Raw genomic sequence first — 104,450 nt, forward strand, 5'->3', positions numbered from 1 at the left:
AAAACAGTGATGAGAAATCAGTGCTTAAAGGACCAAAAGCTGCCTGCTAGTATTATAGCTGAATGGAAAGCAATGGAGCAGGATAAAGGAAAGGAGAAGGAGTAATATCTTTTTCTTAAACAGCATTCTACCTCCAGTTTATCAGTGGATCAACAAACCAGGAAATTAATGTATTCAAATCCTCTGTCCCGACTAGTTTGGACCACAGAGGTATCTGTTTAAAAAGATGTCCTCCAGAACAGCTAGACAAGAGCATTCAGAAGACAGACTGATTGATCAGTTATTCTCCTTCAGCTGGCCCAGATCAGTAGAGTTTCTATCATTTGGCAGCCCTCGCTTGCTCCTGAATGGGAAGATACTCAAGGGGCTGCCTTTAAAGGCATTTTTAATGCATTTACTGCTGGTGTGTATTTTTTAAAGAGTTCATTATTTATAAAAGTACATAATTATATGCCACTTATAAGGAGGGGCAGTGACCAACAGTGCTAGCAATTATCATGCTCTTAACCTACCCACTTTAGGCCTTGCTTCTTGCTATCCAACCACAAAACAAACATGATTCCTTTTTCACTGGCTATACTCTAAGTTCTGTTTCCTCTTGCCAATAGCTAAATGTAGCTTTAGCATCTTTTACACAGGTAGGTGCAACTTGCATTCCTAGCTATGGGATCATCATGGTACAGAACTTCAACTATTGGGATCTGCCTTGGTGGAAGGTCAAGACACAAAGATGCCTGAACAGAATGGCGTAATATAATCTCAGGATGGATACAAACCATGTTTTGTGTTGCTTTTGAGAGCTAAAGTCAATTTTCTCATGGTGCGTATCTGCATTCTGTTGCTGCGATAGGGTTTTGCCAATTTTTTTATTGCATCAAAAAACTTTTAAAACCCATTTAACCAGTGAGATGAGAAAATCTGTATGCCCCATGGGGAGTGATGCTTCTCTGGAGCCACTTTTAGCTCTTTTCAAAATGGCTCATCTCCAACATTATGTTCCAAATCATATAAAACCAACATAGCAAAAATCTCTCACACAGGAGGAGGGCTGGTAGCACGGCTCTGTATGTTGGGGCCCTATTCACAAAGTATCCTCTGGCCTCACTGGACCACTACTTTTGGGAAGAGAACAGTGTTTGCTTCTGGCAGCCACACTTTCAGACCGATAGTTTTGGGAGCTCCACAGAGCCGGCAAAACTGACTCATTCCACCTCAACGGCTCATTTGGGAGCTGCAGGGAGAAGCTATTTATAATGGGCTTTTCAGGTTCAGTGCAGCTGCAGAGGTAGCATCTTGAACACCAGGAGAGAGATTTGATTTGCAGAAGGAAAACAAGGGAGGAAAGAAACACGATGGCCTCCTGCAAAGAGCAGAATGTGCTGCCAAGACAGCCATCAAGCGGTGGCTGTTGTCCCCTTTCTGTTGCCCTCTGTTAAGGCATTGCGCCTTGCGACTCTCTTAAGAGCTCCCTCACTTCCCCAACAATTAAGGATTTCAGAGATTTCAAATGCCTTTTTTGTAATCTTCACTTTATTTACATGTACACAATCAGGGCAGTGCGTAAGCAGACAGCATAGCTGATTCCCAGAGAGAGATCTTGCATTCAGCTAGAAACTCTCAGGTTTCTTAGTACCAAGATCCCAATATACTTGTTTCTCTTTCACCCTTCCTCCATCATCATCATCATAATGAGTTGGTTCTTATATGCCACTTTTCTCGACCCGAAGGATTTTCAAAGTGGCTTATAATCGCCTTCCCTTTCCTCTCCCCCCAACAGACACCCTGTGAGGGAGGTGAGGCTGAGAGAGCCCTGATATTACTGCTCATTCAGAACAACTTTATCAGTGCTGTGGCGAGCCCAAGGTCATCCAGCTGGCTGCATGTGGGGGAGGAGCGGGGAATCAAACCCGGCTCACCAGATTAGAAGTCTGCGCTCCTAACCCATAAACCAAGCTGGAGTCCCAGATTCTATCCCTTACTACCAGAACAAGGCTGGTTTATCCATGTGGCACAAGTAGCATGTGCCCTGCACTTCCAGGAGCCCTGCATGGTACCTTTTCCCCATGGATCAAGGCGGTAATCTCTTTCCTCCTGCTTTTCCCTCTTTAAGTACACTCGGAGGGACACCCCTTTCCACTGTGGGGGGCCCCTTTGCCCACAGTTTGGCTGCTTCTGCCACAATTGGTAGGGCCCTGCAAATCCTGAAATTGGTTCTGGTGCTACGGGCCCCGCAAATCCTTGAAACACTCCTGACCTAGAGGTGTCATCCTGAACAGTGGATCCTTAGTCAACAGTAGAACATCTCTACCCACTTAAGAAACATTTTTTTTTGGGGGGGGGGGAAGAGTCGTTTGTCAAAACTCATCCGCCATCCACTCACAGCATCTGCTAATAGGGTAGAACCAGGATATTTTGTGTCTGGTGTCTGGGATGGAAAATCCAAATGGCATCTGTTCCCTCCCTCTAATCAACTAGGGAAGACGATTAGCCTTAGGATAGAGGACTGGGGGTGGAGGGGTCCAGGAGAGGCCCTGTGTAGCAGGGCCCTTGAGGATTTTTTAGTCAGCTGTTTAGGTCTAGGTTAGGAAAGGGGATAAGGAGGGAGGGTTTGGGATTGGGTGGGTTATTAGTGCAACTGGCATGTAATTAGCTAGTTGTCTAAGCTAAGGTTAGGAGGGGGATTGGGGCAATCAAATAGAACAGCTTCTACAACGTAGATAATCCTACAGACCTCATCATTAAAGAACCCTAGAGGCAAGCAAAGTTTTCCAGAACTGCGTACATACAGAGCAAGTTGATGGAAGATTTTAACCATCCTATTCCCCTCTCACTGCAACACTTCCTTCATATGGTGTTCACACCACTCCTTATTTCTACAGTGTTTTCTGGGCTCCTGCAGTGCAGTACTGCATCTAGCAAGACATTCCTTCCTCGGCGTCCACCTGCTCCCTAGGGTAAGTGTGACAGACTCTTTTGAGGCTCCCCTGTGATTTTTAGGGAGTCCTTTTTATTGATGTTAAATGGGAGGGGTGAGGGGGGGAAGCCAGCGACATTTTTCTGTAGCAAAGTTCCAGGTTCATTTGTAGACTCCTCCACAAGCAGAGCAGCAACAGGGCGTTTACTCTTCCTTCCAGTGGGCCTTGCTCAGAAGAACTCCTCTGGGGGCTCTACCCTTTCTTCTGTCTTTCAGTGCTTCTCCATCTCATGTTAGGCCATCTCTCACACATGCAGCTGTACCCTGTTTCCACTTGTATAACTCAACTTGTCAGATTTACAGAGCAATTTACAGTCCAGTAAGAGTTAGATCCTGAGTCCATTGAAGTCAGTGTACTTAAAAGGGTAAACTTTCCTTGGAATTGCAACCTCTTGTGCCACTGGCCAAAGTAGGTATCTTGCTCATTGACTGCTTCTGAAAGTGATGGATGAGGTACTTCTGTAAAAGTCACTAGTAAGAGGAGTTGGTTGGTTTCCGTATTCTACCTGAAGGAGTCTCAACGTGGCCTACAATCACCATAACCATCTGATAAACATCTTCAAGTATTTAAAAGGCTGCCATGTAGAGCAGTGTTCCCCAACCCCCGGTCCGGGGACCGGTAATAGTCCGTCGATCAGTCAGTACCGGGCCGCAGCTCCTCCTCCCCGGCTACTGTCTCGGGGGCTGCCCTGCCACTGTGCGGCCGGCTCACCTTTAGTGCAGCGGCTGCTGTGTCTGGGGCTCCCCCTCGGCGTGGCACTGTGCAGCTGCTGCTGGCAGTGCCCCCCCAGTGGGTGGCAGGAAGTCAGGGGCGCTAGCGGGAAAGTAAGTGGAGCAGGGGCTCAGGCAGTAGCGATATACCTCAACAAAACACTAACCCCCCCCCCCCCCCCGCCTCAGTAAAATTGTCAAGTGTTGACCGGTCCTCCATGATAAAAAGTTTGGGGACCACTGATATAGAGGATGGAGCAGAGTTGTTCTCTCTTGCCCCAGGGGGATGGACCAGAACCAATGGGATGAAATTAATTCAAAAGAAATTTCATCTAAACATCCAGAAGTTCCTGACGGTTAGAGCGGTTTCTCTGTAGCACAGGTTTCCTCGGGAGGTGGTGGGTTCTCCATCTTTGGAAATTTTTAAACAGAGGCTGGATACCCATCTGACAAAGAGGCTGATTCTGTGAAGGCTCAAGGGGGTGGCAGGTTAACGATGGATGAGCGATAGGGTTTTGAGTGTCCTGCATAGTGCAGGGGCTTGGACCAGATGACCCAGGAGGTCCCTTCCAACTCTATGATTCTACGAAAGAATTTGATTTCTCCTTTCAGGAAAGCCCTGAGATTTGCAGCTGCAGCTGCATTGCAGCCACCACACACTGCATTTGACAGGCTACCCCCTGCAAAACCTGTGTGATTTGGCCACTTTGGTCTGTTCCAAACCATATGAGAAAGCATAGGGAGTTTCCCATCCCTCCAGACCATAGGAGAAAGCATAGGGAAGCGACATGAAATTCAAAGAAGCTCAGGAGGGATTTACTTCATGCAGTTCCAGTTCCACTTATTTTCTATCTGTGGAAAATCCCTTTTGACGGTCCAGGCAGAGAGCATCTAATTCTAAGGCTCATTTTCCACATCACTCACTAAGCAAAAGGATTTTAATACTTGATGGATTCAAACGACATTATTTCCATTCATTTGGCTCTGCAAAGTCTTTGTAGGAGGAGCATGCATGTGTTTGGGGAAGGCTTGTTTGTATTGCATTTGGTAATAATTCACCCTCTCCATGGAACTGAGCAACACTAATTCATTTAGAACATTTTTATACTGCTTCTCCAGGAACCTGCCCAAGGCAGCTTAGTACGGTGGTCAGAGCATTGGAAAAGGACTTGGGTGAAGTCTGCATGGGGCTTTTTAGCCAGTCCCAGTTTGAATGAATCCCTCCCATCTACACTGAATTTGATTAACATTTTTATTTGGGGTGCTTTAAATTTTCCCTCTGCAACATGCATGATTGATCCAGAGTAACCCTACCTTTCCCCCACAATATCCCCACAATATCTTTCTAATCACCATTAGGAAGTGTGCAGATTTCTGCTTTTTGCGAGGCAGAACTTGCTTCATCAGATGCATCACTGAAAATGAAAGCTCTGGCTCATAAAACTGTATGCTGAAATAAATGCTATTGATCTTTAATGCTCCACTGGGCTGCTGTTTGATTTTCCTGCAACAGTCTAACCCAGCCTTTCTCATCTTTTTTACCATTGAGAAAACCCCTAAAACATTCTTCAGGCTTTGAGAAACCCCAGAGGTGACATGATCATGCAGAACATGGTTGGGAAGCATAGCTGTGTATTTTTGGAGGTGCCATATCACCCGATAAATATTTAACACATTTTTAAAACATATAAATATTAATTCCCATCCATTTGGGAAACTCTTCCAGGGCTGTCAAGAAACCCCAGGTTTCATAAATGCCTTTCTGAGAAAGCTTGGTCTAACACAACTACCCCTCTGGAATTATCCAGAGACCATATCTCTGAATGCCAAATTCTGCAATGTTATAAGAAAGGAAGACCACCCCTTTTAAGATTTTTGGGTTTACTGTTTTCCCTTTTATGCCCATTTGATTCCTCAGACCAGCTATGAAGTTGCACCGCTCAGAAATATTAAAATAATTCTGATACTCATTCCTCTGCACCAATGCCAAAAAATAGTTTAATCCCTTTAATAGCTGGAGCCCTGTCATGTTTAAAGACATGTATTAATATTCTGTCTGAATTATAATGTATTTCAGTGATATCTAAAAGTGAAAGGGCTTATATAACCCCCTGATCTGCTCTTGGCTCTGTCAGAGCTAAAGTATCTGGGAAGAGCTCACGCTCTGTGTCTGCGTATCCTATCCTGTGATTAGTCCCTTACATAGGGAGCCACCAAATGCATGCAAAGCACTTCAAGTGTTTAAGCTCATTAAAATATATATTTAAAAGCAAATCCCTTCATCTTTTGCAGAGTATGCTGGAGGCTGTTATGAATGCAACCGTGGCTGGATGAGGAGTAGGAATTGCTTCTCACCTCTAGTATATTTATTTATTTACACCCTCACCTTTCTAACCAATGGGGGCCCAAAGCATCTTACATCATTCTCCATTTTGTGACTTGGAGGAACTAAGGTCCTGCCCCTGGTCAAGACTAGACTCACCTCTTTGAAGCTAAGGTCCGCCAACTGTATTGTTCTTTGGTGGACATAATGGGAAAGGCAGTCCCACAGATATGCTCATCCCAGACCGTTTAGGGCTTTAAAGGTCAGTAACAAAACCTTGAACCTAATCCAGGTTCCAATCTGGAGGCAGACTATAATATAAAACAAGTTCATTAAAAAAAGCACATATGTTATGATAGAGGACAAAATACACCAATTAATTTCCTCATCACCAACATCTTATTCCATATAAGATAAAACCTCTAATCTTCCAGTCTCTTCAGGTTTCTCTTAGTTCTGGTACAAAACAAAAGGTCTCCATCTCTAATCAAACACCTTGAGTAATTTTTCTCTGTTGACTTGAGGGCCGTTCCACGTATGTTGGATAATACAGTTTCAATGTACTTTAGAAGTCGATTTTCCCATTTCACACATGCAAATCCAGCTGCAAAAGGACATTGAAAGTGCATTGTCCAATGTGTGTGGAATGGACTTTATAGATACATCAAGTGATTTGATTAGTATAGCACCTTCAATAGTTTCTTCAATAGTTCAGTACCTAGGGAATCAGAAGGTAAAGAGGCCCACAAAAAAGAACATGGAAAGTGAAGAGATTCAGGTAGATTCTGCCATTGCAGATCAAGAGATTTGTTCATCCATTTTCCCACCAGTATTTTTCTTGTTTCTGGGAAAACTGGAGAACAGTCTTTGGACTAAAACTTCCCCATACCTGTGAGCCAAAGGCCAATATATATATTGTTTAAATTCTGTGAAGAAAAATAGATCCTAGTGAAGGACTTCACCAGCAAACACTAAGTTGGAAGAACAACCACTGATGAAAATACCTTAGAAAACGGTTTAAATCTGGAGGCCGTTTTGATTGTTCTATGACAATTAAAAGAAGAGATAAGACATTTCTATTTATATTAATTGTTAAATTGTTTAAATGTTTATTACAGCCTAGGGTAGGTTCTTTCTTCTGTTATCATAGCTAGGAAGTTAAAGCAAAGGTGGCTGATGTTACATGCTCCCCAATCCACACTGCCCAGTTATTCTTTTCAGCTGCAAGTGGAATTGAAATATGAGTTCCACTTTATAAAGTTCTAAATTCACCATAAAAATCCATTCCCACAAGCAATATCCTACTCTATTCTCCTTAGAAGCAAATTCCCTTTAGCAAAGGTTCCACTGCTCCCTGCAATTTCCCTTTTGTTCTGTTATTTTCAGGCTAATACATTATTTAATGTTTTCTTTAGGCTTCCATTTTTCTCCCGATTCATGAATCAAAGGTTCAGAATCAGCTTTTGGTCCCCTGGTGAAGGAGACTTCTATATAGCTTATTATTTTTATAGCCAGTCATGCTATCTCCCCCAGCCCCCAATAATTTACAATTTATTCACCAGGCAGCCAGCAGGAAAGCAGCATGTCATTAGCTATGTTAGAAGGAAAAACTTAAAATTTAAAGAGGCAATACCCTCAATTATACTATGACTGACCCTGCTCTACTATTGTAATGGTGATTTAAGGTTTAAAAATTTGCCACAAATTAAAAATGAAAAACAATTGAGAAAATATTGAGGTGCAATGGGTTCATTGGATGATTTGTACAAATGGAATGAACAAATAAGGGAAATTAAAGGTTAAATGGGAAATGTCAAATTGCCAGGTCAGCCATTAGACCAGAGTGCTTTGGTGCTGGAAGTCAATGTTTTTAAATGCAATAGCAATATGGGAACTGGGATCAGGTCTATATTTTCATTTGACTTTTTTAAAGTTAGTATTGTGTGCCATCCTATCAACTGCCTTGATTTTGCAAATTTGATCAATTTGAATAAGTTGCACAATTATTATTTTGTGTTAATCTGATTTCCACCTTGTTCAAACATGTATCTGGTTTCTTAGCCTTAGAATCCACCAGATTACTATTATTATTAAATTTATTTCCTGCCATTCCCGAGATGGGATCATGGCAGGTTACAATTATCCTTAAAACCCCATTAAAAACAGGACATAAACAACAATAGCAGCCCAGAAACATGGCGGAATTAGACAATTACCCATACCCCAAAAAAACATGTATACTGTAACCCGCCACGAGCCACGGGAGCGGCGGCCTAGAAATAATAATAATAATAATAATAATAATAATAATAATAATAATAATAATAATAATAATGGGGGTTGGAAGAGGGGGCCATCGATATTACCTGGCTCAGGTGGTGCCTAGCACTGAGGGGGGGGGAGGCAGCCCAGTCTTCCTCACATGGCTTTTTCAACATTCTTTGCATACTGTAATATTTTCAGTCTTTATCACACTACGGTTTTCCTTTTAGTTAGTTGAAATGTCATATTTTCCAAAATTCTATGTCTTAATCCTGTTACACTGCTTCTTAGATGTATCACACTATTGAATGCATTGATTAGCATTGTTTAATCTACTCTGAATGTCAGTGAGAAATATCTGAAGAATCCTTTGGATATCAAGTGGGGTTGCCAAGTAGGCCTCAAGAAACATGACTTCTCCCTTTAATAGAGCCTTGCATCTTATCTATGTGTTTGTTTTTAAGTAGCCCTGGATTCTGTTCAGCCATTTCTGACAGCCATTAGGAAATTAGTCTAAACCTATTTGGCAAAATCTGTCATCTAAACAATTTTTTTAAAGATTGACTCAGGGGTTTAGTCCTAGTGAGTATCAAGTTATGGTTTTGATATGTTGGAGGTTGCTGGTTCGATGCCTTTGTAACTCGAGCCGGTCTATAAGCATACTAACAGTTGCCTTTTTGCTACATCTACCCTATCAGAGATTCAGGTTAGGAAGTGTGCAGCATTTACACTTATCTGGCAAAAGAGCCATCTGCTAAAAATTGCATATAAATGATCTCTAGCAGATATATATTTAGACCTAAATGTTCCTTGTATTTTAACCCAGATTTCTTCATCTAGCTGCTTCTGGAGTTCTTATTTCCAAAATTTTTAATGTAATCCAGCCATCTAGTAATCCCAACAATTTGTTAAACTGTACAATGAAAATCTCCCAGGGGACCGATACCACCCACAGGCATAAATTTCCCCCATTCTGTGCTATAGGCACTGTATCTCCAACTAGTTCTATCTAGATGTTCAGAGAGAGCAGAATTAAAGTCTCCTCCTCAGAGAAGTATTCCTCCTTGGAAGGTATTGAGCAGCGTCAACATATTTGCAAAGAATTCACTGATGAACACACAATTCCTATAGCGACTACTCTATCCAGCAGCCTGCCCTTTAGAAGAAAGCACCTGTCACAAACAGAAAGGAATGAGGTGTTTGAAAATGGAATGGCTGCCCTTTTGATTTCAAAATGCCAGGTGATATATATTGTTGGGGAACCATTTAGTTCTTAGTGAAGCTGATGGCTTCCAACTTCAATGTATTTCTTGCACCATTTACTGCATCAGACTTTTGTTTGCTTAAGGAAATCTTTTGACAGATCCAGGCCTGTGACACTAAGGAATAAGATTTTATGTGCCCTTATTACAGACACAAATAACTTGAATATGTTTGTTAATGTAACACATTTCCCTTTCTGCTTGGTTAGAAAAGCTGTCGTGATCTGCTGTAAACATTAACTCTTCCCTTCCTATCCCTCCATCATGTGATCAAGCCAAGTGTAAATAACCAGTAGCCATTAATTTTGGACTTGGTTACATGCGCCTGGGGGGATCAAAATGTTGGAAATAGCTCTCTGTGAGATATCTCCTGATTTGAGATTCCAACAGGAACTCTCTTCACCATAGAGAAAGTTAAATAAATAGGAACGCTGACCACTCACCTTCTGATCTCACTGACCTGTCTTTTCCTAGAGGGTAATTTCCTGTTTCCTAAGGCTTCTTTGTCTTCTCCTCCATTCCTCAAGATTGCAACATGATGGGAGCAGAGATGTATCCGGCATATCTTGCCATCCACCTATTTATTATTTATTTTATTTATTTATTTTATTTATTTCTCGCTGCTCCCGACAAGCCATCTCATGGCAGGTTACAAGATAAAAACCACACATAAAATGTACAATATAAAACCCTGTAAGAATTTATCCCCAGCGACAAAACACACCAGCCCCTAAGGCTGCCTCCTGGTATACCATAGGGGTCTCCAAGTGTCGGCAATCCACTGGCGGCAATGGTTGGTCTGGTGGAGATCTCTTTTGGGGGCCCATCTGATCTTCCAAGCCCCAACCTGAACCATAAACCTGGCGGAAGAACTGCATTTTGCAACCCCTACGGAACACTGGAAATTCCTGCAGGGCTGCAGCTCTTCCGGGAGCACATTCCACCAGGTTAGGGCAAGGACTGAAAAAGCCCTGCCAGGGAAATTTTGGGGGGCCAAGAATAACCAATAGGTGATTCCCAGACTGCAAAGGGCCTGGAAGGTAAAAATTATCCAGGCCACAACTGGTAACCAATGCAGTTGCCTCAGTACTGGCTGGATATGGGCCCTCCAAGATGTTCCAGTGAGGACCCTAGCAGCCACATTTTACACCAGCTGCAATTTCTGGGTCAGGCAGGCCTGCGTAGAACGAGTTACAGAAATCAGTTCTGGAGGTGACCGTTGCATGGATCACCATGGCTAGGTGCTCAGGAGACAGGTAGGGCACTAGTAGCCTTGCCTGATGGAGATGGTAGAATGCCTGGCAGGCTGCCTTCATGACCTGCTCCTTCATGGACAGCGAGGCGTCCAGACTCACCCCTAAATTTCTGGCCAGGAACATGATGTTCTTACGACCTGGTAGATAGTATGTATTTGACCTGTGCTTTCCCTGCTGCACAGGCTCCAGATTGCGGATTCATTCAAGTTGAAGATTTTGGTTCTCACCAGAGCCCTAGTGTGGGTTCACTTCCTCTACTATGTCCCCCAAAGGAGACTAAGATCCAGCAAACAAAACTTCCTCAAGATCCCCAGCCCCAAATATATTAAACGCTCTACCCAATGAGATTAGGGCCCTGTGGAACTTGGGAAAGTTCTGCAGAGCCTGCAAAATCGAGTTGTTCTGCCAGGTCTATGGTTGAGGCCTGAAACAATGCCAAAGTACTGGCCTCCCTACCAAAATCATGTAAAATTATTCACCTATTGATCACCCAACTTATGTTTGTATTACCTTCACTCACTAGAAAGTAGGAGGTGGCTTCTGGGGTGACTTGATTTTAAACTGCATTTAAGGAGGACCTGCACCAGAGAACTTTCCAGATAATTTTGCCCTGTGTTTATTATATGCAAAATGCCATGCAGATCTGAACCCCACCAACCTCATATTGGAAGCATCTTGAATCTTCCCAGTCCAGCCCCACCCACGTCTAGTGTGTACCGAACCCTTGCTTTGGCAAAGCCATACTTACCTGAGTTGCTGCTCTGAGCTAATGCCCTGGTTTGTTTTCCTGCACCAGCAAACTGCTGTGAGATGCAGCATCCTACTAGCGCAAGGTCTTCTGCCTCTTACTTCTGGATTATATTTCTTGATGAAACATTCGTTCCACCTCAGAAAGCAGTGAATGAACATATTATGTAATATATTGTCCCTTGATTATTCTGCTCTCTCTCTCTCTCTCTCTCTCTCTCTCTCTCTCTCTCTCTCTCTCTCTCTCTCTCTCTCTTGCACTGCCAGATGGCAAAGAATCCATTTTAGCAGCTTAGTAATGCTAGATTTTTTCCTCCCCTCTCTTCTTGCCTGGGCTTGATTGCTGGGCTCCTCCAGAGCAGCAAGCTCTTTTCTATTCTGATGGTAACATGCAGCCTCTCACATTACCCTCTGATCCCAAGATTAATCAGAGGAGGGAAGCAAAGCTCTTTCAGAGCAGTGGTCCAGAGGCATGTTTTTCAAGCTCTCGGAATGCTCTGGGTTCCTGGCCTGCTTGGACGGTCTTTCCATCCTATATTTCCATGTCTTTCTCTTCTCACACAGCAACCATCTTGGGCTTGTTTTTTTCACCTTGTGAAATCACCTTGCTGTTTCCATTATTGGAGGGAAAGATGCACTGCTTTCTGTGGGTCACTTTAAAAATTGTTCCCCTTCAGTCAGGAAAAGGCAATGTACAAGGCAATTCATCCTTGTATTGACTTAAAAGCAATTACTCCCATTCTTATTAAAGGCTAGAATCTGGGTGCTAGAATTTTTTTTTAAAGTTAGAAACCTAGTTCAGAAGTCTCTTAAAAATCCCAGTCACAGGAAAACTTCAATATATTGTTGAAAAGAACATGGAGCTGGAGTCATCAACCAAGTAATTTCAAATGGGTAGCCGTGTTGGTCTGAAGTAGTACAATAAAATCAGAGTCCAGTGGCACCTTTAAGTCCAACAAAGATTTATTCTGGGCGTGAGCTTTCAAGTGTAAGCACTCTTCGTCAGACTAAGTTCTTAGTCACTCAAAAGCTCATGCCATGAATAAATCTTTGTTGGTCTTAAAGGTGCTACTAGACTCTGGTTTTATCAAGTAATTGTAATTTAATAATAATCAATCCTTTCAGTGATGAAATGTATGTACTTATCACCAACAACTGGCTATTACTGCCTTACGGAAACTGTGGATAAAGTATAAAACACTTTATGACAAAAAGATGCTTTTCATTCTAAGGAAGCATTTCGCTTTTCCTATTGCAAAACAGAAAAAAGTCTAGCAAATTAAAGTTTGTTTTTAATGTGTAGTCCGCCGATTAAAATTGATCCCCACAAAAATTAATCAACTAAACCTTGAGTTGGTTAAAGCTTTAATTGATTAACAAAGCAATTAACCCAGTTAAAATTTGCAACCCTTCTTGCTGAAGCCTGACTCCCAGAAAACACCGATACTCAACCGGTGTCAAGTCCTTGCTATTTCCATCCACAGAGATGGTGCTTCGTTATCTCCTTTCCATTAATAAGACAGTTACTTCCAAGCCTGCAGTATTCAGTTGACTGAGACAGCAAACCTGGCCGGTTGGTAATCTCACCTGCACAACTTTCAGAAAACCTGTTGAAAGCTCCAAGTTCTTAAGCTGTTCAGGACCAAGTGAAAGCTCCAGCTAGGAAGGGTCCTTCAATGCTGCACCAAGAACACAAAGGGAAGGAAACGTTCTGATTTAATATTAATGTTGGCTACAACAGTCTTCAATAAAACTCACAAGCAAAACATGTAGCCATGGCCACTAACTGTGAAGACAAACCATCCAGGAGACACACTGATCAATGGCTATTAGCTGTGTTAATAAAATGGAGCCGCCATTGTGTGAGGCAGCATATAGTGCTAGAAGTCAGGAGTGTCTGTTGCCTTTTGACCTCCTTTCTTTCTAAATAGCACGGGAATGATGGGACAGTGAAGACACAAACACCTTTCCCCCATTATTTGTAACCAGAGAAGGTATTTTGTCTGGGGACATTCAATCCATCCAGGACTTGCCTGGTAAGAGGAGAAAGACTTTTCCTCTTTCAGGATTATGTCTCTTGGAATTTCAGGCCCCTAATAAAACTGCCCTACAATCCCCTCCCAAGAAGTGTCTACCCCGATTTGACCCATTGGATTATTGTAAAATATAATGAACGGCATTTGTGAAACTAAGTGAGATGTCAGCCTGCATGTAGGTCAATGAGAAACATGAGAGAGATGGAAGAAGATGGAATGTGACCTTTGGTGGCTGATCTCAGATTTCTAGATGGACATTTTACTTACCTGTTCTTACTAGGGAGAATCTGATTACAGTAATATCATTTCCTCAAACTTCTGGGGAATAATTAACCCAAGCTCCATTACTCTGCATAATTTCAGCTGCTAGGTAGGGGACGCCCCCAGATGCTAGTTTCTTGGGCTTTATACTGGGTCTGCTTGCTCAGCTGAGAGTCTACAATTATAGTGGGAAATAGATAGATCTTGGCTGAGCTGTCCACATGGGGGCTCCGTTAGGACCCTGAAGTGGAAAATCCAGATGACAAGAGTTCCTACTGCCACGAATTAACAACCCACCGGTCAATGCTCTCGGTCAGTTCAGATTAAATGTCCAGGAGCCGCGCCATTGCCTGACACTTCTGCGGGAGACTCTCTCCCAGCGCGCTGTCCTGCAGAGGACAATTGTCCCTCCGCCTTGTACACACACAAAGAGACACACAACATGGGCCGCTTATGTTCTCTACCCCCTCTCCCCCCCCCCCCCAGCACGGGTTTTGTCAGCCGCCCCGAGCGCCCGCCTTGGAGGCGGAGTGTCAGGGAAAGCGAGGCAGGTGTGCGAGGGCGAAAGGCGCCGGCAGCAGCCTCCGGGGCAGCCGGGGAAGGCGGCGCCCTCGACGGGTGAGGAGCCGGCGGCGGCGGGCGAGAGCGGCCGGGCCGGGGGCAGAAGGGAGCGGCGGCGCTGGTCTCTGCCCGAGGCCGGCTCGGCTGGTCGCCGCTGCTTGCTCCAGGAGGCTGCCTCGCGAGTCTCTCGGCCCGACCGGCCGGCCACTCCCCTCCCGCGCCCGGTGTGCCGAGGCGAGCCGAGGCTCTGCTGCCCTCCTCCTCCTCCGCGAAGAGGCTCGGCGGGCTGCGGGCGGCTGTCCTGGGCGGGCGGCGGGCTTCCCTGGCGGGGAGGGGCCGAGGCGGCTCTGCGGGCGCTGTCACATGGGCCGCGGTGCTGAAATGTGAGGCGCTCCCCGGCGGCGCTGCCCGGAGCGCCGCCGCCCCTCGCCTGTGGCCCTGCCTTCCCCGCGGCGCCCTCGCCCTCGCCGCCTCCGCCGCCTCCTCCGCCTGCTGCTCCGCCTGCCCGGCAGCCGTGCGAGATGCTCGCCTGAGCGGCCGCGCCGACCATGAGCGCGCAGCAGGGCGGCAGGAGCGACGCCCGCCTTGGCCAGCAGCGGGCGGAGGGCGGCGGGCGGCGGGGCCCCGGACGGGACGGCAGAGGCGGCCCCGAGGCGGCCCCGAGCGATCTCAGCTGGCGGAGGCCCCTGTGCCAGCCGGGCGGCGGCGCGGACGGCGGAGGGCAGCCCAGGCAGGCGGCGCCAGACGGGCCCCGGCGGAGGAGCAGCGGCGGCAGCGGCGGCGGCGGCAGCGTCAAGGCGCCCTCCCGCTCGGGCCGCCAGCAGCAGCAGCAGCAGCAGCAGCAGGAGTGCTCGCCGCGCGCGGACAGGGCGGGGGCGGCGGTGCTGGACTGCGGCGCGGCTCTCGGCCGAAGGGCCAGCAGGGAGTCCCTCAAGCTGCCCGACGGCGCGTCCCCCAAGGGTGGCAGCGGCGGCGGCGAGAGGAGCCCGGCGGCCAAGGCCGGCTGCAGCCACCGGCGCGGAGAAGCCGACCCGCTCTTCCACCAGCTCCACCCCATCCTCAGCTCCGTCTTCGGCCAGGTAAGGGTGCCGCGCCTCCTTCGCCCTTCAGAGCGGGACCCGGGGCGCGGGGGGGGGGGGGGGACTCGAAACGCCGCCCTGGACATCTGCTGCTGCCCGGCGGAAAACTTCTGCCGTTCCCTAGAGGTGCCAGCCGGCAGCAGCAGCAGCAGGAGCCTGGGGGAGACTCGGGCGGGCAGCCTCTGGGCCAGGTGGGAAGCGGCGAGCGGATCGCAAGGGAGGCTGGACCCGCGCGGCTCGGGGTGGCCCGGGAGCACTGCAACCAGGGCGGGGGAAACCGCTGCAACTGCAGCCGGCGCCAGTCGGCTCCTGCCAGTCGAAAACTTCGCCTGCACCAGTCGGCTCCTGCACCGGGGCACCTCCGAGCGGACTGTGACCGGCGTGCATCCTCCGGGGTGGAAAGCCAGGCGGCTGGGATTCTATGTCCGGAATATCTAGGACGCGGGGGGGGGGGGGCACAGTAGAAGGAACCGCAATTCTTAGACGTCCGATGTTTTTGGAGTCCGATTCCTGAACGCAACAGGATTCGGAGAGAGGGATTTGGACATACACACACACACCCGCGCCCCACCTGTTAACTGGCCTGTAACTTTAACCCCCCCCCAACCCTCCAACAGCATTCACACATGTGCTAGAAGTCCAGAGGTGTTCTTAGTGTCATATATTGGGGTGCCTCTGGTTAGTGTACACTGCGAATCGGGGGGGGGGGGTGTTGTCTATTTGGGTGCCAGGAGAACAGATGGCAAACTCTCCAAAATACACACACAAGAAAGAGGAGCTGCGCCAGCATGCCTGCATCTGCTCGCCCTCCACTTCAGCAGGGCTCCTGCGAGAGTTTTCACTGGACTGTGCTCCCAGGCGCCGCTGCACTTGCTCAACTCCCAGAATGGCCCCTGCCATCCCCTGCTGGTCACCTCTGCTGAATCGCAGGTGCCAGAAAGGCCAGCTGGAAGAAACATGCCGCTTCCTTAAAAAAACAACCTCTATTATTGTGTCTGCTGGAGGAAAGAACAAAGCCCAGGTCCAGATTGAAGTGGGGGTGTGGAAATACCCGCAGGCTCTGGTGTCTGCCCTATTCGCTCACTCCGGCTCCTAGCCCGCTTCTGCGCAGCCACTCAACGGACCTTCTGATGCTAGGAGCTTGCCCGAGACCAGGGGTAGTCAAACTGCGGCCCTCCAGATGTCCATGGACTACAATTCCCATGAGCCCCTGCCAGGGGCTCATGGGAATTGTAGTCCATGGACATCTGGAGGGCCGCAGTTTGACTACCCCTGCCCAAGACTGTCGAAATAGTGTGTGCACGACTGCGCGTGTGAGCAAAATCCTTCTGACCCAGTTCTGAAGCCTTCAGACAGCTGGTACGTTGAGTGGGGCCAAATGCGGCCAGCGGTGGTGTGCTCTTCCTGGCACCGTGAAATGCCGTTTTTTTAAGATGCTCCTGGATCTGGGATCCAGAAAGGCTGATTTGTTCAGTCGCAAGACTGAGGCTTTAGGATTTCTTCTGTGTAGTCTGCGCAGGGATGAAATTGGAAGAGTGACTTCTCCCAAAAGGCTTGTGCTTGCATGAGAGGAGTATCTCTCGTCATGGGCCCCCTTAGCTGGTGTTTTAGAAGGCTCCCGAGGGGTCTACGGACTGCCCCTTCTTCAAGGGCCACCTGCAAATATTAAATAAGATGCTGGAAGGTAGGCTTCCACCTACAGTATGGAGTCACAAGGGGATTTTGCTGGCCATGTGGACTTTAGGAAAAGGGATAATCCACTGTGCAGTGCGGTCACCCACTCTATCTGACAAGCCTTTCCTGGGGGAGTTTTGATGGGGAAACTTAGTTCTGCGGAGCCCCTTGCTGAACTCCCACCTCCTACTACAGGTACCATGAGAACTAAGCGGAAAGGGGATTGTTGCTGCACCTTGAATACCTTCAAAAGGAATACCTCGCCCAGCACCTTGTAGGAACATAATGGGGGGGGGGGGGACCAACAGAGAGGGGAGTCAGGGAGTAGCACTTGTGGGTTTCATTAAAGGCTCCCCCACCTTTTCAAGCTCTGAAGAGAACTTTAAAAAGTGCAACTTCCCAGTAAAGTAATATTTGATACACAGCATGTTGTCCCTGGAAGTTAAGATTCAGTGGAGGCTGCGGGGGAGGGGGTCACAGAGACTACATGTATTTATCAGGAGTGATTATTAGGCTTCAGCCGAGTTGACAGGGGAAGGAGAGAGGGAGACCCACGGTGACTCTGTGTTTTCCTTTAGGGGGCATTTCACATATGCCTTTGCTATGTCTTCTTACAGTGGCGTCCTAAGCAGTGCCGGACCCTCCTAAACCCATTGATTTGAATGGACTGGGAAGGGTGTAAGTCTGCTCTCCCTGTCAGTGTCTCAGATGTGTCTCTGCATGCATGCAAATGAAATGTGAGTCAGCATGGTGCAATGAATTAATTGTCAGATATGGATTGCACTGGGTTCACCTCTTCAGTCGGTCATGAAGCCTGTAGTGTAGTGTCAGCCACTGCCTGTCGGTATAATATATGCTGCCCCTTGGGAGGAGTGTTGGGATACAGGACTGAAGGAATAGAGACTTCACACCATTCCAGAAGATGCTGCCCAATTTGACATTTGGTTGGGGCTCAGTAGCAATGGAATTTAACAAGATTCCCTTACGTTCTTCTAGGCAGACAGGAATTTCAGGATGGGCCATTACTGGAAACTGAAAATAACTGAGCTGATGGTGAGGGAAGAATCTATTTTTCTTTCTTCATTTTAAAGGACTCACCGTCATGATAGGCTTTGCAGTAAAACCGTTGCAGGCAGGAGCAAGGATGGGTTGGACTCCAGCCTGGGCTGTGTACACAAGTGCAGCAGCATGAGGTGCTAGAACAGAGTGTACCACTGCAAATTACAGGTGAGGAGGTGCCACCTTAGAAAGCTGCAGGGGAAAAAAAACCCTCCAATTGAAACTGAAGTACAAGTACATCAAAGAAGAGAAGCTTCTTGCTCAGCACCTTGCCTGCTGTGCTGGTTTTCTGTTTGCAGGGAGCTTTCATGTTTACTGTAGAAGGACAAAGGGAGAAAAAGTGACTTCCTCCCTCAAAATCTATAGCCTGAAGTGATACCTTCCATTTTGCCATCTATGCATTCTAGTACCTCATTCTGCCACAGATACCTTTTGTGCATTTAAAAAAAAAGGTTAGTCATATTTCTGCATGACCAGTTGGCTGCTTTTAGTGATGGCAGCTAAACGGAGCCTCCATTTTCAAGGACAATGCAGGTCTGATTACCAGATACAGGAAGACAAGCAATAGGGTATGCTTGTGGCTATACTGCCAGCGTGGTGTTCTGCTTAAAGTAGCAGAATCTAATCTAGAGAAATGGTCTTGATTCCCTACTCCTCCCCATGAAGTCTCCTGAGTGATCTCAGGGCAGTCACAACTCTCTCAGTCCTATCTATCACCCAGGGTGCCTGTTGTGGGGAGAAGAAAGGAATCATAGAATCATAGAGTTGGAAGGGTCCTCATGGGTCATCTAGTCCAACCCTCTGCAATATGCAGGACACTCACAACCCTATCGCTCACCCACTGTAACCTGCCACCCCTTGAGCCTTCACAGAATCAGCCTCTCCATCAAATGGCTATCCAGCCTCTGTTTAAAAATTTCCACAGATGGAGAACCCACCACCTCCTGTGGAAGCCTGTTCCACTGAGAAACCACTTTAACTGTCAGGAACTTCTTCCTGATATTTAGACAGAATTTCTTTTGAATTAATTTCATCCCATTGGTTCTTGTCTGTCCTTCTGGGGCAAGGGAGAACAACTCTGCTCCATCCTCTATATGACACCCTTTTAAATACTTGAAGATGTTTATCAGATGTTTATGGCGATTGTAAGCCACATTGAGACTCCTTCAGGTAGAATACGGAAACCAACCAACTCCTCTTACTAGTGACTTTTACAGAAGTACCTCATCCATCACTTTCAGAAGCAGTCAATGAGCAAGATACCTACTTTGGCCAGTGGCACAAGAGGTTGCAATTCCAAGGAAAGTTATACCCTTCTAAGTACACTGACTTCAATGGACTCAGGATCTAACTCTTACTGGACTGTAAATTGCTCTGTAAATCTGACAAGTTGAGTTATACAAGTGGAAACAGGGTACAGCTGCATGTGTGAGAGATGGCCTAACATGAGGTGGAGAAGCACTGAAAGACAGAAGAAAGGGTAGAGCCCCCAGAGGAGTTCTTCTGAGCAAGGCCCACTGGAAGGAAGAGTAAGCACCCTGTTGCTGCTCTGCTTGTGGAGGAGTCTACAAATGAACCTGGAACTTTGCTACAGAAAAATGTCGCTGGCTTCCCCCCCCCTCACCCCTCCCATTTAACACCAATAAAAAGGACTCCCTAAAAATCACAGGGGAGCCTCAGAAGAGTCTGTCATACTTACCCTAGGGAGCAGGTGGACGCCGAGGAAGGAATGTCTTGCTAGATGCAGTACTGCACTGCAGGAGCCCAGAAAACACTGTAGAAATAAGGAGTGGTGTGAACACCATATGAAGGAAGTGTTGCAGGGAGAGGGGAAATAGGAAGGTTAAAATCTTCCATCAACTTGCTCTGTATGTACGCAGTTCTGGAAAACTTTGCTTGCCTCTAGGGTTCTTTAATGATGAGGTCTGCAGGATTAGCTACGTTGTAGAAGCTGCTCCATTTGAGTGCCAGATGGCAAAGTAGATTTTTTAAAAGTCTCCCAGTGGGCTAAAGGCTATGGAGGAAAAAGAGCTGGTCTGTTGCCAATTCCACGGAGCTCTCTGAACAGAAGCTTTGGGAATGACTTCCCACAGGGCCAGAGAAGATTTCCCAAGCAGCCAGGTTCACCTAAGGAAAGACACGTCACAGGCTCATGAGCTCAGGGTGGCACGGTTTGGTCCAGAATACATAGCAATGCAGTGACTATTTAAATAACTGAGCTTTGGGTCCTTTTGGCAAATCTTGACACAGCTTGCTCTGTTTACACAGTTGGAGAAAAGGACGGTTCAAAATGAATATAGCAGCCAAAAAAAAAAGAACCTATCGTAGGCTATGCCTGATCATAAACTGTGGTCTTATATTAGGAGATTAATGGCAGGTTGGGATATTGGCTTCATGGAGTAATTGCTTACTGCAAGCAGAGTGTGTTAGCAGAGTGCCAGTTATGGAAGGGGCCACTGGAAGGGACCCATCTCTATCAAGTTTCCAGCTTGGCCATAGGGTAGAAACAGTGTTAATTGCCCCCAACAGATGACCTCCATCACCAGTTGGGCCAAGGTGGGTTGGTGCTGTTTTTATTATTAACCTGTCAGCAGTGTTTGACACAGTTGACCATGAACTTCTAGCTCACTGCCTCACTGATGCCGGAATGAAGGCCATTGGCCATTGGGTTGAGTATACACTGCAAGTTAAATTAGTGATACCTGGAAACAAGGTGAGGAGATTGCCTCAGTCGCAGGAGTCTGAATGCTATTGAAGGTGACGCAGTAGGAACCAGGGGAGTTGACTTCTTGGTCTCAGTCCACAGGGAACTTCTGTTCAGACTCTTCTACACCTCTTGTTCATTTCAGTAGAACTTTTGCAAGAGAGCTTTCTGGAGGAGCAGGCCCCTGTGTTAATTAGGGACAGAATATGGGGCAAAGGTATCTTTTAGGCCCAAACTCCCCCACACCAGTTATTAGCCGCTGCTACTTGAGCAGCAGTGAACAGAACATGAACAAAGCCGATACAGGGATGACCATGAACGAACTAAAAGAAGCAGTCAGAGACAGGGGAGCATGGCGAAGACTTTCCTATAGAATCACCGAGGGTCGGACATGACTGAATGGATGACATAATCATCATCACTTGAGTGAGGTGTAGACAAGCAGCCTGAGTAGTTTATCAGCCATTTATTTATTAATTTATAAACTAATCTATATGCCACCCTTCCCCTATATTATTAGGTGATACTACTGGGTTATTAGGTGACACTCAGGTAATCAAACTGAGAGCCAGACTTGGCAGTACATTTCTTTGTTTCACCTGCTTTTTATAGACCTCCTCAGAACAGCTAATTTTCAAAGTCAGGAAAAGATATTAAATAGCACGTTAAACAAAGGAGAAGCAGGTTAGTCAGGAGGTGGGAGTAAGCCTCTTGGCCTTGGTTTCACACGAAGCTCCCTTATACTGAGTCAAACCATCAGTCCATCAAGGTCAGTATTGTCTACTCAGACTGGCAGCTGCTGTCCGCAGACTCAGGCAGAAGTCTTTCCCATCGTCTCCTGTCTGTTCCTTTTCAACTGGAGATGTTGGGGATTGAACCTGGGACCTTTTACATAGGAACATAAGAAGAGCCCTGCTGGATCAGACCACTGGTCCTTCTAGGCCAGCCTCCTGTCTCACTCTGTGACAAACCTCTGCAAGCCAAAGTAGAAGCTCTTCCACTGAGCCATGGCCCTTTGCATCTAAGTGTCATGGATATGCTAAGGAATGGAAGTCCATAGCCCAAACATGGCACTCTGTACCATGGAGGATGGACAAGAGATCCAGTGGTGTAGCCAAAGCAGCTGAGATGGCATAGGGTGTCTGTCAGAGCCACATCTGGGGCTGATAAAGGAAACTTTGATACTTGAAAGCTTGGGTCTGCATGGTAACTGGTCATCTCTGAGCTGGCAGCTGGCACTGTTGAGCAAGACCTCTAGGTTATTTGATCCCTGTTGAGCTGACAGTCACACTGCCCTTTGACCTTCTATAGTAGTGGCACTGAAATGAAGCAGGCAGGAGGCCAGCAGTTCCCTCTTCTACAAAGCATGCCCTATTTGAGCCTCGTGCAGAGCTGCCAACCTTCAGGCAGGGCCTGGAGGTCTCCTGGAGTTACAATGAGACCCCAGGTGGCACCGATCAGTTCAGTCGGTGAAAATGGCTGCTTTGGAGCATGGACTCTATGGCATCACATCCCTGCCAAGCATCCTTCCCAGGTTCCATCCCCAATCTCCTGGAATTTCCCAACCCAGAGTTGGCAAACGAAGCCTCACGATCTCAGGGATCCTGAGTACATTGATATTCTCCCCCCCCCCCCATTACAAAACCTGAGCCTCTGGGGTTCTTCCGGGATCTTCATTGAAACTAGGCTTTCCTGTGCGGCTGAGGTAAAAGGGGGGCAGCTAAAAATGGGGAGGGGACAACTTATTTGTAAAAGGAAGACTGCAAAACCCATCTTCTGCAACATTGCAATGAACAAATCCCTTCATTGTGAGCAACGGGATAGAATCCAAAAAAATCCAAAAATTGCACATCGTTTAACACAGAGCAGGTTGGTACTGTATATTTTTTATTTATTAATATACCACATTATTGAGCAACAAGCTATATGCATTTCAAATCAATTTCTTACATGTGAAAGCCCAACCTTTCTGCAAGCCTCCAACAGAGTCTCTTCTCCCAACTTACCATAGTTCACTTTTCCTGGCCAGGTGAAAGTTGCAACCCGCCTTGGAGTCCCAACCCATAGTTCAAGAATTGCTGTATTAGAAAATCAACTGAAGGCTGGATTTTCCTCCCCATCCCCAACTCCAGAGTGCTGCAAGTTACATCTGAGATAGGGGTCACCTTTCCTATTGCATGGTCATCCATCCCACCATTTTGTTGGCACTTTTTAAAAAGCTGAACAGAAATGAGAATGGGAAAGAAGAAAGGTGAATGTGATCAGGTAACAATGCCGTATCTCTGTGACTTCCCTGAAAACACAAATCATCTTGTAGTACCTTTGGGTAGCAAGAAGCGGAGTACCAAAAAACAGTTCTTAAATACTGATGATTTTATTGTGGAGGAGACATTTGGAGCCAAAGCCTTCTTAGATGCATGGAGTGTTTCAACGTGACATTTCATGTGCTGAATATAACACTGGACATTTGACATAGTGGAGTCTGGTGAAAGCTGCTGCCATCCTAAATGCAGAGGTCTTTCAAGTAAGATTCTTTATCATTTTCACTGCAGCGGACCAAAGAATCACAGTTCTACTGGCTCTCAAAGGGCTCTCTGGGTGTCACGAAAGCACCCTCTGCTGGTCATCGCCAGAATTTACCATAATAAAACAACCTGCTATTTTGTCTATTTGTGGAAGGGCAGCAAATTCGCTAATAGGAGGTTTGCCCAAAGCAAAAAAGAGGAGACTGACAGAGTTAATTGAATGGCAAGAAGCGACATGAGCAAAACAAGCTCATTAATTTAATCAACTCAAGATTTCCCCAGGATCTTGACAGACCATTCCCAAAGGACTTTAAGTGAATTTGCTTATTCCTTCTATTTTAAATCATACCTATATTGGGAGTGGATTTAAATTTATTGGGAGTGGGTTTAAATGCTGCATGTTCATTTATGGGTTTGAGTTCGGTGGGTGGGTGGATAGGATTTCAAGTGACAAAAATACATTTTAATTATTATTACATCATATTTTTATCATTTGTGAACCAACTTGGCCATTAATGGAAAGGCAGCACAAGGTTTCTTGAAATAAATGTATATAAACTGGAAAGTGCCCAGAATCTTTAGATTTCCCTCTCAAAACAGCATTAATTGCTATAGCTTTGATACTGATCATCTTCTGTGAATCAACTGCACCAAGCATGGCTAGAGAAAGGGAGGAAGAAGGGGGGGAGCTGAACAAAGCGATCAATGAGTACCTGACCATGCGCTGAACTATGTTGACCTTCCTGAGAACATGTTTTAGTTCAGAGGTAGTCAACCGGTGGTCCACCATGAACTACAATTCCCATGAGCCCCTGCCAGCATTTGCTGGCAGGGGTTCATGGGAATTGTAGTCCATGAACATCTGGAGGACCACAGGTTTAGTTTTCCAATGCCGCAGCAAATGTTCCTGTTGAATAGCTCATCTCTAGATTCAAGTGGGTAGCCATGTTGGTTTGAGGTAGCACAACAAAAATAGAGTCCAATAGCACCTTTAAGACCAACAAAGATTTATTCAAGGTGTGAGCTATTGAGTGCATGAGTCTGAGGAAGAGTGCACGCACTCGAAAGCTCACACCTCGAATAGATCTTTGTTGGTCTTAAAGGTGCTATTGGACTCTACTTAGGACACCTCTAGTTTCATCAAAGCAACTTAAACATTGCAGGAAGGGCAGACTGAAGAGACATGAACAGCACATGCTTCTGATCTTTCCACCTGTGCTGTGATTTCTACCACCCCAAGTGATAGGATCATAGAATCGGTTTCCTTGTCAGAGCACAGCCCCACGAAAATCCTGGAGTATTTGTAATATTAATGACTGTAGTATTTGAGGGTAAGGATAGAACAAGCAGAAAACCAAACAGCCTGTCAAAGCAGAATCCATTTTGTAGAATAAAATAGCACATAGTTGTAGCTTACTTAAGTTTGGAAATCTAGCTCTTTTGTGCTTTGCTAATCCAGGACTCTTGTGGCGCTGAGTGGTAAAGCAGCCGACATGCTGTCTGAAGCTCTGACCATGAGGCTGGGAGTTCAATTCCCAACAGCCGGCTCAAGGTTGACTCAGCCTTCCATCATTCCGAGGTCGGTAAAATGAGTAACCAGTTTGTTGGGGGGTAAAATGGTAATGATTAGGGAAGGGAATGGCAAACCACCCTGTATTGAGTCTGCCAAGAAAGCGCTAGAGGGCGTCACCCCAAAGGTCAGACATGACCCGGTGCTTGCACAGGGGATACCTTTACCTTTAATCCAGGACTAGAGAGGGTTTCCCAGTGTGATCTCCGAGAGGTAGCAATTTCTTGCCACACATAACCGTTTGTGACTACCCAATATATTTTATTTAAGTTGGGCTTTCGGTCAAAAATCCACTCCCAATATAGGTATGATTTAAAATAGAAGGAAAAATGGCTGCATGCATTTACTCTGGATTTACTTCAAGATCAGCAACTGGAGGCACCAAGTGGGCTCTTTGTGGAGCTTGTGAGGAGGTGCAACCTTGATTCCCTCCATAAATTCCTAGCTGCTGACCAAGGCTTCATGCTGTAGAAAACCTTCAAGCCAAGGATGCTGGAGCCCTGACTTTTGTTCTATTTTGTTCTGCTATTTTGTTTTATTGGAATTGTGTTCTAGTGCAATTGGCCATGTTTTTTTAAAAAAGGCAGAGGAAGGTTGCAAGGGTAGGGGACAGAAGTGATGCTTAGGGGTGGGGTTGGAGCAAGGGTGGGGAAAACACAACTGGGGACTACCCAAGTTTTCCTGATTCGCGGGGCCCAGCCCTAACATAGACCCTGATGTATCCCATGGCAAAAAATGGAAGGTGGATTTCTCCACGTTCCCTTGCTACAAGGCAACTGAGGGGGAATCCGGCCAGCCCTGGGACACCACTGGAAAGCGCCTGATTCCATGTGGAACTGGGGGTGGGAGGGAAAGGACACGAACAAATAGTGATCGGAACCTAATTGGTCATGCGGAAACAGTCCCGAGCCTAGCTACTAGCGCCCTACAGATCACTTGTGTTTCTGCATCTTGTATATACTTTGCCTAATTGTGTGGCAGAGTTGGTCACGTTCATGATAAGAAACAAACACATGCGCAGCAAGACACGAAGCAAAACAACAGATTGGCCAGCCTTTAGCATATGATTTTTTAAATCTCAAAAGTAATTCCTATTGAAATGAGGACACAACATGCCCAGCCAAACTAATAAAACAAATATCTGCCAACGACAACACTTGTCAAATAGCATTGCAGAACTTCACCAAAAACAAAACAAAGTCAGATGGAGAGAGCTTGTCCTCTTTGGGAAAAGCAGGGCACATGTTTGCGTAAATAATTAATCCCCTTGTAAATGAAGCCAAAAGTGGAATTCAGAAAAGATTTATTGGCTGGATTTTTGTCTTCCATAATCCTTTTGAAGCTGGAGACCTTTTTGAAAAACATGAATCAGGAAAATCTGTCATTTCGAGGAGCATGGTTTGTTGATCGCAGGATCGTAGTGGTTATCTTAGAGGTATCTGCTCTTCTTTGCCTTTGATTTCTTAAGCCAAACAATGGTAGATGAATCAAATCTAGCTTAGTAGAGGCAGTTACTGACCTGGAGCCAGACATCCTGGAATGTGAAGTCAAATGGGCCTTAGGAAGTCTGAGCAACAATAAAGCTAGTGGTAGTGACAGCATTCCAGTTGAACTATTCAAAATCTTAAAGGACGATGCAGTAAAAGTGCTACACTCAATATGCCAGCAAATTTGGAAAACTCAACAATGGCCACAGGATTGGAAAAGGTCAGTTTACATTCCAATCCCAAAGAAGGGCAATGCCAAAGAATGTTCAAACTACCGCACCATCGCACTAATTTCTCATGCTAGCAAAGTTATGCTTAAAATCCTACAAGCTAGGCTCCAGCAATATGTGGACCGAGAACTTCCAGAAGTACAGGCAGGATTTCGAAGAGGCAGAGGAACTAGAGATCAAATTGCCAACATACGCTGGATCATGGAGAAAGCTAGGGAGTACCAGAAGAACGTCTACTTCTGCTTCATTGACTATGCTAAAGCCTTTGATTGTGTGGAGCACAACAAATTGTGGCAAGTTCTTAAAGAGATGGGAATACCAGAGCATCTTATTTGTCTCTTGAGAAATTTATATGCAGGTCAAGAAGCAACAGTGAGAACTGAACATGGAATCACTGACTGGTTCAAAATTGAGAAAGGAGTTCGGCAAGGCTGTATACTGTCGCCTTGCCTATTTAACTTGTATGCAGAGCACATCATGAGAAATGCGGGATTAGAGGAGTCACAAATTGGGATCAAGATTGCAGGGAGAAATATCAACAACCTCAGATATGCAGATGATACCACTCTAATGGCAGAAAGTGAAGAGGAACTAAAGAGCCTGTTGATGCGGGTGAAGGAGGAGAGTGCCAAAGTTGGCTTGAAACTCAACATCAAGAAAACAAAGATCATGGCATCCGGCCCTCTCAATTCCTGGCAAATAGAAGGGGAAGAAATGGAGATAGTGACAGATTTTATTTTCCTGGGCTCCAAGATCACTGCAGATGGGGACTGCAGCAAAGAAATTAAAAGACGCTTGCTCCTGGGGAGGAAAGCTATGGCAAATCTAGACAGCATCCTAAAAAGCAGAGACATCACCCTGCCAACAAAAGTGCGTTTAGTCAAGGCTATGGTCTTCCCAGTTGCAATGTATGGCTGCGAAAGTTGGACCATAAGGAAGGCCGAGCGTCAAAGAATTGAGGCTTTTGAACTCTGGTGCTGGAGAAGACTCTTGCGAGTCCCTTGGACTGCAAGGCGAACAAACCAGTCAGTCCTAGAGGAGATCAGCCCTGACTGCTCTTTAGAAGGCCAGATCCTGAAGATGAAACTCAAATATTTTGGCCACCTCATGAGAAGGAAGGACTCCCTGGAGAAGAGCCTAATGCTGGGAGAGATCGAGGGCAAAAGAAGAAGGGGACGACAGAGAATGAGGTGGATGGATGGAGTCACTGAAGCAGTAGGTGCAAACTTAAATGGACTCCGGGGAATGGTAGAGGACAGGAAGGCCTGGAGGATCATTGTCCATGCGGTCGCGATGGGTCGGACACGACTTCGCACATAACAACAAAAGAGGCATTTCAAGAGATCTTCCTTTCCTCAATGCTGCTGTAGTAATGGGCCCATGTCCCTCCCCCACAAACTACATATCCCAGAGCTCTCTGCAAGAGAATTCATTTAACCAGTTTTAATATATACACATACTCATACCATAGGTACTTGGCAAATGTGGAAGGTGCTTTTACAAGCTTAGTTAGGGTGAGCTTCTGTGCTTCCCACAAATTTACTACATCTCTGCAATTTTTAAGATGGTGCTTCATCCCCCTCTGGATTAGCTTTCATGCAGAGGTTCTACCTGTAACACTAGTGCCATTTTTAAAATTATTAATAAATAATTTGATTTATATCCTGGCATTCCCATAACCGGCTCTTGGTGGGTAACAAAGTTATAAATCCCAGAATAAAATCGTTCCCCATAAAAACATAGTCCATAAAAACATAGTCCACACCTGACAGTAGAATAAAATGCCTTCCCCACCCCTGCTTAACACAATGCATACAAGCACCTCAGGGGGTTAATAGGGAGTAATGTGTCAACCCCATTATCTTGTTGGCTGGGGAGGGGGGCAGATCTTAACTGCCCTGGCCTCAACCAAACACCTGGCGGATGTGCTCTATCTTGCAGGCCCTATGTAACTGTGCGAGCTCTGTCAGGGCTCTTCTGAGCCGGCTGCTGGGATTGAACCAGCCTCATGGTCAGAGCTTCAGACAGCATGTCGGCTGCCTTACCACCCTGCATAGCTTCTTCTTTTCATGTAGAAGCTCCCAAGTAAAGTAGAGGCATGCAACACTGTTCCTGAGGGGGGAAATTCATGTGGAAAAAGGCCCCATGTTGATGTTGACATGGATTTTTGAAAAGTGCTGTTCTTTGACACAAGATGTTAACCCTTCCTGCAACCCCAGGTCTACTGTTCCTGCAGAAGACACCCAACTTTCTCCACTTCCTCCTGCCCTTTCCCTTGTCACTGCAATGGCCTGACATCATTGTGCTCACCCACAAAACTCTTGTGTTGCCCTGTAACCCTTAGCCTCTGCTCCATCAAGAGGTAATCTCCGGCATGGCCGACCTACTGAACTTGTGACCCAGCATGTCAAATGCAGCTTGTCAGTCTCAAGAGCCCACCTGCTTGGGACACAAGGAGGAATTTGTAAAGTAGTGTGTGTAGGGGGGGTTGATTTGCTAGGTGGTTATGCAGGCTGGTGGAAGAAGCTATGCATGGGAGGGAGCTCTTTTCCCAAGTGATTTCAGGCTGGCCTGCCAAATACACTGGCAGAGAAAAACTCTCCTTGGAAGTCCTCTGATGATTTGGAAGAGCGTCTATTAAGCCCTTGGGGACAGCTCTTTTAAGCTTTGCTCCCTGCCAAAAACCACTCATCCATCATTATATTTGGTATTGCAAGTCAGGTCTGAATGACCATACCTCTGTGCTGTCCTTGAGAGCAAGAACTCACACAAAGAACTCAGACCCAGAGTTTAGTATTGTACGTTTGCTCTCTGCGGGAAAAGATCTATGTAATCTGCTGATACACTTCTGTGTCTCCTCTCCCGGTTCCCTCCTGGGCCTAGTTTCTTGTTGCCCTTTTCAGAGAACAGCAAATCACTTAGTAAAACAGGGTTGCTTTCATGCTAGCAGTTTAGCCGGGAAGAGATATCATTTATTCACTGAGTATTTATGGCGAATTCAGTCGGTGCTGTTGTCAGTCTGACGCAGCTCGGCATTTTCTGTTCTTTTGCTTTTTCCATATTTTTTTCAACCTGATTGATGGCGATTCCCACCACACGCACACAAACATAATTTTAGTGAACTGAAGGAGGCTGCTTGCAGATGGGGGAGTGAAAACACACACCTACCACAACAGCAGCAAGCAATGCAGGAATGGGTCAGAACAGCATTTCCCCCACAACCATTCCAGCAGATCTCCCATTGCTTCCATTGAGCCTGCACATATGCACAGATACAATGATGATCATGCTGGTGCTCCCAACAGCTTGGAAGCCCCCCTTTCCCCTCCCGTTCGCTTTCCCTGCTGAGCTGTGGTGCAGTTCAGGAGAAAAATGGGGGAAAGACCTTTAAAAGGTTAATGGAGTAGGGTATGGAGCAGGTGGCGTATTGATTGTATGCATTACGGTGGAAGGGACTGCATCTCCCCCTCTGTTGTTTGTGCACATTGGGTTGGTCTCCTGGGGTAGAGTCTCTGCTCAGCTGGTTCTGTTTGTCGGCTGAAAGGATAGACTACATGAGCTCCATTGTCCTGAAGCCAGTGGTCCCCATCTATATATCTCCTTGCTAGTAAGTGGATGTTGTTTTGGACACACCCATCTCTGCTGTGTATACTTAAGAGCAATAATCTGAGTGAGGATGCTACTCCTGAATTGCAAACGAGAAGCAATATCATAGCACACAACAGTGAGCCGACTTGTGTCATTTTGAAAATGGAGCTTTGCTCCACCTTCTCCACTGGTCTTATCTGGCAAGCTGTGACTGATAACTGAGTTGTAACTGGACCTGAGGAGGATCACATCAGCAAGAGGAGTTGCCAGGAGGATGAGAAAGGAAGAGGAGGTATGCAAATAATAAATGGGATTAAAAATGGCTCCTGTGTTATAAATTAGCATTTAAGATCGGTCTTGAGCCTGGAAAGGCTGAAAACTACTTGTAGTAGACAATACCTACTGGACCAATGGCTAACTCAACGTAAGGCAACCTCATATATTCAGCTACTCAGCACTAGCTCAGTTGTAAATTACATGTTTTACATGCAGGGCAGTCCAGATTCAACTCTCTCAACATTTTCTCAAACTTCCCTATCTCACAAGGTTGCTGTGAGGATAAAATAGAGAGGAGAATGATCTAAGCTGCTTTGGTTCCCCATTGGAGAGAAAGGTGGGGTACAAATGAATAAGAGAGACAAATGTATCTTCAGCAAGGTGGGCCACATTACTAAGAGTGGAAGGAAAACCTGAAGAAGGAGTCTCATAGATCTCCTGTCAAGCCCTTTGACTCACTCCTTCTGGCTGCACTGATGCCTCAGCCTTACCCTCAGTTCGCTAACTGCTGGCTTCCTGCTGGCAGATGAGGTCACATGTTTCAAGGGCCAATCCACTGATTGGTCTCCAGGCTGGTGGGTCTTTTCCTTGCCAATGTTGTCTGCTCCTTGGAGCTTTGCCTGTTTGGCTGCCTGACCTGCTTCCCTGCCTACTTACGCATTTTGAAGAGTGGAAGCTGTGTTTGGAAATGGCTGCCTGGAGTTACTACAATACCTGGCGTCAAACCAGCATAAACCCAACATAGGTGTGCTGTATAGATCTGCCTTAAGTGTGATTGTTCTGACCAGTGATAATGATTAAATCTGGACCATCATTCGTTCCTATCACACTTGAAGCCACCCAGCTGTGGGAAGGATTCTTTTCTCTTGAGAAGAGTGCCTCATGGAACTCACAGTCTCCTGATTTCAGCAAAAATGACTTTTGTTGAACATAAAGCTGTCAACTGACTCAAGAACATTCAGTTCACTGCTTTGCAAATGGTGTTTGGGGAGGTCTATGGAAAAGATTTCTAACAGCACTTGAGCCGCTGCTATGCGTGGCTGCAGGGGCAAGTTCCACAGGAGAGGTAAGACCAAATCACTTCTGTACTCAGCTGTTACCCTCCCTGAGGTAATTTTTGAAGGTCCTTCTCTGTGCATCTCCATCACTCAATGTCAGGTTGCCTTTTTTGCCCCTTGTCTTGTGGCCACAAATGTGGAATGAATCTTCTCCTAGCACATTAATTTTGCTTTGCTGATGCTGAAAGTGATTTTGTGGCAGCTTTGACTGCTGGCTTTTGTGGCGTCTTCTGTTTATTTTGCTGGGTATATTGTGCTGCAGATGTTTATATTCAAACCAGCTTGTTGTAAAGCTTCCTAGATAGAATGGCAGAGTGGGGGTCGACTTCAAGAATAATCATAACTTGATGTGAGGTAGGACACAGGTTGAGTTTATGGGAGGGGGTGATAGTGTGGCCTACAGGTATGGGCCAGAGCCCCCAGAAAGTATAGTGCTTAGTTTGTAAACAAGGGAGAGTAGAAAACCATTCCCTAAACGCCGAAGTTGAGTTGACTGTCTTTCACACAATAATGGAGAAACTGAATCCAAGTCAATCTACGTATTCTTCAGATAGCAGTAGAGGTGTTGTTTTCAGATACTGAAGGAAGTGTGAAGTAAACTGCCATTTTATAGACAAAAGCTGCCATCTCATTAATAGAAGGTAAGGCTGTCTTTAATGTATTCTCTTTCTCACTCACTCAGAACAACTCAGTAAACCCAGAAGCTTAAGGACATGAACCCTTAACTTTTATCTTTAGCAATTAAAGCAGGGGTAGTCAAACTGTGGCCCTATAGATGTCCATGGACCACAATCCCCATGAGCCCCTGCCAGCAAATGCTGGCAGGGGCTCATGGGAATTGTAGTCCATGGACATCTGGAGGACCGCAGTTTGACTACCCCTGAATTAAAGTTTTAAACCCAATATTTAAACCAGTCAGAATTTCAGGGCACAGGATAGTATCCTAATTTCTCTGTACCTTGAACAATTAGACATAAAAGCTGGGAAGGGTTCTCACTAGCCATCATATTCTCTGCTGTATATAGGCTGAGGAAGGGAAGAGCCAGGAAGCAACTTTGCACTGTTTTAAAACCAGATGTGAACTCTAGTCTGGTACGGGATCAATAAACTCGGTCCCTCTTCTAGTCCTGCAGCTGTTTCCTAAGTGGATTGCTTTCCATCCAGCTGGCCTCTTTGGTAATCAAAGCACTCCACATTTCAGGAGATTGAGAACTGAAATTATTTCAGGGGTGAAGCGAGCCCAAAATAGCAGGATTTCCTAGGCCTGCTTACGAACAGTCACTTCTTGCGGTACCTCTCTGCTCTTCGTTTTCCTTGCCTTGGCTGCCTTCAGAAAGTCAAAGCAGTCCCCTGCATATTGAGAGTGGTGGGAGGGAACTGAACTTTAATCTGATGTAGATTATACACCCACCTCCCTCTCTGTCCTTTCTCTGTCCCTCCCTCTCTGTTTCTCTCCCCTCCTTCCCCTTCCTGCTTCATCTCTTCAAGAAAGTGAACATAAAGTTTAAAAAAACCAAAACAAAACAGAGAGAGAGAGAAAGAGAAAGCTCTCTGAAGAGGGAAGCCTCACCAGTAGTAGCCAGTTCTTATTTGGATTTGACTGGTGCTGCCTGTGTCTCGCTTTGCTCCTAAAGACTGCCTTTAATGGAATCAATTACCCAGTTTCCTTTATAACCGAGTCTACTGGCAAGGCAGCTTCAACATATTATGGGCAACTGTGTGAAGTCTCCACTGAGAAACCTCTCAAAAAAGGTATGTTCCCTGCCTGGACGTGTGTTATACATGTCTTGAGCCAGCATCTTTTGGGATCGGTGATGATGTTGGGGAAGAGACAGATTGGTGGGAGGAAGGCGAAGATACCGCAACCAAACTCCCTATGTGAGTCTTTTTTTTTTTTTTTTTGGTAAGGCTGGCCTCACAAAGGTCCACTATACCAAAAAAAAAAAAAAAGAGGGGAAAAAAGAAATCAGGGACGATAACACCTGCATGCATGCAGACATGGCTCTTTTCCATGTGCAATTTTGTGTTGATGTGTAGGGCTGTATAGTTGGGTGCATGTGTTTACAATAGGTGGGGCTAGATCCCTTGCGAATTTCTCCCATGGGAGCTCCATTGAAATGAAATGCATCATGATACAGATCCGTTTCATTTCAGTGCCCCATAGAAATCCTGTTAGACTTTGGCCTCTGTTGTTTACTATGAAGATGTCAGTGCTCCCTTTTGTAAAAATAAATAAATACAGGTGCACACATTTCGTACAAAAGTACCCATTTGTCTACGGATGTCAGCGCAGACTTGATTTTGTGCAGGGATATGTGCATGTATGTCAGTGTTACAGAGGAGGATGTAAGAGAGCATGTCAGTTTGGGCTTCAGTGGAGCTGGAGGCACATTGTGTGGGTTTTTAACTACTGTTGTGAGCTGCCCTGAGACTGTTTGGAGAGGGGTGGCATATATATAAATTAGAACATGTTCACAACAAGGAGGCATTTGACCAATACCATTTATATGTGCTTATTTATGAGGATAATTGCCCTTAGTAAGTTGTGCTGTTTGCAACACACTTGTGCACCCTGTTCCCTTCATTTTGACAGAGTAGTGTCATGATCTGCCATCACTGTTTGGACAGGTATAAAGTATGGCAATCATGCCGGTGACCTAACCTCTCCAATGCTCTTGCGTGCTTTAAGGTACGATCTCTCTTTCTTCCCTTGCTCTTTGCTCCCCCTTTTGCAGTTTCCGTTTCTTCTGCCATACTATTCCTGGGAGATGCACATCAGCATGCAAAGCATTTGTGTGCTGATCTTCATTTGTTGTGTCAGATCTCTTTGTAGGAAGGCAACTGTCTCTTCCTGTGAAAATGTTTCAGCAGGCCTGGGTCTTGCGCAGACTAGAGAGTGGCTTCTTCCACACATTCCTTTTCATCCTCCAGCCTCTCACTTTAACATGATTTGCTGATTTTAAAAACACTCACAATAAATAATTAAATATTTGATTTTGGCACCAAGTTAAACTTTCTTCAATGTGCCAAAATCGGATCTTGAGCGGTTAATATTGAGCTGGCTGCTACGGCTTCCAAGATGCAGTGTTTTTAGGACTGCTGGATGGGTTTTAGCTGGATTGATGGCTTTAATTGCCTTCCAGGATCTTCTTGTATTCACCAGTGTCTTTTGTTCAAAATGCAACAAATACAGCCAATCAATACAAGCAGCACTGTGCCAACACACGAAAGCACTAATTCTGAGACAGGATGTACGATGGTGTGAATGGAGATGTGCCTCGGAGGCAGCGACAGCCTCTGAGGTGCCTTCAAACACAATCAGGTGCAGGCCTCATGCTGGGAGACCAGAAACCTTTGTCTGCCATAAGAGGGATTCTGAGTAATGCTGGGTGCAAGCATTCTTTGAAACACAAGCACATGGTCATAGGAGTGAATGTATGCTAGCATGCTTATCTGTATGTACATAGTGATTGCAATATGTACTGTGATGTCGGCATATAAACTGGTACACGTGCGTATGTGGTGCCACCATACATGGATGCATTCCTCAGTATGGACATGTGTTTGTCGATGGGACACCTACTTGTTGTCACTTGTGCTTGCACAGGGAATGTCCATTTGGGAAGACCTATATATGCCTGAACAGAGATGTTCGGTGAGAATATATTAGCCTATGTGCTGAGAATGGTTTGTGAATGCAATAGTTATGTGTGTGTGTGTGTGTGATTGTTTATACAGGGGCACTAGCCCGGTAATGGGGATGCTACAAATTTTGAGAAACAACTCTGGAAAAACATGTTAATGATACAGCTGGTAAGATTAATTCCCTTGGAGAAAAGCTGAAAAGGAAGAAACTCGGAGGAAATTTTGCCTCTCATTCAAGGAGAAAGTGGTATTATGCAGTGGCAGACTGAGCTGTTTATTGTCCCTTTGGGGAGTCCAGCACTGCCAGAGGTTCAAAACAGGGGAGAGAGAATAGAACAGCAGCTGTGAGGCTTGTCTGCTTGTGACATGTGAGAAAATAGTGCAGGCCTCTTCTCTGAGCTAGTCCTAACAAGGACAAGTTATAAAATCTACCCCAGCATTGCTGTAAAAGAGAGAAGGAAGGGATTTGCACTCTACAAGCTCCCCATCTGATTTCTGGAGAATGAAACCAGGCTGCTGGTCAATAGAAAGAAAGAGCAAAGATGCCACATATGACATTTTTAGGAGCATAGCTAAGCTGGCTGAAGCTTACTCTCTAAAATGTCAAGTGTGAATGCAGTAAACACATCCTCCTGGTACAAGTACACTTTGCCAGGGAATCGAGATTGGATGCAGGACCTTGTTGAGTGGGCACTTAATGTGTGAAACAACATATAATAGTCTCTAAAACAGCCAATCAGCAAGGGAGCTTTCTTTCCTTTCTGAACCACATTAACCCCATTCCAGCACAGACTTTTAAAATGATGTTATTTTCATTCTAAACACATTAAGAGCAGAGAGACTGCAAAAGATGACAGTAGAGCTCTGGGCGCTTTACATTATGCAGTCGGTCTTAGGGCAAGTACAGTCCGTTTGGTGCTTTTCATATCTGATGACTTGCACAACTTTGATGCTGTAAGAAATAAAATGAGAGTTCTGAGATAAGACTGGTAGGGGGAGAACATGAGCACCACATGTTATTTGCCCCAGAAGGATATATCCAAAGAGCAACTGGTGCTCAAGCGCACCTTCCTGCATAGAAGACATTTTAATACACTATTGGGGCACAATGTGCCCCCAGTGCCAGTGCAACAGCTCCAAGATAAATTAGGTAGGAGACAACACATATACAAAAAGGCTTAGCTGTCCCTCTTACATTTTATACCAGCCCCAGAATGTGGCTTTGGGAGAATCTATCAACCCACTGAGCTCACAGAGGAGAATCCTAGAGACTATTGCCCCTCACTTTTTGAAAGCCCCACATGTGGGAAGCAAATTGCCTCACCTCAGAACCAGTTCAAGGCGTTTTGCTGTGCTGAGCAGCCACATTTCAGGATAACAATTCCATTTGCAGTGACATAATCAGTTGTCAGAGCCTCTTGTGGTGCAGAGTGGTAAGGCAGCAGTCATGCAGTCTGAAAGCTCTGCCCATGAGGCTGGGAGTTCAATCCCAGCAGCCGGCTCAAGGTTGACTCAGCCTTCCATCCTTCCGAGGTCGGTAAAATGAGTACCCAGCTTGCTGGGGGGTAAACGGTAATGACTGGGGAAGGCACTGGCAAACCACCCCGTACTGAGTCTGCCATGAAAACGCTAGAGGGCGTCACCCCAAGGGTCAGACATGACCCGGTGCTTGCACAGGGGATACCTTTACCTTTACCTAATCAGTTGTGTCTTATACAACATTGCAAGGGATCCTGTACCACCTCTCTTGTGTTTCCCAAAACACGGGCCCATTCCTCTCCTTCACAAATATTGCATTATATACTGCCTGATTTTTTTTTTAAATCACAATAGGCTACAGGTAGCACCCTCTTCCCCATTTGTTCATAAAGAGGCCAGAGACCAAGAAATAGCTCCTTTTCTATGCACGATCCAAAAGCTGCATTTTCAGCTTATTTGCAACATTAAAATGATGCATTTTCAGCCTATTTGCAGCATGTTTGGCTTTTAAACCATTTTAATATGGATTTCTGAATGCCACAAGGAATAAGAAAGAGAAAACATTCCTACTAGTGAGCAGTGACTTGTTTTGTTAATGTGAGCTATTTTGCTCTTCCTTCAGTATCTCAGAAACAGGCATGTGTACTAAAGTTTGGGTTTATATGCACATTTATTTAATAATCAGTGGAAGAACAGATGGTTATCCAAAACAAGGACTGGGAAGCTGACAGTCCTAGTGTTCAAGCAGCTGGCAGTTATTGGACTTCGCAGTAGTTTTCCAGGCCCAGTCCTTGGCAGACTGCTTTTCAGAGAACTAAAGGTGATATGAAAGAGGGGACTGCTGATCTCACTGTTGCCCCTGACTAAATAGCTCTGGCAGGTATGGTTGCTGTGATCATGGAGTGAAACATATGAGATGTGAAGTCTCTCAAATAATCTGAAACTCCTTTGAAAACCACTTTCTATAGAAGAATTTATTTTTTCCCCTGGTATGCGTGGAAAGGATCTTCCCATCAGTTGTATGCTGGCACGTGGGGTCTCGAGGGCTCTGTTATTCCTAGGTCTTTCCCTCCTGGTGTGCTTTTTGCCCACAATCATGGCCTTGATGCTATTCTTGCCCCATTAATGCCAATAGCATCTTAACTGCTGCAGATTGCCTGAGGACTGTGTTCACAGAAAAGCCAACTGCTATCAGGTTCAATGTGTGTCATGCAATGAACCTATGACACATTTGGCTAAGGAACACAGTTGCGCATGCTAATCCCGCCCTCTGTGTGCATGTCCTCGTCCAGGTCAAAAGAAACTTGCATTGCTCAGCCAGAGTGCTCATTTTTTGGAGGACAGTGTCCAAAGTAGACAGATGCGCTTTGAGGAAAATGAGCCGCTGGCAAGGACTTCTTTTGTCTCTTGTGAAAGCAATTACAGGATTGTGAATGTTTACTGCGTAAAATCCAAAGGTCCTACTGAGCATCGCTGGCTTTTTATAGCTGCATGGGAATGTTAGGATGAAGCGTTTCTGACAGAGCCTCTACCATGCATTGCTATATAAGGCCAGCTGGCTCTCCAGTGGGGCCTGGAGCTTCCATTATTGGATTCCATCCTGGGAGCCCCTGAGTACTGGAAGGCACAGACTACACAAAGAATGACACCCTATAGAACCTAGTGCTATGAATGCTAAGATGATGGGGGAATTACCATCCAAGAGTCAGGAACGGCTGGGGAACCAAGCAGATTAGTTCTGCAATTAACAAAAAAAACCTAAGGCCTCCTACGTTTTTTGGTAGCCATGAACCATATAGTGGAACTCCACCAGCTCCCTCTCACTGTTCATTTTGTTACATCTTTGAAAATTTGCTTTTACAAAAGAAGCACTTGACAAAACCTTTTGCCATTTGATCGCTGGAAATGCTTTTCATACACCACAGGAATGTCGGAGACATTGACAGGCATTGCTGTCATTGTTTCAAGCCTGCCTTCACAACATTAAGGGCGAGAAACTTGCCTTCATTCTATTTGTACTAGTTTTGTCCCATATAGAGGCCATCTCCTATATTTTAGATTTGTCACTTGAGACTCATGGCCCTGAGAGGGCACAGCTGGAACTGGGATGCAGATGGAGACAGGCTGTGTGAAGGAGATAAAAGGTCTCTCATGGGGTCTTCTAAAGACCCTTTGAAAGAGTGTGCATGAATGTCTGATGTTCTGCTTTTCTGCATCAGAAGTCTCACCTCCCATCTGCCTTCCACGTTATGTAAAAAAAAAACCCTGTACCTTCTGAAGGGAAATAAAAAATTCAGCAGAAACAGCAACAAAGAAATTCTCAAATTCTGAATAGTTTGCATTTCTTTCTTTCTGCAAACCACAAGGGAGGACAGGAATACTGCAGATTATGGAGTCCTCAATTCCTCGGTCCAGTGGCTGATTCACATATTACAGAGTATATAGGTTGGGTGTGGGGTCTTCACCTGTGTTACAGACAAGCGAGAGCTATGGGTTCCCCTCAATTCCTGCACAAGCAGTGCCTGACTCAGGTAAGTACCATGGTGTGCATGGCCCTGGCTTCCCATGCCATGTATGTAACCTGAAACAGCCCCAGTATATGCATGGGAAGGCTATTTGGACTGCTGGGGAAAGTCACAGAACATGTTTCAGATTTGGAAAAGTGTGTGGAAAAGAAGCCCCTCCTCCATGTGACCATGGTCTTGATCTAAATCAGGCACTGCGCATGTGGAAATTAGGTAGAACCTGTAACCTGACTGTGGCTTGGAGGGGGGATCCCAGTCCTAACCTGTGCCCTCTGTACTCTTGCAACACCATCTCCAGTTTCAGAGACCCAAACTACAGAAAACATGTGGCTACCAACAGCCTGCTTTTCTGCAAAGATTCAGTAAAAGAAGGCATTGCCATGCCATTACAGTGTTTGGAGTTTTCATGCACCAGCAGCAGCAGCTGCAGTGAAATGCTGCCAGGAAGCTCTGAGTGTCCTGATGTCATCATGCCATGCAAAGTCTTCTGTGACATTTTGCAGTGAAGGAGGTGGCGGCATAGATCAGAGATGCAGTCAGCAGTAATCTCACATTGCTCAAAACTTAGTTTGGCCTGAGATTTCAAGCCAATTCCAAATTTGTCTGCAAATTTATCTTCACTGCCATGAGGACTAGGAAGCTGGTGCATATTTTTTGTTGTAAACGGCAGCCAAAATTCTTAGGCCAAATTCCATGTCCATTTCTGTCCTTGATATGTAAATTCCTGCATGCAGTATCTGTAAATGTGTGAAGTACTGTGATCTCTAATAGGTAGATGCTGAATCAGTATTTCTTGAATGTACAGACCGCTCAAAGCGGAAGCCCCTAGAGATGGTTCGGTCATCAGCCTCCTCCTGAACGCACAAAGAGCTACACCTGTGCCTTGCAGCCTAGGCATGAATCCTCCATTGTTTAGGGGCTGGCAGTAGAAAAGATCAGAGAATTTCTTTCCTGTCTGCCATCCTTTTTTTTTCTTTCCTATTCCATAGAGACTTGTGCAGTGCTAAGAAAATTTTTGATATTATTTCAAAGGAAAAAACCCTCCAGGCAGGCTAGGCTTTCATCACCTGTTGAACATGAACTCTGTTCAAAGCTGTAACAAACTGAAGGGGTGGGGGCATAACAAAAGACAGAAGGGATGCAAGGCTTATTGGGGTGAAGACAGACGTATATTTTAAGTGTTGTAGAATTGGTCGGAATGCACCTTTGCTGTCCTATGAATGCATGTACATGATTCTGTCCTAAAACAATTGTGGGTTTGCGGAGTGGTGAGGACAATTTTGCAAGTTGCCAGAATGTTGAGAAGAGGAGCCAGGGGGTGATGAGCACCAACTGGCTGCCACCCATGACATCATCATCTTCTTCTTCCATGCCCTCAGCCCTGGAGCAGTTTTGTAACACTAAGATGGATATCCTATTAAACTTTAAAAAAGCAGACAGCCTGCCTGAAGCTCGCAAGGGAAAAGACATGCTGTAGAGCTCACCTACCATTTCCTCTCAGCAAAATATGAAGGTGTGAAGGCATGTTGTGAAGCTGGGCTAATAGTGCGAGTGAAGGACCTAAGGTGGCTTTTAAGAATGCGTCTGTCTTCACCCTCAGTCTAGCTCCTCTGCTCGTTTAAATCACAGCAAGACTGGGAGAAATAGGGAGGTAACTTCCTCTATTGTATCGTTTACTTGCTACCGATTTGGCCAAGAAGATCCACCATGAGGAGAAGACATGCTATAAGGCTGTCCAGACGAGCGAGGAGGGGTCGTCGGGCTGCGAGTACCAGGGCCCACTCATGGTGCTGGCCCAGAACTGCGCCGTGATGCACAACCTCCTGGGGCCAGCATGCATCTTCCTGAGGAAGGGCTTCGCGGAAAACAGGCAGCCAGTACGTAAGTTGCACCCTGATGGGCAACACGCAGAGCCCAAAGGGTGTGGGGTGCACCACTCAAACACAAACATGTCACCCTGTGTCTCAGAGATCCTGAACACATGAAGCTGCCTTACATTGAATCAGAACATTGGTCAATCAAGGTCAGCACTGTCTACTCAGACTGGCAGCAGCTCCTCAGGGCCTGACAGACGCCTTTTGCGACAATTACTATCTGACCCCTGTAAGTGGAGATTCTGGGGGTTGAACCTGGGACTTTCTGCATGCTAAGCAGGTGCTCTGCCACTCAGCCGTGCCCACTCCATCCTGCCTCCCAAATGGAAATCAAGGATCCGATAGGCCTCTTGCTTATGTACGAATACTCACATGTAAATTCAAATAGAGATATCGACACCAAGCTAGAGTGTGTGACGGATGTATCATGTTGCTATAATAGGCAGGTGAGACAAGCACCTAGGGAAGGTGAATTGGGAAGCGTGTTCAGGGTAGGAGATTCACTTAATCCTCTGGTGCAATTCCTCAGAACGTTCCTTTGTACCGGGCTCACTGAAATGGATGGGACTTCTGCTGTGCAACAAATCCTTTGCTAGCCTTAAGGATACCTAAAATCAGCCTGCCTGAAGCAGCCACTTCATGCTGCTTCTTAGAGGGGCCAGCTCTAGAGTTGAGGTTCTGTTCTTGATTAGGCACATGCAATTGTGTCTCCAAATCAGCCTTGATTTGGGCATGAATCAGCCAAATCCAGCGTTTGCTGGCAGGGGCTCATGGGAATTGTAGTCTATGAACATCTAGAGGACCACAGATTGACTACCCCTGCTGTAAAGGGTAAAAGAAAGGGAGGAAGTTCCCCTTTTAGCCTTTACCAGCTCAGGATTAGAGGTTAAGATACAGGCATCAAACTTGCAGTGTAGCTGCAGGAGCCTCACCTCAAAAGATCGCCCAAGTGAAAAAAAGATTCTACCAGGTGCCCCCATCCATCCTCCATTATTTGCTTTGGTGAGAACAGACCAGATAATCTCTTTTTCCCCTCATCATAAGAAATAATGTAGATTGGTGCTCCTAGAACTGGACCCCTTTGTCTAATGCTTTTGCAGCCTGGGGGTTCTTTTGAGGAGAGGCTCCTGCAGCTAAACTCCAAGTTTGGTGTCACAATAACCCCCAGAGCCCAGAAAAGATGGAAAGGGGAAAATTCCTCATAGACTTGAATGGCACCACTGAAACTATACTCGGTGACATGGTCCAAATCAAAAACAGTCCAAATCCTTGGTGAACTTTGGAGAAAGCCAAGCAAACCACTGCTGTCAATCCTGCCCCACAACTGCGGATGCCAATATAAAGGCATGGACTTCCTCAGGACCTGATTCAAAATATTGTTTCTGTATGGCTTTAACAAAAACAAAAGAAACAGGAAGTCATATTTTTTAAAATTACCAGCATAGCAAAGAGTGGGACCAAAGGATGAGTGTCTGCCCAATGCCCAACCTGGCACAGAGATAATGGTTCTAAACACGAAGGGGATCTCTGCTTTCAGATAGGCTTCCACTGCAGGCATAAGCCAACTCATTTGCCTTGGTTCAAAACACTCCTTGGAGCAGTTACAGTAATTTAGACAGTAAAGCAATCTCTGGATAATTAGCTACATAAGCTCTGGAAAAAGCAGAAACCCTTTCTGGAAACCTGTGGTGGAAATGAAGCAGTCTTAGGAGACAAGGAAGTCAAGGAGAAAGGCTGGAAATTGGGAATTTTAAACGTTTTCAATTGCCTAGCAGCCAAGAAGGGAGTTACATAAGGGATTGGGAGGCGGGGTACTAACTAGGAAGCGGTGCATTTCCATACTCTTCTCGCTGTAGCCTCTGGAGTTTTCTGTGCTCTTCATAATTGGATACTACCCACACATCAGTCCTTTGAAACCCAAATGGATGGTTTGGGGTATTTCCTAACTACAGTCAATCTTTCTCTTCTTCCTGTCCCCAGATTCTCCTGTTATTGCCCAGAGTTGCCTTTCTGTCTTTGAGCATGACTTGAGTCCAGTAGGACCTTAAAGACCAACAATATTTCCAGGGTATAAGCTGTCGAGAGTCAAAGCTCCTTTAGTCAGAAAGCTTATACATTGGAGATCTTGTTGGTCTTCAAGGTGCTACTAGAGTTTTGCTCCTCTACTTCAGACAGAGCAATGCAAATACCCCCCTGAAACTTTCTGCCTTTGCCATCTGATGCTGATGGTGGGTCCAGCCCAGGACAGAGGAGCCATCTGCCTTACCTTTGGTGAGCCCAGGGCTCTTTTGATCTTATCTGGCACGAGGCACCACTATTAAGGGTGCCAGTTTGCTGGGTATGGTAGGCAAGGGCAGTTTATAGCTCAATAGAGACCTATGAGAAGCAATGTAAGCATTGAAAATGCTCAGAAATGCCATCACCTTAGATGCTACCAGTTTTTGTTCCTAGAATAAAAAATATAAAAAGTGTAAGTCCATTCAGTGCCGTGACACTTCTTTGGAGCAAAGATCATGGTGAACTTGTAGGACACCTGAAACTGAGACTTGGTGCAATGACACTGCAGTGGGACAAGCTTCAAAGCAACCAGACAGCCCCACGCTGGGTGTCAGTGTCTTGCCAGGGGGTGTAATGAACATACCTTTCTTTTCTGTTTCTTCTTGGTACTCTGCTAACCCCAACCACGCACAAAAGGTATTATCCTGAAACCACTTTCGTTTGAAAAAGATGGCTGTAACTGTGTTCTTTCCTTTCAGGACAGAGAGCTGCGTCCAGAAGAAATAGAAGGTAAGCATTTCTCACATCCTTGACAACAGATTTGCTGTAGTGGTCCAGTGGATAAGATCACTGCAGCCATCTTACTTGTAAGTGCCATTTTGCATGTTACAGGATAGCAAACTGGGCTGATGGATGTACTCTGAAGCTTTTTTAGAGGTCCTTTTGACCTGTTGGGGAAGCCTACATGTTTTCCAAGGAACATGTGTGTTTTCCTCAACAGTCCCACTGGACTGTTTTCAATTGGGAAAGTGGCACAGGAGGGAAGGCTAATGGGTCAATGGAGGAACAAGCTGACAGTACAGGCTATTAAGTGGTGGTGGCTCCCTTGACGGACCTAGGCTAAGGCAATTGTGCCCAACCATGTCAGCTTCTGATGCCAGTTGCACATTCCAGATCCACCAACTGAAGCAGCCACTGAACATACACCTCCCAGAAGCATTCCTTTGAGTCAGTGAAACGTAGAAAGGACTTGAATGGTTGGCATGATCGCTCCCGGAGGTCCTCTTCCTTCTCATAAAGCCTATTCAACTCCTTGGTTTACTGAGCAGCTTAAAGTGATGAAAGAAGTTAGAAGACAACTAGAGAAAGAAGTTGGCAGACAGTAGAGAGAAACTTCTGACAAATAGTATTCAAGAGAGGCCAGAGTGTGTATTTCTATCCTCTCTACAGTGGTAACAATGACAAAACAGCAACACTCCTCTGTTACTAAGGAGGCATCTTAATTTGCCCATTGATGGTGTCAAATGAGATAACTTTACAGTTTACTGTGACTCATATGCAAGGTACTTCGTGGATAAAATTGCTTGTATCCACTGTAATTTGGACACCACAACTTCAGCAGGTTGGTGCTGGATTATTGCTGGAGCTCAGCCTATTACCAATTGGGGCTTGACCTTTACCCATATTGGCTTATACCAGATTGCTAGCGACGAACAGTCAGTGGATCCAGGGGGGATCTTCCTCTGGACGTAAGTTATTTCAATAACTATTGCCAGATGTTGCAGGGAAACATTTGAAGATAACGTCCTATCCCTGAAGTGAAAATGCAACTTCGGGATGTTTGGGATAAGATAGCTTACTTAGATCTACTTCAACCCAGTTTCCAAATTGGATTTGGAACTGAAACTGCCTTCATTGCCTTGTATATCAATGCTCTCCTTAGAGAGACAAGGAGTGTATCTTTGTTGATAATCTTGGACTTCTCAGTAGTTTATCGGTGGCACTGAACTGGTAGGCAAGCTGAGTATTAGACACAACATGCTTCAGTTGTTCTGGTCCTATCAAGCTGACTGTTATCAGGATGTGGTGCTAAGGGACACTGGATTCCTAGTGCTTGGGCTGTCTTAGCATATCCTATTAGAGCTGTTGCTGCAGATTTTCAGACATTTTCAAAATGTCCCCAAAAGCAACCTTACATATAGTATATTACAGCAATGAAGGCCTGGTGTGCATAGAGTATGGATAGTTTCAGCCAACTCATTATTATCCATGGAAGGTGAAGACACTCTGAGTCACAGGTACCACTTGAACATTCAAAGATGAGAACTTGCTCCTTAAAGGGAATGCTAACCAATCCAGTACTGGCAGTAGTCACTGTCTTGATCCAGGCCCGCAACAGAATTGAACTTCAGTATATTCACTCTCATTCAGCCCTGCTTCTTCCTCTGGTATAACAAGTTTTGCAGGTTTTCATATTATTATTATTTTTTAATTACAAAATCTCATTGAACAAGGGTGGTAGAGGGATAAAAGAGGGAAGGGTGTTCACCCGGGAAAATAAACAGAATCTACTTTCTGCTCTCTTCAAAATACTCCAGCCTGAGAATCAACTCGCCTAAGGAGGTCATTGTTTTCAAGCTTGCATTTTTATTCCCCTGTACTGTCTTGGCTTTCCTGAAGAGCAGCTTACAGCACTTAGACCTGTTGACATAGCCTGATTCCTTAGTTGTCATTTCAGTGCCAGAGATCCAGGGCAGGACCCTATCTTCTGCCCATCCAGTGTACCTGTTTAACTTTCCCTCATGGGGAAAGTGGGATCAAGCCTGGAATGGTTTCAGTTTCACTCTGCCTCCTTCACTGCTTCCCCACCCCCCTTATCCCCACAGAGCTGAGGGAAGCATTCAAGGAGTTTGACAAAGACAAGGATGGCTACATCAACTGCCGGGACTTGGGAAACTGTATGCGGACTATGGGTTACATGCCTACTGAAATGGAGCTTATAGAACTGTCCCAACAGATCAACATGAATTGTGAGTACATGCTGTCTAAGCGGATCCTGCCTCCCTTCCTCCCTCTCTCTGAAGCTTTTGACCCTTTCTAGCCAAATATAGTCCCTTTCCCCCTTTCTCCTGTCATTTTTGCCCATCAATGCCTGCACTTGCCCAGATATACAGCCCAGTTTTACCTAAGGTGGACTTTCTATGCTGAGTCTGCACAATGATCAAGTGCAGGATGACCCTAATGCCTTGTGCTCTGTCATTCCAAACTGAATTATTGTGATTTATATCATGATTGACCTTCCCCATTTGACCTGCTTTAGCAAGCTCTTCTTGCCAGTCAGCCTCTCTGTTCAGTGTTCTGGTTTGCCTGAGGCCAGGGTCTCTCTGGGTTTATGGCTGAACACATTGGTTGGCAGCTTGAAGATGTGTGATCTGACGTTCTTCCTTGGTTGTGGGGAAGGAAAAGCTTCAGTGTGCAGTTGATCATCTATTCCAGTTATCTCACTAGTACTAAACTGTGAGAGGTATGAATCAGGATGTGGCTGGATTCAAAGGAGGGGGGAGAAGGCGGAATTCTGGCAACTGCTAGTAGTTGGGGCTGGGTGAGAAAATTGGAATTAGTGTGCAGTTCTTGGAGCCGTACTGCTGTCCTCTTCTTGGGTATGTGATTGAAGAGGAAGGGTATTTGCTGATCTGTAGCTGTCAATAACATGGCAAGAGAAAAACTGAGATTCTGCCCTTATACTTTGTGTCCAGTGAAATGAGTCAACTGTGTAAGACAGCAGGGAATGAAATTGCAACCCAGTTTCTGATTTCCTTCCTCCTTCTGCTATTTTCTTCTATTTCCAAATGTACCCTTCAAGCCCAATACTCACTTTTGCTCTGATTTTTGTTATTCAGATGAGCTAGAACGTTCAAGCTACCTACTTATCTAGATATACATCACATTATATGCATGCATACATAAATACAGACAGCAATCAGTCCCAGTACTTTCACTTTCTTCCCTGATAACACAAAAGCTGCAATTAGTTCTGAAGACAAATCAACAGAAAAAAAGGGCTGAGGCTGTTCAATCAGTTCTTTACAATGAGCAGTTACTCTAGGATGAGACTTGCATTTATGGGAAAGTTCCTGATCTGTTTTTCCACAGATGCAATTATGCTACACAGAATCACAGCTGCAGGAAGAAATATTTTCCAACTTTTGCTCTTCCAGAATGACAACTGAGATCCTGACTACAGAAATCAGGGCTCAGGAGGAAATGGCAGCTCTGGAGAGTGGACTCTTTGGTATATCAGAGAATCCTAGGAGAAATGGAAGTCCTGAAGTTGGCTGCTTTGGGGGTCCACATCCTTTCCCCTCCTGCGTTAATGCACTTGGCCACAACTAGGGAACCAGCCACTTCCATTGCTCCCCCTCCCAAGGATGAGTGAGTTCTAACTTCCGTGTTCAGAAGAACAAAACATTGACACTAAAGTCTACAAAAACATGGTATTCATAGTCAAATATCATAGGCTATAGGAATATTCATTAACAGTAATTGCAAATTAACATTTACACAATTTTAACTCTCAAAGCAATATCTGAATATGCTTATAATTTTTATTGGCTGCATACCTTTTTTCTTTTAGACTCTATAAAGTTAATTCAATCCAACATTCTCAGCATGCCAGTAAGATTATGTGGATTATTTCAAAATCTGTTGCATACTCAGTAGCTCAGCAAAGAGAAACAGAAGCCCCAGAACAGCCTTTTTCAGCCTTTTGACCATGGAGGAGTCCCTGAAATAATTTTTCAGGCTTTGAGGAGTCCCGGAAATGATGTCATGACTCCCTGTCAGCCCCCCCCCCTCCCATGACATATCATGGGAAGTGACATCACCACCAGTGTTAACAGGCAGGTTTGAGAAGGACTGGGTGGGGGGAGGACAGGAGGCAATTTAAGACAGGTGTGCATGCTCCGCACCCTTCCAGGTACAGAAACCGCAATATAAATTGTTTTCCTTTTGTTTGCAGCATTCTCAAGTAGGCAAGAAGTGGGGATGAAGCTTGTATTAACCATTAGAATGGCAAAAATGTACTAAGTGGTTAGCTGGGCACGAATTAAGGATCACTTTGGCACATGCCAGTCTGCAGTGATTCATTCACTCTTTGCTCTCAACAAACCAGTTTGCTTGTATAAACTGGTTTGTTACATGGGAAGAATATGCTTAAATACTGATGTTCAGCTGGTTTGAAAGCTTTAAAAGCAGAAGTGCTTTTTAATGCTGCTTAATTTTTTGTCTTGATGTCTCTAGTGGGTGGCCATGTAGATTTTGATGATTTTGTGGAACTGATGGGACCAAAGCTTCTGGCAGAGACAGCAGACATGATTGGGGTCAAGGAATTACGAGATGCTTTCAGAGAGGTGAGAACCAGGCTATGGAACTTCCTTCTGTGAGTTACTTGTGTATAAGATTCACAGAGGCTAGGTCTGTCAGCCATGAAAGCTGAATTTAACTAATGCATGCAGAGGCCATATACATGGTGGAAGAATAACAGGGGAAGGCTTTCATGCCCTGTTTGTAGGTTTCCTAGAAATATCCCTGGCCACTTCCAGATTTGGGTGCTGGGCTAATTTGGTTAAGTTCAATCCCAGCAGCCGGCTCAAGGTTGACTCAGCCTTCCATCCTTCCAAGGTCGGTAAAATGAGTACCCAGCTTGCTGGGGGGTAAATGGTAATGACTGGGGAAGCACTGGCAAACCACCCCGTATTGAATCTGCCAGGAAAACGCTAGAGGGCGTCACCCCAAGGGTCAGGCATGACCCGGTGCTTGCACAGGGGATACCTTTACCTTTATAATTAAGTAGCACTGCTTCTACATCCAGGGTATGCCACCAAACTTGAAGAAGCAGACTGACTTAGCATACATGAATTTTACCTCTTAAAGTATCATGAATATATCAAGAAATGTGACTTTGGGATTTGTGAGCAAAATAGGTGCCCCCTGCTTTTCCCTTAACTTTCCCCTTTTTTGGGGGGGGGGAGGCACAGTTTGACACCAATGGCGATGGAGAGATCAGCACCACTGAACTACGAGAAGCTATGAAGAAACTGCTTGGACAACAGGTGGGGCATCGGGACATAGAAGATATAATACGGGACGTAGACCTGAATGGAGATGGGCGAGTGGATTTTGAAGGTGAGAGAAAACAGTTGCCAGTGGGGCAGGGAGTTGGATTAGTAGGGCTGGACTGGGCTTTACTGCTGTCTCCTGCATTCTGTCAGATTGTGTGTCCTGCAGACTCTTCTTCCTTATGCTGATCAGCCTGTCTTTCGTTCACATTTTCTACTTTTGAGGCTACTAATCTCCATCCATATTTGACGTTGCTCAGTAGCTTCTGGCGCTCAAACTAAGGGCTATAGTCTACTTCAATGCTATTTTCACACAGATTACATCTGAGGCAGCTGCTAAAATTTAGTACCATTATGACATCAGTTTTCTAGTAGATGATCCTGATGTCATCCTCCCCACATACATATCAATTCCTCTTTCTCCTTAAGCTTACAATTCATAATCTGATTTCCAGCATTACAGAATCAATTGCCCTATTTCCTTCTCTCCAAAATCCTTCTGTTTTGCTCCCCATTATCTGTTCTGTTGCCAGATTGTGTTTTTACCTTTGTAATATTACAAAAATATATTCCTTCCTTGATCCTTGATGTTCCTTTGGTTCAGATTCTGATCATCTCTCACATTGATTATTGTTGTTTTAACCACCTTGAGTTTGTGGACATGATTTTAGGTATGAATATTTAAAATCAATAAATTGTAAAAACGTGTGACCTCCCTTGCCTGTCCATGGCCACAATCATTCACATCTGTCATCATCATTGGTCTGACAAATAGCCTTTCTTTAAAACTCTCGAATGGTTTCCTGTCTCCTCCTAGACCCAGCACAAACTCCTCATAATTACCCTCAAAGCCTTCCACTGACATCCATCCTTTCAGCTGTCTGCCCTCATATCTTTCCCTAGGAGGAAGTTATAGGTAATTGGGGAGGGCTGTGACATATCTCTGCTCTAGTTGTTGGTATCGTGGTAGGACAAGTCTTACTATCAGGTCCCATTCTGTGAGAATTCACCCTGGTATCATAGAAAGACTGAATGAGCAAGGATATACAAGAAAGGACTTTGTTACTTGCTAAGGTGGGATGCCATTTTAGCCAGTTGGAATGTATATGATTTCTCATTCTCTTATTGGGGTGGGATGAGCTTGCTGACTCTTCCTTCTCTATTCCTCCTTGTTATTTACAGAGTTTGTCAGGATGATGTCCCGCTGAAGAGTGTTTGGAGGCTGAAAATTAAGCAGTATCTGAGGGCAGAAAAGGGCCTGAATGGAGCATCTAGCCCCAGCATTCCTATGCAAAGATTGACACGCCAGCTGCACGTGAGTCAGTGCAATACAATGACCTGCCTCTCCAACCCAAAGTGGCCCTGATGCTCCTTCACCCTTCCACACTGTGAAAAGACTTGCAATCTGCTAAAACTGGAACCACTGCTCAGAGAAGCTAGCCGTGGGAAAGCTGCACTCTGGGAGCAGTGCCGCAGCATTTGCAACTTGATGAGACCTCCTTCCCTGCTCTTACTCTCCCATCAACCGCTGCAAAGCAAGAGGAGAGGTTTTTCCCGGAACTGGTGGCTTACAGTGAGGCCAACCGGGGACTGGTGCCTGTCATAGACTGTGCTCTGCGCCTGTTTTTCCTTGGTGAACTGAGTCTGTGTGCTGCCTCCATGTGTGTGCGTATAATGTTATTTATGCCTCCTTGGAATGTTTATGTGTCTCCCATGGGTATGTTAGTAAGAGAAAAGACATATATGTTTTTGGAGAGATCAGATAAATATAAAAATATATGAAAGTTTGTACAGTTATCATGCTTCTGTGTAAGGCGGAGGGAAGAGAGGCAAAATGGATGCTGATGGGTAGATCATCTCCCATTTTATAAGGACCCAAAGGCTATCTGGAGTTGAGGAAGCTGGATGTTGTTGTGTCTTATTTCTAAGACAATATTATTGTTTGGCACACTTGAGGCCAGTGGCCACCCGTTTAGTGGTAGCCTGAGGGCAGAGAGGGCTCAAAAAGGTATCATGCATATCTGAAATACTGAATGGATCTAAACAGAAGCAAAACTACCATGGATTACCTATATATTTGCCTCAATAGGGTAAAAATTCTTGGGGCTAATTCTGATTGAAATGTTTCCACCATCATCATCCTGACATTTCTAATTGAAATATGATCCTCCTTTCCAAGAACTCCCAGCATGAGGCCTGATTTAAGCCTCATTCCCTATATACATAAGTGCTGTCAAGTCACAACCAAATTATAGCAATCCCAGAAAGAGTCTTTCAAGGTAAGTGAGAAGCAGATACAGCCTTCATTGGTAGTCTCCCATCCAAATACAGGATATACCATGTCATTTTCCCTGCTTCCTTCTCTCAGGTAAACACATATTAGATTGAGGGGTGGCTACTTGGCCTTTTGGAGAAACTCACATGTCCCCATGAAAATGACACAAGGGAAAGCTGAAGCGTGTTGCTTAAAGAGTGAAACATTTTTCTCTGTAGTCTGGAGTTTATTATAATTCTGGAATAACTTCAGCCCCACCTTGAGACAGTACAAGAGACACATCAGCTTCTGGGTGAAGAAAGCATGTGGCAAGTCAGAGGAGAATTGTGACACACCTTTTATGATATTTATTTAGTTTTTTTTTAAGTGCACCAAGCCTTTATTTAACAGGAAAATGGACATAAATGGGATAAGTCACCACACATGCCGGGTCTGATATGTGTTCCCACTACTGTACATAGAAAGCAATATGTGAATCAGTAGTACGAGGCATTTGTGCATAGAACAAGTTCTGCCTTGTTTCTGTAATCATCCCTTCCTTGATGTTTGTGCCATGTCCACATTGCTCAGAAATGGAAGTTGCTGAAGGGCTTGGCATTGTAGACAGAAAAGGAAGACTATGATCCAGTCCAGAGAGTTGGGGGAAAGCAGATAAAAATACCATGTTTCTGAGACCAGATGAAAAAGCATATCAGAGGCTATCAACCTTCAAGTGGTTCTAACTTCCTAGGCCTTACATGGTCTGTCCCGTATATCTGAGTGATCACCTTTCCCAATATGCCCCCAGAACACGACAATCTTCAAATGCCAACATGTTGGTGGTCCCTGTCCTGAAAGAAGTGTACCTAGCCTCAATTAGCGCCAGGGCCTTCTCAACCTTGGCTCCAACTTGGTGGAAGCAGTTGCCAGCCAAGCTCTAAGCATCGCCTGGATTACTTCACGGCCTGTAAAAACGCCCCTATTCCACCAGGCATATGGGTGAGGTCAGAACAGTCAACAAATTCATATGCATTTTCCTCCACAACATCCAACCACTAAATACATTGGAGAAAAGGGAGAATTTATTATTTTATTGTATTTCAAACTGGATTTCAATAGGTTCTGTACTGCCCCAGGCCTGTTCGCAGGGAGGGATAGTTGTAATTGCAATCATCAATTTAATGTAAATGAGAAATGGGCGTTGTGCGGCGTCTCTGCACTTCATGCGGTCGCGATGCTGGAGGGGGGCTTAAGACGCATTCTATCTCCCCAATCTCCGCCACGGGCGACCCTACAAAGTGTTCGCAAAACTGTGGGGGAAAGAAGGGTGCCTTCCTCCCGAGAGGCTCGCAGCAGCCTCCAGCAAGGCGCACTGGCGGCGAGTATGTGTGTGGGGAACGTTACTCACCTGCCCTTTTTATGTCGAAATATAATGATAATAACTATGAGGGAAGTCCATCGCGTCTGTTCTGGCGCTCTGAGAGTTACCTTGCGGCGGGGGATGTCGTGAGCCTCGTCAGAGGCTGGGGCGGCCTGCAGGAGGGAGACGGACTCCGAGGTCGAAGCCAGAATCAGCCCAAGTTCCCCCTTCCCGCTCTCGGGAGCTAGCTCCGCCCCTCCTTCCGGGACACCTTCCGTTACCTCGACAACCGCCAGACCTCCAACGGCTCGGGAACCGACTTCCGGCCACCACTCACCCATACTGCGCCGCGCTCACTAGCTGCGCTGGAGTTTTCTGATTGGGCAATCAGTCACGGGCCCTACCAACACGGGTCAGAAAGGGGGGGGAGGGGGGAAAAGCGGACGGGGCTACTTCCGTCCCATGCAAACAGCTGACGGGGTGGGGGAGTAACCCTTCCCTGATCGGCGGCAATAGGAACGCCGAGCCAACACAAGCCACTCCAGATAGACGATATAATAAAAGCCGAATTCCTCCCGTCACCGTCAAATACGGATGGCATCTCCTCAAGAAGTGGGATATGCCAGCCGCTCTAACGTAAAGAGAAAGGCGGGAAGCGTGTGCAGAGTTGGGGGGGAGTTGAAAACCCCGCCCAGTTCAAGTGGGTCGTTCCGCTGCCTTGGAGCTCGCCGGCCGCGCTGTCGCCCAGCAAACCGCTGGCTCGCGCTTTGCGCTCTCAACGCAACTTGCTCCTTTTGCCGTGCGTGTCGGTGGGCCGGCTGCGTTGCCCGTACGCAAATCCAGGCGCTCTAGCAGCCAACGGGATGACGAGGCGGCGCGGTGCGGCGCGGCGATTGGCTGAGGCCGTGGGTAGCCGGCACGGCGAGCAGGTTAGGCTGCCCCCTTGCTGCGGCTGAGGCCACGAAGGAGTCGGTGTGAGGCGGGCGGCATGTGCGGGGACGGCGGCGGGGCGGGGCTGCTGCCGCGCTGAGGGGCCAGGGAAGAGCCGGAGATGGTGGCGGCCACGGTGGCGGCCGGGTCCGGTGGGCCGCCGCTTCTGGCCGCCCTCCTCGTCCTCCCGCTGCTGTTGCCGCCGCCTCCTCACGCCGCAGAAGGAGCTGGCCTGGCGGAGAAGGTGATCTGGGCCGTGAACGCGGGTGGCGAGGCCCATCTGGATGTCCACGGCATCCACTTCCGCAAGGATCCGCTCGAGGGACGGGTGGGACGAGGTGAGCCCGCAGCCAGGCCCCTTCGCGCGTAGCCCGCTTGTGTGTGGAACTCCCCGCCACGGGACGAGGGGGGGGGGTGCTCAACGTCCCCCAGTTTATGGGGGCGAATGGGCTTCGGAGCGGGGGTGTCGCACTGGGGCTTCTGTCGTCAGGGGCTGGGGAGGCCGCGTTGCGAGCATAGATATATATACAGTCGTGGACACTGTTGGAGACTGTGGGAGAGGGGCAGTTACCAGACTCTACAGCAGGAGGTCACCCAATGGGGTCCGCGGGCTGGAGCATCTAAACAGAGGAAAGAGGGCAGAATGCAGAGTTCACTTGCTGAACATGACTTAGTTGCAGAATGCAGAGTTCATTGGTGAACATGGTTTAGCTGCAGAATGCAGAGTTCACTTGCTGAACATGACTTAGGTGCAGAATGCAGAGTTCACTTGCTGAACATGATTTAGTTGCAGAATGCAGAGTTCACTTGCTGAACATGACTTAGGTGCAGAATGCAGAGTTTACTTGCTGAACATGATTTAGTTGCAGAATGCAGAGTTCACTTGCTGAACATGGTTTAGTTGCAGAATGCAGAGCTCACTTGCAGAACAGGCTGCTGTTAGCGATGTGGGAATGACCTCATCTTCAGTGGCTGCTGAAATGGCCTGACCAATGAATGGAGGAAGGTGCACTGGTGAAATGCTAAGTAAATGGAAGTTCCAGGCATAAAGGCAAGATGTTTTGCTTGCTTTGAGTCAGATCTCTAGTCTTTGATATCTTATGCTCTATAGTTGAATTATATTTCTGATTTTTGTATCCTGCTTTGAATCCCGATGAGAAAGGCAGGCTGAACATAACATAAAATAAATAAATGCCTCTGAATGTCAGCATTTGAAGGCAAATTAGAGGATTCATGCCCAGTATGTGATCTTCCTGGAGGCTTCTAGGAACTATTTTTGACTTCAGAATGTTAAAAACAAAGGTCGTCCTTTGGTCTGAGCCAGCAGCATGGTAGTTACTTTCTTGACACACAGTCATCCACCGCTACCACTTCTATCTCTTCTCAGACATCCACTCAAATTTTGTCTAGTACAGCATGAACAAAGGAATGCTTTCTTCTTATTCCAAATTAACAGACTTTCTAGCACCCATCAGGTGCCATATGCTTGCTGCACGTATTAGAAGCAACCACTGGGGAAAAGTTTTGGCTAAAAGGAGTTTTGCAATCTGTGTTAGCAGAGTATTATAATGATTAACAATGAGATCTAAGGAGAAAATGAAAGGGCCACACCAGTCACTAAGAAATGTTTTAAAGGGCCAAGGCCAATGGTCCTAATAAAGTAAGTGTGTGTGTGTGTGTGTGTGTGTTGTATATTACTTCTGATCTTGTGCTCTCCTTGAAGGAACACTGAAAGACTAACAGATTCTCCTGAAGAAGCCTGGTGGTGAAAGGCATAGGGAATCTTTATCCTTAGCTGAGTAACAAGATGCATAATTTTACATTGCTTACACCATCAGCCTCCATCTTATTGTTATCAAACAGTAATATCTATACATTTCTGAAAGGAAATCCACAGTAAATATATCAAGTAAAGAGAATTATTGCAATATGAAGCTTTTGCCCTAACTTGGATAGCCCAGGCCGGCCTGATCTCAGAAGTTAAGCAGAGTTAGTATTTGGATGGGAGGCCCCAGGGAAGCACAGTGCTGCAATGCAGAGGTAGGCAATGGCAAACCACCTCTGAAAGTCTCTTGCCTTGAAAAACCCCATGGGGTCACCACAGATCAAGCTATGTCTCAAAGTAAAATAAACTAAGCTCTTAGAAAATCTCCCCGGTCCCATTTACTACTTCTGTTCCCATATTTGAAATATTAATGGCATATGCTAGTTAGAAATGTTGCTGCCATCCCTTTTACGTTATCGTGACATGATTTCTGATTCTTATTGTATGTACAAATTGACCTTTGGCACCAGTAACTTCCTCTCTTTGCCAATAGGAAGGTGGTTAAACTATATCAAGGCTAGCCTATCGGTCCAGTTACATTGCTGTTTTCCTCACGTTCCACTTTCCCTTCCAATTTGCCACGTTTTATACTTTCTTACTCCGTGCTTTGATTTTCCCATCTTATTGATTTTCACAGCACTTACTCCCTTGCTTCCTCAAACAAAGGACTTTTAAAAAATCTGTTATGTTTGCAGTTGCCAGACTTCTTCTGTGAAGTCCCAAGATTTATTATAAATGGACTTAAAATCTGAGCATGCAATGAGTTCCCAATTGGTTGGTGCACAGTACAGGGCTGGGGGTGATCTGCATCCCCTTTATAACCCACTGGTGGAAATTCTCTCAACAGTTTTTGACATTTTAAATATGAGTGTAATGGAGGCTGTTTTCTTTCAAATTAATGTTCTTGGAGCCTTTGCTCTGAATCTGAACCTGCTGAGTCTTAGCCAGTCTTTACAAAGTGGCTGAAATTACTATTCTTTCAACTTTCTTCCCTTATTGCAGTGCTGACATTGCAGGGCAGGGAAGGGATAAGTTTAGTCATTACTCAGTTCCTTGCCTTGAAATGAGCCCCCTAGTTTCACTGTCTGGTTCCAGCCATTTGTTGTTCCCAATGTAATAATTTAACCAAGGTGCCTGTACATGTTGCTTTCTTTCTTAGTTGGCTGCAGTTATTCCCAGTTCTCTTGCCTACATATTTGGTTTCAGTTGGGCTCAGGCTTCCAGGTCTGCTAACTGTCAGAGAGCTATCTGAGCCTGATGTGAGTGTCAGGAGCACATATGACAGCAGCACCATGTACACTGCCTGCCAGTAAGAAGTTATGATTTTGTAGTACCCTGCAGCCATAGCTGCTAAATTGGAAGTTTTTTTTTTAATGTACTAAATGTGACTTTTGCTGGAAACCCGCAGTATCCTGTCTTTGTGTTTATATTGCTGAAGCTCATATCAAGGTTTGATGCTGTTGCATCAGAGAGAGAAATACAGTGGCAAACAAACTGAGCAGCGAATTAGGAAAAATTTTCCACCATGGCTTCAACACTTTAAGAAAATTCATAACATCTGTATAAATTAGCATGTTTCCAGATAAGAAATATGGATTTTATTTTATAAATTGTATAAATAATAATATAAATGTTATAATATATAACATTAATTAAATATTAACACTGTACATATATAATCATTAAAACGTCTCTAGAAGGTGTGTGGGTGTGGGTTTTGGGGGGAGTCTGAAGGTGAGAGTGTGGCCATTTGGCAAGTATGAGATTGTGGCCAAGCCGATTTGGCCAGTTCATGGCAAATTCAAACAGACACATCCTCTTTTCCCGGGGAGAAAGCAGAAGTTCTTGGAAACATTGTACTATTAATATTTACTTTCTGATCAATCCTGAATTTTTTCTACCACTTCAGAAACGTGAAGGTGCATCAGTGACATATAGAATTGTACTGTCTGGAATATTTTTAACATTTGAAATATAAATGACTTTGTTTTGTTACAACAAAGTTGCATGTATGCTAGACTGGGAACCTAGGGCACAGAAACTTGATAGTTCTACCTAAGCACACAGATGTTATCTGAGGCCTTGTTGCTACCTCGTACCAGGTTTCTGCCTCCATCTCTATCCTCCGTTTCTGACTTTTATCCTCTGCCAAGGCAGTAAACTACTTGTTTTCCTGTAGATAACTGTTATCAAAGCCCTTTGAGGTGTGAGGTGAAATGGGAGGCCTCGGGGTGGGGAGGCCAGGAGGACAGCAGATTCAGGGGATTAGCTTCTAATCAAAGTCATCAGAGGACCTGCAGCAGCAATTGACAAAAGCAGCTCTGAACATTCTCATGAAGGTACAGATATAGGAGGTGTCATTATTTAATTCTGTGGAGGGTCATAATTCAAAATGTTTATACTTTGGAACTTTTAGAAAGCATTTTGACTAAACCTTCGTTCCTCAAAACTTTCACTTCTGTAGCAACAATTTGCCTTTCCACCTTCGTATTTTCCTGTGCAGCTGTGAGGGCTAGAAACTTTGTAACTTGTTAGCAAAGATGAACATTCTTAGCAAGTCAGTTTTTTATTTTATTTATTATATACCGCTCTCCCCGGAGGCTCAGGGTGGTTTACATAAAACTTATAAACAATACAAGAAACAATCCATAACATATAAATAACCGTAACATTAACACTAATAACTGATAATTGTAACAGTGCAACAGTATAAACAGGTCCAGGAGCAGAGCACACTGATGGAGTTCTGGGAGGGAGGAAACGGGCCCTTCAGATGTTGTTGGTTACGCCTGGTCTCAACCAAATGCCTGGCGGAAGAGCTCCCTTTTGCAGGCCCTACGGAACTGTTTCAGCTCCTTCAGGGCCCTTATCGTCTCTGGGAGCTCATTCCACCAGGTGGGGGCCAGGACAAAGAATGCTCTGGCCCTGGCACTGGTTGAGGCCAGGTGGGCTTCTTTAGGGCCAGGGACCATTAGCCCGTTGGTGGTGGCAGAGTGTAGATCTCTTTGAGGGGCATAGGCAGGGAGGCGGTCCCTCAGGTACACTGGGCCCTGCACTTTTTGACTGCACAGAGTTCAGTACATTAATAGTGTAAGATGTGTATGTTTGTGTTATTAATGTCACACTGCTCTCTTCATATCCCAGGAACACATTTAGGAGATACTGCCTGTTTCTTCAAGAGACTGAAGGCAGAGTGTGCTATAAAAGTGCTTTCTATTCAGTACTCCATTGGTCCCTTTTCCCGGTCTTCGGCAAGTAGTGCATGTTTAAACAGCTGTATAACAGACAAATGCAGCAGGTAAAACTTTTCCTAGCAGACAGAATTTCTGCTTGTCATATAGCTCTTAAAGCTACAGGAGCTTTGCTAGAAGAAATATTCGAAGTAACAGTAGCAAGACCCCCAGGCATGCTTCTTCAGGTAGATTTCAGCCCACAAAATCTGGACCTTACTAGGAATTAAAGGATGATTTGTGCGGGTTAGAATACTCCTAGTTTATTGCTTCTGGCTCCAAGTTCTGTAAGATGATCCTTGAAGAAGGAAGTTTGCTTCTCTTCTTGCAGTGAAATAAAAGTCTTGAAAAGTGACACTGGAAAAATAGACTTAAACAGCATGCAAATGTAGATGTTTGGTACTTTTCATTTGGAACAAACTTGCACAAAGTATACTGCTGGGCTAACTCCTGGCTTTTTGGAGCAGAGACCCAGATTAGCTACCTTAGAATGCTTTTTTGTGTGTTCTGAATTTCCCTGAACTAGATTTTTAATCCTAAGCATTCTGGTGTTGTTATGTCCCCCCTCTATCCACTCTTCCAGATGAAAAATAAATATAAAAGCTGTTCTATGCTAATGCATTTTTTGTGGTGGGTGCTGGTTGTTCTCTGTGGGACAAGCCAAAGCTTTGGCTTTTGTCCTCATGGTTAGAGTTTCATGTTCTTAGTGACCCATGCTGGACTTGCTCCAAGGTGCAGGTTGGTTGAGCATCTGCTACTGAAAGAGGAAGCAGCCATTTGCAGGAATTGAATCTGAATCAGTCTTTTCCTTGGAGGGTTACTTTGAGAGTTACTTCTCATTAGCCATGCCCAAGAAGGTATTGAAGAGCCTAGGTTCAAGCTATAGTCCAGTTTCCCTTCTGGAAGATTTGAGGTTTTCTTTTACATCTGGGATGTATTTGCGCCTGGGAAGATGCTGTGTGTAGTCAGTGCTTATTCAGCTTCAAGCTGCTTGTCATTTGGCCTTTCCTTGCAATAACTTTATAAGTGTTCAAGCTGCATTTCCATATGACAGATACGATCCGCTCACAGCTACAAAAAAGGATGGTGATTGCTGTGTGGAACCTGAACCTGGGTCTAAATTGACATGCTAACTGGGTGGAGCTCACTTGCTGCTAGTTTCTGTAGTTACCAGCAAGTTTCTTGCAGAGATGTGAAAGCCTGGAAATGTTTTTAAAACTAGGTCGTCTCCCCAATGTTTCATTAGAAAAAATGGAAATCTGAGAGCACTGGGGAAAAACCCTTTCTGGTTTCTCATTGAAGTGCTTTTTAATACGAGATTTTACTCACTTAGAATGTGCGGCATATTTTTAAGTAAAACAATTTTAACATTAGAGAATAATTCCTGTGTATTGTAGATATAAACAACATCAATTGTATATTTATTGTTTTAATGTAACAAATGTTGTCCATTATGAATATTCTGTGACGTATATGGTGATATAGTTCAGTAGAGTTATAAAACTTGTCTATGTCCAAATATGCAACCAGTGCTATTTAGGCTGAGACTTTCAGCCCAAATAATATGCTGCTTACTATGAAATAATATTTCCACACATTTATTTTTCTGACTCCTCAGATGGCAAAAATACATTCTAAAATAGCATATTATGCAGATATTTGTAGTGCTATCTCTCTAGAATGTCCCCCCCCCCGCAGAAATATTCAAGCATTTAATCCTGGAGGTTTTGACAAATATTAGTCAACCTGTGGTCCTCCAGATGTTCATGGACTACAGTTCCCATGATCCCCTGCCAGCAAACACTGGCAGGGGCTCATGGGAATTGTAGTCCATGGACATCTGGAGGACCACAGGTTGACTACCCCTGTAGTACAATTTTAAGTGCTAAGTTCTTGAAACAGTAAAATAAGTTTAGGATTGGTGAGGAAAAATGTTGCATATATTTCAACTTCCCTTAAAATTTCTGCTAGCTTCCCACCTACCACCCACCCCCAGTTTCAAAATTGCAGCAGTTTTGCATTCCTAGTTTCATGACACGCCAGAGACTTGAACCTGGAGTTCCCACATCCAAGGGCAGCAGACCATCAGTTACATTTCCCATTGATTCACTGTTGCCGGAGAATGCCTAGATGGAAGGTTCTTCTGGAACTCATTCTGAGAAGGGAAGTGCTGTACTTCTCTGTTGCATGTGAAGCTTTTGTCAGAACTAATTTCCCTGTTAATCATAGCACATTCTCATTCATTTGTGATGTGAAATTGATGAACATTCTTAACTGGATCTGCAGCTGGGTTGGCATGAAGTTGCTGCTTCTTGGTGCTGCTTCTTGGTCAGGAGTGACTTTTTCTCTCCCAGAAAACAATTTTCTTCTCAAACCTTTCCTGCTTGGCGGGTTAGGCAATGAAGAAAACCTACCTATGGTTGCTTGTACTTGGATACAAAGCATCATCTGTAGCTGCTACACGGTTTAGTTGGTTTTGTCTGAAATCAGCATGCCTTGTAACACTGTCGTGAAGTGCTATTGCTGGGGTTGAGGGGGCACTGGACTACATTGGAAATTAACTGGGTACAGCTTGTGCCTGGGTTTATTTTAATGAATCTTCCCCGTTTTCACCTTTCCTTTCCTTGTGACTATTTTGTGGCCACAAATTCTGATTGCTGCAGTTTTCTCTCTCTTTTTAAGTGTAGATGTAAGTTACATTATGCTTTCATGCTAACCTGTAGGCTGGCAGATGCACAGATTTCTCTTAGTGCTCAGGTGTTGTTCTTCATCTGCTGAATTCTGCCAGTGGTCACACACCTATCACCCCCATCTTTGCATTTTTAGCCTTAAGTAAGAATAAGAGTGGGAGAGCTCTGGTGTGCAGCTGTATTGCACTTGTGTCTGTGTTCACTAGAAGGGCTAGGGCTGGTTTTAATTTCCTTTTGTTCATTTTTAAGTGGGCTTTCTTTGGGAGCTTTGTGCTTGGCTTGCTGATGAAATATTCCTTTTCAGTTTGATTTCCATTAATAGCTGGTTTCGTCTTTAGTTATCCATGGCTTCTAGTGAAAGTTTCTCCCTTTTCGAAAGCCCTGTCCCAGGATCTTTCTAATTTTGGGAGGCTGAGGTATACTACTCTTAAGTAATTCTAGGGCTTTCTAGAAGGGAAAGACCAACATGAGAAGCCATGGAGGACTACTTTGATTTGGGCACACTATACTCTTTCACCCCTACTGAAAGAGCTGTGCACCCTCAAAGGAGGTTACGCTATATCTATCTTTTTAATTTTTTTTGTTATCTCCCTTCTTGGTTTTGTAGGGGACAGAAGAACTCAAATGAAGTTAAGTTGTGAAATGCATAGCTCTGCAGCAGTGTTTGATGTTGGATCTGCACTTTATCAGCTATTTGAAGCTAGATTTTAAAAACAAGTAGATAAAGCAGGAACATTTCCAACTCTTGTTGCTGACAAATTTGACTGACAGCTTGTGGCCTCCACGTAGACCCGATTCACACACATGGGTTCATAATTTGCCATATAGTGTCCTGGGCATATAAGTAGGTCAGCTTAGATCAAATACTACATACAGAACCTGCATCTCTGCTCACACAGCTTTCTCTCCTTTCCAGGGGGAGACTTTTCATTCATTAAGCTGTAATTCAGCATGTTATCCACTGATGCAAAATCAAGCTGTAAGCAAGAGTGTTGGAGCCAAATTTAATCTTCTCATGGAGTGTTCTAATTGTCAGACCGTGCCTGGTTGTGAGTCCCTGATTAGGAACTTCCACCTTAGTATTGTAATAATTTTTGTACGCGGGAATAATAGAATTGTTGTTGTGGGCAGGTGAGTGGGTTGGTGGTCTCAGGGTCTACAGTCACCAAATTACTGCTAGAGTTTAATGTTTTATTCTTTTTTTAATACAGCCTCTGACTATGGCATGAAGCTGCCAATCTTACGATCCAATCCAGAGGATCAGATTCTATACCAGACAGAACGCTACAATGAGGAAACTTTTGGATATGAAGTCCCCATCAAAGAGGAAGGGGATTATGTGCTCGTGTTGAAGTTTGCTGAAGTCTATTTTGCACAATCCCAGCAGAAGGTAAGTAGGTATTGTCTCCTATTGGGACTCCATTGGCTAATTCTGAAATCGCTTGGGCCTGCTTATGGCTTTCATGTTTGGGTGTCTCTTCAGTAATTGCTTTGCGCTCTGTGGGCTCAAATAGGTTGGAGATCCCTAGACCCCGTGAGATTCACCTGGCCTCAACCAGGGGCAGGACCTTTTCGGCTGTAGCCCCTGCCTGGTGGAATGAGCTCCTGGGAGAGCTGAGGACCCTGGCAGAACTTCTTCAGTTCCATAGGGCCTGCGGAACAGAGCTATTCCACCAGGCATTTGGTTGAGGTTAGGAAATGGAAGATCTGGCCCTCCTCTGGTGCCTTCAGGCTTGCGTTACATCTATCCTGGACCCATATATGATATGCATGGCACCAAATTTGTAGCTGGGTAGGGAAGGAGTTGGGGGGAAATGTATATTGATTTTATTGTTTATACCTTGTTGTGTAAGCCACCGTGGGATAGCTGGGCTAGGAGCGGTGGCATAGAAATTAAATAATAATTATTAATAATAACGAGCAACATATGAAAGTATCAAGAGTGCTCCTGAGGGCTAAGCTGGTCTCAGCTGTATCGGGCAGAAAGATGAGCTGACCTTAGGGGTTCATCCCAAAATGTATGTTCTGCTCGTTGCATTATTTTTCACTGAGTTAAGTGTTTTGGATATGCACACAGTTACTTGGGGAATATATTCTTTTTGGGAGACTAGGTCTTTTCTCTTCCCCCTGCCCAATTTCTGCTGACACTTGTAGAAAATGTTCTGCCAGAAAAGCCCACAGTTATTCATGTTGCTTTTATTAAGCTTGAAGATCCTTTGGGCCTTGCCATTCTGTCTGAAAAAAGGGCTCCACAGCTTGATATGCTGTTGCTAAAACCTGAGGTATGAAATTTGGAAAGCAGAATCTCTTTTAAGGTAGTCTCTGTTGGTGACACAGTAGGGAAGTTATGCACAATTTTCATCAAGAATCATATAAAGCTGTCTTCTTTTCCTCTTAAGTTTATGTAATTGCTGTTACATTTTTATCCTGTCCTTTCTCCAGGAGCTAACAGTCCTTGAAGGGAGATAATAAAGAGCACAGAAGCAGGGAACAATCTGGTCTACCAGAAAGAACTATGGTTTGGTTGGTATGCCTGCCACCTCATAGTTTTCAAATGTCAGAGTGGAGGCATCCTCAAATTAATTTCATCTTTTTATTTAAGCCACATTGGAGATGATTATGGGTTAAAATGAGAGTTAAAAATACCTGTTACCTGTGGCAATTCCATCCATGGTGCTGTCAGTTGGCAATCAGTACTCTGTAAAAACGACAGATCTGATTCCTCTCCTCTCTTTTCCATGTTCTTTGTCCATAAGGTTTTTGATGTCCGCGTGAATGGGCACATAGTAGTAAAGGACCTGGACATCTTTGATAGAGTTGGGCACAGCACAGCCCATGATGAGGTCATTCCTATCAGCATCAAGAAGGGGAAGCTGAGTGTTCAGGAAGAAGTTTCTACCTTCACTGGGAAGCTCAACATTGAGTTTGTAAAGGTAATTTACGCTGTTTGGAAGACCAGCTCATTTTTAATTTTTTGTCTCTCTAATACAGAATGATTGGGTTTTTTCATTTTTTATATAATACCATATGCTGAGGAAGTTATAATGTATGCAAGATGCAGATACATCAGCATTGTTCAAGTCCCAAACATTGCATTGTTCAGGGTAGTCTAAAAAAGGGAATCCAGAACAAAGCTTATGCAAGAACAGACTTCATTCTCAGTTGTGGGGGAGGAGGGGAACTGAAATCAACACAGAGGCTGGAAACAAACTTAGCCCTGTTCAGTGTCTCTGAGACCATCCTGCCATTTACACAAAAGAAAGTAAATGACTGTCATTCATGTCTAGGGGGAATCCTAAACTTGGGGTCACTCTTAATAGGGAAATCATAACTTGCAGTCTGCTACAGACATTGGCTGCGGCATCCTTTGACACAAATCCTACACTGAGTACAATATATTGCACACTTTGCCTCCAGGGTACAGCACAACCCTGCCCTCTAGTCCATGCATATGCTTGTCTGTATTCATGAAGGATATTATGCTACCTATTGCTTATCTTGCTTTCTTGCAAGAAATATCAGAGATTATTGTTCAAACTGAGAAATATAAAAAATGCTCAGTGTGAATTCTAATGAAAACCCTTAAAGCTAATTTTCCTAAAATCAGAATTTCTGTGATTCATATTAATAGAGTATGAACATTCCTTTCCATAGAGAATACTTTCCATAGAGAATCATGCTAATATGTTAAATAACAGTACTCTGACATTTGGGAAGCATGTGCACCTCTTAAATGTAAATACTTGAGGATTGTTTTTTTTTTTCTATTGCCAGTGTAAGTATTTGTTGAGCAGCTCCAGGACTGCAGTGATCCCACTGCTGGCCCCATAGCTGTTGCTCCTTGCCCTTACTCTCAGCATTGGCTCCGAGATCATCCCTTCTGAAGGGTAGATTCAAGGGGGTAGCCATGTTGGTCTGAAGCAGCACAACAAAACAAAATCAGGGTCCAGTGGCACCTTTAAGGCCAACAAAGATTTATTCAAGGCGTGAGCTTTCGAGTGCAAGCACTCTTCCTCATACTGTGAACTGACCATCATGACAGTGGGAATATATAAGCAAAAGTTAATACTGTTAACCCCTTCTGAAGAGGTTTAACCCTTCTGCATTGGTGCATGCTCTAGGAATGGTGGTGGTCATAGATGGCTCCAGTTCCTTCCCCTTATTGTCCAACACGCTTGTGATAATTTGCCCATCTGTGCAAGCTGCATTGGTGACTAGGAATGGCTTTTACTACTGAGAAATAGGCAGGCAAGTAGATGGCAGGATCTTGATGCTCCTTTGGCTCAGTGGGTGAGTTGCTATCAAATATCTGCATGCGCATGTCACTTGGAGAACTGGAGGGATGCTGTACCCCTGGAAATAGCCTCTCTTCCCTGACTTAGCAAATGTGCTGCCCCTTCCTTATCCAGCTCCTTTTCTATACAGCAGAAAGAAAAGTAAGTTGGCTTGTTTGCTTGTCCTCTTGTGCCAGGCAAACAGCATTGACTGCTAAGAGCAATGACTTCCATTGATCAATGAGAGAGGTGAGCAGCTGCTTCTACTCCATCACTGTGGACCTGCTGATGGTCAATAACCAGCACTGTCACTGCTTGCCCTTTCCGTTGAAGGAAGGACAGAGCTGCCTCTTGTTCTAGTGACCGAATAAGTGGGAGGAGAGGCCTGTCTGCTTACATCTTGCCGGGGCCTTGCCCAAACCTGAAGTTTGCCCCATAGAAAAGTTGAAACTTAGATCTTCCTATGAAGTGAAGACTTTTGAAAAGCTTTATGCTTGCAATGGACAATTGATATACAATTTTGCTTTGCCTTTAGCCAGGCTTCCATTGAATTGCAGGAAGGGGTCAGGCAGTTGCACTTCCCCTTGATTTAATCATACTTGTTCCACATAAAAGGAAATTATTTCAGGCGACCTGCGTAAGCCAATGTTTAGAATTAAAGCTGACCTCTGCTCTCTATTTCTCCAGGGGTACTATGATAATCCAAAAGTCTGTGCACTGTACGTCCTACGGGGAACAGTAGATGGTGAGTTTCCTTTAATAGCTCTAATTTTAGCCTTTCTTCAGGTCTCCAGCTACTCTGTATGTCAACACAAAGAGCTATAAGGGAAAAGCCAAACAGTTGGTCACTAATGAGAATGTTCTTGTTAGGCCAAACACCCCTTCTATGTCCCATTCACTGTCCTGTATTGCAGTGGTCCCCAACCCCCGGTCCGGGGACCGGGACCGGTCCGTGGATCAATCAGTACTGGGCCACGGCTCCTCTTCGTCCTCCTCCCTGGCTGCTGCCTCGGGGGCTGCTCCACCACTCTGCTGCTTGCTCACCTTAGGTGCTTTCCAGCAGCTGCCATGGCTGGGGCTCCCCCTCAGCATCGCACTAAGCAGCTGCTGTTGGCAGTGCCCCCCGAAGGCGGTGGGAAGTCAGGGGCACCGGTGGGAAAGCAAGTGGAGCAAGGGCTCAGGCAGCAGCGGCGACATCCCTTGGCAAAAGACTAACCCCTCCAGGGCTCAGTAAAATTGTCAAACGTTGACCGGTCCCCAGTGATAAAAAGGTTGGGGACCACTGCTGTATTGCACAGGCAATCCAAGAACAGCACTGCATCATGTCAAGACTGTGGACAGTCCTTTGAAGTATGCCTTGCATCTGTTCTCTCCAGTTAGTTGCATTGCTGGGCAACAGATGGTCACAGGGCCTAAATTGCCCTCTAAATTTCCCCTCTACTTGCCCTCTAAATTTGTCCCACACAGCCTTATTCTCCACCTACCCCCCCAATGTAACTAGTTATTAAAGAGCCCTACAGTTCTTTTTCTTGTCCTATAAGTACAAAAGCCACAGGCTCTGTTTGTTCTGCCTACCATTCTTCTTATACTGGATCCTCTGAAATTGTAAGATTTGGTCCTGCAAAGCATACTTTGGCTCTTATATGTGCACATACATGTACCCAATTCATATTTTGTGACAATAAATGTGAAGCCTTTGCACTTAGAATAAGTCATATAGTGTATTGGTTTGATGTTCATCCTTTTAATTGAGTATAGCAATACTTAAGGCTTTTTCAGAATAAAAATAATTTTGTTAATTAAGAAAGTGGGGTATTACAAATAAGTTTATTTTCTTGAAATTGGGGGATGTTTAATGATTGGATTTGAAAACCCTTCTTTAGTAGATATAACTCTACTGTGTGTGCCACAATGCATGCTCAACTGTGTACTCCTGCCAAACCTCTTCATGAATGTATCTGTATGGTATATGTGTTTATGGGTGTATGTTTCTTGCGTTCACATTTAAAACATGGATGTACATCTGAAAAATGTAATAAGTGATATGATGTTGCATCTCCCTAGCAATGAAACCTTGCTTCTGCTTGAATGTGTATGGTATAGACCCTGGCATTTCTTCTCTTCCACAGATGTTCCAAAGCTGCAACCCCACCCAGGCTTGGAGAGAAAAGAGGAGGAGGAAGATGAAGAGGAGTATGAGGAAGGCTCCAGCACTAAAAAGCAGACCAATAAGAACCGGGTCCAGTCGGGACCCCGCACACCAAATCCCTATGCCTCGGACAACAGCAGCCTCATGTTCCCTATCTTAGTGGCCTTTGGTGTCTTCATTCCTACCCTCTTCTGCCTGTGCAGGTTGTGAAAGACAAAACAGCAAGGCTGGAAGGGAAGGAGCCAGAGCAGACACGGCAGATGTTTTGGTTTCTCCTCGTTTCTCATAATTTAAGGAAAATAAAGGGTTGTTAAGGAGTACCAGGTACAATCCTGGGCGAATTTGTACCACACTCTTTGAGGAGGGTGTTCCTCTCCCCCCTCCCCCTCAGCAGCAAGGCTTTGGGTTCTATGCAGCCATTCCACAAGCAGCCACGTGTCCTGTCCAGAGAGTCTTGATGTGTGAAGACTGGATACTTCTGGTTAAAAGACGCTGCTGAACTACAGCCCTCCCTCCCCCTGAGGAAAGGAAGAAGTAAAACAATGGGAAATACTAACCAGGGAGGGCAGAGGTTCAGATTTCGGCTTTACAAAAGCAGACTTTGCCTTTGAGCATCCTCGAATGGAATAAAATGTGTGCTAGAACTGCTGGGGCCAGGGGTTAGATGGGCTTTTTGACATTTGTAACTAAACACATGGTACTTCCTTTCTGTTATGAAAGACAGAAGATTCACCCTTGCTGGCTGGTCTATTGGTTTTAAAAAGTCTTAGGGTTGTCATTAGAGCAGAGTGAGCAAGTTGACCTGATTGAATCGCTCAGTATGAGAAATGTTCTTTGCTCGGTCACTGTAATGCAGAACAGCTGTTGCTTTGAGCAGGCTCTTGTCATGTCATCTGTAACACGCATGTTTTTGTTTGTTGGTCTTTTATATGTTACTTTCAACATCCATTTTTCTCCATACTAGATTGACTCTCAGTCTGTCTCCTAGATTTTATTGTGGCGAGAACCTGATAGGTAAACTGCAGTGGATGTCTAGGATAACAGAACAGCTTGTGTAGTTTCTTGGGCAGCCTCTGATTTCCTTGGGCCAGAAGCCTTGCCACCTTTGGAGCTGGAGAGACATCTTTGCCTGTAAGGGTGATGGCGACCTTGAGCACAGCTTTGCTTCCTAATCATAAAATGCTTTGAGCTGCTTCTAGAACCACAGAAGTCAGTCTAGGTTCTGATGATATCTGCCAGTTTTGTTTTCAAAGAGTTGGATGCATATCAGCTGTATAGGTGAACATTTAAATACAACACAGACATTGTTTAAAATAGTTCTTGAAAACTAGTAGCACCCCTATAAAAGCAAACTGGAAGGAGGCCAAGTAGGTCTTGTGTCTGTGGAATATCCACAGCATAGTGCAAAGTTGAATCAATTGGGCTTCCTCTCCTAATTCTGCCAAGAGATTTTGGTATGTTTCTGAGAAGAATGTTCACTAATGTCCTTGTAGTATGGGAAGAGCCATGAATATTGATGTGGCCTATTACAATGATCTTTCATGGACCAGCCCTTTCTATCGAGATCTTTTTCATTTCATGCGCACAAGAAAATCATCATGCTCACCTGGTCAGGTTAACCTTTGCAATTTATTCTTCCCCAGACCTTTAAATTTTCCCCAGTTCTAAACTTCAGCACTCTTCTAAATGGCCTAAAACATGCAGCTCAGAGATGTGATATTAGAAGGTCATTCGGATATGTGTAAGCTTTACTGGCTACTGATCCCTTTCAGGTACAGTGCTTAAGCATGTGGGAAAATGTAACAACACCAATGCCAACAAATGCATTAAACAACCATCTATTCCTCTTCCTCCCCTACTTGGAATCACACTTCAAAGGAAAGCCTGTCTTAATGTGAATCTCTGCTGTGCTTTTGACCCCCCAAAATGCTTTTCTGGATTAAATATGAAAGGAGATATGTTTTAAACTCCTACCTGTTCACTTTCTGTTCCAGTTTTCTCCTTAGCTGTTCAACTAGCACTCTGAGAAGCTGGTATGAATTCTAGTTTAAATTTGTACGTCCTGTTATAGTACATCATGGTTATCACTGTTCTTCCATCTCCTTTTTTTTTCTTCTTGCAAGTTCTAGACTTTGCTTAAATAGAAATAGTATTTGCTTGGTTTGGTCCCCAAACTATAAAGAGTGAATTTGAAAGCCGTTCAGCTATAGCAAATCTGCTTAGCAGACTTGGCTTACTCTTCATAGCAGGTAGATGGTACATGAGCTCAGAGGTACGTTTTCTTGTGGCCATGAGCATAAGTAAGGTGCTTTATTTTTATATTGTTCTTATTAGTGTCTTTCCTTTCTGGTTACCTTTTAGTTGCTGTTTATTTAGGGGCTTGTTTACATATTTACTTGTTGTCTCATCTTCCCCTTTAGAATCACCAGGTTCCTTCGAGGGTCATCTGTTTTCCATTATCTACTGATTAAAAAACATTTTGCAAGAACAGCCTTTCTTAGAACAAGCACTGCAGACATTAGTGGCACATGGTAGAATCTTGCAACCCTGGTTCTGTTATCCACTTTCTCCAGCCTTGCATTTTCATGCTTTGAAAAGACTGGGGATTATTGATCATTTCACCTAATGAGCCGTGTTTACCTATTTCAGAAGGTTGTGACTCCCTTAAGTAGGAGTAAGTTTGCTGTATTGCAGCAGGCTTCGGCCCTAAAAATATATGAACCAGGTTCCTTCAAAAACGATATAGTGCTGAATCATTAGGTGGTAAAGACTGCAGAAATCAGCTCATTTTGCAAAAGCTGTCTTCCAGGAGGAAATGTTGTAATTGGAATAAGGCACTGATAGTATCTGCTGATTCAAAAGACATTTCTTTCAGCAAGAGAACAGATTCTACAGTACCAATGCCTAGGTGTGGGGAGTCATAACTAGGTAACTTTACTTTGTCCATGTACAGTTCCATTCACTGTATAGTGAAAGGCTAAGTAGTCCACCTTGCCTGGAAATCAGAGTTTCCAGGTTTATTCACAGAGATGATTCTAGCTTGCCTTTCTGACTTTAGTTGCTTTGCTTGTAATTAAGGATGGGCATGGATCAGTCCACAAGCCAAATTTAGCATGAACTTCACCCAGTTCGTAGCCCTAAAACACATCTGGTCTCTACCCCCCCTCCCCCCACTGCCAAAGCTATCAGTTATTTAACCCTTCCTGGGTTATCCCTTCAGGAGAAAGAGGAATCTGAACTGGGTAATTCTAATTTGGGTTCAGGTTAGATTTGGGGTTGCCCAAAACCAAACCAGAATTTTTAGGCTCATTCCCATCCCTAGCTGTAATGAGAGCCTGAAAGCTTCCCTCTTTCTCTAGTGTTTTTTATGTTCTAGGGAGCTGTCCTATTGGGAGTGGGGGGTACTTCCTAGTGGAAATGAGAGGAATGCCAAAGTGAATGTATGCATTTGTTGTGCCTTTTTATTTTGTGGCTAGTAAGATGGCAACTTTTGCTTATAAAGAAGCTTCTGTTTTAAGGAACTTCATTTTGAAACTGTATCTTGGAGTGCAGGGAGCAGGAGCACTGTCCTCTTTAAACTGGACATTTCCCCTCATCCACAGGTAGCCAGAGAACAGATTGCTTGATCTTACGGGTCCTGTACTGAAATGTAACAATCCTGAAGCCACTTGAAGGCTCAAGCTTTCATTCCAATGTGATAAGAAATACTAGGTAAACTGTCAAGAGCCTTCCAGTTTGCCCTCTACAAAGTACCTCTAACCTGATCCCCACAAGGGAAGGTTTCTTCCTGCACTTAGCAAGGTGATATTATTGAAATTATATTTGAAGAACTAAAAGCTTGGGGTGGGGGAGATTTTTATCCTTATCAATGAACAGGCATCAAGTAAGACTACCTTAACCTACAAGACTTCATGCCAACTCAGGTCATTTGTGCATGCTAACAGGTCAGCTTTTGCTGACACTACATTGTTGATGACAGTTGATCCCACTCATCTCTGAGTGTTCCATCACTGTGTTGGGAACTGAGTACGGCCTGTACAGGAGCCTGATGCTAGTGATGGTCACTGTAAGGCATTGGGGAGTTGCTGCAGCTCCATGATTTTAAGTCACTATTGGTACCCCCTTCCCAATGTCCTGCATTTATTTTTACATTAGTAAGGTAGCATTTGGAACCATGCTGGGGCAACATAATGGAAAATCGTAATGACGTTGCCTTTTTGTGGGGATTTTTATACTCCCGATAACCACAATTTGCTTGCAGAAGTGTTTCTGCCATGGAATAGGTGAGTAACTGAGAACATACCATTTCCATGTTGTTCAAGGTCTGTGCTCGCTCAGACCTAAATGCACTGTAAATTCTAGAAAATAAAGAGAAAGCCACTGGATGGTAGGGAAAAGTCCAGAAATTCTTGAGTGGGTCTGCTTCTGTGTCTATTTGGGGCAACATGTTTACTAGATACACATCATTAGGGTCAGAGCTAAAACCTGATGAATTCAGCTGAATGCAGATTAAAATAATTACTTGAACAGTCCCATAGAGACAAAATATTACTGGAGCCTGTTAGCTTTTCCCCCTGGAGGGGGGCGGGAAAAGGAAGTTTTAGTAAATAGGCTATTGTGTTGATTCCCCTGCCCCATTTCCTGATCTTAGCTTAAGGTTTGTGTGCATAGAGGGCAGTGGAACTCATGACCATTGCACCAGATGACATGCTGATTTACAAGGACAAGTTAGTATAGCTTCACTTAGAGTAGAGAGCAATGGCAGAAGCTTTCTCTTTCTCCCTGATTCTAGCTGGCTCTTAGCTATTCAGTAAAATGTTTTTTAGGTGGAAATGCTCTTATGAAGTGCTACATGCACTTTGCCTGGTCAATAAAGATCCATAGTATCACTGTTGATAGAATATTTTAGTGTGTTTTTGTTTCTCTTCCTTCTTCCCCAATAAGTGCTTTATTTTAACAAACTGAAGTGCTTTCCATTCTGTCAGGAAAGTTTGCATGATTAGGTACGATTTTTTACCTTGCAAATACCTATGGAGAAGGAAGAAACATCTGGAGATGTTGCTACCAACTTAAATTAGAACAGTTGTTCAGTTTGCGATCTGTAAGCATTCCCATTTGAATTAAGCTCAGTATTATCAATAGGTTTTTGAGTGTAATCTTTCTCCAAGAAATGTTGGGGCAGCTCCTCCTGACAACAGGATGTAAATGGTGATATGTAGATAAAGGAGAGATCTAACAGGGGTAGTCATCCTGTGGCCACAGGTTTACTACCCCTGATCTATAGAACTGTCAGGAGATGCTCATCATGGAGAGATAGGCTATTAAAGCATGAGCTTGCCTCCTAACTTTAATTTTCCAGTTGATGCTGTAGAATCAGTCTTATGATTATTTCCCATTTTAGAATATTCAGAATATTCACAGGCCACACCACAAATCTTGCTTCCGGGGGCAGGGGAGAACTGAACATATAGTTTGGGTTGGAGAAAGGCTCACATTTGAGAATCTGCAAGTGGGTTAATCCATATCCTTCTGAGTCAGAGGGCTTTTTCCATTCTCCTCTTGGGCACAGGGTAATTTCCTGTGTTATTTTCATATTTTGTTAAATATACACAGGAAGTTGCCACTGGGGTGTTTCTAAGGAGTGCCTTGTTGAAGGATTTCAGATAAAAATAGGTAAACATTATTGTTTGGAATAACCTGCTTCTCTACCCTCCCCCTCCCTCAAATTCCTCAACATGCAGAATAAGATTTTGATTTCTGTCAACCTGGGAATGGGGACAGATAAACAACTTTGAACTGCTGTTCAGTTATAATATAATTATAATTGTGTATATTGCATTTCACTCATCCTCCTTTGGATTCTTACCCTTTCTTATGAGACATTGATAATGTTTTCAGGCAGCTGATCTCCTGGGCTTTTAGGACATCTCTGATCTTTAGCCTAGGTTGAGTGAAACTGATTTCCTTACTGGTAATTTTTTCATCAACATCAGGGTTATCACATAACTCTTGCAGGAGATGGTGTTCATAACTCTTCCTTGCCTTGTGTCTTCAATGATTTGCAGCTGTTCCATTTCTTATCGGTTGGGTTTTTAAAATCAAAAATATAGGCAAAGGGTGAAAAGCACAGATGGATTGGCTTTGCAAAATTATTTTCTTTCCCTTTCTGGGGAAGTAGAATGGGTATGGGTAAGTTGTTCTGGGTTGATTTCCCCTCCCCTTCAGATTTGGTACATTTAGGTGTTTTGGGTTGTTTTTTTAATTGGAGGAGGGGGGGTTGTCCCAGGGTGGCTGGTTGAGGGAAATGTTCTGAAATCTACTGCCTGGCAGTTTCAACCAGCAGTGTGTTAAAAGAAATAAACAGAATTATATTGTCAACCAAATGGACTGGGGCTTTATTTAAAAGAGGAGTGTGCATGTCTTTTTTTCTTTCAAAGATTTTAATTGTGCAGCTGCATGAAGCTGAAGGCTCCAACTGCACTGCACTGGCTAATTCTGCAGTTGTGATGTTAAACTGTGTCCAAGCCAGAGTGGGCAAATGCACTTCTGGATGTTTAGACCCAGCCACAGGACATCTGTCTTGGAGTGGTTGAATTTCAGGCAACTCTGCTCTAACCATCCAGCTATGGCTTCCAAACATGTGGCAAATGTATCCAGGGGGAAGCCAGGAGCAATATCTGATGGTCACTGTGGATGCCATAGCTTGAGTGGCCACCTCTGCTGCATTTCTACCAGCGCTGATCACTTGCTTCGTTGTCCTAGTTGCCACAGATTGAAGCAGGTGAGCCGAACTCTTGGATTCTTTGGGGAGCATGTCTAGGGATCTTGAGTTGCTTTCCCACAAGACTCATTGCTAACGGGCTATTCATGGTCTGATAATTAGCAATCCTAATTAGCAGCTTTGTCCTATGACCACCACTCTGCAATTCCATCAGAATAAGATCGTTCTGAAACCCAGTATGAGTGTGCACCTAAAGCAGTATTCAGGTTTGACTTGGAGCAATTAATGACCTTGCCAACATACCCATTGACATCTGCAACACAAAAGACACTGCACACTGTAGCTGTCTGTAGAGCCTTTCTCTTTTATTTGAAGAGAACTTAACACTTCAGAAAAGACAGACATTAATTTATCCACTTCAGTAGCCCAAATAAGGATGAGCAGGCCTCTGCACAAACTTTATCTAGATTGCTTCCACCATTAGACTAGCCTATACCACTAGCTATGTTAACATAGATTTGTGTTAAGATTTGTGTTAACATTGTCCACTTAAGCTATCCGCAAACTCCATCAGAACCCAGGCTTTTCTGGCAGTGTTCACCTCCAGACTGCCCTAGAAGACATCTGCAGAGCAGTGGCCCTAGCTGACATTCATGTGGCATTATTCCATGGACACTGACTCCAGGAGTGAGGCTGCTATGGAGAAAGCAGTACTTCAATCAGTTTGATTCAGTCCACACTTTCCTCCTCCAATGGTGTATCTAGAGTACGGCAGCCGTGGCACGTGTCCTGGGCAGCATTTGATGGCGGCACTACTGGCCACCATGCCGTCCACAGTAAAGCCTGGGCTTCCAGGCTCAGCAGTGATTGGCTCTGTGCTTCTCCCATCCTGCAGTTGCTTGGCCATGTGGGCCTGCACAGAAGCCACAAAGATGAAAACAGGGTTGTATTTACCTGTAACTAGGCTTGTGCGCTTCGGCCACCAAAGCAGCCGTTCATGCCCAAAGCGGCCAGCGCCACGGTGTGTGTGTGTGTGTGGGGGAAGGGCAGTGCTGGCGCGCCTGTTGGCGCATGCATGCAGGTGCAGAGCTCTTCGCCTGCATGCGAGCGTCAGGTTGCACACCGCCTCCGGCACTGCCCCTCCCTCACACATGGCGCTAGCCACTTCGGGCATGAATGATTGCTTCGACGACCAAAGCGCACATGCACTGCTGTTTGAGTGGTCTTCTGTGCATTCACACAACCCTCTCTCCTTTTCCTACTGTGGGCTTACCTTTGTTTATGCTCACCTTTAACAACAGAAAAGGGAAAACTGAGGGAACAGAGCTCACCCCCTCCCACCTTAGGTGACTTTGGGGTGGGAAAGCGAGCCTCAGCTAAGATGGGAGGGATGCTTGGGATCAAGAAAGCCCTCAAATAGCTTGCTAGCTCCTCTCTGTGGCAAGCCTGTGAAAGCACAGCCCTTTCTTTGAGTGTGCCTGCACAGAAGACCTGTCAATGAACAAGTTACAGGACAGTGCAACCTGTTTTCTTGCGGAGGGTCCCTCTCTAGCGCAGGTTCAGTGAGGTGCTGTTGACACCCTCTACTTCTGAATTGGGGCTTATTTGCTTTCATAGAAGAAGTTCATGTTAGTTACAGCCTGACCTGAAGTAAATTTTGTTACCACTACAATTAAAAATACATTCTGCATCATAGACCAAAGTGAGTCATAAGTTATAAGGCATGCGAGGGAATTAAAAGTGCCCAGAATCTGCAAAATGGGCGACTCATATTTTCATGTGAATTATGCTGATGGGAAACGACAACAAAAAGCTTTTGCAGGAGTCTGCAGGAGTCAGGGCTACCTGAAGGTCTCCCTGAAATGCGACAGCTCCAGTCAGCTCCGTCCCCTTTGGGGAAATGGCTCCTTTGGGCGGTGGGTTCTCCGACCCCATCCCCTTGCTGACGTCTGTCCCCAAACAGCCTTCAATCTCCAGGACTTGGCACCTACAGGCCAGGTAACGTGGCGCGGGGGGAGGGGGGGCAACGCTTACCCTCGCTCCACACCTCCGTTTCTTAGCAGGAGCCATTCCTCTCCGGCGCCCTCCTCCTCCTCCTCCTCCTCCCTGCCGCCTAAATGCCAAGCGAGTCTTCACTCCGCCGTCCCGTCCCGTTGTCGGGGCCAAAAGGAGGCTTCGAGCGAAGGCTTCCGCTGAGGCCGCCTGAAGGCCGCTGAGGGTTAGCGGGAGCGGAACGAGGAGCCCCGGGGAGAGGTGAGGAAGCGGCTTGGTAGCGCCGCCATGCCCGGCCCACAGCAGCGCTCCGGGTCCCGCCCAGGCCGCGCCGAGGCGCTTCCCCCGTTGCCCGGCAATGCGGCCCTCCCCGTCAGGGTGGACGGGCCTGGCTCCACCCCTCGGCGGGCGGGCTGGCTGGCTCCCATAGCTACCGAAGGAGGCTGCTCGGGGAAGGCAGCGGCGGCGGCGGCGGCCATCTTGGCGGCGCCGGGGCCGGCGATGAGCGGCTCGAAGCCCAGGGTGGCGGCGCCGGGAGCCTCGGGGCCACTGAGCCGGCTGCGCGGGCGGAGCGGCTCCGGGGATGCCGCCGTGGCGCCGCCGCCGCCGCGAACGGTCGTGCCCCGGACGGAGGCGGAGCTGCTGGCGCTGGAAGTGATCCGGCCCGACCACGTCCTGGGGCTCAGCCGCGTCGCAGAGAGTGAGTAGCAGCGGCCGCCCGGAGCGGGTCCCTCCTCTTCGGGGGAGGCCGTGCTCGCCCCGCCTCAGGGCCGAGGCAGGGGGCTCGCCTCTCTCTCTCCTTCGCGCCCTCCGTCGGAAGGGTCCCCCGCTGAGAGGACTCGGGGGCTCTGCTCGCCGCGCACACAGGATGCCAGCCTCCGTCCTCCCCGCGCCCGTTTTGTTCTCCTCCCGCCGGCCCTCGGCCAGACCCGCGACCCCCAGGGGCTCCCACCCCTTTTCGGCTTGGCAGAATGCGCCCAACTGCGGACCCCCGCGCTCCCCTCCCCTCAGAACCCCTCAAAACCTTTCTCGTTTGGTTTGGATAAGCAGAAGGGGTCGCAGGCAGCCCCGGGAACTTATCTGGCCACAATAAGTTCAGCTGCAGGACCCCTGCGCATCCCACCTTCAACTTCTGCGGTTTCTAATTGCTGAGCAAAGCATCCTTTTGAGACCCAAGCGAACTCCTGTGTATAGGATTGGAGTAATTCTCTTCCGAGGCTGCTTAATTCCCAGATATCTCCCAGATAAAGAGTTGCCTCATGCAGCAAACCTCCCCTCCCCCCCCCCAACTTTTCAGGACTGAAGCGTGGTCTGTGCATTTTGTTTTTTGCCGAAAATAAGTGTTTTTACTTAAATGAAGTAGTTTGACTTTAGTCTCTGGATCTTGGAACCTGGGCTCCGGATTTCTGAATCTGGACATCCCATCAGATTAAAATTCCTTTTCACCGTGGTTCACAAACTGGATATATACCAAAATTAAGAATCCCACTTTGTGCATTCCCAAACAAAGTGCATTCAGACATGGCAAACAACTGATGTTAAACCAACTATAATTTCTCAACATCCATACAATAGTAGCATCTTTCTTGTTGATGAGGTTTTATTTGTTGTTTTCTTGTGAGCATAAAAATAGTTAACATCTTAATTTGGTTCTGTTGGAGATATGTTATTTGCTGTTGGCCATTCTGAATAAGGAAGCTTTGGGGTTGGCACCTGCTCTTAGCCTGAGGAAGAGTGCTTGCACTCGAAAGCTCACGCCTTGAATAAATCTTTGCTGGTATTAAAGGTGCTACTGGACTCTGATTTTGTTGTGCTACTACAGACCAACACGGCGACCCACTTGAATTTAGCCTTGTCTGTTAACCAAAGCCTATGGAAATCTGGGTGCATGCTAAATGACAACCAAGCATTTCATTCTCCTGTGTTCACATAGCAAGGACCCTGATATCAATTCTGACTAACCTTGTCGAGATCCCAATAAACTGATTACCTGCACACAGCCTAGCAGCTGTGCTTGCAGTGTGCATGTGTGGTAGGCTCTGTAAGACCTTGTTACTTTGAATAGCTCTGCACCCCAGCTTCAGCTTACAATGCCCTTGTATTTGTCCGGTGTTCACTTAGCAAACTACTTCTCGCAGCCATCATCAAATAGTTTGGAGATCTTTTTGTTCTCAGAACAGAAAAGGGAGGCTCTATATCTGTTCTTAGAATTTCTTTTCCTTAGCAACGCAGCTGTCAGCAACTTCTTTCATGCCTGGTGATAGAAATCTGGCATTGTGTAGGTTAAGTTGACACTTCTTTTAAACAAAACTACTTGAATTGTATGTGTGTGTATATTACATAAAAATAAAATCTTATGCCAAGTTTATTTTGCTGCATTTTGTCCACCTAGCACTATATTGTCCACTCCAGTTAGCAGGAGTTCTGCAAGCTGTCAATAAAATACATTTCCCCCACTTTGGCTACCCAAGATCATTTTCTCTGATGATTTATGGTGATTCAATAGGAGTTCCAAGGTAGGAGATGATCTAAATCAGGGGTAGTCAACCTGTGGTCCTCCAGATGTCCATGGACTACAATTCCCATGAGCCCCCACCAGCAAATGCTGGTGGGGGCTCATGGAAATTGTAGTCCATGAACATCTGGAGGACCACAGGTTGACTACCCCTGATCTAAATGCCAGTTTTTGTTTCTTCCTTCTCCTAGATTATTTGTGCAGACCTGAAGACAACATCTACAACATTGATTTCACCAAGTTCAAGATCAGGGACCTAGAAACTGGGACGGTGCTGTTTGAAATTGCCAAACCTTCTGCTTTAGGTAAGCCAGCTGGAAAAACAGCCACAGGAAAATTAAGAAAAATACAGACGCACTGGGAAACCAATATGGCAATATAATATCCAAATTGGACTTGTATAGAGTCGTCTCTCTTCAGTAATTCTTTTATTCTTATTTCACACAAGTCCCGACACGTTTCGCCTTACAGCTTATTCAAGGGACAATGGTTTTTATATTTAAGGATCAACTTCAACTTATTAAGGAATCTCTTGATAGAGTATAAGGTCATACAACAGCTAAACTTAGCTTGTGGCACTTCAGATGCAGGTGATGGTTTAATTCTTATTGCCCCGATTCTCCACTCTCCAGGTATGTCCCAAGATATTTTATTGTCTGAAGCCAGAAAACCTAAAAGTTATATCTTCACTGTCTCCCTCTTAACAACAGGCACAAACTACTGGGATGATCTCCTGCACAAAACTTTTGAATAGTTTTACTGTAGATCTTGTCCATGTTGGACTCACACAGGAAAAATTCCTGGCAGCTGTGACCTGTCACTTAAAGCTGTCTCTCACTGTGTTACTCAGGATCTGTCACCTCAGTACATCTTGCTGAGTTAGGGTTGTTTCTGCATTATGTTATCAGAGTAGTTTAAGACCATTAGTTCTAGCCTTATATATGTTTTGCCCAATATTGCTTAGATGCCAGTGTGCTAACCTTCCCCCCCCCCCCCGAACATGCTCTTTACCTATCTGCCTGCCCCACACCCCTCTGACCTAAATCTGTCTCTATTGTAGCTTAGAATTGCTTTGTCAGTGAGCTAATTAGCTGGAAAGGCTGGATTTGGCAGTGAGTGCCTTGATTGGAAAAGCTCCCCTCTCTCAAAAGTGCTCTACTCAGACACCACACCTTAAGGATGGGCATGCCTTAGTCCCAAATGTTTGCATTATTGTCTAATCACTGACTCTTTAGTCATTGGCTCTTACAGAACAAGAAGGTGATGATGATGATGATGACAGTGGAGACATTGACTCCAGCGCAGGGCGGTTTGTTCGCTACCAGTTCACTCCTGCCTTTCTGCGCCTCCGGACAGTTGGTGCAACGTGAGTCAAAGGGTAAAAGGGATGGGGAGAGTAAGGCCAGCTTTTCCTGATTACTTCTGTCCCAGGCCTGCCATTGTAGTGAAGTAATTCTGAGTAGATAAGAGTCAAATTCAGCAATCCAAGTTGGAAAGGACCTTATAAGCTCCAATTTTAATTCTGTCTTTGATGCAGAAGATCCAAAACTAGAACATCTACAACAGGTGCTGAAAGCTGCCCCCCACCAATTGTTTCTTCTGTCAAACTGCTTACATCTGTTGTTTTGTAACATAAGACCATTAGTTCTAATTTTGCCCTTTGAAGGAGCACAGAACAAGTTCTTGCCCTCTTCTGTATGACAGCCCTTCAGGTTTTGTAGAGTGCAGTCATGCCTCACCCTTAGTTTTTTTCCTTTTCAGCCTAAATATTTTCCAGTTCCTCGTAGGTCTTGTTTTTGAGACCCTAACCATCTCAGTTGACTTCATCTGAACCTATGCAGGGGTAGTCAAACTGCGGCCCTCCAGATGTCCATGGACTACAATTCCCATGAGCCCCTGCCAGCGAATGCTGGCAGGGTATCATGGGAATTGTAGTACATGGACATCTGGAGGGCCGCGGTTTGACTACTCCTGGTGTACAGGCTTCCTAAAACATGCTGCCCAGAACATTGACTTGATTTGCAGCTGCATCACACTCCTGCTTCAAAAGGGGCACTTTTTACACACACTAAATAATGCACGGTCAGTCCACTTTCAACATACTTTACTGTGTGAAATGGCAAAATCCACTTGCAAATGGCTGCTGAAGTGGGTTGAAACTGCATTATTTAGCATGTAAACAGGTCATTTGTGAATGACTAAAATCCCAAGATCTTTTTTTATGTGTACTGCTCTAAGCAAAATATTCTGTGATGTTTTCACCTAACTGCATTAATATTTTATAAGAATTCTCTTTGCCCGTTCATCCAGGTTATTTACAAAATCATTGAGTGTATTGGGCTCAAGGACAATAACCTTGCAGCATTCAATGAAACCTCCCTCCATCCTGAGCTATGCCTAGGGATGCTTTCAAAAGTCAATTCCGAAATTAGAGAAGTTGAATTATGCAACATGTATAAATTAAGCAAGTGTTTAAGTTTTCTGATTTTGTGCAATTTATTTTACATAACATGAAGCTAGTCATGGAGAGGGGCCAGGAACTATACGGAGAATAACACACACACACACAATCCAATGATCACTGGGAATCTCACTGTACCCTTTAAGATTTCAGTGAGCATTGCCTTTGTACTTTCAAGCATATCTTCACAACTACAGGAGCCAGAAACTTTCATTTGAATTTCTATTTGAATAAAAAGACAATATTCTTAGTAAGCTATATTCTGACACTTTTACCACTTCTTGTAGCAATAACACGGCTCTGGTTATAATAGTTTAGCACAGGTCAGCATAACCCTTATCACTTTTCCTGCTTTTTGATCCTTTACCCATCCTTTCTTTGCAGTGTTGAATTCACAGTGGGAGACAAGCCTGTATCAAACTTCCGCATGATTGAAAGGCATTACTTCAGGGACTGCCTGCTTAAAAACTTTGACTTTGATTTTGGCTTCTGCATCCCAAACAGCAGGAACACATGTGAACACATCTATGAGTTCCCTCAGCTTTCAGAGGACCTTAGTAAGTATTTTTCCATGGAAGATTGCCATAGCAAGCTCAGACTGATGGTCCATAGGGCCCAAGATTGTGATAACAGCTAGGTACTTTTGCAAACTGGGCAGCATGGTAATTGGAAAACACTCCGCCCAAGCTGTTTTTCCAGGATGCTTCGTTGTTAGTGGCTTGGAAAACCAATTTCTCCATCAGTTATCTTTCCACCTACCCCCTTACTGTCTCTCAGCTACTCCCAATGTTCCAAGAACAAATGAGCATGCCCAGTACTTATCAGGCTGGAGATTTATGGAGGAGGTGTTTTTAAATTTATCAGCTAAAATGTGTGTGTGTGTGTGTGTGTGTGTGTGTGTTTACTTAGAAGATTCTGTGATCATGCAGAAAAGCTCACTTCATCTGCAGGTGTGCCTCTGTTGTGATAGGCTCCTAATCACAAAATTGAATATCAGAGGGAACAAGATGGAGGCCTGTAAAGAATCAAATGGTGGGAAGAAAAAAACTGTTAGGACATCACTCATGCGTCTATCTATGCATACACATCCCTTCCTCTTCAGAATACTATAATCTTAGGGACTTGATCAGGCCTTTTTCTTCTCTCCTTCCCACATTTAAATCTCAACTGCTGAAGCATGCTCAGTCCCCCGCTTTGGAGTGTTCCCGTTTGTTAATTTACAGAGGCATAATTTTTCTGTGTATTTGGGGGGGGGTCTCCCAAATGTGCAGAATTATTAGTTAGATCATCCTGTTCAGCTATTTTTGTGATTATCACTGAGTAGAGGGCCATGGCACGAGGCACTCATTTCCTAGACTCTTCCATCCACCAGTGTTAGAAGTAATAAATGCCCAACTTCTGCATGCAAAGACTCCCCCTGCTCCCTGCTAAAGGTCTGCCTTCTCACTCTTCCCCCAGCCAGAGCGCCCACTATGCTGTCTTCCATTGCTCTGCTCATACTTGCTACACAGGGCTGTTTCCCTACAAGGAGCTGTGCCGCCAACTAGGTCCTGAGGCTGTAAGGCTGGTAGACTGCTGATTGAAAGGAAGAACGTGGTTAGCAGCAGGGGATGCTGAGTCATTTCCTCTGGTGGTCACTTCCTGGTTTGTTTGCAGGATTGTGTAAATCTGAGCCAGTTGCTTGTGCTGCCTGCTGCAGGTTCCTCATTGTTTTCTGCTCAATTATTTCTTGCCGATAAAATGGAGACAATTTAATGTGTCTCAAATTTAAATGGAGTGTGTAGTGTGCAGTTTGATGTTTGTTGGAATCACGCTTCACGTTACAGGCAAAAGAACTGTGAGGCCCATGTCTGATTGGAAGAGGAAAACTTCCCCTTTCCCAAACTCCCCTCCCCCCATTCCTTTTGTCATTTGGCAAAACAGAAGCTGACTCCATTTACATTTTAAACTTCCTCCTTCCCTTAGTTGCTCCAGCTGTCCCAACCATGCTTACTGCTCAATCACTTCTCATTTTAAATTCCTGACATAGGGTGTAAATGAGGGCTGGGGGAAGACATACAATGTGTCATCCATTCCCTTGCCTCCCTTTTCTCTTCTCCAAAATTTCCCATACATCACTTTGGGTGGGGGAAGAGGAGTAACACATACCCTGCTTCTGCCTTTTACCATTTGGACTTAGAGCTAGGCACAAGGCAGACCCTCAGCCTGTCACTGTATCTAATAGGAAATTGGCTCCATCATGTTAATGGAAGCATCAACATTGGGACACCCACAAAATAGTACCTGCAATAGACTTTGAGGATTCCAAGATTTGCAGTAAAAAATGACTGTCAATGAGCTAAAAGGAAAGGCTCACACACACACACCTCTCCAGATGGCTTGATAAGGAGTATGAAATGTTTGGGTCAAGAAAATCTGGCTTTTCAGGCCTTTGAGAAAAGAATCCCTTCTCACAACAATTCCTCACAGGTAATCCTGGCTGTAACGTTTCCTAATAGTAAACGGATTGGCCTCTGTGCAAATGATGAAAGCATCAAACCCAGGATACCCACTGAGAAGGTTGGAGATTTTACATATTAAGGAGATGACCAGAAATAAGAAAATATTAGTGTACATTATGTCAAAGGGATAGGTTCACATCAGAGGTGAGGCTGATGGTAACTAGATACAGCGCATTTTCTGTGTTGGCACACTGGGCTGTGGCTCAGTGGTATCTGCTTAGAATACAGAAGGTCTCAGGTTCAATCCTCAGTATCTCCAATCAAAATAACTGGCAGTAGGTGATGTGAAAGACCCTGGAGGGCTACCAGCAGCCTGAGTAGACCATACTGACTTTGATGGACCAAGATTCTCATTCAATGTTAAGGCTGTTTCCTGTGTTTATGTTACAGCGTTCCTTCCCCCTTGAGGCTTTCTTGGAGCCTCTTTTACTGTCTTTTAGGTGCTTGGCCCAAACATATCTTTTTGCCCAGGCTTTTAATTCTGCTCAGGCTTTGCCCACGCTTTCTAGCTATTTAATTCTAGCTATTCTAGCTATTTAATAGTCTGTTTTATGGGTAGTTTATGCTGTCTATGTTCCTGGGCTGGTTTTAATTTTTTTAATATTGTTTTTATATTGATAATTTATTATCTTAACTGTAAGCTGTCTCAAATAGATATCTGAAGAGCTGGCACAGAAATCTCCTAAATAAATACATTAGGAAAAATCCTTCAGAAACTGTCCCATGGCGAGGCTACTCCAGAAGGAATGGAATGTGGAGAGCAGCTTGGAGTTGGGGGATGAAGGATGCAGGGGAGAACTTTGAATCTTGCAGGAGAAAATTAGTTTGTTGTTGCTTGCTAGGTTGTGTGTTCCAGTTTCTTTTAATGCCTCATTTGATTGCTGGAAGTTATTTCTGTTTCCATAGCATTCATTGACCTAGAGCTACACTCTACTTTGCGTTCTTTCCAGGGAATCTCTGATACCTGAATTTGGTCAGCCCAGCCTTTTCTGCATCTAACGGGGAATTTTACCTGGCACCACTGAATTCTGTGCATGCACAGCTCCATAACCAGGACTATATCAGTGTCATTTGTCTTTCACTGATGCTGCTGAAAGAGGAGAGCAAAGTCAGATGAATGAAAGCAAAGGTTTCTGCTTGTGACTTTCTCACTCAGTGGCTATCAGTTTTGAAAGCACCGGCGGCTTGGAGGCAGCGGGTCCATCAGGGCACGGGCAGGCCCCTCGGCAGCGAAGGCGGCCTCCTGGGTGTGTCTTTTCCTGGGCGCGAGCCTATGGCGCGAGGCGGCTCCCCAGACGGCACCCCGTGTCAACAGCCAAGGTCCCCATGTGGCCAGACTTACCCTTGGGGCAGCGCAGAAGTGAGGACGGCCACGTCGCTGGAGGGCCGACTCACCGGAGCGCTCCTCGGAGGACGGGCCAAGTAGCCAATGGGGAGCCGTGCAAAGCCACTTGGCCTGGATGCGGCTCCTGATTCGCCCCTTAGGCTTTTATTTATACCGCTCCGCAGGAGATATGCAATATATATATCGCATATTGGCTTTCCTTGAAATTCCCAAGACATGGATGGATGGTCTGTAAGTTAACCAAGTTTGTGTGCAGTGCAAGGAACACTCCTGAAGCACGTTGGTTGGCTTTCCTCTCTTCTGACATCTGCAGGATTCAGGCCAAGCCCAGTAGTTAGTTTCAGGATGTCCTTTAAATTTTTTTCTGTGCCTAACCGACTCTTCTCTCCTACCTACTGCAGTTCGCTTGATGGTTGAAAACCCCTATGAGACCCGCTCAGACAGCTTCTACTTCGTGGACAACAAACTCATCATGCACAATAAGGCCGACTATGCGTACAATGGAGGGCAGTAACTGTTACAGCTGCATCGTTCAAACTTTGTGCTACTAGTAGCTAACCTGTATGCACAGAAGGAGGGCAGAAGAGCCTGGTTCCTGCTCCATCGCCTCTTGTGGAACATCCTGCAAGACAAGACGTGAAATGAAGGGTGACCTGATACGACAGTAAAAGAGCTCTGCTTGCAACTCTGCCCTCCCCAACAATGTTACTTCTTTGGCCTCTTTGGTTTCCAATGATGCTCTAGTCCGATAACAGGTCAGACTACGAAGTGTTAACTGATGCAGCAGTTCTTGTCACTGGGCAGACTTGGCCTGTATTTTTGTGCATTCTCTCCCTTCGCCAGAAAAGACCACTTTATGTCCAGAGACCATTCAGTCAGGTTCTGCTGCCTTTTGCAGGTACTGGGTAACAGTTAAGTAGCAATCTCCCTTTGAAGGGCCCTGGGATCTGGTGGGGACACCAAAGGTTCAGCCAGTATACGTGATGGAGACTGCCTCATAGTTTTCTTGCCGCACAGCAGTTCTCAAAGACAGCATTAGCACAATGAGTTACTCCACATTTAAAAGGTACAGAACGGTCTCTTCACCCGTTTGTGGCCTTGCATGTCCTTTGGGCGCTCTTTGTGCACCTGCTTGCAAAGAGGAAACCCAGAGGCAGCATATGGTATGATAGTTAGAGGGCCAGACTAAACCGTGTGGGAGCAGATTCCATTCCCTGCCCTGACTTGAAACTTGTTGAGTGACCAGTGGTCAGTCTCTCTGTTTCAGCCTAACCTTGTGAGGATAAAGGACATTGGGGTGGCATAAAGGCCTTTTGTGTCCAGAAAATAGGAGGAGGCGGAGCTTAGCATCGCCACTTCCCCCTGGTACCTATCTCATAGGATAGTTTTGTCCTTCCCTTGAGAGGGTGTGCAAAGTGAGGTGGGTAAGGGATGGGTGTTGCCAGGAGCTGCCTGATAGACATGCTACAAGGTAGGTCAGTTCTTCCAAAGGATTTTTCCTTTATCTGCTGAAAAAGCAACAATTCCTGAAAAGGTATTATCTTTAAAAATTGTGGTGTTAATCAGCCTGTATTTACCTGGATGCGGGCTTCATCTCATGCCATTTTCATATTCTAGAATGCTTTCCTTGTGTGGTGAGGTGCGGCCTTTGCGCTTAACTGTGCAGTGAAAGCGAGAAATGAAGGGATTTCCACACCCCCTCGAAAAAAATTCTTCCTGTGCTTTCCCTACTTGATTGGCTCAATATGTGGTTTAGGAAATTGATGACACTCTTGCTGTTGGAGATGCAATTCACCCTATACATGTGACTTATAGTCAACCAGCCAGTTGCTGAGTGTCTGGCCCTGGGAGAAAGGGGAGCGTGCCTCAGCCATTGAGAGAGGTGTCTGCTTCTTTGTCTGTGACTACCTCCTGCAGTCTTTTTTGTCCCAATCTTCTCATTGCCTATCCCTTTCTTGCCTTGCTTCAAAGCAAAGGTGGTATTTCCTGTGCCAGAGGAAATGTGTTGAGGAATGGTATCTTTAAAGGCCCTCAAGTCAGTGGCTGATAATCCAGTGTGGTGATCTATGTAAGAGGCAATTTAAGTAAAATCAGATGACCTCAGAAGAATGCTTTGGGTACTTGAGCTTGTCCCTTGGAAGGGAAATTCCTTTGTCCCCTGGCACTAAATCCCTATTGGGATGGTAACAGTCCAAAAGTTGGACACAAGGGGGCGATGGAGTGGCCAATGAGGAAAGTGCAGAATGCCAATCACTGGTCTTACTTTAAAAGAGAAGATATTTCAAGCAACCCAAACCTATGAAATAGTGGGTTATAATAAAGCTGGGCATGTCGCAGGTGGTTACTTGAGAGGGTTTTTATTGGGGGGGGCAGATAATACAGAATACATTTCCGGTACCCTTCTTGTTGCTTCCAAAAAGCACCAGTTCTTCAAAGGATGGTTGTCCCGTTTGTCTCTTCCAGTTCCTCAGTTGTCTCCTGAATTATGCTAACTTTGTTGCAGACAGCCTGCTGTTCTCTGTAGAAAGGTGCCTTTTTCTCCCTGTATTCAAGGCCACATAATAGAGGAACATTAAAGGAGCTCCATTTTTGTTCCGTACCAGATGGTGGGAGTCCCTGCATCGATGTGGTTAAACAACCAGTGCCTTTAAACATCATTTTCTGTGTTGCTCAGGCTTGTACATGTAGTAGATCCTGTCTGCTTCCCTGTGCCTGGGTGTAGCCAGGAAGGTTACATAGCAATCTGACCCAGGAATAGGTATAGTCAGCAGTAAAGTCTTGTCAGGGAGGTTTATGTCAGTGACCCATTCCCTGTCACCGGTTCTCTTGAAAGCTGATGCTCTCCCCACCACGAATCTAAGCCACTCTCTGCGTGCCTTGTGTGAGAATAAACTACCACCTCAGCAATAAGAAACAGAAGGGCTGGAAGGGAGGAGAGTAGCTTGTTAGATGCCAGCACTGGCCTGCTGCTTTACTGGACCAAATGTTGAAAGGGGAGAACGGTGCTGGAAGTGACGAACATGGCCAGAAGTGCCATGGTGCAGTCTGAATGGGACACATTCTTAAAAAGGGTCATCCTCCATTTCTGTGAGGTCAGCGTATGTAGCTTCCCCCCCCTTTTTTTTTTTTCCTTTTGCTGCCCCTTGATACAAGCCACCCAGGCCATATTTGTTGGGATCAGTAGCTCTGTTGTGGAAACGTGTATTCCCTCTGAGAGGGCTGTCATTTTGGTACAGAAACTGCATTAATGGGTTGCTTGCTAAGGTGATAAGAGTTGTGTTGACCGTGGAGGAAGCAGAATATAGTAATAGCCTCCATCCAAAGGGGCATTTAAGTGTATGCTTTAATTAAATGGGCCAGTGACTCTAGTAGCTATAAATCCATCCAAATCTGCCATGTTAAAAGTAGCTTACTAATTCCTACACAGCAATTGCATGTGTGACAGGAGAAGTCGGTTATGATAGCCGGTGCCCTGGACCTGCCTAGTGAATCTGGGCCAGAGTATTATTCCCCTTGACTTGATTTATAGTCATCACTTTCCATTTGTGTGTGTGTGTTCCTTCTTATAACGATGGAGAACAAAAGCAGGAGTGTAGGGCTTGTCATGTTCCTCGAGTGGAATGGAAATTTGCTTCCCACGGGAATAACGCATACAACCTTTGGAAACAGGATACATTAGCGGAGATTGACTGGAGAGGCATCGACAGGCACATGATAGGGGATTGTGGTGAGATTGTCATGTTTGCCATCAAGTATCTGCCCTGTAGCATCAAACTGTTAGGCTCATGATGTTTTCAACAAATTCTACTTTTTCTCATGATTGGATGCTGCTCAGTTCTGTAGGTCCCAAACGTTGGATGCAATCCTAGGAGTAATAATCAACATCCTTCATCACCACTACACAATAAAGGAGACCTAGTAATAAGGGGACAGCTGTATTATATTAGCAGTTCCCCTTGCCAAGCACCAGCAAATATCATGGTCAGTTGTGTAGACCTCTCCTTTTTAAATCTTAAAAGCACATCAGACTCAGGCAAGGTATTCAAGTATTTCTCATTGCCACTGATTTTTGAGCACCTGCTTGTAATGATAGCATAAGACTGGCTATATAAAATTATGTGATCAAATTACCAGCAGGGAGGTTGGGGACTAGTTACAGTGCTAGCAAAACAGAGCCCCAGCACAGCTTTATGGCTCTGAGTCAGACGGGGAAACAATTCCTCACTTGTCTTCTTTTGCAACTAGCTTTCTGTTTTATGGTGGTTTTTGACTGAGAGTATGTCCATGTCTTGGTCTTTGGTTTTTTCTGCATCTGAAGCCCAGAGAAGGGCCCTAGGAGTGGTTCCCTTTATGTGTAGGAAGAACAGTAGCAAGTCCAGAAGAGTTTTCCTAAGTATATTTTTCTGTCAAGGTATTTTTTCACAAATAATGGCTGAAATGTCAGTGAAATTGTCTGTGATTCCCCCCTCCCCCCTTTTCACCTCTTCCAACCGTTCCCTTCATGGTTGATCTGTCATCTTGTTTTTCTCCTGGACCATAGTATGTTCTAGCGGACTTATTTGTATAAAATGTTATTTTGTCACAAGCAATAGTAATTAAAAACAAAACAAAATTTACACTTTGATTCTTGTCTTAATTTGCTTCATATTGTTAGGAGCAAGGGCTGGGAGATCTACATATTGTAAAAATGCAAGGATTTTAAAAATGGAACCAATCGATTCCAGCCGACACAATGATAGGCAATAAGTAGTTTTGTTGTTCTTGAAGCATATAGCAGTGGTTCTCAAACTTCTTAATGTCGCGATCCTTTAATATAGTTCCTCATGTTATAGTGACCCTCCAAGCATAAAATGATGCAAGTGTTCTTTCACATAAATTAAATCGAAACTGACCAATGGCATGAAGATCCACTGTTTATGATTGCATATGAATTGGTTTTTCCCCAGGGTTTCTCAGTTCAGTTCTGCCTCTTTCCCACGATACCCATCTCGCTCTTTTCCACAGCTCCAGACAGACGAACGCTTTATCTCGATCTACCCCGCAAGGTTGTTCTGTGGATGGTGCCCCCCGCCAGCCAAACTGCTTGTACTGCCGCAACTCCTGTGAAAGGGTCATTCGACCCCCAAAGGGGTCTCGACCCCCCAGGCTGAGAACCACTGGCATATGTATTGTTTTATGTATTGTTCTTTGTTCTTATGTAAACCGCCCTGAGCCCCCGGGGAGGGCGGTATATAAATATAATAAATAAATAAATATAGTGTCTGCTGATAATAGGATGTCAACATGCCTGTTTAAGATTACACAGTACAGTGATGGACCCATTTCCCATTCAGAAACGTTTGGTTGCTGACATCATATGGCATGAGGCCAAGCTGTGTTTTCTTCCTACCTGACGGTCATGTGGGAGAAAAGCATGCTGTTGACTATTCCTAGCAGACTCCAGTTGCCAAGGCAAGAGGAGGACCTAAAGATAGCCCTCCGTTTGACATACCTAATGCAGATACTTGATGGTATCACCAGAGTTCAGGGAAGTGGCAGCTCTCCGGTGTCAGGTTTTTATTGATTTTTACCTGCTTTCAGGTAGTGACAAGATTAATTTATGTTACTGGGGCAGCGGGCATTGTGGATCCCACACTACTCCAATAACGTGGGTTTGTACAATGACAGAATTGTTTGAAGAATTCTTTGTCAGATTAGGATCTGGCCTAGCTCATGGATAGACAACCCTAAGCACATTTAAATCATTATATTTGAAAAGAGGATGCATTTGTCTGTAGTATATTCAAGGATAATACAACATATTTTCATTGGGTTCGATCCAGACCAAATTTCCCATTGGAAAAATGTACTTTCCTGCGTACCCCCCTCCCACCGCAGCCCACCAATCTTCATGGTGCTGGACTCTGTGAAACAATGCAAGGGGGAGTCTTCATCGGGAAGGAGGAACTGTTGGAAATGTGTGGCGTTCCTATAGATTCGCCAAGGGTCAGACACGACTGAATGGATAACATCGTCATTATTCGTTTAATGCCTTTCCCAGCCTGTTCTGGAGTGTTCCAGAGGTATTTTGGCCCAGAACAGGTTAATAAAGGTTCTGCTATTTCATTTCTAACATATTGCTCTCTAGTGTATGTAACACATTCCCCCTCCGTTTTGTGGCCCTCTTGTTTGTTTGATGCCCATTCCAGGGTGTTCTGGGGGTATTCTGGCCTGGAAAGGGTTAATAAAGTTGTGAGATTTAATTTCTAAAATATTTTTCTCAGGTGTATGTAATGCATCTCGCTGGTTTTGTGTGTGTGTAGATTTAAATGAGTAGCCGTGTTGGTCTGAAGTAGCACAATAAAATCAGAGTCCGGTAGCACCTTTAAGACCAACAAAGATTTATTCAAGGCGTGAGCTTTCGAGTGCTTGCACTCGAAAGCTCACGCCTTGAATAAATCTTTGTTGGTCTTAAAGGTGCTACTGGACTCTGATTGTGTGTGTGGTACCTTTGTTTGGTGCCTGGCCATTCCAGCTTTTGCCCCATCCATACTAGTTCAGCTTCATTTCTCTTTCTATGCTCTCCTTCGTATTGTGACCTTTTGGACACATTCGGCATTTGCTAGCAGACCAGGAAAACACCGTCGTTTGAGATCGTGCAGAACTGCTGGACTTTGCTCTCCCTGGCAACTAGCAGCCACTTTGATCACCAGGGTTTTGTCCTGTTTCTAGCGTACCTCTACATTAGGGCTTAGATGAGGAGCAGGACTTCGGGACAGATTTAAATCCCGGTGCCTCTTCTTTCCCAAAAAGCAAAAACGGTCAAGCCCTGAGTGGAAGCTCTGCAGCAATGCTGGGCGGGCCGTCATGTATACAAAGTCCCTTGGAATCAATCCAGACGACAGAGCTCAGTTCCCCTGGAGAAAATGGCTGCTTTGGAAAGTCGACTCTATGACCATTGCTCTCCACCCCCAAATCTCCAAATACTTTCTTCCAACCGGGAGGTGGCAACCTTACTCCCTCGGCGTGGGCTCTCCTCCTGCATGGGCGCGGGGAATGCGAGTTAGGTCTGGCCTTCCCAAGTGCAGACTGGCCCGTGTCTGTGTCATGGTTGCTCGGGGGGGGGGGGGGTGAACCTTGTCTTGCTCCGTGCACCGCGCAATGTGGGGACGGAACAGCTAGGTCCAAGTGCAGCCGGATCTTTGCCATTTTCTTTTGAGCAATAATGATTGTTATACTAAAGTAGACCTGAGGCGCGCTTGTGGCTGAGACAAGCAATAGCAGAGGGAGGGCGGGAAGTCAGCAGCTCATTAATAGTAATGAGGAAGGGGAGGAGGAGAGGCTGACAGGCAGGCAAGCTTCCTTCCCCGGCATGGCGGCGGCTGCCCTCTTGGCGAGGCGATGGGGCTCTATAGGAAAAGGTGAGTCGGGGAAATCCTTCGCTCCCTCCACGGCGCTGTCTCTTGGTATGCGCCAGTAGTTGCGCGGGTATAGTAGAAAGGCCCGGCGCGTACCAAGATGGTAAAGCGGGGTGAGCTTCGATCGTGAGGGAAGTTTGGGCGGGTGGTCGGTGGGGGTTGCAGGGAAAACTCTTTTATTGAGAGGAAACCAGGAGAAAAGAGTTCGAACCCGTGAAGGGCACTTAATGGGGGAGGAGGGGGGAGGGTAAACTTGGCCTTTGGAGAAGGGCAGCAATGGGCGATGATGTTAGCAAGGAAAAACTGTTCTGTGAGGAACTGCTCTAACAGGACTGTGACAAGCCCACAGTCACCCAGCTGGCTGCCTGTGTAGGAGTGGGAAATCAAACCCAGTTCTCCAGATTAGAGGCCACCACTCTTACTACACCAGGCTGGAACATGTGCTGATTAAACATCTATCCACTTCCATGTGCAGAGGCAGTTTACCTCCGGATATCAGATACTGACGACATACAACTGTGGTTTGCTGAAAGAGATCAGTGGGCCAACATTATCTAGATAGATACATTTATTTCGGTCAACGACCAGTACAAAATACAAAACGGTACAACACTATATAAGTTTGATTAAAAGTTCCAAAATACATCATGTGTTCAATAAATCCGTCCTACATATTTAGCCAGGCAATTCTACATTCATATTTGGCAATAATATGGGATATTTGGCATATTTGGCAATAATATGGGATAAATTCTTATTTTTATCCGAAAGGAGTTCCTTTAATTTGGCTTGTCTTGAAGTAGCCCTTAAGTCAATAAAGATGGAATACAGTAGTTCCTGATGCAATCGGTTGTAAATACAGCAATCAAAAACCACATGTTACTGTCCTGGGGGCCAACATTATCTTTAATAGCAAAAAAAAGCTTATCCTGTTTTTCCCTGAAACAGATGCAGATGTTCTCCTTGCTAGAGTCAACTGACCTCAGAGATGAGAAAAAAAGAACTTTCAGATTGGGGCTTCTAGGTAAAAGAGTGCCAGGGACACTTTTTAAAGCAATCCACTGAGGGGCAAAGCAGGTATTTGAGCTACCTATGAGGATAGGACAATCCCAGAAGCACAGATCAAGTTTCCTGTATGCTGTTGCAGAAGGTTCTTGCCCTACACTCCTTGGGTAATGTTATGCAGCACAGGAGCAGAATGTCTTGAAACATCTCTGGATAAAGTACTTGGGCAGCTGTCTTGATCGGAAAGAGGTGGTACACTTAGAGGAAAAGTGCATGAAGGGCCAGAGGAAATGGTAATAGGCAGGGGTTGCTTGGACTGTGGGGGAGGCTAGATGATGTAATAGTTCAATTACAGCTGAGTGTTCAGGTATGGCTAGATTGATCTGGAAGTTAAGAAAGCAAGCTTAACTTGCTTTGTCTTTGCCCCAGATGTTTATAGGAGAGGTGGGATCTTTGAGCGGGACATAAGGCACTATTTACCCTTGTTCAATGTTGGCATAGGAGCCTTGGGGTGTGGGTTGCTCTCTGTCAGCTTGCAAATCCTCTCCAAGCAATTACCTCGGTTGTAAAACAGAAGGGCTCTTCAGGCAACTCAGCTTTTGCCTCTGCTATAAAGCAAAGTAATATTGCTGCAGTGGATACTGTAAAGAAGGCTGCGTGTGTGTGACAAAACTGAACATTGTAAGAGTGATGAGTGTGGCTAAATATTTGCTATATGCTGTTTTGGCAGCTGCATTGGATGTGCCAGTGGCTAGTTATCTTCTCTCATCTCTGTCTTTGGTTGAATGCTCAGGACTTTAATCTTGGTGGAAAGAAAGTAGGGTTCAGATTGGAAAATTCTCCCAGGAGAATTTGCAGAGCTTGCGGGAAACTTGCAAACAAACAAACTTTCCAACTTCAGTAGAGGATTTCCTTTTGTAGCTCGAACTTTCCAATGTATGCGACAGCTGCACACCGTATACCAGACAGTAGAATTGCCAGAGACTCACGAGATGCTCCGCCAGACGTGCAGAGACTTTGCTGAAAAAGAACTGGTTCCCATTGCTGCTGAGTTGGACAAGGAGCACCGCTTTCCTACTGATCAGGTACAGAAGACTTGCTGAGTCTTTATGTAGCATGTTGCTTTGCTTTATGTAGTATCCTGGGTTACTCTGTGCTACATTTTGTGCGGTCACTATTAAGGTACATATCTATCTCAGAGGATAATGAGATATTTGTACACAGAGCTATGTGGTTTTATGGTCTCTGTTTTATTGTTCATATATTTCAGCAACTTTTAAATTATTTATCTTGATATATATTATGCATTTTATCCTGTATATGCTGATACAGCATTATAGTTTGTGTTGGCCTAAAGATTATTGTTGGATGACTTTGAAAGACCTCTTGCAACCAAGCAAGCTCATCAAATAGAGAAATGTGTGTCTCAAGACTGAGCCAGACATCCCACTTGCCTTTAATCATAGAATCATAGAGTTGGAAGGGATCTCCTGGGTCATCTAATCCAACCCTCTGCACTAAACAGGACACTCACAACCCTATCGCTCATCCACTGTAACCTGCCACTCCCATTAGTATTGTTATATTTGTCTCTGGCAGAGACTTACATAAGAATATGAGAAATGTTTTGCTTGATATGGATAGTGTCAAGATCCAGATCCTGGCAAATATCAATAAAGTTTGATTAAGTGATATTTGCCAGGATCTGAATCTTGGCACTATCCAAATCAAGCAAAACATTTCTCATATTCTTATGTAAGTCTCTGCCAGAGATAAAAATGTTTTTGCTGTTATTTATTTCTTATTTACATTATTTCTAGCTTGATCTACTTCAGCTTTTAAAAACCTATCATTCTATACTCAAGTCTAGACCACTTCAATGCCCTCACCATAGGTCTCCCATGTAGTCAACTTTGGAGATTCCAGTTGATGCAAAATGCCACAGTTAAGATATTATCAGGAGCTAACATGCATATTACTTCCATTCTGTCGATGTTCCATTGGTTCCCATCAGTTACTGGGCTCAATTCTAGTTATTGACTGTCACATACAAAACCTTTCATGACCTTGGTTTCTGGTATCTGTGGGACCTATTTTCACTGTATGTTTCCCCATGACAGTGTCACTATTTGAAACAAGGGTTTATCTGGGTGTCACTCTGCAAATGGGCAAAATTCACAACTGCTCATACATGTTCAGTCTCTGTCTGCCTTTTGAGGTCAGGAAGGTTCCACTCCCCTGGCCTCCTGCAAAACTATGCAAAACTTTATACTGGAGGGCCTTTTTACACAGGTAATCAGGGCTGGTTCAGAAATGTGGTCTGGAACTGAGAACTATATTACTGGGCATAGTGCTGAGCATAGTACATACTGTCCTTTGCTATAAGTATGAAACTGCTATGCAATTTCTGTATTGCCTGAAGTGCCATGTTGATGCTTAAGCTTTGCTTGAGGTCTGTTTTCAGATATCTGCTCGCTTTCAGATTGCTGTGTTTGTTGGGTATTCCATCCATATTTGACGTAAACTGTATAATTAAAGTCTAAGTGAGAAAGCTGAACTATAAGAGCTGCTGACTTCTGTAACCTGTGCAAACGTTTATAATTTAATGAAAATGCACCTGTTTGGTGCCCCAGACCCTGAGCCTCCTTGCCCCTTCCTCATTGAATAGAATACAAACTTTTGCACAATTTGTTTTCTTGCTTCTTATCATCACAGGGACCTGCTTGGGGGACTCTGAAGCCTTTGCTCTTGGCTTCTGAATTAATCCCACTTGTGAAATAGTGCCACCCTTTGTGCACATGTGTTTTCAGGACATCTGTTCACATTTGGAAGGGCTAAAGTGAAGTTCCCAGGAAGCTAAATTCCACCATATCCTGAGTTTTTCTGTGTATGAAATTGCACCCTGCATCCAGTGATGCCTTTTAACACAAACAACAGTTCATGTTTCACTTTAATTGTGATTTATAGAATGCCGTCTTGCACAAAGGCAAAATAAATTGAATTATCAAGCCAACAAATAATAATAAATTTTAAAGTAGGCAGTGGCTAATAGATTTTGAAGTCAACCCAAAATAAATTGTATGCATACGGTGTTTTTTATTACTGTAATATAACGTAATGTAATATCTGCAATCGAGCAACTTGCTGTGGTTCTCCTGAGGGACTATTATTTGAGCTGGAGAGTCATTTGAATTCTGCCAGTTCCACACAAATTTCTGTAATGATTTTAACCTGAACATTGTCACCACTTCAGTGTCTTTTCCCTTAATGAGCTTTGTCACCTGCTTTCTCTATTCAGATCAAGAAAATGGGGAGTCTTGGACTACTAAGCATGGATGTGCCAGAGAAATACATGGGAGCAGGACTTGATTACCTAGCATATTCCATTGCCACAGAAGAGATCAGTCGGGGCTGTGCATCAACAGGTGTTATCATGAGCGTTAATAATGTAAGATGACTTCCTGCTATGTAAGACACCCTGGAGTTCTTCCTCTAGGTCTGGAGATTAAGCTTCTCGGGGCAGACATCTATGGTGATGTAGGGAGAGGGTGTCTGACACTCTAGTTCAGGGGTAGTCAAACTGTGCCCCTCCAGATGTCCATGGACTACAATTCCTACGAGCGAATGCTGGCAGGGGCTCATGGGAATTGTAGTCCATAGACATCTGGAGGGTCGCAGTTTGACTACCCCTGTGTCTAGTTGATGGTGATTTATAATCTGAAGGTTAACTGAAGATCATATTCCTTTTATTTGTCTTAAGTCTCTCTATTTAGGACCGATTCTGAAGTTTGGGTCTGAAGACCAGAAACAAAAGTGGATTGCTCCATTCACCAGTGGGGACAGAGTGGGTTGCTTTGCCCTCAGTGAACCAGGTAACTTGAACATTCAGATTCTTTGCTGAATTGCGACTGCTCTGTGCTAGAGAGGTTTGTGGGATTTGCTTACGGGAGATAGTGCATCTTGAGTGGTCAGAGAACTGCAGATGAAAGGAATGGATGCTTACTGGGGGGTTAACCGGGGAATAAGTCTGTATTTATTCTTACTAAAAAAACAAAACATAACTGCACCCAGATAACCTTTGTTCTTTCATCTTCTTGTGTTCAATTTGATTTTTTTCTACTTTGCATAAATTATTCTTGTTTCCTTGGTCAAAGGAAAGAGCAGGGTAATATTTAGGGGCAACAAAGGCCCCATCTCCTGGAACTCTCAGTCAACCATCTCTCATGCCTGAGAACAGTGGCTTTTACCTGCAAACTGAAACACAGTATTGCAGACATAAAGGCTAGGACCATGTCATATTTTTATGAAAACTAACATTTTTTTTCAAAGCTGGCAGAGCCTGTTAGGGCAGTCATTGGGGTGCAGGATACTGGTAGCAGCGCCGGGGAGAAATGCTCTCTGAGCCTTATGCAAGCTCCTGTGCTATGATCAGGTAGTTGCCTAAATGTAAGTGAGCCAGGTTTCCCAGTCACATTAAACACATGGCCCTTATAAGTTAAGCACTTGCTTCAATTGTGTAGTGGTTGGTGTAGTGGTTAGGAGCGCCGACTTCTAATCTGGCAAGATGAGTTTGATTCCACACTCCCCCACATGCAACCAGCTGGGTGACCTTGAGCTCGCCACAGCACTGATAAAACTGTTCTGACCGAGCAGTAATATTACGGCTCTACCAGCCTCACCTACCTCATGGGGTGTCTGTTGTGGGGAGAGGAAAGGGAAGGCGATCGTAAGCCGCTTTGAGACTCCTTCGGGTAGAGAAAAAGCAGCATATAAGAACCAGCTCTTCTTCTTGTAAGTGGAAGTGCTGAGGGTATTTGCTCTTGAGGTCAGGGCTTGCAGCCCCTGGCTAGCACAAGACCAAAATTTGGCATGTTTATTTTTTCTCTTGCATGGTGCCTTGGCAAGGAAATGGCAGTGATGCAGGAGCTGCTTCGACAGTTGCCCGGCTCGTTGGCAATGAATGGGTCTTAAACGGCACCAAAGCCTGGATCACCAATGCCTGGGATGCCAGCGCGGTTGTAGTGTTTGCCACCACAGACAAATCCCTGAAACACAAAGTAAGTGTTCCAAATGGATATTTGCTTGGTGGGAGCACCCCAGAGTTTCACAGTCACATGTGGGAGTTCAGAACAGAGTACCAAGAAAGTTTGGTAGGGATCTGAGAAACATTGCCCTGGCTACAGTAAATCTGCTGTCGTTTCCCCTCTAACTGGTGGCTGAATCCTTCACTGCCCTGATGGGGGGTGGGTGGGGGTGGCATGAGGTGAGTGGTGGGAAAAGTTTGTTTTTCTGCACCTTTTTGTCCCTTTGATTAGCCTGCACTAAACACAGCAAGCTAGCTTGTGCATATTGAATAGTGCTCTGGTCTATATTGAAAGTTGTCACTTTTATTCAGGGTATTAGTGCCTTCCTTGTTCCAATGCCAACCCCGGGCTTGTCTCTGGGCAAGAAAGAAGACAAACTAGGAATCAGAGCATCATCCACTGCCAACCTCATCTTTGAGGATTGTCGTGTTCCCAAGGACAACATGCTGGGGGAGCAGGGAATGGGCTTCAAAATTGCAATGGTGAGTGAATTTATATCAAGGATTACTGTTAGACAGCACCAAGCCTACTTGACTATCAGCACACAAGGCTAGCCTGTCTCTAGTCACCCAAGGGACAATACAGGCCTATTAGCTGGAAGCTATGATGGAACCTCTATTCAAGCAGCATGAAGAGGTCTTGGAATATATATTTTATTTACTTCATATATAACCCTCCCTTTTCTCCTAATGGCGACCCCAAATGGCCCATGTTGTTCTGTTCACCTTCATTTTGTCCTCACAACAACCCTGTGAGGTAAAATAGGCTGAGAGTGTGTCACTGGGCCAAGGTTACCCAGCAAGCTTCCGTGATAGAGTGGAGATTAGAACTTGGGTCTCTCAGATCCTAGAGAGACACTCTGGCCACTACACCACTTTGGATAACTTTTGAATATGAGGCTGACTATAGCTACCCTCTCTCTGGCAGAAAGGAGGCTGTAGGCATTGCTCCAAGGAACTGAGTGATGCCAAGTTGCTCAGTGGAATTCAGTGGGAGGAGAGGAAGAATGTGTACTTCTGGAGGTGGGGCAGGTATGGGGAAAACGGTTGTTGGGTGTTTGCAAAAGCAGGTGATTGAGAGGAAGCAGAGTCTCCCTAAGGGTCTATTTCTAATGATGTTTGGCTGCTTTGACCATTGGATTGCTCTGACATGGCCTGCTCCTAAGCAGTTACTCCTGAATCTTTCAGACACTTCACTATAAGAGTGCAACCTCTTTTGCAAACCCTTCCATAATGATTTAGGAACAAGAGAGCAGACAAACAAGGTGGAGAAATGCTGGTAATGTAGTTGGCCACTGTGTCCTCCTGGGAGAAGCTGAAAGAAGCCTTATCAATGGCTAATTTCGGGATCCAAAGGTTAGGGTCATGGACATGCATCTGAAGCTGCCTTGTAACTAGGCCTGCCATTTGCCTGCCTGCCTTCCACCAGTAAGTCAACCCAAGTTCTCTACCTGGGAGAATGTGCAGTGGAAGGGGGAGGGGGAAAGCCTCCATAGTAACACTAGAAATTCTCATCTTTATGGTCTTTACCATTTAGAAGGAAATCCCAGAGTGTCCTGTCACATCCCTCTGAAACTCCACCCTCTAATGGCAACACCCTTAAAATGTCTCAGTATCTGCCACAATGATGATCTTAGTTGTAAGGACCAAACCCAGAATATGTAAATGATGCGTTCTGCACAAGAATTCTAAGCATTTAATTCAAATTGCGGTTCCCAGAGTTCTTGGGGGCGGCAGCTGCAACAGTTAGTATGGCCAAAATAACATGAGTAAAATAGATCTGCCTTACATTTCTCCACTTCCATGGTGATTTATTAGGGCACCCCCAGGTAACGATAGTAGTAATTGTTACTACGGACTAGCAATTTTGGATTCCCTGAGTAGTTTTCACTCAGGTATGTTTTGGCACAACTGGGGTTAGGAGCACCCTAAAAAGTAATTCTCTCTCTCCCCCCCCCTCTCTCTCTCCCCTCCCCTTCCCATTCCTCCCCTGCCATCTATTTTTCAGCAAACCTTGGACAATGGCAGGATTGGAATTGCCTCACAGGCTCTGGGAATTGCCCAGGCAGCTCTAGACTGTGCCGTGGATTACTCTGAGAAGAGGATGGCTTTTGGTGCGCCCATCACGAAGTTGCAGGCCATTCAGGTATTGTTGCCAAATCTCTTGGGAGCCCCCAGGAACATGTAACATTTCTTTTGGGAGAGAGATAGAGGGTTGGAGGGAGTGTGTATGTGGTGGTATTTTTAAATCACACTTCTCAAAGTCCAGTTGGAATATGAGGAGTCAGTAAAGGAATTGGTGGACAAGTGGCAGTGTGATTCTTGGGGCTTTGTTACAACCTACTGAGCATGGAGCAGAGGGCTTATAGAAGTTTGTCGATCTGGCCTGGGCAATTTGGTGCCCAAATCAGACAGTCCCAAAGGTGAGCCATACCCTCCCATTAGAGAACATGGATCATAGTCCTCTGGGAAGTCGGGCTGTGCAAACCCTGTTAAAACGAAAGAGCTGCACAAGAACTTGAGTCAAGAGCATGAGGAGAGCAACCATTTTCCAAGGGCTTCCTGGTGGATTGTGCTTCCATAGGGCACCATTTTCCATTGACTCCCCACCCCACCCCTTATCCCAGAGGTGACCAAACTGGCTCTCCAGATGTCCATGGACTACCATAACCATGAGCCCCTGCCAGCATGGTAACTGTAATCCATGTACATCTAGAGAGCCTTAACCTGACCTAGCTGTGTTAGTTAGGCTGCTCTGTATTTATAATAATTTTATTTTTATACCCCACCCTTCCTAATTGGCTCAGAACAGGTAATAAGGCATATACAAGTAAAAAAGTTACATTGATAATGGTTATCTTTTAATATTAAAATATGATTAAATTACATTTAAGTTCTATTATTAAACCTCCTCTATTAAGATCTTATAAAGCATTTCTGCTGAGCGGCTGGTGTTCCATGGATGGTGCATAGCTGGTCTTGTAAGGAGAGAGTCCAGCACTTTCTCAGTGTTAATTTCCTGGCCTCAACCATAGACCTGATAGAACAGCTCATCTTGCAGGTCCTCCAGAACTGCTGAAGGTCTGGGGCCCTGATCTCATCAGGGAGAGAATTCCGCCAGGTTGGAGCCAGGACTGAAAAATCCCTGGCTTTGGTTGAAACAAATTATATTTTGGGGGGGCTGGGTAGCTGAGCAAGTGCTGGTAGCTGGATATTATTGCTCTTTGCACCACCAAATCCACTTACATTCCTGCTTGTGCCTCAACCTAAGTCAGTGTTTTCGTGTGTGTGCTAAAAAAGAAAAAAACATGCTGGAGGACAGGTGTAATTCAGACATCTGTATATCCGCAGTTCAAGCTGGCCGACATGACGGTGGCGCTTGAGAGTGCTCGCCTGCTGACCTGGAGAGCAGCTATGTTGAAGGACAATGGGAAGCCCTTCACCAAGGTAATTATTCTGTGTGAGGAGGGGGGGGGGGGAGTTTCTTTCAGGCATCCCCTAAAAAGCGATGCAAAGGGAAAGCTGATCAATGAATTTTAAGCCTCCGCTCCTGCAGAGCCCATAGACGTGGGAACAGCTTCCAGAGGAGTGGGCAATATTTATGTATTATTTAGATTTCTCACTGCTATTGGGAAACCGTCTCGTGGTGGGCTACAGCATAAAAACACAAAAACCCTACATCTTGTGGGAGTTTAAGATAAAAATATTAAAATCGACATTAGCCAGGCAGCAAAAATTAAACCTCCCCACTCACCAGGGGAGCACCTCAGGGGAGGGTGTAGGCTTCCCCATTCCGAAGCATGGCTGCCCCAACTGTTCCCTTTTCAACAGGAAGCTGCAATGGCCAAGCTGGCCGCTTCTGAGGCTGCAACTGCCATTTCCCATCAGGTAAGCCACTCTGTGCTTGCAATGACTGAGGACCTTCCCCAGGGGGAACCCTTTTCCTCTTAAAGGTAAAGGTATCCCCTGTGCAAGCACCGAGTCATGTCTGACCCTTGGGGTGACGCCCTCTAGCGTTTTCATGGCAGACTCAATACGGGGTGGTTTGCCAGTGCCTTCCCCAGTCGTTACCGTTTACCCCCCAGCAAGCTGGGTACTCATTTTACCGACCTCGGAAGGATGGAAGGCTGAGTCAACCTTGAGCCGGCTGCTGGGATTGAACTCCCAGCCTCATGGGCAAAGCTTTCAGACGGCTGCCTTACCACTCTGCGCCACAAGAGGCTCTTTTCCTCTTACAGATGTCCTATTGGTTTGTGAGGGACAAACAAATCCCTCAGCCAAAGCTTGGGAGTGCTTTTATTGTCCTGTCTGGAAAACACAGCAGCTGCACCATGGGGGGAGTGATTTACACGACTATTTGAAGATTACAGACCTGGTGGGAGTTGGGTTGGGTCCCCTGGAAACTTTTCTGGTTTGTGCAGTCCCTTTTGCTCATCCCCGGGCTCATCTGGGTGACTGTTAAATGTTTTCATTTCAGGCTATTCAGATACTGGGAGGGATGGGCTACGTGACAGACATGCCAGCAGAACGGCACTATCGCGATGCTCGAATCACGGAGATCTATGAGGGAACCAGCGAGATACAGAGACTGGTGATTGCAGGGCAACTGCTGAAGGAATACCGAGGTTGAGGCTGAAGAGCCAGGGTTAGGGGGAGAGTTGCATTTAAGTGCCTCTTGGTAGTAGACCGTGCTGTGGGCAAAAAGCACTTTCCGAAGGTTTGCCAAAGGGTAAGCCCTCTCCTTTGGTCATTGACCTTTTACGAGATGATGCAAAACCCAATCAGCCCAAATTGCTTGGGGAATTTCGATTGTTCTGAAATGACAAGACATAACACTTGTTAAGCTAACAGTGGCTAATCAGAGACTCGTGAGCCTTTTGAGAGGGCCCAGGGTTCATTGGGTGAGTCTGTTTGGCTTGATGTTCAAGCTGCCCATTTGCAGAAATTGCACAATATATAGTGGGAGAGCAGCTTCATGCTGCAAGAGAAACTATGTTCATATCTCTAGGGAAAACCAGGAAAAGTGACTTGTTCATGTCAGAAGATGGTCTGATTCTCCTTGCACTGAATTTTCCAGTTGTACTGAATGAATTTCCGACTACTTAACTGACAGCTATGTGGAGTATCTGAGTTTTTGCCTGCTTGGGAGGGGTGGCAGAGTTGCAACTTGCAGACCAAGGGAAGGAAAACAGAAATTTGTACTGCCTTTTCATGAGTTTATTTTTGGAATGAAGGGGTGGTGGTGGTACTGATACTTTCTTCAAGTGCTCCTTCACTACCACAATCAGAGCTCGGGTATTAAGAGTGAGGCTGCATAGTGAAGCAGTATTTAGCCTCTACCACTTTTCTGTAGCCAGTTTGCTGAATTATACAATATGCTTAAACTGCAAACTCAGACTGGTTTAACAGTGGGTGGTAGCACGGACACCAGAGCAGCA

At 45.1% G+C, this 104,450-nt stretch overlaps 5 protein-coding genes and 1 long non-coding RNA gene across 13 annotated transcripts in view; 5 read left to right on the forward strand and 1 right to left on the reverse strand.

Moving 5' to 3' along the window:
• Positions 1–5,911, forward strand: part of LOC143822924 (uncharacterized) — a 10,619-nt gene extending 4,708 nt beyond the window's left edge. The window contains exons 2-3 of the long non-coding RNA XR_013226306.1: positions 2,880–2,954; positions 5,763–5,911. This is a non-coding gene — a long non-coding RNA (uncharacterized LOC143822924). The remainder of the gene's footprint in view (positions 1–2,879; positions 2,955–5,762) is intronic.
• Positions 5,912–14,375: 8,464 nt separating this feature from the next.
• On the forward strand, positions 14,376–51,067 carry CABP1 (calcium binding protein 1). Of its 4 annotated transcripts, XM_077308796.1 has the most exons (8): positions 15,333–15,472; positions 33,132–33,395; positions 40,993–41,169; positions 43,923–43,953; positions 46,050–46,193; positions 48,463–48,572; positions 49,200–49,347; positions 50,463–51,067. In XM_077308796.1, the coding sequence occupies exons 2-8, from the start codon at positions 33,351–33,353 to the stop codon at positions 50,486–50,488; spliced, it is 681 nt and encodes a 226-aa protein (XP_077164911.1). In that variant the 5' UTR covers positions 15,333–15,472; positions 33,132–33,350; the 3' UTR covers positions 50,489–51,067. The 4 variants fall into 4 exon arrangements, with proteins under 4 accessions (XP_077164909.1, XP_077164910.1, XP_077164911.1 ...); XM_077308794.1 differs by lacking the exon at positions 33,132–33,395 and having other exon boundaries at positions 14,376–15,472; XM_077308797.1 differs by lacking the exon at positions 40,993–41,169.
• On the reverse strand, positions 36,079–53,644 carry LOC143823012 (uncharacterized). Of its 4 annotated transcripts, none has more exons than XM_077308801.1 (2): positions 52,943–53,644; positions 36,079–36,240 (listed from the first exon to the last, which is right to left on the reverse strand). In XM_077308801.1, the coding sequence occupies exons 1-2, from the start codon at positions 53,233–53,235 to the stop codon at positions 36,162–36,164; spliced, it is 372 nt and encodes a 123-aa protein (XP_077164916.1). In that variant the 5' UTR covers positions 53,236–53,644; the 3' UTR covers positions 36,079–36,161. The 4 variants fall into 4 exon arrangements, 1 of the variants encoding a protein (XP_077164916.1); XR_013226357.1 differs by lacking the exon at positions 36,079–36,240 and adding an exon at positions 51,751–52,172 and having other exon boundaries at positions 52,943–53,508; XR_013226356.1 differs by lacking the exon at positions 36,079–36,240 and adding an exon at positions 51,751–52,808 and having other exon boundaries at positions 52,943–53,508.
• A 39-nt stretch (positions 53,645–53,683) lies between these two features.
• MLEC (malectin) lies at positions 53,684–74,375 on the forward strand. 2 transcript variants are annotated; one of them, XM_077308800.1, is made up of 5 exons: positions 53,684–53,823; positions 62,781–62,959; positions 64,326–64,502; positions 66,531–66,588; positions 67,973–74,375. In XM_077308800.1, exons 2-5 carry the CDS (start codon positions 62,795–62,797, stop codon positions 68,200–68,202), a joined length of 630 nt encoding a protein of 209 aa, XP_077164915.1. In that variant the 5' UTR covers positions 53,684–53,823; positions 62,781–62,794; the 3' UTR covers positions 68,203–74,375. The 2 variants fall into 2 exon arrangements, with proteins under 2 accessions (XP_077164915.1, XP_077164914.1); XM_077308799.1 differs by lacking the exon at positions 53,684–53,823 and adding an exon at positions 53,831–54,162.
• A 2,603-nt stretch (positions 74,376–76,978) lies between these two features.
• Positions 76,979–90,143, forward strand: UNC119B (unc-119 lipid binding chaperone B). Its single transcript, XM_077309441.1, has 5 exons — positions 76,979–77,405; positions 79,412–79,525; positions 80,472–80,586; positions 82,066–82,238; positions 85,929–90,143. The coding sequence occupies exons 1-5, from the start codon at positions 76,994–76,996 to the stop codon at positions 86,039–86,041; spliced, it is 927 nt and encodes a 308-aa protein (XP_077165556.1). The 5' UTR covers positions 76,979–76,993; the 3' UTR covers positions 86,042–90,143.
• A 2,611-nt stretch (positions 90,144–92,754) lies between these two features.
• On the forward strand, positions 92,755–104,124 carry ACADS (acyl-CoA dehydrogenase short chain). The gene is made up of 10 exons (XM_077307743.1): positions 92,755–92,927; positions 94,851–95,014; positions 97,228–97,377; positions 97,690–97,801; positions 98,835–98,986; positions 99,325–99,495; positions 101,021–101,158; positions 102,364–102,459; positions 102,844–102,900; positions 103,490–104,124. Exons 1-10 carry the CDS (start codon positions 92,879–92,881, stop codon positions 103,640–103,642), a joined length of 1,242 nt encoding a protein of 413 aa, XP_077163858.1. The 5' UTR covers positions 92,755–92,878; the 3' UTR covers positions 103,643–104,124.
• Positions 104,125–104,450: the final 326 nt, after the last annotated feature.

This window comes from Paroedura picta, chromosome 13 (assembly GCF_049243985.1).
Source record: "Paroedura picta isolate Pp20150507F chromosome 13, Ppicta_v3.0, whole genome shotgun sequence".
Lineage (NCBI taxonomy): Eukaryota > Metazoa > Chordata > Lepidosauria > Squamata > Gekkonidae > Paroedura > Paroedura picta.

Excerpts from the sequence above, each read along its gene's own strand:
- MLEC (XM_077308799.1), top strand. The coding sequence starts at position 53,946 with ATGGTGGCGGCCACGGTGGCGGCCGGGTCCGGTGGGCCGCCGCTTCTG. Across the intron at positions 62,960-64,325 it reads TTGCACAATCCCAGCAGAAG|GTTTTTGATGTCCGCGTGAA; the intron begins GTAAGTAGGTAT and ends TTTGTCCATAAG. Across the intron at positions 64,503-66,530 it reads TCAACATTGAGTTTGTAAAG|GGGTACTATGATAATCCAAA; the intron begins GTAATTTACGCT and ends CTATTTCTCCAG.
- UNC119B (XM_077309441.1), top strand. The coding sequence starts at position 76,994 with ATGCCCGGCCCACAGCAGCGCTCCGGGTCCCGCCCAGGCCGCGCCGAG. Across the intron at positions 79,526-80,471 it reads TGCCAAACCTTCTGCTTTAG|AACAAGAAGGTGATGATGAT; the intron begins GTAAGCCAGCTG and ends TGGCTCTTACAG. Across the intron at positions 82,239-85,928 it reads TCAGCTTTCAGAGGACCTTA|TTCGCTTGATGGTTGAAAAC; the intron begins GTAAGTATTTTT and ends TACCTACTGCAG.
- ACADS (XM_077307743.1), top strand. The coding sequence starts at position 92,879 with ATGGCGGCGGCTGCCCTCTTGGCGAGGCGATGGGGCTCTATAGGAAAA. Across the intron at positions 92,928-94,850 it reads ATGGGGCTCTATAGGAAAAG|CTCGAACTTTCCAATGTATG; the intron begins GTGAGTCGGGGA and ends TTCCTTTTGTAG. Across the intron at positions 97,802-98,834 it reads CTTTGCCCTCAGTGAACCAG|GAAATGGCAGTGATGCAGGA; the intron begins GTAACTTGAACA and ends TGCCTTGGCAAG.
- CABP1 (XM_077308794.1), top strand. The coding sequence starts at position 14,942 with ATGAGCGCGCAGCAGGGCGGCAGGAGCGACGCCCGCCTTGGCCAGCAG. Across the intron at positions 41,170-43,922 it reads TCGCGGAAAACAGGCAGCCA|GACAGAGAGCTGCGTCCAGA; the intron begins GTACGTAAGTTG and ends CTTTCCTTTCAG. Across the intron at positions 46,194-48,462 it reads CCAACAGATCAACATGAATT|TGGGTGGCCATGTAGATTTT; the intron begins GTGAGTACATGC and ends TGATGTCTCTAG.
- LOC143823012 (XM_077308801.1), bottom strand. The coding sequence starts at position 53,235 with ATGGGTGAGTGGTGGCCGGAAGTCGGTTCCCGAGCCGTTGGAGGTCTG. Across the intron at positions 36,241-52,942 it reads TTTCGACATAAAAAGGGCAG|CATCAAAGTTGTGCAAGTCA; the intron begins GTGAGTAACGTT and ends TATTTCTTACAG.